Below are 144,179 nucleotides of genomic sequence, written 5' to 3'. Positions count from 1 at the left end.
ACAGAGAGGTCACACTCACTCCCCGACAGAGGGAGAGCACACAATCACACCCCGACAGACAGCAAACACTCACTCCCCGTCACAGAGAACACACTCACTACCCGTCACGGAGCACACACTCACTCCCCGACAGAGAGAGAGCACACACTCACCCCCCGACAGAGAGAGAACACGCACTCACTCCCCGACAGAGGGCACACACTCTCACCCCCGACAGAGAGCACACACTCACTCCCCGACAGAGAGGACACACCCACTCCCCGACAGAGAGGACACACCCACTCCCCGACAGAGAGAGCACACACTCACCCACCGACAGAGAACACACACTCACTCCCCGACAGAGAGGTCACACTCACTCCCCGACAGAGGGAGAGCACACAATCACACCCCGACAGACAGCAAACACTCACTCCCCGTCACGGAGAACACACTCGCTACCCGTCACGAAGCACACACTCACTCCCCGACAGAGAGAGAGCACACTCTCACCCCCCCGACAGAGAGAGAGCACACACTCACCCCCCGACAGAGAGCACACACTCACACCCCGACAGAGCGAGAGCACACACTCACACCCCGTCAGAGAGCACAGACTCACTCCCCGTCAGAGAGACAACACACACTCAAACCCGACAGAGAGAGAGCACACACTCACTCCCCGACAGAGAGAGAGCACACTCTTACCCCGCGACAGAGAGAGCACACACTCACCCCCGACAGAGAGAGCACACACTCACTCCCCGACAGAGAGAGAGCACACACTCACCCCCCGACAGAGAGAGAACACACACTCACTCCCCGACAGAGGGCACACACTCTCACCCCCGACAGAGAGCACACACTCACTCCCCGACAGAGAGGACACACCCACTCCACGACAGAGAGAGCACACACTCACTCCACGTCAGAGAGCACACACTCACTCCACGTCAGAGAGGACACACCCACTCCACGTCAGAGAGAGCACACACTCACTCCACGTCAGAGAGCACACACTCACTCCACGTCAGAGAGGACACACCCACTCCACGTCAGAGAGAGCACACACTCACTCCACGTCAGAGAGCACACACTCACTCCACGTCAGAGAGATAGCACATACTGAACCCCGACAGAGAGCACGTACTCAACCCCGACAGAGAGAGAGCACACTCTCACCCCCGTCAGAGAAAGAGCACACACTCACCCCCGTCAGAGAGAGAGCACACTCTCACCCCCGACAGAGAGCACACACTCACTCCCCGACAGAGATAGAGAACACACTCAACTGCCGACAGAGAGGACTCACTCACTACCCGTCAGAGAGCACACACTCACACCCCGACAGAGAGAAGCACACACTCAACCCCAAAAGAGAGAGAAAACACACTCACACCTCGACAGAGAGAGAGAAAACACTGAAAAACCGACCGAGAGAGAGAGAGCACACACTCACCCCCGACAGAGAGAGCACACACTCACTCCCCGAGAGAAAGAGAACACGCACTCACACCCCCACAGAGAGAGAGAGAGCACACACTCACATCCCAAAAGAGAGAGAGGACAGACTCACTCCCCGACAGAGAGAGCACACACTTAATCCCGACAGAGAGAGAGAAAACACTCAACACCCGACCGAGAGAGAGAGAGCACACACTCGCCCCGCGACAGAGAGAGCACACACTCACCCCCGACAGAGAGCACACACTCACCCCCCGACAGCGAGCGCACACTCTCACCCCCCGACAGAAAGAGAGCACACACTCACACACCGACAGAGAGAGAGGACAGACTCACACCCCGGCAGAGAGAGAGCACACACTCACTCCCCGACAGAGAGAGAGCACACACTCACCCCCGACAGAGAGAGAGCACACTCTCACCCCCGACAGAGAGCACACACTCACTCCCCGACAGAGAGCACACACTCACACCCCGACAGAGAGGACACACTCACCCCCCAGACAGAGAGAAAGCACACACTCACTCCCCGACAGAGAGCACACACTCACACCCCGACAGAGAGGACACACTCACCCCCAGACAGAGAGAAAGCACACACTCACACCCCGACAGAGACCACACACTCACTCCCCGTCACAGAGCACACTCTCACTCCCCGTCACAGAGCACACACACTCAACACCGACAGAGAGAGAGAAAACTCTCAAAAACCGACCGAGAGAGAGAGAGAGCACACACTCGCCCCACGACAGAGAGAGCACACACTCACCCCCCGACAGAGAGAGAGCACACACTCACCCCCCGACAGAGAGAGAGCACACACTCACCGCCGACAGAGAGAGAGCACACTCTCACCCCCGACAGAGAGAGCACACACTCACACCCCGACAGAGAGCACACACTCACACCCCGACAGAGAGAGAGCACACACTCACTCCCCGACAGAGAGAGAGCACACACTCACCCCCGACAGAGAGAGAGAACACACTCACTCCCCGACAGAGAGAGCACACACTCACCCCCCCGTCAGAGAGCACGCACTCCCTCCCCGACAGAGAGAGAGCACACTTTCACCCCCGACACAGAGCACACACTCACTCCCCGACAGAGAGAGCACACACTCACTCCCCGATAGAGAGAGAGCACAAACTCATCCACGACAGAGAGAGAGCACACTCTCACCCCCCGACAGAGAGAGAGCACACACTCACTCCCCGACAGAGAGAGAGAGCACACACTCACTCCCCGACAGAGAGAGAGAGCACACACTCTCACCACCCGTCAGAGCACGCAGTCCCTCCCCGACAGAGAGAGAGAGAGAGAGAGAGAGAGAGCACACACTCACCCCCCGACAGAGAGAGAGAGAGAGAGAGAGAGAGCACACACTCACCCCCCGACAGAGAGAGAGAGAGAGAGAGAGAGAGAGAGAGAGAGAGAGAGCACACACTCACACTCCGACACAGAGAGAGAGAGCAGACACTCACACCCAGACAGAGAGCACTCACTCACCCCCCGACAGAAAGAGAGCACACACTCACACCCCCACAGAGAGAGAGAGAGAGCACACACTTACATCCAAAAGAGAGAGAGCACACACTCACTCCCCGACAGAGAGTGAGCACAAACTCATCCACGACAGAGAGAGAGAGCCCACACTCACACCCCGACAGAGAGCACACACTCACTCCCCGTCACAGAGCACACACTCACTCCCCGATAGAGAGAGAGCACAAACTCATCCACGACAGAGAGAGAGAGCACACACTCACACCCCGACAGAGAGCACACACTCACTCCCCGTCAGAGAGCACATACTCACACCTCGACAGAGAGCAAACTCTCACTCCCCGTCAAAGAGCACACACACTCCCCGTCAGGGAGAGAGAGAAAACACTCAACACCCGACCTAGAGAGAGAGAGGACACACTCACTCCCCGACAGAGAGAGCACACACTCTCTCCCCGACAGAGAGAGAGCTCACTCTCACCCCCGACACAGAGCACACACTCACACCCCGCAGAGAGAGAGCACACACTCCACTCCCCGACAGAGAGAGCACACACTCAACCCCGACAGAGAGAGAGAAAACACTCAACACCCGACCGAGAGAGAGAGAGCACACACTCGCCCCGCGACAGGGAGAGCACACACTCACCCCCGACAGAGAGAGAGCACACTCTCAGCCCCGACAGAGAGAGCACACACTCACTCCCCGACAGAGAGAGAGCACACTCTCACCCCCCGACAGAGAGAGAGCACACACTCACTCCCCGACAGAGAGAGAGAGCACACACTCACTCCCCGACAGAGAGAGAGAGCACACATTCACTCCCCGACAGAGAGAGCACACACTCACGCCCAACAGAGAGAGAGAGCAGACACTCACACCCAGACAGAGAGCACTCACTCACCCCCCGACAGAAAGAGAGCACACACTCACACCCCCACAGAGAGAGAGAGAGAGCACACACTTACATCCCAAAAGAGAGAGAGGGACAGACTCACACCCCGGCAGACAGAGAGCACACACTCACTCCCGACAGAGAGCACACACTCACACCCCGTCAGAGAGAGCACACACTCACTCCGCAACAGAGAGAGTGCGGACACACTCGCACCCCGACAGAGAGAGCGAGCACACACTCACAGTCCAGAAACTTACAGCACACACTCACACGGACAGGCAGAGGGAACGCACACTCACAACCCGACAGAGAGAGCACACACTCAACCCCGACAGATAGAGAGAAAACACTCAACACCCGACCGAGAGAGAGAGAGCACACACTCACTCCCCGACAGCGAGCGCATACTCACACCCGAAAGAGAGCACACACTCACTCCCCGAAAGAGAGCACACTCTCACTACCCGTCAGAGAGCACAGACACTCTCCCCGTCAGAGAGCACAGACTCACTACCCGTCAGAGAGCACACACTCACTCCCGTCAGACAGCACACACTCACTCCCCGACAGAGAGCGCATACTCACACCCCGACAGAGAGATAGCACACACTCAACCCCGACAGAGAGAGAACACACACTCAACCCCGACAGAGAGCACACACTCACTCCCCGTCACAGAGCACACACTCACTCCCCGTCACACAGCACACACTCACTCCCCGTCACAGAGCACACACACTCAACCCCGACAGTGAGCACACACTCAACCCCGAAAGAGAGCACACACTCACTCCCCGACAGAGAGCACACACTCACTCCCCGTCACAGAGCACACACTCACTCCCCGTCACAGAGCACACACACTCAACCCCGACAGTGAGCACACACTCAACCCCGAAAGAGAGCACACACGCACTCCTCGACAGAGAGCACACACTCACTCCCGGACAGAGAGGTCACACTCACTCCCCGACAGGGAGAGATCACACACTCAACCCCGACAGATAGAGAGAAAACACTCAACACCCGACCGAGAGAGAGAGAGAGCACACACTCACCACCGACAGAGAGCACACACTCACCACCGACAGAGAGCACACACTCACCCCCGACAGAGAGCACACACTCACCACCGACAGAGAGCACACACTCACCCCCGACAGAGAGCACACACTCACTCCCCGACAGAGAGAGAGAGAGCACACACTCAGTCCCCGACAGAGAGAGAGAGCACACACTTACACACCGACAGAGAAAGCACACACTGAAGCCCCCCCCCCCCCCGACAGAGAGAGAGCACACACTCACACCCCCACAGAGAGAGAGAGAGAGAGAGAGAGAGAGAGAGAGAGAGAGAGAGAGAGAGAGAGAGAGAGAGAGAGAGAGAGAATGAGAGCACACACCCATCCCAACAGAGAGAGAGGACAGACTCACCCCGGCAGAGAGAGAGCACACACACACACCCCGACAGAGAGAGAATGAGAGCACACCACACATCCCAACAGAGAGAGAGGACAGACTCACCCCGGCAGAGAGAACACACACACACCCGACAGAGAGAGCACACACTCACACGCCGACAGAGATAGAGTGTGCACACGCACTCACACCCCGACAGAGAGCACACACTCACACGGACAAAGAGAGAGCACACACTCACACGGACAAAGAGAGAGCACACACTCACACTCTGACACAGAGAGAGAGCACAAACTCATCCACGACAGAGAGAGAGAGCTCACACTCACACCCCGACAGAGAGCACACACTCACTCCCCGTCAGAGAGCACACACTCACACCTCGACAGAAAGCAAACTCTCACTCCCCGTCACAGGGCACAAACACACTCCCCGTCAGGGAGAGAGCACACACTCACCCTCGACAGAGAGAGAGAGAAAACACTCAACACCCGACCTAGAGAGAGAGAGGACACACTCACTCCCCGACAGAGAGAGCACACACTCACTCCCCGACAGAGAGAGCACACACTCACCCTCGACAGAGAGAGAGAGAAAACACTCAACACCCGACCTAGAGAGAGAGAGAGCACACACTCACTCCCCGGCAGAGAGAGCACACACTCACAACCCGACAGAGAGAGCACACACTCACTCCCCGACAGAGCGAGCGCACACTCACAACCCGACAGAGAGAGAGAGAAAACACTCAACACCCGACCTAGAGAGAGAGAGAGCACACACTCACTCCCCGACAGAGAGAGCACACACTCACTCCCGACAGAGAGAGCACACACTCACACTCCGACACAGAGAGAGAGAGAGAGCCCACACTCACACACCGGCAGAGAGAGAGAAAACACTCAACACCCGACCGAGAGAGAGAGAGCTCACACTCACCCCCCGACAGAGAGCACACACTCACTCCCCGAAAGAGAGAGAGAGCACACACACCGACAGAGAAAGCACACACTGAAGCCCCCCCCCCCCCCGACAGAGAGAGAGCACACACTCACACGGACAAAGAGAGAGCACACACTCACACGGACAAAGAGAGAGCACACACTCACACTCCGACACAGAGAGAGAGAGAGAGCCCACACTCACACACCGGCACAGAGAGAGAGAAAACACACTCACACCCCGACTGAGAGAGCACTCACTCACCCCCCGACAGAGAGAGAGAGAGAGAGAGAGAGAGAGCACACACTCACACACCGACACAGGTAGAGAGTGAACACGCACTCACACACCGACAGTTAGAGAGAGCACACACTCACCCCCCGAGAGAAAAAGAACACGCACTCACACCCCCTCAGAGAGAGAGAGAGCACACACTCACATCCCAAAAGAGAGAGAGGACAGACTCACTCCCCGACAGAGAGAGCACACACTTAACCCCGACAGAGAGAGAGAGAAACACTCAACACCCGACCGAGAGAGAGAGAGCACACACTCGCCCCGCGACAGAGAGAGCACACACTCACCCCCCGACAGAGAGCGCACACTCTCACCCCCCGACAGAAAGAGAGCACACACTCACACCCCCACAGAGAGAGAGGACAGACTCACACCCCGGCAGAGAGAGAGCACACACTCACTCCCCGACAGAGAGAGCACACACTCACCCACCGACAGAGAGAGAGAACACATTCAACCACGACAGAGAGAGATCACACTCTCACACCCCGACAGACAGCAGACACTCACTCCACGTCAGAGAGCACACACTCATTCCCCGTCAGAGAGCACACACTCACACCCCGACAGAGCGAGAGCACACACTCACACCCCGTCAGAGAGCACACACTCACTCCCCGTCAGAGAGCACACACTCACTCCCCGGCAGAGAGCACAGACTCACTCCCCGTCAGAGAGACAGCACACACTCACTCCCCGACAGAGAGAGAGAGAGAGAGCACACTCTTACCCCGCGACAGAGAGAGCACACACTCACCCCCGACAAAGAGAGCACACACTCACCCCCGACAAAGAGAGCACACACTCACTCCCCGACAGAGAGAGAGCACACTCTCACCCCCCGATAGAGAGAGAGCACACACTCACCCCCCGACAGAGAGAGAACACACACTCACTCCCCGACAGAGAGGACACACCCACTCCCCGACAGAGAGAGCACACACTCACTCCCCGACAGAGAGGTCACACTCACTCCCGACAGAGGGAGAGCACACAATCACACCCCGACAGACAGCAAACACTCACTCCCCGTCACAGAGAACACACTCACTACCCGTCACGGGGCACACACACTCTCCCCGACAGAGAGAGAGCACACACTCACCCCCCGACAGAGAGAGAACACGCACTCACTCCCCGACAGAGGGCACACACTCTCACCCCCGACAGAGAGCACACACTCACTCCCCGACAGAGAGGACACACCCACTCCCCGACAGAGAGGACACACCCACTCCCCGACAGAGAGAGCACACACTCACCCACCGACAGAGAACACACACTCACTCCCCGACAGAGAGGTCACACTCACTCCCAGACAGAGGGAGAGCACACAATCACACCCCGACAGACAGCAAACACTCACTCCCCGTCACGGAGAACACACTCGCTACCCGTCACGAAGCACACACTCACTCCCCGACAGAGAGAGAGCACACTCTCACCCCCCGACAGAGAGAGAGCACACACTCACCCCCCGACAGAGAGCACACACTCACACCCCGACAGAGCGAGAGCACACACTCACACCCCGTCAGAGAGCACAGACTCACTCCCCGTCAGAGAGACAACACACACTCAAACCCGACAGAGAGAGAGCACACACTCACTCCCCGACAGAGAGAGAGCACACTCTTACCCCGCGACAGAGAGAGCACACACTCACCCCCGACAGAGAGAGCACACACTCACTCCCCGACAGAGAGAGAGCACACTCTCACCCCCCGATAGAGAGAGAGCACACACTCACCCCCCGACAGAGAGAGAACACACACTCACTCCCCGACAGAGGGCACACACTCTCACCCCCGACAGAGAGCACACACTCACTCCCCGGCAGAGAGAGCACACACTCACTCCCCGACAGAGCGAGCGCACACTCACAACCCGACAGAGAGAGAGAGAAAACACTCAACACCCGACCTAGAGAGAGAGAGAGCACACACTCACTCCCGACAGAGAGAGCACACACTCACTCCCCGACAGAGAGAGCACACACTCACACTCCGACACAGAGAGAGAGAGAAAACACTCAACACCCGACCGAGAGAGAGAGAGCACACACTCACCCCCCGACAGAGAGCACACACTCACTCCCCGAAAGAGAGAGAGAGCACACACACCGACAGAGAAAGCACACACTGAAGCCCCCCCCCCCACCCGACAGAGAGAGAGCACACACTCACACGGACAAAGAGAGAGCACACACTCACACGGACAAAGAGAGAGCACACACTCACTCCGCGACAGAGAGAGCACACACTCACACTCCGACACAGAGAGAGAGAGAGAGCCCACACTCACACACCGGCACAGAGAGAGAGAAAACACACTCACACCCCGACTGAGAGAGCACTCACTCACCCCCCGACAGAGAGAGAGAGAGAGAGAGAGAGAGAGAGCACACACTCACACACCGACACAGGTAGAGAGTGAACACGCACTCACACACCGACAGTTAGAGAGAGCACACACTCACCCCCCGAGAGAAAAAGAACACGCACTCACACCCCCTCAGAGAGAGAGAGAGCACACACTCACATCCCAAAAGAGAGAGAGGACAGACTCACTCCCCGACAGAGAGAGCACACACTTAACCCCGACAGAGAGAGAGAGAAACACTCAACACCCGACCGAGAGAGAGAGAGCACACACACGCCCCGCGACAGAGAGAGCACACACTCACCCCCCGACAGAGAGCGCACACTCTCACCCCCCGACAGAAAGAGAGCACACACTCACACCCCCACAGAGAGAGAGGACAGACTCACACCCCGGCAGAGAGAGAGCACACACTCACTCCCCGACAGAGAGAGCACACACTCACCCACCGACAGAGAGAGAGAACACATTCAACCACGACAGAGAGAGATCACACTCTCACACCCCGACAGACAGCAGACACTCACTCCACGTCAGAGAGCACACACTCATTCCCCGTCAGAGAGCACACACTCACACCCCGACAGAGCGAGAGCACACACTCACACCCCGTCAGAGAGCACACACTCACTCCCCGTCAGAGAGCACACACTCACTCCCCGGCAGAGAGCACAGACTCACTCCCCGTCAGAGAGACAGCACACTCTTACCCCGCGACAGAGAGAGCACACACTCACCCCCGACAAAGAGAGCACACACTCACCCCCGACAAAGAGAGCACACACTCACTCCCCGACAGAGAGAGAGCACACTCTCACCCCCCGATAGAGAGAGAGCACACACTCACCCCCCGACAGAGAGAGAACACACACTCACTCCCCGACAGAGAGGACACACCCACTCCCCGACAGAGAGAGCACACACTCACTCCCCGACAGAGAGGTCACACTCACTCCCCGACAGAGGGAGAGCACACAATCACACCCCGACAGACAGCAAACACTCACTCCCCGTCACAGAGAACACACTCACTACCCGTCACGGGGCACACACACTCTCCCCGACAGAGAGAGAGCACACTCTCACCCCCGACAGAGAACACACACTCACTCCCCGACAGAGAGGTCACACTCACTCCCCGACAGAGGGAGAGCACACAATCACACCCCGACAGACAGCAAACACTCACTCCCCGTCACAGAGAACACACTCACTACCCGTCACGGAGCACACACTCACTCCCCGACAGAGAGAGAGCACACACTCACCCCCCGACAGAGAGAGAACACGCACTCACTCCCCGACAGAGGGCACACACTCTCACCCCCGACAGAGAGCACACACTCACTCCCCGACAGAGAGGACACACCCACTCCCCGACAGAGAGGACACACCCACTCCCCGACAGAGAGAGCACACACTCACCCACCGACAGAGAACACACACTCACTCCCCGACAGAGAGGTCACACTCACTCCCCGACAGAGGGAGAGCACACAATCACACCCCGACAGACAGCAAACACTCACTCCCCGTCACGGAGAACACACTCGCTACCCGTCACGAAGCACACACTCACTCCCCGACAGAGAGAGAGCACACTCTCACCCCCCGACAGAGAGAGAGCACACACTCACCCCCCGACAGAGCGAGAGCACACACTCACACCCCGTCAGAGAGCACAGACTCACTCCCCGTCAGAGAGACAACACACACTCAAACCCGACAGAGAGAGAGCACACACTCACTCCCCGACAGAGAGAGAGCACACTCTTACCCCGCGACAGAGAGAGCACACACTCACCCCCGACAGAGAGAGCACACACTCACTCCCCGACAGAGAGAGAGCACACTCTCACCCCCCGATAGAGAGAGAGCACACACTCACCCCCCGACAGAGAGAGAACACACACTCACTCCCCGACAGAGGGCACACACTCTCACCCCCGACAGAGAGCACACACTCACTCCCCGACAGAGAGGACACACCCACTCCACGACAGAGAGAGCACACACTCACTCCACGTCAGAGAGCACACACTCACTCCACGTCAGAGAGGACACACCCACTCCACGTCAGAGAGAGCACACACTCACTCCACGTCAGAGAGCACACACTCACTCCACGTCAGAGAGATAGCACATACTGAACCCCGACAGAGAGCACGTACTCAACCCCGACAGAGAGAGAGCACACTCTCACCCCCGTCAGAGAAAGAGCACACACTCACCCCCGTCAGAGAGAGAGCACACTCTCACCCCCGACAGAGAGCACACACTCACTCCCCGACAGAGATAGAGAACACACTCAACTGCCGACAGAGAGGACTCACTCACTACCCGTCAGAGAGCACACACTCACACCCCGACAGAGAGAAGCACACACTCAACCCCAAAAGAGAGAGAAAACACACTCACACCTCGACAGAGAGAGAGAAAACACTGAAAAACCGACCGAGAGAGAGAGAGCACACACTCACCCCCGACAGAGAGAGCACACACTCACTCCCCGAGAGAAAGAGAACACGCACTCACACCCCCACAGAGAGAGAGAGAGAGAGCACACACTCACATCCCAAAAGAGAGAGAGGACAGACTCACTCCCCGACAGAGAGAGCACACACTTAATCCCGACAGAGAGAGAGAAAACACTCAACACCCGACCGAGAGAGAGAGAGCACACACTCACCCCCCGACAGAGAGCGCACACTCTCACCCCCCGACAGAAAGAGAGCACACACTCACACACCGACAGAGAGAGAGGACAGACTCACACCCCGACAGAGAGAGAGCACACACTCACTCCCCGACAGAGAGAGAGCACACACTCACCCCCGACAGAGAGAGAGCACACTCTCACCCCCGACAGAGAGCACACACTCACTCCCCGACAGAGAGCACACACTCACACCCCGACAGAGAGGACACACTCACCCCCAGACAGAGAGAAAGCACACACTCACTCCCCGACAGAGAGCACACACTCACACCCCGACAGAGAGGACACACTCACCCCCAGACAGAGAGAAAGCACACACTCACACCCCGACAGAGACCACACACTCACTCCCCGTCACAGAGCACACTCTCACTCCCCGTCACAGAGCACACACACTCAACACCGACAGAGAGAGAGAAAACTCTCAAAAACCGACCGAGAGAGAGAGAGAGCACACACTCGCCCCGCGACAGAGAGAGCACACACTCACCCCCCGACAGAGAGAGAGCACACACTCACCCCCCGACAGAGAGAGAGCACACACTCACCCCCGACAGAGAGAGAGCACACTCTCACCCCCGACAGAGAGAGCACACACTCACACCCCGACAGAGAGCACACACTCCACACCCCGACAGAGAGAGAGCACACACTCACTCCCCGACAGAGAGAGAGCACACTCTCACCCCCGACAGAGAGAGAGAACACACTCACTCCCCGACAGAGAGAGCACACACTCACCCCCCCGTCAGAGAGCACGCACTCCCTCCCCGACAGAGAGAGAGCACACTTTCACCCCCGACACAGAGCACACACTCACTCCCCGACAGAGAGCACACTCTCACCCCCCGACAGAGAGAGAGCACACACTCACTCCCCGACAGAGAGGACACACCCACTCCCCGACAGAGAGAGCACACACTCACTCGCCGACAGAGAGCACACACTAAACCACGACAGAATGTGAGCACACACTCACACCCACACAGAGAGAGAGAGAGAGAGAGAGAGAGAGAGAGCACACTCACACACCGCCACAGGTAGAGAGTGATCACGCACTCACACACCGACAGTGAGAGAGAGCACACACTCACCCCCGACAGAGAGAGCACACACTCACCCCCGACAGAGAGAGAGAGCACACACTCACCCCCCGAGAGAAAGAGAACACGCACTCACACCCCCACAGAGAGAGAAAGAGCACACACTCACATCCCAAAAGAGAGAGAGGACAGACTCACTCCCCGACAGAGAGAGCACACACTTAATCCCGACAGAGAGAGTGCGGACACACTCGCACCTCGACAGAGAGAGCGAGCACACACTCACAGTCCAGAAACAGACAGCACACACTCACACGGACAGGCAGAGGGAACGCACACTCACAACCCGACAGAGAGAGCACACACTCACTCCCCGACAGAGAGAGAGCACACTCTCACCCCCCGACAGAAAGAGAGCACACACTCACACCCCCACAGAGAGAGAGAGCACACACTCACATCCCAACAGAGAGAGAGGACAGACTCACACCCCGGCAGAGAGAGAGGGCAGACTCACACCCCGGCAGAGAGAGAGAGCACACACTCACTCCCCGACAGAGAGAGCACACACTCACACCCCGACAGAGAGAGAGCACACACTCACACACCGACACATACACTGAGTGAATACGCACTCACACCCAGACAGAGAGAGAGAGCACACACTCACTCCCTGACAGAGAGCACACACTCAAACCCCGTCTGAGAGAGCACACACTCACTCCGCAACAGAGAGAGTGCGGACACACTCGCACCCCGACAGAGAGAGCGAGCACACACTCACAGTCCAGAAACAGACAGCACACACTCACACGGACAGGCAGAGGGAACGCACACTCACAACCCGACAGAGAGAGCACACACTCACACCCCGACAGAGAGAGAGCACACACTCACCCACCGACAGAGAGAGAGAACACACTCAACCACGACAGGCAGAGAGCACACACCTCCCCCCGACAGAGAGCACACACTCACCCACCGACAGAGAGAGAGAACACACTCAACCACGACAGGCAGAGAGCACACACTCACCCCCGACAGAGAGCGCACACACTCACTCCCCGACAGAGAGAGAGCACAAACTCATCCACGACAGAGAGAGAGAGCCCACACTCACACCCCGACAGAGAGCACACACTCACTCCCCGTCACAGAGCACACACTCACTCCCCGATAGAGAGAGAGCACAAACTCATCCACGACAGAGAGAGAGAGCACACACTCACACCCCGACAGAGAGCACACACTCACTCCCCGTCAAAGAGCACACGCACATTCCCCGTCAGGGAGAGAGCACATACTCACCCTCGACAGAGAGAGAGAGAAAACACTCAACACCCGACCTAGAGAGAGAGAGGACACACTCACTCCCCGACAGAGAGAGAGCTCACTCTCACCCCCGACACAGAGCACACACTCATACCCCGGCAGAGAGAGAGCACACACTCACTCCCCGACAGAGAGAGCACACACTCAACCCCGACAGAGAGAGAGAAAACACTCAACACCCCGACCGAGAGAGAGAGTGCACACACTCGCCCCGCGACAGAGAGAGCACACACTCACCCCCGACAGAGAGAGCACACACTCACTCCCCGATAGAGAGAGAGCACAAACTCATCCACGACAGAGAGAGAGCACACTCTCACCCCCCGACAGAGAGAGAGCACACACTCACTCCCCGACAGAGAGAGAGAGCACACACTCACTCCCCGACAGAGAGAGAGAGCACACACTCACTCCCCGACAGAGAGAGAGAGCACACACTCACTCCCCGACAGAGAGAGCACACTCACCGCCCAACAGAGAGAGAGAGAGAGAGCACACACTCTCACCACCCGTCAGAGCACGCAGTCCCTCCCCGACAGAGAGAGAGAGAGAGAGAGAGAGCACACACTCACCCCCCGACAGAGAGAGAGAGAGAGAGAGAGAGAGAGAGAGAGAGAGAGAGAGAGAGAGAGAGAGAGCACACACTCACCCCCCGACAGAGAGAGAGAGAGAGAGAGAGAGAGAGAGAGAGAGAGAGAGAGAGAGAGAGCACACACTCACACTCCGACACAGAGAGAGAGAGCAGACACTCACACCCAGACAGAGAGCACTCACTCACCCCCCGACAGAAAGAGAGCACACACTCACACCCCCACAGAGAGAGAGAGAGAGCACACACTTACATCCCAAAAGAGAGAGAGCACACACTCACTCCCCGACAGAGAGTGAGCACAAACTCATCCACGACAGAGAGAGAGAGCCCACACTCACACCCCGACAGAGAGCACACACTCACTCCCCGTCACAGAGCACACACTCACTCCCGATAGAGAGAGAGCACAAACTCATCCACGACAGAGAGAGAGAGCACACACTCACACCCCCGACAGAGAGCACACACTCACTCCCCGTCAGAGAGCACATACTCACACCTCGACAGAGAGCAAACTCTCACTCCCCGTCAAAGAGCACACACACTCCCCGTCAGGGAGAGAGAGAAAACACTCAACACCCGACCTAGAGAGAGAGAGGACACACTCACTCCCCGACAGAGAGAGCACACACTCTCTCCCCGACAGAGAGAGAGCTCACTCCTCACCCCCGACACAGAGCACACACTCACACCCCGGCAGAGAGAGAGCACACACTCACTCCCCGACAGAGAGAGCACACACTCAACCCCGACAGAGAGAGAGAAAACACTCAACACCCGACCGAGAGAGAGAGAGCACACACTCGCCCCGCGACAGGGAGAGCACACACTCACCCCCGACAGAGAGAGAGCACACTCTCAGCCCCGACAGAGAGAGCACACACTCACTCCCGACAGAGAGAGAGCACACCTCTCACCCCCCGACAGAGAGAGAGCACACACTCACCCCCCGACAGAGAGAGAGAGAGAGAGAGAGAGAGAGAGAGAGAGAGCACACACTCACGACTCCCGACACAGAGAGAGAGAGCAGACACTCCACACCCAGACAGAGAGCACTCACTCACCCCCCGACAGAACAGAGAGCACACACTCACACCCCCACAGAGAGAGAGAGAGAGCACACACTTACATCCCAAAAGAGAGAGAGCACACACTCACTCCCCGACAGAGAGTGAGCACAAACTCATCCACGACAGAGAGAGAGAGCCCACACTCACACCCCGACAGAGAGCACACACTCACTCCCCGTCACAGAGCACACACTCACTCCCCGATAGAGAGAGAGCACAAACTCATCCACGACAGAGAGAGAGAGCACACACTCACACCCCGACAGAGAGCACACACTCACTCCCCGTCAGAGAGCACATACTCACACCTCGACAGAGAGCAAACTCTCACTCCCCGTCAAAGAGCACACACACTCCCCGTCAGGGAGAGAGAGAAAACACTCAACACCCGACCTAGAGAGAGAGAGGACACACTCACTCCCCGACAGAGAGAGCACACACTCTCTCCCCGACAGAGAGAGAGCTCACTCTCACCCCCCGACACAGAGCACACACTCACACCCCGGCAGAGAGAGAGCACACACTCACTCCCCGACAGAGAGAGCACACACTCAACCCCGACAGAGAGAGAGAAAACACTCAACACCCGACCGAGAGAGAGAGAGCACACACTCGCCCCGCGACAGGGAGAGCACACACTCACCCCCGACAGAGAGAGAGCACACTCTCAGCCCCGACAGAGAGAGCACACACTCACCCCCCGACAGAGAGAGAGCACACTCTCACCCCCCGACAGAGAGAGAGCACACACTCACTCCCCGACAGAGAGAGAGAGCACACACTCACTCCCCGACAGAGAGAGAGCACACATTCACTCCCCGACAGAGAGAGCACACACTCACCGCCCAACAGAGAGAGAGAGCAGACACTCACACCCAGACAGAGAGCACTCACTCACCCCCCGACAGAAAGAGAGCACACACTCACACCCCCACAGAGAGAGAGAGAGAGCACACACTTACATCCCAAAAGAGAGAGAGGACAGACTCACACCCCGGCAGACAGAGAGCACACACTCACTCCCCGACAGAGAGCACACACTCACACCCCGTCAGAGAGAGCACACACTCACTCCGCAACAGAGAGAGTGCGGACACACTCGCACCCCGACAGAGAGAGCGAGCACACACTCACAGTCCAGAAACTTACAGCACACACTCACACGGACAGGCAGAGGGAACGCACACTCACAACCCGACAGAGAGAGCACACACTCAACCCCGACAGATAGAGAGAAAACACTCAACACCCGACCGAGAGAGAGAGAGCACACACTCACCCCCCGACAGAGAGCACACACTCACTCCCCGACAGAGAGAGAGAGAGCACACACTTACACACCGACAGAGAGAGAGAGCACACACTTACACACCGACAGAGAAAGCACACACTGAAGCCCCCCCCCCGACAGAGAGAGAGCACACACTCACACCCCCACAGAGAGAGAGAGAGAGAGAGAGAGAGAGAGAGAGAGAGAGAATGAGAGCACACACACATCCCAACAGAGAGAGAGGACAGACTCACCCCGGCAGAGAGAGAGCACACACACACACCCCGACAGAGAGAGAGAGAGAGATAATGAGAGCACACACACATCCCAACAGAGAGAGAGGACAGACTCACCCCGGCAGAGAGAACACACACTCACACCCCGACAGAGAGAGCACACACTCACACGGACAAAGAGAGAGCACACACTCACTCCGCGACAGAGAGAGCACACACTCAAACTCCGACACAGAGAGAGAGAGAGAGCCCACACTCACACTCCGGCACAGAGAGAGAGAAAACACACTCACACCCCGACTGAGAGAGCACTCACTCACACTCCGACACAGAGAGAGAGAGCAGACACTCACACCCAGACAGAGAGCACTCACTCACCCCCCGACAGAAAGAGAGCACACACTCACACCCCCACAGAGAGAGAGAGAGAGCACGCACTCACATCCCAAAAGAGAGAGAGGACAGACTCACACCCCGGCAGACAGAGAGCACACACTCACTCCCCGACAGAGAGAGAGCACAAACTCATCCACGACAGAGAGAGAGAGCTCACACTCACACCCCGACAGAGAGCACACACTCACTCCCCGACAGAGAGAGAGCACAAACTCATCCACGACAGAGAGAGAGAGCTCACACTCACACCCCGACAGAGAGCACACACTCACTCCCCGTCAGAGAGCACACACTCACACCTCGACAGAGAGCAAACTCTCACTCCCCGTCACAGAGCACACACACACTCCCCGTCAGGGAGAGAGCACACACTCACCCTCGACAGAGAGAGCACACACTCACTCCCCGACAGAGCGAGCGCACACTCACAACCCGATAGAGAGAGCAAACACTCACTCCCCGACAGAGAGAGCACACACTCAACCCCGACAGATAGAGAGAGAGCACACACTCACCCCCGACAGAGAGCACACACTCACTCCCCGAAAGAGAGAGAGAGCACACACACCGACAGAGAAAGCACACACTGAAGCCCCCCCCCCCCCCGACAGAGAGAGAGCACACACTCACACGGACAAAGAGAGAGCACACACTCACACTCCGACACAGAGAGAGAGAGAGAGCCCACACTCACACTCCGGCACAGAGAGAGAGAAAACACACTCACACCCCGACTGAGAGAGCACTCACTCACACACCGACACAGAGAGAGAGAGCAGACATTCACACCCCGACAGAGAGCACACTCTCACCCCCCGACAGAGAGAGCACACACTCACCCCCCCCCCCCACAGAGAGAGAGAGAGAGAGAGAGAGAGAGAGAGAGAGCACACACTCACACACCGACACAGGTAGAGAGTGAACACGCACTCACACACCGACAGTTAGAGAGAGCACACACTCACCCCCGACAGAGAGAGCACACACTCACCCCCCGAGAGAAAAAGAACACGCACTCACACCCCCTCAGAGAGAGAGAGAGCACACACTCACATCCCAAAAGAGAGAGAGGACAGACTCACTCCCCGACAGAGAGAGCACACACTTAACCCCGACAGAGAGAGAGAAAACACTCAACACCCGACCGAGAGAGAGAGAGCACACACTCGCCCCGCGACAGAGAGAGCACACACTCACCCCCCGACAGAGAGCGCACACTCTCACCCCCCGACAGAAAGAGAGCACACACTCACACCCCCACAGAGAGAGAGGACAGACTCACACCCCGGCAGAGAGAGAGCACACACTCACTTCCCGACAGAAAGAGCACACACTCACCCACCGACAGAGAGAGAGAACACACTCAACCACGACAGCAGAGAGCACACACTTCCCCCCGACAGAGAGCACACACTCACCCCCCGACAGAGAGAACACACTCACTCCTCGACAGAGAGAGAGCACAAACTCATCCACGACAGAGAGAGAGAGCACACACTCACACCCCGACAGAGAGCACACATCACACCCCGACAGAGAGAGAGCACACACTCACCCACCGACAGAGAGAGAGCACACACTCACTCCCGTCAGAGAGCACATACTCACACCTCGACAGAGAGCAAACTCTCACTCCCCGTCACAGAGCACACACACTCCCCGTCAGGGAGAGAGCACACACTCACCCTCGAACGAGAGAGAGAGAAAACACTCAACACCCGACCTAGAGAGAGAGAGAGCACACACTCACTCCCCGACAGAGAGAGCACACACTCTCTCCCCGACAGAGAGAGAGCATACACTCACTCCCCGACAGAGAGAGCACACACTCTCTCCCCGACAGAGAGAGAGCATACACTCACTCCCCGACAGAGAGAGAGCACACACTCACCCTCGAACGAGAGAGAGAGAAAACACTCAACACCCGACCTAGAGAGAGAGAGCACACACTCGCCCCGCGACAGAGAGAGCACACACTCACCCCCCGACAGAGAGAGAGCTCACTCTCACCCCCGACACAGAGCACACACTCTCTCCCCGACAGAGAGAGCACACACTCTCTCCCCGACAGAGAGAGAGCTCACTCTCACCCCCCGACACAGAGCACACACTCACTCCCCGACAGAGAGATAGCACACACTCAACCCCCGACACAGAGCACACACTCACTCGCCGACAGAGAGGTCACACTCACTCCCCGACTGAGAGAGATCACACACTCACACCCCGACAGAGAGCACACACTCACACCCTGACAGAGAGCACACACTCACTCCCCGACAGAGAGAGAGCACAAACTCATCCACGACAAAGAGAGAGAACACACACTCACACCCCGACAGAGAGAGCACACACTCACAACCCGACAGAGAGAGCACACACTCAACCACGACAGAGAGAGAGCACACACTCACACCCCGACAGAGAGAGAGCACACACTCACCCACCGACAGAGAGAGAGCACACACTCACACCCCGACAGAGAGAGAGCACACACTCACTCCCCGTCAGAGAGCACATACTCACACCTCGACAGAGAGCAAACTCTCACTCCCCGTCACAGAGCACACACACTCCCCGTCAGGGAGAGAGCACACACTCACCCTCGAACAAGAGAGAGAGAAAACACTCAACACCCGACCTAGAGAGAGAGAGAGCACACACTCACTCCCCGACAGAGAGAGCACACACTCTCTCCCCGACAGAGAGAGCACACACTCTCTCCCCGACAGAGAGAGAGCTCACTCTCACCCCCGACACAGAGCACACACTCAACCCCCGACAGAGAGCACACACTCACTCGCCGACAGAGAGGTCACACTCACTCCCCGACTGAGAGAGATCACACACTCACACCCCGACAGAGAGCACACACTCACACCCCGACAGAGAGCACACACTCACACCCCGACAGAGAGCACACACTCACACCCCGACAGAGAGCACACACTCACACCCCGACAGAGAGAGAGCACAAACTCATCCACGACAAAGAGAGAGAACACACACTCACACCCCGACAGAGAGAGCACACACTCACTCCCCGACAGAGCGAGCGCACACTCACACCCCGGCAGAGAGAGAGCATACACTCACTCCCCGACAGATAGAGAGAAAACACTCAACACCCGACCGAGAGAGAGAGAGCACACACTCACCCCCGACAGAGAGCACACACTCACTCCCCGAAAGAGAGAGAGAGCACACACACCGACAGAGAAAGCACACACTGAAGCCCCCCCCCCGACAGAGAGAGAGCACACACTCACACGGACAAAGAGAGAGCAGACACTCACACGGACAAAGAGAGAGCACACACTCACTCCGCGACAGAGAGAGCACACACTCACACTCCGACACAGAGAGAGAGCCCACACTCACACTCCGGCACAGAGAGAGAGAAAACACACTCACACCCCGACTGAGAGAGCACTCACTCACACTCCGACACAGAGAGAGAGAGCAGACATTCACACACCGACACAGGTAGAGAGTGAACACGCACTCACACACCGACAGTTAGAGAGAGCACACACTCACCCCCGACATAGAGAGCACACACTCACCCCCCGAGAGAAAAAGAACACGCACTCACACCCCCACAGAGAGAGAGAGAGCACACACTCACATCCCAAAAGAGAGCGAGGACAGACTCACTCCCCGACAGAGAGAGCACACACTTAACCCCGACAGAGAGAGAGAAAACACTCAACACCCGACCGAGAGAGTGAGAGCACACACTCACCCCCCGACAGAGAGCGCACACTCTCACCCCCCGACAGAAAGAGAGCACACACTCACACCCCCACAGAGAGAGAGAGCACACACTCACATCCCAACAGAGAGATAGCACACACTCACCCACCGACAGAGAGAGAGCACACACTCACACCCCGACAGAGAGAGAGAGCACACACTCACCCACCGACAGAGAGAGAGAACACACTCAACCACGACAGGCAGAGAGCACACACTTCCCCCCGACAGAGAGCACACACTCACTCGCCGACAGAGAGGTCACACTCACTTCCCGACAGAGAGAGCGCACACTCACTCCCCGACAGAGAGAGAGCACACACTCACACCCCGACAGAGAGCACACACTCACACCCCGACAGAGAACACACACTCACTCCCCGACAGAGAGAGAGCACAAACTCATCCACGACAAAGAGAGAGAACACACACTCACACCCCGACAGAGAGTACACATTCACTCCCCGTCAGAGAGCACACACACACACTCCCCGTCACAGAGCACACACTCACTCTCGACCGAGAGAGAGAGAGCACACACTCACTCCCCGACAGAGAGAGCACACACTCACTCCCCGACAGAGAGAGAGCTCATTCTCACCCCCGACACAGAGCACACACTCACTCCTCGACAGAGAGATAGCACACACTCAACGCCGAAAGAGAGCACACACTCAACCCCCCGACAGAGAGCACACACTCACTCCCCGACAGATTGAGCACACACTCACTCCCCGACAGAGCGAGCACACACACACTCCCCGAAAGAGCGAGCACACACTCACTCCCCGACTGAGAGAGCACACACTCACTCCCCGACAGAGAGAGAGGGAACACACTCACACCCCGTCAGAGAGAGAGCACACACTCACTCCCCGACAGAGAGCACACACTCACTCCCCGACAGAGAGAGCTCACACTCACATCCCGACAGAGAGAGAGGACATTCTCACTCCCCGACAGAGAAAGAGCACACACTCACCCCCGACAGAGAGCACCCACTCACTCCCCGACAGAGTGAGTACACAGTCACATCCCGACAGAGAGAGCACACACTCACTCCCCAACAGAGAGAGCACACACTCACCCCCCGAGAGAAAAAGAACACGCACTCACACCCCCACAGAGAGAGAGAGAGCACACACTCACATCCCAAAAGAGAGCGAGGACAGACTCACTCCCCGACAGAGAGAGCACACACTTAACCCCGACAGAGAGAGAGAAAACACTCAACACCCGACCGAGAGAGTGAGAGCACACACTCGCCCCGCGACAGGGAGAGCACACACTCACCCCCGACAGAGAGAGAGCACACTCTCAGCCCCGACAGAGAGAGCACACACTCACTCCCCGACAGAGAGAGAGCACACTCTCACCCCCCGACAGAGAGAGAGCACACACTCACTCCCCGACAGAGAGAGAGAGCACACACTCACTCCCCGACAGAGAGAGAGAGCACACATTCACTCCCCGACAGAGAGAGCACACACTCACCGCCCAACAGAGAGAGAGAGCAGACACTCACACCCAGACAGAGAGCACTCACTCACCCCCCGACAGAAAGAGAGCACACACTCACACCCCCACAGAGAGAGAGAGAGAGCACACACTTACATCCCAAAAGAGAGAGAGGACAGACTCACACCCCGGCAGACAGAGAGCACACACTCACTCCCCGACAGAGAGCACACACTCACACCCCGTCAGAGAGAGCACACACTCACTCCGCAACAGAGAGAGTGCGGACACACTCGCACCCCGACAGAGAGAGCGAGCACACACTCACAGTCCAGAAACTTACAGCACACACTCACACACCGACACAGGTAGAGAGTGAACACGCACTCACACACCGACAGTTAGAGAGAGCACACACTCACCCCCGACAGAGAGAGCACACACTCACCCCCCGAGAGAAAAAGAACACGCACTCACACCCCCTCAGAGAGAGAGAGAGCACACACTCACATCCCAAAAGAGAGAGAGGACAGACTCACTCCCCGACAGAGAGAGCACACACTTAACCCCGACAGAGAGAGAGAAAACACTCAACACCCGACCGAGAGAGAGAGAGCACACACTCGCCCCGCGACAGAGAGAGCACACACTCACCCCCCCGACAGAGAGCGCACACTCTCACCCCCCGACAGAAAGAGAGCACACACTCACACCCCCACAGAGAGAGAGGACAGACTCACACCCCGGCAGAGAGAGAGCACACACTCACTTCCCGACAGAAAGAGCACACACTCACCCACCGACAGAGAGAGAGAACACACTCAACCACGACAGCAGAGAGCACACACTTCCCCCCGACAGAGAGCACACACTCACCCCCCGACAGAGAGAACACACTCACTCCTCGACAGAGAGAGAGCACAAACTCATCCACGACAGAGAGAGAGAGCACACACTCACACCCCGACAGAGAGCACACATCACACCCCGACAGAGAGAGAGCACACACTCACCCACCGACAGAGAGAGAGCACACACTCACTCCCCGTCAGAGAGCACATACTCACACCTCGACAGAGAGCAAACTCTCACTCCCCGTCACAGAGCACACACACTCCCCGTCAGGGAGAGAGCACACACTCACCCTCGAACGAGAGAGAGAGAAAACACTCAACACCCGACCTAGAGAGAGAGAGAGCACACACTCACTCCCCGACAGAGAGAGCACACACTCTCTCCCCGACAGAGAGAGCACACACTCTCTCCCCGACAGAGAGAGAGCTCACTCTCACCCCCGACACAGAGCACACACTCACTCCCCGACAGAGAGATAGCACACACTCAACCCCCGACAGAGAGCACACACTCACTCGCCGACAGAGAGGTCACACTCCCTCCCCGACTGAGAGAGATCACACACTCACACCCCGACAGAGAGCACACACTCACACCCTGACAGAGAGCACACACTCACTCCCCGACAGAGAGAGAGCACAAACTCATCCACGACAAAGAGAGAGAACACACACTCACACCCCGACAGAGAGAGCACACACTCACTCCCCGACAGAGCGAGCGCACACTCACAACCCGACAGAGAGAGCACACACTCAACCACGACAGAGAGAGAGCACACACTCACACCCCGACAGAGAGCACACACTCACTCCCCGACAGAGAGAGCTCACACTCACATCCCGACAGAGAGAGAGGACATTCTCACTCCCCGACAGAGAAAGAGCACACACTCACCCCCGACAGAGAGCACCCACTCACTCCCCGACAGAGTGAGTACACACTCACATCCCGACAGAGAGAGCACACACTCACTCCCCAACAGAGAGAGCACACACTCACCCCCCGAGAGAAAAAGAACACGCACTCACACCCCCACAGAGAGAGAGAGAGCACACACTCACATCCCAAAAGAGAGCGAGGACAGACTCACTCCCCGACAGAGAGAGCACACACTTAACCCCGACAGAGAGAGAGAAAACACTCAACACCCGACCGAGAGTGAGAGCACACACTCACCCCCCGACAGAGAGCGCACACTCTCACCCCCCGACAGAAAGAGAGCACACACTCACACCCCCACAGAGAGAGAGAGCACACACTCACATCCCAACAGAGAGAGAGGACAGACTCACACCCCGGCAGAGAGAGAGCACACACTCACTCCCCGACAGAGAGAGCACACACTCACTCCGCAACAGAGAGAGTGCGGACACACTCGCACCCCGACAGAGAGAGCGAGCACAGACTCACAGTCCAGAAACAGACAGCACACACTCACACGGACAGGCAGAGGGAACGCACACTCACAACCCGACAGAGAGAGAGCACACACTCACTCCCCGACAGAGAGAGCACACACTCACACCCCGACAGGGAGAGAGCACACACTCACTCCCCGACAGATAGAGAGAAAACACTCAACACCCGACCGAGAGAGAGAGAGCACACACTCACCCCCGACAGAGAGCACACACTCACTCCCCGAAAGAGAGAGAGAGCACACACACCGACAGAGAAAGCACACACTGAAGCCCCCCCCCCGACAGAGAGAGAGCACACACTCACACGGACAAAGAGAGAGCAGACACTCACACGGACAAAGAGAGAGCACACACTCACTCCGCGACAGAGAGAGCACACACTCACACTCCGACACAGAGAGAGAGCCCACACTCACACTCCGGCACAGAGAGAGAGAGCACACATTCACACACCGACACAGGTAGAGAGTGAACACGCACTCACTCCCCGTCAGAGAGCACACACACACACTCCCCGTCACAGAGCACACACTCACTCTCGACCGAGAGAGAGAGAGCACACACTCACTCCCCGACAGAGAGAGCACACACTCACTCCCCGACAGAGAGAGAGCTCATTCTCACCCCCGACACAGAGCACACACTCACTCCTCGACAGAGAGATAGCACACACTCAACGCCGAAAGAGATCACACACTCAACCCCGACAGGGAGAGAGCACACACTCAACCCCCCGACAGAGAGCACACACTCACTCCCCGACAGATTGAGCACACACTCACTCCCCGACAGAGCGAGCACACACTCACTCCCCGACTGAGAGAGCACACACTCACTCCCCGACAGAGCGAGCACACACTCACTCCCCGACAGAGCGAGCACACACTCACTCCCCGACAGAGCGAGCACACACTCACTCCCCGACAGAGCGAGCACACACTCACTCCCCGACTGAGAGAGCACACACTCACTCCCCGACAGAGAGAGAGAGAACACACTCACACCCCGTCAGAGAGAGAGCACACACTCACTCCCCGACAGAGAGCACACACTCACTCCCCGACAGAGAGAGCTCACACTCACATCCCGACAGAGAGAGAGGACATTCTCACTCCCCGACAGAGAAAGAGCACACACTCACCCCCGACAGAGAGCACCCACTCACTCCCCGACAGAGTGAGTACACACTCACATCCCGACAGAGAGAGCACACACTCACTCCCCAACAGAGAGAGCACACACTCACCCCCCGAGAGAAAAAGAACACGCACTCACACCCCCACAGAGAGAGAGAGAGCACACACTCACATCCCAAAAGAGAGCGAGGACAGACTCACTCCCCGACAGAGAGAGCACACACTTAACCCCGACAGAGAGAGAGAAAACACTCAACACCCGACCGAGAGTGAGAGCACACACTCACCCCCCGACAGAGAGCGCACACTCTCACCCCCCGACAGAAAGAGAGCACACACTCACACCCCCACAGAGAGAGAGAGCACACACTCACATCCCAACAGAGAGAGAGGACAGACTCACACCCCGGCAGAGAGAGAGCACACACTCACTCCCCGACAGAGAGAGAGCACACACTCACACCCCGACAGAGAGAGAGAGCACACACTCACACCCCGACTGAGAGAGCACTCACTCACACTCCGACACAGAGAGAGAGAGCAGACATTCACACACCGACACAGGTAGAGAGTGAACACGCACTCACACACCGACAGTTAGAGAGAGCACACACTCACCCCCGACATAGAGAGCACACACTCACCCCCCGAGAGAAAAAGAACACGCACTCACACCCCCACAGAGAGAGAGAGAGCACACACTCACATCCCAAAAGAGAGCGAGGACAGACTCACTCCCCGACAGAGAGAGCACACACTTAACCCCGACAGAGAGAGAGAAAACACTCAACACCCGACCGAGAGAGTGAGAGCACACACTCACCCCCCGACAGAAAGAGAGCACACACTCACACCCCCACAGAGAGAGAGAGCACACACTCACATCCCAACAGAGAGAGAGGACAGACTCACACCCCGGCAGAGAGATAGCACACACTCACCCACCGACAGAGAGAGCACACACTCACTCCCCGACAGAGAGCACATACTCACACCTCGACAGAGAGAGAGCACACACTCACTCCCCGTCAGAGAGCACATACTCACACCTCGACAGAGAGCAAACTCTCACTCCCCGTCACAGAGCACACACACTCCCCGTCAGGGAGAGAGCACACACTCACCCTCGAACGAGAGAGAGAGAAAACACTCAACACCCGACCTAGAGAGAGAGAGAGCACACACTCACTCCCCGACAGAGAGGCACACACTCTCTCCCCGACAGAGAGAGCACACACTCTCTCCCCGACAGAGAGAGAGCTCACTCTCACCCCCGACACAGAGCACACACTCACTCCCCGACAGAGAGATAGCACACACTCAACCCCCGACAGAGAGCACACACTCACTCGCCGACAGAGAGGTCACACTCACTCCCCGACTGAGAGAGATCACACACTCACACCCCGACAGAGAGCACACACTCACACCCTGACAGAGAGCACACACTCACTCCCCGACAGAGAGAGAGCACAAACTCATCCACGACAAAGAGAGAGAACACACACTCACACCCCGACAGAGAGAGCACACACTCACTCCCCGACAGAGCGAGCGCACACTCACAACCCGACAGAGAGAGCACACACTCAACCACGACAGAGAGAGAGCACACACTCACACCCCGACAGAGAGAGAGCACACACTCACCCACCGACAGAGAGAGAGCACACACTCACTCCCCGTCAGAGAGCACATACTCACACCTCGACAGAGAGCAAACTCTCACTCCCCGTCACAGAGCACACACACTCCCCGTCAGGGAGAGAGCACACACTCACCCTCGAACGAGAGAGAGAGAAAACACTCAACACCCGACCTAGAGAGAGAGAGAGCACACACTCACTCCCCGACAGAGAGAGCACACACTCTCTCCCCGACAGAGAGAGAGCTCACTCTCACCCCCGACACAGAGCACACACTCACTCCCCGACAGAGAGATAGCACACACTCAACCCCCGACAGAGAGCACACACTCACTCGCCGACAGAGAGGTCACACTCACTCCCCGACTGAGAGAGATCACACACTCACACCCCGACAGAGAGCACACACTCACACCCCGACAGAGAGCACACACTCACTCCCCGACAGAGAGAGAGCACAAACTCATCCACGACAAAGAGAGAGAACACACACTCACACCCCGACAGAGCGAGCGCACACTCACTCCCCGACAGATAGAGAGAAAACACTCAACACCCGACCGATAGAGAGAGAGCACACTCTCACCCCCGACAGAGAGCACACACTCACTCCCCGAAAGAGAGAGAGAGCACACACACCGACAGAGAAAGCACACACTGAAGCCCCCCCGACAGAGAGAGAGCACACACTCACACGGACAAAGAGAGAGCAGACACTCACACGGACAAAGAGAGAGCACACACTCACTCCGCGACAGAGAGAGCACACACTCACACTCCGACACAGAGAGAGAGCCCACACTCACACTCCGGCACAGAGAGAGAGAAAACACACTCACACCCCGACTGAGAGAGCACTCACTCACACTCCGACACAGAGAGAGAGAGCAGACACTCACACCCAGACAGAGAGCACTCACTCACCCCCCGACAGAAAGAGAGCACACACTCACACCCCCACAGAGAGAGAGAGAGAGCACACACTTACATCCCAAAAGAGAGAGAGGACAGACTCACACCCCGGCAGACAGAGAGCACACACTCACTCCCCGACAGAGAGAGAGCACACACTCACCCCCGACAGAGAGAGAGCACACTCTCACCCCCGACAGAGAGAGAGAGAGCACACACTCACTCCCCGACAGAGAGAGCACACACTCACCCCCCGAGAGAAAAAGAACACGCACTCACACCCCCACAGAGAGAGAGAGAGCACACACTCACATCCCAAAAGAGAGCGAGGACAGACTCACTCCCCGACAGAGAGAGCACACACTTAACCCCGACAGAGAGAGAGAAAACACTCAACACCCGACCGAGAGAGTGAGAGCACACACTCACCCCCGACAGAGAGCGCACACACTCACCCCCGACAGAGAGCACACACTCACTCCCCGACAGAGAGCACACACTCACCCCCGACAGAGAGCACACACTCACCCCCGACAGAAAGAGAGCACACACTCACACCCCCACAGAGAGAGAGAGCAGACACTCACACCCAGACAGAGAGCACTCACTCACCCCCCGACAGAAAGAGAGCACACACTCACACCCCCACAGAGAGAGAGAGAGAGCACACACTTACATCCCAAAAGAGAGAGAGGACAGACTCACACCCCGGCAGACAGAGAGCACACACTCACTCCCCGACAGAGAGCACACACTCACACCCCGTCAGAGAGAGCACACACTCACTCCGCAACAGAGAGAGTGCGGACACACTCGCACCCCGACAGAGAGAGCGAGCACACACTCACAGTCCAGAAACTTACAGCACACACTCACACGGACAGGCAGAGGGAACGCACACTCACAACCCGACAGAGAGAGCACACACTCAACCCCGACAGATAGAGAGAAAACACTCAACACCCGACCGAGAGAGAGAGAGCACACACTCACTCCCCGACAGCGAGCGCATACTCACACCCCGAAAGAGAGCACACACTCACTCCCCGAAAGAGAGCACACTCTCACTCCCCGAAAGAGAGCACACTCTCACTACCCGTCAGAGAGCACAGACACACTCCCCGTCAGAGAGCACAGACTCACTACCCGTCAGAGAGCACACACTCACTCCCCGTCAGACAGCACACACTCACTCCCCGACAGATAGAGAGAAAACACTCAACACCCGACCGAGAGAGAGAGAGCACACACTCACCCCCGACAGAGAGCACACACTCACTCCCCGAAAGAGAGAGAGAGCACACACACCGACAGAGAAAGCACACACTGAAGCCCCCCCGACAGAGAGAGAGCACACACTCACACGGACAAAGAGAGAGCAGACACTCACACGGACAAAGAGAGAGCACACACTCACTCCGCGACAGAGAGAGCACACACTCACACTCCGACACAGAGAGAGAGCCCACACTCACACTCCGGCACAGAGAGAGAGAGAGAGCCCACACTCACACACCGGCACAGAGAGAGAGAAAACACACTCACACCCCGACTGAGAGAGCACTCACTCACACTCCGACACAGAGAGAGAGAGCAGACATTCACACCCCGACACAGGTAGAGAGTGAACACGCACTCACACACCGACAGTTAGAGAGAGCACACACTCACCCCCGACATAGTGAGTACACACTCACATCCCGACAGAGAGAGCACACACTCACCCCCGACAGAGAGAGCACACACTCACCCCCCGAGAGAAAAAGAACACGCACTCACACCCCCACAGAGAGAGAGAGCACACACTCACATCCCAAAAGAGAGCGAGGACAGACTCACTCCCCGACAGAGAGAGCACACACTTAACCCCGACAGAGAGAGAGAAAACACTCAACACCCGACCGAGAGAGTGAGAGCACACACTCACCCCCCGACAGAGAGCGCACACTCTCACCCCCCGACAGAAAGAGAGCACACACTCACACCCCCACAGAGAGAGAGAGCACACACTCACATCCCAACAGAGAGAGAGGACAGACTCACACCCCGGCAGAGAGATAGCACACACTCACTCCCCGACAGAGAGAGCACACACTCACCCACCGACAGAGAGAGAGAACACACTCAACCACGACAGGCAGAGAGCACACACTTCCCCCCGACAGAGAGCACACACTCACTCGCCGACAGAGAGGTCACACTCACTTCCCGACAGAGAGAGCGCACACTCACTCCCCGACAGAGAGAGAGCACACACTCACACCCCGACAGAGAGCACACACTCACACCCCGACAGAGAACACACACTCACTCCCCGACAGAGAGAGAGCACAAACTCATCCACGACAAAGAGAGAGAACACACACTCACACCCCGACAGAGAGTACACATTCACTCCCCGTCAGAGAGCACACACACACACTCCCCGTCACAGAGCACACACTCACTCTCGACCGAGAGAGAGAGAGCACACACTCACTCCCCGACAGAGAGAGCACACACTCACTCCCCGACAGAGAGAGAGCTCATTCTCACCCCCGACACAGAGCACACACTCACTCCTCGACAGAGAGATAGCACACACTCAACGCCGAAAGAGATCACACACTCAACCCCGACAGGGAGAGAGCACACACTCAACCCCCCGACAGAGAGCACACACTCACTCCCCGACAGATTGAGCACACACTCACTCCCCGACAGAGCGAGCACACACTCACTCCCCGACAGAGCGAGCACACACTCACTCCCCGACTGAGAGAGCACACACTCACTCCCCGACAGAGAGAGAGAGAACACACTCACACCCCGTCAGAGAGAGAGCACACACTCACTCCCCGACAGAGAGCACACACTCACTCCCCGACAGAGAGTGCTCACACTCACATCCCGACAGAGAGAGAGGACATTCTCACTCCCCGACAGAGAAAGAGCACACACTCACCCCCGACAGAGAGCACCCACTCACTCCCCGACAGAGTGAGTACACAGTCACATCCCGACAGAGAGAGCACACACTCACTCCCCAACAGAGAGAGCACACACTCACCCCCCGAGAGAAAAAGAACACGCACTCACACCCCCACAGAGAGAGAGAGAGCACACACTCACATCCCAAAAGAGAGCGAGGACAGACTCACTCCCCGACAGAGAGAGCACACACTTAACCCCGACAGAGAGAGAGAAAACACTCAACACCCGACCGAGAGAGTGAGAGCACACACTCACCCCCCGACAGAGAGCGCACACTCTCACCCCCCGACAGAAAGAGAGCACACACTCACACCCCCACAGAGAGAGAGAGCACACACTCACATCCCAACAGAGAGAGAGGACAGACTCACACCCCGGCAGAGAGAGAGCACACACTCACATCCCAACAGAGAGAGAGGACAGACTCACACCCCGGCAGACAGAGAGCACACACTCACTCCCCGACAGAGAGAGCACACACTCACACCCCGACAGAGAGAGAGAGCACACACTCACACACCGACACATATACTGAGTGAACACGCACTCACACCCAGACAGAGAGAGAGAGAGAGCACACACTCACTCCCCGACAGAGAGCACACACTCACTCCCCGTCAGAGAGAGCACACACTCACTCCGCAACAGAGAGAGTGCGGACACACTCGCACCCCGACAGAGAGAGCGAGCACAGACTCACAGTCCAGAAACAGACAGCACACACTCACACGGACAGGAAGAGGGAACGCACACTCACAACCCGACAGAGAGAGCACACACTCACACCCCGACAGAGAGAGAGCACACACTCACTCCCCGACAGAGAGAGAGCACACACTCACTCCCCGACAGAGAGAGAGCACACACTCACACCCCGACAGAGAGCACACACTCACACCCCGACAGAGAACACACACTCACTCCCCGACAGAGAGAGAGCACAAACTCATCCACGACAAAGAGAGAGAACACACACTCACACCCCGACAGAGAGTACACATTCACTCCCCGTCAGAGAGCACATACTCACACCTCGACAGAGAGCAAACTCTCACTCCCCGTCACAGAGCACACACTCACTCTCGACCGAGAGAGAGAGAGCACACACTCACTCCCCGACAGAGAGAGCACACACTCAACCCCGACAGAGAGAGCACACACTCACTCCCCGACAGAGAGAGAGCTCACTCTCACCCCCGACACAGAGCACACACTCACTCCTCGACAGAGAGATAGCACACACTCAACCCCGAAAGAGATCAAACACTCAACCCCGACAGGGAGAGAGCACACACTCAACCCCCCGACAGAGAGCACCCACTCACTCCCCGACAGAGTGAGTACACACTCACATCCCGACAGAGAGAGCACACACTCACTCCCCAACAGAGAGAGCACACACTCACCCCCCGAGAGAAAGAGAACACGCACTCACACCCCCACAGAGAGAGAGAGAGCACACACTCACATCCCAAAAGAGAGCGAGGACAGACTCACTCCCCGACAGAGAGAGCACACACTTAACCCCGACAGAGAGAGAGAAAACACTCAACACCCGACCGAGAGAGTGAGAGCACACACTCACCCCCCGACAGAGAGCGCACACTCTCACCCCCCGACAGAAAGAGAGCACAAACTCACACCCCCACAGAGAGAGAGAGCACACACTCACATCCCAACAGAGAGAGAGGACAGACTCACACCCCGGCAGAGAGAGAGCACACACTCACATCCCAACAGAGAGAGAGGACAGACTCACACCCCGGCAGAGAGAGAGCACAAACTCATCCACGACAGAGAGAGAGAGCTCACACTCACACCCCGACAGAGAGCACACACTCACTCCCCGTCAGAGAGAGCACACACTCACACCCCGTCAGAGAGAGCACACACTCACACCCCGACAGAGAGAGCACACACTCACACCCCGACAGAGAGAGAGAGCACACACTCACACACCGACACATATACTGAGTGAACACGCACTCACACCCAGACAGAGAGAGAGAGAGAGCACACACTCACTCCCCGTCAGAGAGAGCACACACTCACTCCGCAACAGAGAGAGTGCGGACACACTCGCACCCCGACAGAGAGAGCGAGCACACACTCACACACCGACACATATACTGAGTGAACACGCACTCACACCCAGACAGAGAGAGAGAGAGAGCACACACTCAACCCCCCGACAGAGAGCACACACTCACTCCTCGACAGAGAGATAGCACACACTCAACCCCGAAAGAGATCACACACTCAACCCCGACAGGGAGAGAGCACACACTCAACCCCCCGACAGAGAGCACACACTCACTCCCCGACAGATTGAGCACACACTCACTCCCCGACAGAGCGAGCACACACTCACTCCCCGACTGAGAGAGCACACACTCACTCCCCGACAGAGAGAGAGAGAACACACTCACACCCCGTCAGAGAGAGAGCACACACTCACTCCCCGACAGAGAGAGCTCACACTCACATCCCGACAGAGAGAGAGGACATTCTCACTCCCCGACAGAGAAAGAGCACACACTCACCCCCGACAGAGAGCACCCACTCACTCCCCGACAGAGTGAGTACACACTCACATCCCGACAGAGAGAGCACACACTCACCCCCCGACAGAGAGAGCACACACTGACAGTCCAGAGAGAGAGGACGGACAGAGAGCGAGAAAACACACAGTCCGGAGAGTGAGAAGGAGAGACAGAGAGAGAGAAAAAATGCACAGTCCTGAGAGAGAGAGAGACTGTCTGGCAGATAGTGGCAGAAAGGGAAAACACTCACAACCCAACCTAGAGACAGACAGGCAGAGACAGAGAAGGCAAACCCTCACAGCCCAGACAGAGAGACAGACAGACAGAGAAGGCAAACACTCACAGCCCAGACAGACAGGGAAGGGAAACACTCACAGCCCAGACAGACAGAGAAGGCAAACACTCACAGCCCAGACAGACAGGGAAGGGAAACACTCACAGCCCAGACAGAGAAGGCAAACACTCACAGCCCAGACAGACAGACAGAGAAGGGAAACATTCACAGCCCAGACAAACAGACAGACAGAGAAGGCAAACACTCACAGCCCAGTCAGACAGACAGACAGAGAAGGGAAACATTCACAGCCCAGACAGAGAGAGAGAGAGAGAGAGAGAGAGAGAGAGAGAGAGAGAGAGAGAGAGAGAGAGAAAGAGAGAGAGAGAGAGAGAGAGAGAGAGAGAGAGAGAGAGAGAGAGAGAGAGAGAGAGACAGCAAACACTCCTAGTCCAGGCATCAGGCAAACAATCACACCCCGGACAGAGAGAACAATTCCAACAGCGTTGCCATGTTAGCTTCTTGTTTTTAAAAATATATTTCCAGAAAGCCACAGCTGGCAGAAATTCACAGTCAGCAAGCTTTTTACTGTGCAGAGCATCTCTCAGTGAGCCGGCACACTAGGCTCTCCTGCATCATCAACAAAATACAGGAACTCAGCAGGTCAGGCAGCATCTATGGAGGGGAATAAACTGTTGACGTATTGGGCCAAGACCTGTCATCAGGACTGGAAAGCAGGTGGGAGAAAACCAGAATAAGAAGACTGGTGAGAAGGAGTCCAAGGTGGCAGGTGATAGGTAAGACAAAATGGTTGGTTTCCGGATTGGGGGATAAAGTGATAATCTGGGAGTTGAGAGGTGGAAAATGTAAAGAGCTGAAGAAGGAACCTGATAGGAAAGGAGTGTGGACCATGGGTGAAAGGGATTTTGGAGGGGAATCAGATGGAGGTGGTTGGCAAGTGAGGAGAAGAGGGGTTAAGAGGGGAGCCAGAGTGGGGAAATGTAATAGAGAGAATTGGAAAGAAGAGAAATGACAAAGTTAGAGAAATTGATGCTCATGTCGTCAAACTGGAGGCTACCGAGATCGAACATGAGGCATTGCTTCTCCACCCTGCAGGTCGCCTCACTGTGTCAGTGGAGGAGGCCTTAGACTGACATTCAGGAATGGGAATGGGGACTGGAATTAAAAAGGTTAGCCACAGGGAAATCGTGTCTGTTGTAGATGGAACAAAAGTGCTCAGCAAAGCAGTCCCCCAATCTAAATCAGGTCTCACTGATGTACACGATCATTATCCCGAATTGCCTTTTGTGCGTGCACTGAAGCAGGCCAGGGCTCTATCCAGTTATGCAAAAATATACAGAAATCTATCATTCTTTAAAAATAAATCTTCTTTCAAAATATTTCCCAGTCAAGGATCTCATTGGCATTTTCTCATTGTCTCTGTGTGTAGCTGAGGTCCACTCCTTTGTATGCCAAGTTGGCGAAGTCATGGTGTGACTATTTTTCATTCTAGCATAGTTCTGGTTGAGTGTTTATTTCTCCTTTCTTCCTCTTTCTTTTATTTCACACCATTGGTCGCAAACGTCAGTGACCCAAAGTGCAAAGAAAGTGCAGAGCTGGCAACTGTGACTCTAGCCTCCAGTAACCTTTAACCCTGAGACATGTCGCAGGTCTAGGGACACCAAGGTGTTTCTGGGTACAGTAGACAGTGAATCGACTTGAACCTGTAAAAGACAAAGTGGTATTTTATTGGTTTTATTTACAGATACAGCACGGTGACAGGCTGTTCTGGTCCAACAAGCCTGTGCTGCCCAGTTACACCCATGTGACCAATTAACTGACTGAACCACACGCCTTTGGACTGTGGGAGGAAACTGGAGCACCCGGAAGAAACCCATGCAATCAGGGGGAGAACGTACAAACTCCTTACAATGGCGGGAATTGAACCCCGGTTGCTGGCTCTGTAACAGCATTATGCTAACCGAAACGCTGCAGGGCCACCCCAAAAGTATATCTCACTGCATATGACAGTGATATTAAACCCGATACTGATTCATCAGCCACTTAAACCGTGTGTAATCTACACTGGGCCATTAAACCACCGATCTGTGCATCGATGGAACGCGAGAGGAAACCAAGGCTGCCGGAGAAAACCACAAAACCACAGGGAAAAGTGCAAATTCCACCCTCACAGGAATGCTGTTCTCCAGTGTTTGCTCAGTGCTGCCCTCCAGTGTTCGTTCGGTGGAAGAGACAATTTAGACCAGGACAATTTACCATCAATCTGGCCATGACACTCAGGGACCTGGGTTATATTATTACTTTTTTCACCCCTCTCTTTGTGACTGTTTTTTCAATCTGAAATTGTAACCATACGTGTTACTTGTGCTGTGTGCTGCGGGTAATGTGTTTTGCACCTTGGCCCCGGAAGAACGCTGTTTCTTTTGGCTCTCTTTGTGTACGGTTAAATCATAATTAAACCTAAACTTGAGGATTGGCCCTGGCTCACTGGTGCTGTGAGAAGCAGCTCTACCTCTGGAATATTACATTTCTTTGCTTCACCACTCCCCAGTGGTGCCATCTTGTTTTCAACTCTGCCTCTCTCAGTTATTCCATTAATGTCACTCCAGCGTTCCTTTTTACACCACTGCAGTTCTGTATTTCAACCTTTGCACGATTCTGCTGTTCTCTGCTCTTCACTCCATTTATTATTAACATGTACCTGGTAACTCTGTGAGCTTCATGCGAGTAAAGAAGTTATTTGTTTGGTATTGAGATACAGTGCAGAATAGGCCCTTCCAGCCACAGCCCCCAGCAACCCCCGATTTAATCCTAACCTAACCACAGGACAATTTATAACCAACTAACTTGCCAACCTGTATGTCTCTGGACTGTGGGAGGAATCCGGAGAAAACCCACGTGCACACAGGGAGGATGTACAGACTCCTCATAGATGACATCAGACTGAACTCACTACACCAACACCCCAAGCTGCAATAGCATCAGGCTAACTGCTACACTACCATGGCTCCACAATTTCAAGTTCAATTGTTATTCGCCCATACACATCTATACAGCTAAACAAAACAGTGATTCTCCAGGGCTAAGGTGCAAAACACAGAGCTCTCACAGGGAGCACACTGCACATACAGTCACAAAAATTATATTCACACAAATCCCTGAATGGCAGGGATAGTGAGTGGGATGGTGCCTTGGAGCCACGTTTCTGCAAGAGCAAGTACGCAGCAGTTCCTCATTTCACCTTTTGATCAGCTGCAGACAAAGGCAATGCAGCTCGTCTTCCAGGGAGTGGACACTGGAGTGCAGCCCTAACAGGAGAACCAGAATTCAGGGGCAGCCCTCAAACTCAGCATGGATTCCGGTGCACCCGTCAAGCCTCTGTTCACTCCCACACCACCTCCAGCACCTCCTCCCCTGGGTGGCTGTGACAGGCAGCACTGAGGCACGAGAGCCTGGTCTGCACAACAACTGAAGCCACACAGCTCCCCCACCAACAGTTTCACCAATGAAATAGAATTTCATTTCACCAATATCCAACAGGGTTTTGCCATTGCAAGAAAAACATTTCAGACAAACATTTGCACCCTTTGTTAGACCCAGAGCAGCCACAGCGACCAAGTGCACTGCCATCTTACTGAAAGAAGGCTGTCAGTTCAACAGAAAAGGTCATCGGCTACAGTCTACCATCACTGCAGGATTTAGAATATAGAAAACCTACAGCACAATACAGGCCCTTCGGCCCACAATGCTGTGCCGAACATGTACTTACTTTAGAAATTACCTAGGGTTACCAATATCCCTCTATTTTTCTAAGCTCCATTTACCTATCCAGGAATCTGTTAAAAGACCCTATCATATCCACCTCCATGTCCATCATTGGCAGCCCATTCCACACACTCAACACCCTCTGTGTAAAAAGTTTACCCCGACATCTCCCACGTACCTACTTCCAAGCACCTTAAAACTGTGCCCTCTGATGCTAGCCATTTCAGCCCTGGGAAAAAGCCTTTGACTATCCACGCAATCAATACCTCTCATCATCTTATACACCTCTATCAGGTCACCTCTCATCCTCCGTCGCTCCAAGGGGAAAAGGCCAAGTTTACTCAACCTATTCTCATTAGGCATGCTCCCCGATCCAGGCAACATCCTTGTAAACCTCCTCTGCACTCTTTCCATAGTTCCCACATCCTTCATGTTGTGAGGAAACCAGAACTGAGAACAGTACTCCAAGTGGGGTCTAACCAGGGTCAATATATAGGTGTAACATTACCTTTCAGCTCTTGAACTCAATCCCATGGTTGATGAAGGCCAATGCTCTATATGTATCCAGGACAAAGAAGCAAGCAGGAAGAATCATTGTGGGCACTACCCACTCTGCAAACTGCCTTTCCTAAAGCTCTCTTCCAAAAAGTGCTATAGCGCTATCAAAACAAAATCTTCAAACCATTTTAGAAGTTTCTTCCCCAGGCAGTTAATCTGATCAACCATTTTAGTTAGACCCCACCCCACTCTATTACCTCATTCACTGCACTTTAATCCACTTCTTATAATGCTGTTTACATTGTAAGTGCATACTGGTATTGAAGTATTTATACACATTTTATTCTACATTTGAACTTCAACTTCTAACTTTGTTTTTATATGATTTTTTATAATTGTTGAATGTTGCTGTTTTTGTTGCATGTCATGCCCTAACCAACACATCACCGCAAAGTCCTAACACGTTGTTGTATTAGTGTGTTTAATTGTTATTTTATCTGCAATTTAACCATTAACTGCCTGCTTGTATCTTATATAACTACCTATTTACATATACAGTAACACATTAGTACATGTCCTAATGGTCACAGTATTTATATGCATTGCTTCAGTGCGTCCCCTAGCGGTTACAGTTCTTTGTATCATTCTGGAATGCTCTGCAGAGTTTTCTTGTACCATGTCATTTGAATAGGGGCTATCTGATTGGTTAACTCTTATCTGTATATATCCTTTCTATGGTATAAGAAGAGCTGAATACATGACCCCGAAATCTTTCAGTCTAGTCTCTGTTCTTTGTTCTTAGTCACTAGCCGCTGCTTCTCCGTGTTTCTGATCCGTTTTGTTCTATCAAAGCTGAATAAAACAATTATGAAGCACATTTTATGCCCCTTTCCTGACTTCTGAAAAATTCTTGGATTAAGACCTTAGAATCCAACATGTAAATATCTATAGCGAATGACCCTGGGTGGGCGAGAAGGTCCAGCAAGGAAGGGAATCCATCACCCAGCCTGCGTGTGACTCCAGACCCACCACAGACTCTTCACTGCTGTCCCAATTCAGGGGCAAAGAAGGATGGATAGTAAATGCTAGCACTGCCGGTGATGAGATAAGGAACCAGAAAATGAAGGAGCAGAGATATTCTGGAAGGAGGGGTGAAGGAGACTGCGCAAGGAGGCAGATTATGGTGGGATTTGAGGCATTACTGAGTGGAGAGTCAGTGAGGAAAGGAGCAGAACAGACAAATGGGGTGGTGCCAGTGTGACATGGACCATAGTGTCTCACGTGGCTAATTTTACAGAGGGGAGAGGGAACAGACCAAGAGAGGGACTTAACAAAAATCAGAAAAAAATTGCAGATTTGTCAAAGCCAGAAAATGTTGGAAACACTCAGCAGGCCAATCAGCTCCTGCAGAGAGAGGAACAGAGTCATTGTTGCAGGTCTAAAGGCTTTGGTCTGATTTTCCATCTGAGATCCTGTCTCTGCTCCCCTTTCCACAGATTCTGCCTGACCTGCCCAGTGTCCCCACATCTCTCCGACTGGCCCCGTGACCCCACATCTCTCCGACCGGCCCAGTGACCCCACACCTCTCCGACCGGCCCAGTGACCCCACATCTCTCTGACCGGCCCAGTATCCCCACATCTCTCCGACCGGCCCAGTGTCCCCACATCTCTCCGACCGGCCCAGTGTCCCCACATCTCTCCGACCGGCCCAGTGTCCCCACATCTCTCCGACCGGCCCAGTGTCCCCACATCTCTCCGACCGGCCCAGTGTCCCCACATCTCTCCGACCGGCCCAGTGACCCCACATCTCTCTGACCGGCCCAGTGTCCCCACATCTCTCCGACCGGCCCAGTGACCCCACATCTCTCTGACCGGCCCAGTATCCCCACATCTCTCCGACTGGCCCAGTGTCCCCACATCTCTCCGACCGGCCCAGTGTCCCCACATCTCTCCGACCGGCCCAGTGTCCCCACCTCTCTCCGACCGGCCCAGTGACCCCACATCTCTCTGACCGGCCCAGTGTCCCCACATCTCTCCGACCGGCCCAGTGTCCCCACATCTCTCCGACCGGCCCAGTGTCCCCACATCTCTCCGACCGGCCCAGTGTCCCCACATCTCTCCGACCGGCCCAGTATCCCCACATCTCTCCGACCAGCCCAGTATCCCCACATCTCTCCGACCGGCCCAGTATCCCCACATCTCTCTGACCGGCCCAGTGACCCCAGTGCTCTCTGCTTTCTCTGGAGAGATGGAAACAATGGGGCTTCAGCCATAAAACCCTGTAGGAACTCGGAAGGCCAGGCTGCATTCATGGAAAGGAACAATCGATGCTTCAGGCTGAGACTCCTCATCAGGATGGGGAAAAAACCAGAATAAGTAGTTGGAGGAGGAGGGGAGAAGTAAAAACTGGAAGGTCATAGGTGAAGCCAGTGGGTGGGGGAGCAGTCAAGTAAGAAGCTGGGAGGTGATTGGTGGAAAATGTAAAGGGCTAAAGAAGAAGGAATCTGATAGCAGAGGAAAGTGGACTTCGGGACAAAGGGAGTGAGGAGGGGACTGGGGAGGTGATAGGCAGGTGAAGAAAAGAGGAGAGGTTAGAGTGGAGTCAGGCAGGAATGAAAGAAGAGGGAAGGGGAGAGGGGGAAAATAACCAATTTAGAAAAATCGACGTTCATGCCATCAAGTTGGGGGGCTACCTGGGTGGAATATGAGGGGTTGCTCCTCCTCCACCCTGAGGATGGCCTCATCTTGGCATTTCAGCTTCAGCTGCAGGTGAGGTGAGGCAAGGCAGTGCCTCTGCCTCCACTCAGACCGCTGAGCGGTGGCAGAGTGGTAACATCCATTGGGGTTGGGATGAGGGTCACACTGTACGGAACAGACAGCTGCAATCCGAGAGCCAATCTTAGTCAATCCAATTCCTCCAAGGACACAGCAGATGCAAGTGAACTCACCTGGATGGGTCCTCATCAACAGAAAATGATCCCTTCATCTCAATGATATTTCTTTTGTTCTCAAAGGTTCCGTAACTTAAAGTGACCTAGAAGGAAACATATTAATTTAAAAATCTGTTTCCCGTTAGTTTGTTCTGCGCTCGCTTCCTGTGATGTGAATGATTTCACGATTTAAGTAACTAAAACAAACCTCTCATTGACTATCTAAGCAAACTCAGTGCAGTCATCTAGTCCAATCAACCACAATCGCAACCCATTTTCAATGTCGTCAGCCACAATTTCCCAACCACGATCCATCCCACTGTCACAAGCCCCATAGCCAATATCCTCTGGATCCAGCTTCACTTCTTCCATAACCACAATCCATTCCACTGTTCACAAGTCCCATATCCAATATCCCCTAGATCCAACTTCAACTTTTCCCCAACCACAATCCATCCCACTGTTCAACAACCCCACACCCAATGTCCTCCAGAATCAACTTTGCCTCTTCTGCAAACATAATCCATCTCACTGTTCAGAAGCCCCATCCTCCAAATCAGCAGTTCCCAACTTGGGTTCCATGGAGTTCACATAAAAAAGATTGGGAACCCCTGCTCTAAATCCAGTTTTACCTCTTTCCCAACCACGATCAATCTCACTGTTCTCACGGCCCATCCCAATGTCCTCTAGACCCATCCTCAAATTTTCCCCATCCACGATCCATCCCACTGTTCACAAGTCCCTTGTCTCCATTCCCTCCTATAACAATACTAAATATGTCCCTAGTCTGACAAACGGAGTCACCATCTGCCTCGCCATCATCTTGCACTTTATGGTTTATCAGCTCTGCACTGTCTCTGTAGCTGTTCCATGTAATTATTGTTTTACCTTGTTCTACCACAATTCACCGTGTGATGACCTGATCTTATGAACAACATACAAGACAAGCTTTTCACTGTCAATCGGTACCTTTGACAATAATAAACCAATTCCAATTGCACCGCCCTCTACGGAAGTCAGGCTGTGCTGGGCAGAGTGTTGCCCGGTCATTTCGACTCAGAGGACCAGGGTTACACACCTGGGATTGAATCTGTGCTCGGGGAACCAGCTGCAAGTTCTCCAGGTGCGAATGGAAGAGTGGACTTCGAATCAGGCTGACGCCCAGGACAGCCTCAATGATGTAACCGATGGTGCAGTCGTCAGGGAGGCGGATTCGCTCCGCCGTGTTCATAAAATGCCCGTTGCTGGTCACAAAAGGGAAGTAGTTAAATGTGCACCTTCAATAACACTTCTTTAAATTTACTTTTCAGTTCAGAAGTTAAGGTTATGGACCAAGTGCTGGTAAATCAGATAATTTACTTTTATTTACATAGACACAGCACGATAACAGACCCTTCCAGCCTAATGAGTCCATGCCAACCAATTACACCCATGTGACCAATTAACCTACCAGCCCTCATGTCCTCAGACTGTGGGAGGAAACTGGAACACTCAGAGGTAACCCATGTGGGCACAGGGAGAATGTCTAACTGTGTTCGGATTGGAACCCCAATCACTGGGGCTGTAATAGCGTTACCCTAACCGTGCTGCTCCGTGGAAACAGGGATCGGAAGGCCTGTTTGATTCTCTCTCTCTCTCCTTGATGGTTATTCCACAAGGGTTAGCCACGTTTCCTGTCCCCTCCCGGGTGTGGCTAACCTCGGGCTATCTGAATGGCATTTCTGTCACCAGTATTGCTGGGGAAAGTGGCTGAGGCAGAAACAATAACAACATCATTTATAGATCGATCGATTGATTGATTGATCGTGATAGAGCAGGACAGAGCCTTCCAGACTTTCAAGTTGCACCACCCAGCAACCCCCGATTTAACCCGAATCTAATCATGGTTCAATTATAATAACTAATTTATAAAACAGTTGGGCAGGGAAGTTACAGAGGGTGTTGGATGTGGATGTAGAATTTTCATTTGTCTTGCATTTTACATATTATCTATAGTTGTTCAGTGAATTTACCAGTAATTGAAATATAGCTGATCCTGCATTTTTTCTAGAAGCTTCTTGGTATTTCTGCGGAAAGTATCACACCATTTGAATCTGCCTGTTTCATAGGCTACAGCGTGTCTTATCTCCAGTCTGACTGCATGTTAACCACAACCTTTTCATCTTTATCTTCCTGATTCTTTGACAGAGCCAGCGATTAGTGCTCAGGCTCTGCTGCTGTCTGTGAGGAGTTGGTGCTTTTCCTCGGTAACCACATCAGGTTTCGCTGGGCGGTCCGGTTTCCTCTCACTTCCCAACCAGGCAGAGGTGAGCTGTGGGCATGCGTCACTGGCACCCAAAGGTGGCAATGCTTCGGGGCTGCACCCAGCACATCCTCAGACTCTGCTGGTCGTTGGCATGAGCAACACATTTCACTACAACACACACAGAGCGCTGGAGGAACTCAGCAGGTCAGGCAGCATCTGTGGAAAGAGTACAGTGGACGTTTCGGGCCGAGACCCTTCGGCAGGACTGAGAAGGAATAAAAAGGTGGGGGGAGGGGAAGGAGGCTCGCCGGAAGGCGATAGAAGAAGCCAAGGGGTGGGAAAAGTCAAGGGCTGGAGGAGAAAGAATCTGATAGGAGAGGAGAGTGGACAATAGGAGAAAGGGAAGGAGGGGGGGACCCAGGGGGAAGTAATAAGCAGCTGAAAAGAGGTTTGTTTCAATGTACGTTTTGATAATTTGATAAGAATGAGACAAATAAAGCCAATCTTTATCTTAAATAGAAGTGGTTCCATATTTGCTGGAAATCCTGATGAAGGCTCTCATCCCGAAACTGTTCATTCATTTTGATCGACACTGCCTGACCTGCTGAGTTCCTCCAGTATTTTGTGTGCAACTAATCATGTTTATCAAATGATGGGCAAGGATCACAAAAAAACTTCACACCAGGGTCAACAAGAAACTGATGGAAAGGTCTCGGTCGACAAAGGTCAGTGCAGGGGCATCACTGGATGAATGTTTCGTCAAGTCCTCCGGAGATGGCAAACACCTACCTGGCCCAGGGCATCATCTTCAGTGCCAAGCCACGGCTGATACAGAACCCAGCACCTCCTGTGGCAAACCAAAAGTGCACCGATTTCTGTGAAAACAAGACCAAACATTCTTATCCTCCTCGCTCCAGAGAAAATAAACCCTTCTTCTCTGATCCCCAGGGAAAACAGACCCCATATCTCTGATCCCCAGGGAAAACAGACCCCACATCTCTGATCCCCAGGGAAAACAGACCCCACATCTCTGATCCCCAGGGAAAACAGACCCCACATCTCTGATCCCCAGGGAAAATAAACCCCTCTTCTCTGATCCCCAGGGAAAATAAACCCCTCTTCTCTGATCCCCAGGGAAAACAGACCCCATATCTCTGATCCCCAGGGAAAACAGACCCCACATCTCTGATCCCCAGGGAAAACAGACCCCACATCTCTGATCCCCAGGGAAAACAGAGCCCACATCTCTGATCCCCAGGGAAAATAAACCCCTCTTCTCTGATCCCCAGGGAAAATAAACCCCTCTTCTCTGATCCCCAGGGAAAAGGGACCCCTCTTCTCTGATCCCCAGGGAAAAGAGACCCCTCTTCTCTGATCCCCAGGGAAAACAGACCCCACATCTTTGACCCCCAGGGAAAACAGACCCCTCTTCTCTGATCCCCAGGGAAAACAGATCCTCTTCTCAGATCCCCAGGGAAAACAGACCCCACATCTCTGATCCCCAGGGAAAACAGACCCCTCTTCTCTGATCCCCAGGGAAAACAGACCCCACATCTCTGATCCCCAGGGAAAACAGACCCCACATCTCTGATCCCCAGGGAAAACAGACCCCTCTTCTCTGATCCCCAGGGAAAACAGACCCCACATCTCTGATCCCCAGGGAAAACAGACCCCACATCTCTGATCCCCAGGGAAAACAGATCCTTTTCTCTGATTCCCAGGGAAAACAGACCCCTCTTCTCTGATCCCCAGGGAAAATAAACCCCTCTTCTCTGATCCCCAGGGAAAATAAACCCCTCTTCTCTGATCCCCAGGGAAAAGAGACCCCTCTTCTCTGATCCCCCCTCTTCTCTGATCCCCATGGAAAACAGACCCCACATCTTTGACCCCCAGGGAAAACAGACCCCTCTTCTCTGATCCCCAGGGAAAACAGATCCTCTTCTCTGATCCCCAGGGAAAACAGACCCCACATCTCTGATCCCCAGGGAAAACAGACCCCTCTTCTCTGATCCCCAGGGAAAACAGATCCTCTTCTCTGATCCCCAGGGAAAACAGACCCCACATCTCTGATCCCCAGGGAAAACAGACTCCACATCTCTGATCCCAGAGAAAACAGATCCTCGTCTCTGATCCCCAAGGAAAACAGACCCCTCTTCTCTGATCCCCAGGGAAAACAGACCCCACATCTCTGATCCCCAGGGAAAACAGACCTCACATCTCTGATCCCCAGGGAAAACAGACCCCTCTTCTCTGATCCCCAGGGAAAACAGACCCCACATCTCTGATCCCCAGGGAAAACAGAGCCCACATCTCTGATCCCCAGGGAAAATAAACCCCTCTTCTCTGATCCCCAGGGAAAATAAACCCCTCTTCTCTGATCCCCAGGGAAAAGAGACCCCTCTTCTGATCCCCAGGGAAAAGAGACCCCTCTTCTCTGATCCCCAGGGAAAACAGACCCCACATCTTTGACCCCCAGGGAAAACAGACCCCTCTTCTCTGATCCCCAGGGAAAACAGATCCTCTTCTCAGATCCCCAGGGAAAACAGACCCCACATCTCTGATCCCCAGGGAAAACAGACCCCTCTTCTCTGATCCCCAGGGAAAACAGACCCCTTTTCTCTGATCCCCAGGGAAAACAGACCCCTCTTCTCTGATCCCCAGGGAAAACAGACCCCTCTTCTCTGATCCCCAGGGAAAACAGACCCCTCTTCTCTGATCCCCAGGGAAAACAGACCACTCATCTCTGATCCCCAGGGAATTCAGACCCCACTTCTCTGATCCCCAGGGAAAACAGACCCCTTTTCTCTGATCCCCTGGGAAAACTGACCACTCATCTCTGATCCCCAGGGAATACAGACCCCTCTTCTCTGATCCCCAGGGAAAACAGACCCCTCTTCTCTGATCTCTCCTCATAACCTCACCTCACCATTAACCTTGCCCTGATCCTGACATCCTGTCTGCCTGCTCTGCACTTTCTCAATTACTGTAACAAGTTATTCCGCAACCTGGTGCTGTTTTCCCCTTGATGTGATGAAATGATCTGTGTGGACAGTGTGCTCAGGGTGACAAGGTAGCACCATGCTTAGCGCGACGCTATTACAGCTCGGGGCATCAGAGGTCAGAGTCCAATTCCGATGTTCTCTGTACGTGCTCCCTGTGGAATGCATGAGTTTCCTCCGGGTGCTCTGGTTTCCTCCCACAGTTCAAAGTCATACTGGTTAGTAACTTAAATTGTCATTGTAAATTGTCATGTGATTAGGGTAGGGTTAAATCAGGGGTTGCTGGGCAATGCAGTTCAAAGCGCCAGAAGGGCTTATTCTACATTGCATCCCAATAAATTTAATAAAGCAATGTTTTTTTCTATGTATGTACCAATTTATTGATTTCCACCGGTACGTCTGAAACCTCCTGTTAATTATGCAGAAAGCTGTTGATGTCTTTTACTTTTTCTTTCTCTTCCTGCTACTGTGTCTTGGTTGTACTGACCACTGGCATGCTCCTCATATTCCTCATTGCTCATGTGGGCCACAGGGCAATATGATAGAGCAGCAGCTGGCAAAATGTTTTATAGTACCAGCGATCGGTGTTCAATTCCCGCTGCAGTCCATAAGGAGTTAGTACATTCTCCCCATGACTGTGTGGGTTACCTCCCACATTCCAGAGATGTATGGGTTGATGTTACTGAGTAGCGGGCATGCTGTGTTGTATATGGTGACATATTTGTCCCTTGTTAATAAATTTACCCTGAACTCTGCTCTTTCCTCATAGCCTTGTTACCTGCACCTACGTGCTTCCGCCACTAGATGGAGCTGCATCCAAGTATGGCAACACCAACACATCACAAACTAACACACAGGGCACACGAGAGAGAGAAAGGAGAGTGGAGCGGCCCCTCGGCCCCTCAGTTCTGTCCCACTAATTCAATGAGATCATGGCTGACCAACCCCAGGTCTCATCACCTTATCCCTCAGTTCCCAGATCCCACCTCCTTTAGGAAGATTACTACCGTCCCGGTACCTGAGAAAACCAAGATAACATTCCGAGACAACTGACAACCTGTGGCTCTGACACACACCATCATAAAGAGCTTGGATTTCAAAGAGAGGTTTCACAGACGACCTTGATTGATGATTTTGCACCTTATCATTTACCCGCACTGCACTTTCTCTGTAGCTGTACACTTTATTCTGCAATGTTATTGTCAAGATTGAAAATCGTTTAATGTCATTTCCTGTACACTGGTGTTAAGGAGACCAAAGTAATTGTTACTCCAGATCAGAGTACAAAAAACACAATAAGATAAGGAACAATAATTTTTAAAAACAGTAAAAAATGGAAAACTCATATACACTGATTGACTGATAGTGTCCATAAAGTAACGCTAGGCCCAGGAGTGTCTGCACATAAGGTGACGCTGACAGGAAATGATGGTGGTTGAGGGTATGGAGGGTGGGTTAGTGGATGGAGGTGTTGATCAGCCTTGCTGCTTGGGGAAAGTAACTGTTTTTGAGTCTAGTGGACCTGCCATGGATTGTGCTTTGTTCTACCTCGATGCACTGTGAAACGAATGTGGAACACAGAACAGCATAGCACAGGAACAGGCCCTTCAGCCCACAATGTTGTACTGAACCAGCTAAAATGCAAATCAAATGTCCGTATCCCTCCATCTTCCTCACATCCATGTTTCTATCCAAACTTCTCTTAAAAGCCTCGGATGTTTTAGCCTCCACTACCATATCAAACATCCACCACTCTCTGAGTAAAAAACTTACCCTTCACATCCCCCTTGAACCTACCCTGTCACCTTCAATGCATGCCCCCTGGTGTTAGACATTTCAACCCAGGGAAACAGATACTCTCCATCTCCTCTATTTATAATTCTCATAATCTTGTAAACTTCTTTCAGATCTCCCCTCAGCCTCCAATGCTGCGGCAACACAATCCAAGTTTATCCAGCCTCCTGTGATAGCGTGTGCCCTCCAAACCAGGCAGTGGCCTGGTAAATCTCTTCTGCACCCTCTCCAAAGCCTCAACGTCCTTCCTATTGATGAGGCAAACCAGAAATGTACTGAACACTCCAGTTTTGTAAAGTTGCAACGTAACCTCCTGACTCGAACTCGGTGCCTCGACTAGTGAAAGCAGGGATGTGTGTGAATGGTATCACTGTATCTGGGTGCATGTGACAGTAATGGTATTACAGCGCCAGTGACCCGGGTTCAACTCCATCGCTGTCTGTAAGAAGTTTGTACGCTCTCCCATGAACATGGAGGGTTTTCTGGTTGGTCTAGTTTCTGCCCACATTCCAAGGACTAATGAGGCAATGGTGGCATGAGTGTAACTGGGTGACGTGGGCTTGTTGGGCCAGAAGGGTCTATTACTGGGCAGTATCTCTAAATAAATACATAATGCAACAACAATTATCTACCTCTCTTTAGAGGATTCGGCCTCCATGACACTCCAGGGTATAAAACTCCAGAGAGTCACCATTCACTGCGAGAAGAAATTTCTACGCCGCTCAGTTTCAAATGCCTAGTTTCTCAGCTTGGAAAAACGTAGCCTCCTTCACAATTCTCCCACTGATGCAAACACTTCAACATACCCACCCCATCGTACGGTACAGAAACAGGTGGAAGGGGATGTCGTGATGGGGACGCTGTGTGTTACGGTCACGTGCAGAGCCGCTGACGACACCAAGCCATGATGCAGAATTAAGTTTTTCACTCTACCTCGATCCTCCAAGAGGAGCACACACCTATTGCGTGCGTCAATGACCCGGAGAGCTAGTGTATGTTGGCTGAAGTCGGGGCTTTATGCTTTGGCTCCTGTAGGGTCACTGTTTTCCAAATAGGTAGAAAATTCAAAAGTCAGAGGTGCAAAGGGGACTTGGGAGTCCTTGTGCAGGATTCCCTAAAGGTTAACTTGCAGGTTGAGTCGGTGGTGAGGAAGACAAATGCAATGTTAGCATTTATTTCAAGAGGACGAGAATATGAAAGCAAGGATGTAATGCTGAGGCTCTATAAAGCATTGGTCAGGCTGTGCTTGCAGTATTGTAAGCTGTTTTTGGTCCCTCATCTGAGAAAAGATGTGCTGGCCTTGGAAAAGGTCCAAAGGAGGTTCAGGAGAATAATTCTGGGAATGAAAAGAACGTTAATGTTAATGTTCGAGGAGCGTTTCTATACTCACTGGAGTTTAGAAGAATGAGGGGGAATTTCATTGAAGCCTATCAGATATTGAAAGGCCTAGATAGTATGGATGTGGAGAGGATGTCTCCTATAGTGGGGGAGTCTGGGACCGGAAAGCAGAGCCAAAGAATAGATGAGGAGGAATTTCTTCAGCCAGAAGGTGGTGAATCTGTGGAATTCATTGCCACAAATGGCTGTGGAGGCTGAGTCATTGAGTGTACTCAAGGCAGTGGTTGCTAGTTTCTTGGTTAGTCAGGGTATTAAAGGTTTTGGGGAGAAAGCAGGAGAATAGAGTTGAGAGGGATAATAAATCAGGCATGATGGAATGGCAGAGTGGACTCCATTCCGTCTAATTCCACTCCCTGTGTCTTATGGTTCCAGGAAGATGATGTGCCAGGAGCTGGAATGGCATACCAGTCCACAACTTCCTCAACTCTATTCCTTAGAGTCAGAGAACACTACAGCACAGAAACAAACCCTTCAGTCATCCAGTCCATAATGATCTGGTCTTCTGCCTAGTCCCATCTACCTGCAGCCTTCAAACTGCTCCTCATCCATGTGCCCATCCAAACTTCTCTTAAACAATAGAAGGAACCATCACTTCTTCTGGCAGCTTGATCCACCCTCTGAGAGCAGAAGCTCTTCCTCAGATTCCCCTTAAATATTTCACCTTTCACACTTAACCTATGACCTCTTGCTCTTGTCTCACTCACCCTGAGGGGAAAAAGCCCTAATGGATTCACCCCATCTCTACCCCTCATTGATTTGGATACTTCTATTGCCCTTCCTAAATCGAAGTATTGAGTACAGCAGTTGGGATGCCATGATGAAATTGTACAAGATGTTAGTAATGCCAAATTTGAAGTATTGTGTGCAGTTCAGGTCACCTACCTGTAGGGAAGGTAGAAAGAGTACAGAGAAGATTTACAAGGATGCTGTTGGGTGTGAGGACTTGAGTTATACGGAAAGGTTGAATAGGTTACAACTTTATTCCCCGGAGTGTAGCAGAATGAGGGGAGATTTGATAGCAGTATATGAAATTATGAGCGGTCATTATCATCATTTTGTGCCAAATCTATGAAGGGTCCAGATGGGTAAATGCACGTAGGCTTTTTCCATGAGGTTGGGTGAGACTAGAATGAGAGGTCAGAGGTAAGGCTGAAAGGGGAATACTTAAGGAGAACTTCCTCACTCAGAGCGTGGTGAGAGTGCAACGAGCTGCCAGTGGAGGTGGTGGATGATTGCAACATTTAAGACAAGTTTGGATAGGTACATGGCTGGGAGGAGAGGTATGGAGGGCTGTAGTCTGGGTGTGGCTTGATGGGACTAGGCAGAACAGCAGTTTTGCACAGACTAGACAGACAACACTAGATTTCTGTGTTGTCGTGCTTGATGACTCAATAACTCTCCCATTATTCTCCTACGCTCCAGGGAATGAAGTCTTAATCTTTTCTTGTAACTCAGGTCCTCAAGTGCAGGCAACGTCCTTGTCAATTTTCTCTTTACACTCCCTGCAATTAGTAACTGTTTTAAGATTGGCTTTATTTATCACATGTACGTCAAGGTGCTACGTGCGTTTTAGCCTCACATCAAGCCGGTGAGGATTGTGCTGGGTGCCACGCTTCTGTTGCCAACAAAGCACGCCAGAAACAAATTAATCCTTCCTGGCACATCTTTCCTTTGCACCTGGAAGAAACCCACACAGCCACAGGGAGGATCTACAAACTCTTTACAGACCGTGGCAGGAATCAAACCTAATCGGTGATCACTGGTGCTATAAAATTACTGCACTAAACGCTACACACCGTACCGCGCCGAGTGAAATTTAAATTCCAGCGGGATTCCTGTCGCTGGGAAGTCTGGAGCCGCTCACCGTTTTATTGTTGGGCAGCTTCTCAGATGCCTCAATTGGCCGGTCCAGGCTGGGCTTTCCCACGTAGACGTCCTGCGTCGGGGGGAAGCTGGACAGGAGCTCGAGCAGAGCGCGGACGTTGACATAGTTATCGTCGTCGACGTGGCAGAACCACCTGGAGAGAGGGGCAGAGAGAAGAGGGGCAGGGGTAAGCCTTCCGCACCACTGAACAGAGCACTGAAATCAGGAAGGAGATACAGGAGCCTCAGGGCCCATACCAGCAGATTCAGGGACAGTTACAACCCATCAACTATCGTGCGCCCGAACCACAGTGAATATCTTCACTTGCCTCAACACTGAACTGTTCCCACAACCAATGGCCTCCCTTTCAAGGGTTCTTCATCTCATGTTCTTGATATTTAATATTATAATCATTATTATTTTCTTTGTTCTATTTAGCACATTGCTTGTTTGTCCATCCTGTAGGGTGTGGCCTTTCATTGATTCGATTATGTTTCTTGGGTTTACTGTAAATGCCTACAAGATAATGAATCTCAGGGTGACATATATGTACTTGGATAATTAATTTACTCAACTTTGGTGTTGACATTCCCCATGTACCTGCTACCTTCCATCGCTAGATGGCGCTTCATACAGCAATGATCCACCTACACGCCACTAATTACCACTCACAAGTGCATGAGAGGAAACGGAGTGGGAACTGGCCACTCAGCCCCTCAGTTCTGTCCCACTATTTCAATGAGATCTTGTCAATTCAATGAAATCATTGTTTGTCTGCCCTGTCGGCTGCGGCCTTTCATCGATCGTGTTGTTTTTCTTGCATTTGCTGTGGATACCTGCAAGAAAATGAATCTCGGGGTAGCGTATGGTGACGTGTGTGTACTTTGGTAATGTTTACTTTGAGCTTTGGCTTTTGAAGAGTGGGCTGCCAACATCAGCGGTCACTCAGAGCCTGGACGGTGGACTTCAGAGTGGTGAGAGGGTGTGTGGGGAGGAAGTCAGGCTCAGGGAGAAAGGCCTAGGTGTGACTCTCCCTCACCCAGACAGAGGGTCCAATGAGCTGCTCGGAGCAAAGGCCCCCGGTGAAGCCAGAGTGCGGACGCTGGTTCCGATGGGGAAGGGGAAATCAATGGGAGGCTGGCCGTTTGTGGAGGGGTGAGGGGTGAGGTCGGCAACTGTGCAAATAGTGTGGAGTGTGCCAGAGAGTGGTGGAGTGTGTGTGAGAGCACATAGAGAATGGTCTGTATGGACTGCAAGAATACAATGCTTATCACTGTATCTCAGTAAAAGGAAAAACAATCCTTGGACAGAATGGAAGTAAGTGGATTCAGGACTGATGAACTCCATTGGGATTCTCCCTCTCAACCCATTCTCCTGCCTTCTCCCCATCACCTTTGATGCCCTTATAAATCACGAACCTATCAACCTCTGCTTTAAATACACGCAACGACTTGGCCTCCACAGCCGTCCGTGGCAATGAATTCCACAGATTCACCACCCTCTGGCTAAAGAAATTCCTCCTTTCTTTTCTAAAGGGATCTCACCCTATTATGAGGCTCTGCCTGCTGGTCCTAGATTTGCCCATTATATGAAACATCCTCTCCACATCTACTCGCTCTCTAGGCATTTCTACAGGTTTCAATGAGATCCCTCCTCATTCATCAAAACCCCAGCGAGTACAGGACTAGAGCCATCAGATGTTCCTCATACATGAACCTCATCTGAACCCTCTCCGGTACCAGCCCATCCTTCCTTGGATGCCCTAACTCTGAGAGTGAGCTGTGAATCTTTGCAACTGTCTGCCCTGCAGTGTTGTACAGACTCTATCCCTTGGTGAGGTAGATATGGAGCCCGAAACGGAAATCTTTCTGTGCCTTACGGAGCTCGGTGGCTCTATGAAGGGCGTGCAACAACTAGCCACTGCCTCCGCTGCCCCAGCCCTGACGCTCCCTGCTCACCCACACTGCGTTGTTACCTCTGCCACGCACCGCCCCGGTAACCTACCTCAGGCGTGATGCCACAAACACATCGAACTCCGCCGCCATCTTGCATGACAAGGCTTGGTGGCTGTGGGCAGAAGAGCAATTGGTATTGATGACCCGGTGACCTGTGAGAGGTTAGAGGTAAGACATGGCCAGAGAGAGAGAAAGAGAGAATGGTAACTGAAATTTCTTAAACACAGAGACAACGAGCACAGAACAGGCCCTTCAGCCCAACTTGTCTGTGCCAACTGTACTGCCCAGCAATCAGGCCCCTTCTGCTCACATTTAGTCCCTGGCCCTCAGAATTTCTCCTCTTCACATATTTTTCTAGTTGCCTCTTAAATGTCGCTGACATGTTCCTCTCAACCACCATTTCTGGCAGCTCATTCCTAATACGTAGCACCCTCTGCATGAACTGTTGCCCCTGATGTCGCTTTTAAATCTCTCACCCCTGACCTTACATATGTGTTCATATTTTGGCTCCTTGCCCCACCCCCACCTTTGCCAGTCCCACTGAAGGGTCTCAGCCTGAAACTTCGACTGTTTATTCATTTCCACAGATGCTGCCCGAACAGCTGAGCTCCTCCAGCATTTTGCATGTGTTGCTCCAGATTTCCGGCATCTGCAGAGTCTCTTGTGAAACCTATTCCCCCTTGCTTTCAGCACACCCTCCTTGGGAAAGACAGTGTGTACTCCCTCTCCCTGTCCAAGCTGCTCATGACCCTATAAGAAGTCGTGGGGAAGATGCTTGAGTCCATTATTAAGGACGAAATAGTGGCACATCTTGATGGCAGTAATAGGATTAGGCCGAGCCAGCATGGATTTACCAAGGGCAAATCATGCTTGACTAATCTGTTGGAGTTTTTTGAGGGTGTAACAAGGATGTTAGACGAGGGTAAGCCAGTGGATGTTGTATACCTAGATTTTCAGAAGGCATTCGATAAGGTGCCACATAGGAGATTGGTGAGTAAAATCAGAGCTCATGGCATTGGGGGCAGGGTTTCAACATGAATAGAAAACTGATTGGCAGATAGAAAGCAAAGGGTAGCAGTGAATGGGTGTTTCTCGGACTGGCTGGAGGTAACTAGTGGAGTACCACGGGGCTCTGTATTGGGACCACAGCTCTTTACGATTTATGTCAGCGATTTAGATGAGGGCATTGAAAACTATATCAGCAAGTTTGCTGACGATACTAAACTGGTTGGCAGTGTGACAGGCGAAGAGGACGTTAGGAGAATACAGGGAGACTTGGATAGGCTGGGTGAGTGGGCAGATACTTGGCAGATGTCATTCAATGTGAATAAATGTGAAGTTATCCACTTTGGAAGCAGGAACAAGAGGGCAGAGTATTGTCTGAACGGTGTAGAGTTAGGTAAGGGAGAAATGCAAAGAGACCTAGGAGTCCTAGTTCACCAGTCAATGAAGGTGAATGAGCAAGTGCAACAGGCAGTGAAGAGGGCAAATGGAATGTTGGCCTTTATTACAAGGGGAATTGAGTACAAGAGCAAGGATGTCCTTTTGCATTTGTACAGGGCCCTGGTGAGACCACACCTGGAATATTGTGTACAGTTTTGGTCTCCAGGTTTAAGGAAGGACATTCTGGCAATTGAGGAAGTGCAGCGTAGATTCACTAGGTTGATTCCTGGGATGGCAGGGCTGTCTTACGCAGAGAGATTGGAGAGATTGGGCTTGTACACGCTGGAATTGAGGAGATTGAGAGGGGATCTGATTGAAACGTTTAAGATAATTAAAGGATTTGATAGGATTGAGGCAGGAAATAAGTTCCAGATGTTGGGAGAGTCCAGTACCAGAGGGCATGGATTGAGAATAAGAGGTCAGTTATTTAAAACAGAGTTGAGGAAAAACTTCTTCTCCCAGAGAGTTGTGGGGGTCTGGAATGCACTGCCTCGGAAGACGGTGGAGGCCAATTCTCTGGATGCTTTCAAGAAGGAGCTAGATAGATATCTGATGGATAGGGGAATCAAGAGATATGGGGACAAGGCAGGGACTGGGTATTGATAGTGAATGATCAGCCATGATCTCAGAATGGCGGTGCAGACTCGAGGGGCCGAATGGTCTACTTCTGCACCTATTGTTTATTGTCTATTGTCTATTGAATAAAGTCCTAGGCTCGGCAACCTCACAACCCTCCTTGTAACTCAGGCCCCAAGTTCAGGCAAATCTTTTCTGCACTTTTTCCAGTTTAATAACATCGCTGCTACATTAGGGTGACCAAATCTGTGCACGATACCCACAGTGGGATCTCACCGATGTTATATATAAACAGCAACATAGCTGCCCAACTCCTAAACCCAGTGAAGACCAGCGTGCCATTTTGAATTGGAATTGGTTTATTATTGTGTACGGAGATTGTCTTGTACATTGTTCATACAGATCAGATCGTTACACAGTGTGTTGAGGTAGAACAATAACAGGATGCAGAATAAAGTGTAACAGCTACAGCGACGGTGCAGGATCACAGCGATGTAGAGGGGGCTTGGGGGCCACGGTAGCGTAGCGATTACAGCTCGGGATCTTCCGGAGTTCAGAGTTCAATTCTGGCACCGTCCTGTCAGACCTCGCCGTGGAATGCGTGGGCTTTCCCAGGTGCTCTGGTTTCCTGCCACAGGCCGAGGATGTGCCAGGAGGGGTAACTGGGCATTGTAAATTGCCCCGTGATTAGGTGAGGGTTAATCGGGGTTGCTGGTGCGGCGTGACTTGAAAGGCCGGAAGGGCTGATTCCGCGCAGGATTGCTAAATAAATAAATATATATATATCACACAAGGGAACAATTTAATATTCTTATAACTGCAGGTTAGACGCTGGTGGGATGTGCTTTCAGGCTTTTTTTAATCTTATGCCAGATGGGAGGGGGTGAAGAGAGAATTTCTGGGTTGGGGGAGGTCTTTGATTCACTGTTTCACTGAGGCAGTGGGAAGTGTAGACAGAGTCCATGAAGAGCGGTGGGGGCTGGTTTCCCTGAGGTGCTGAGCTGTGTCCGCAACTCCCTGCAACTTCTTAAACACAAGGGATCCTGCAGATGCTGGAAATCCAGAGCACAACACAAAACTCAGCAAGTCTGGCAGCACCTACAGAGTGGAATAAACAGTGAATGTTTCGGGCAGAGTCTCTTCATCAGGGCTGGAAAGGAAGGGAAAAGGAGCGAGAATAAGGTGGTGGGAGGAGGGGAAGGAGGACAGGCTGGCGGGTGATCGATGAGGCCTGGTGAGGGGGGAGGAGGCCACATACAGAGCTGTTGACATACCAAGTTGTAATGGATCCAGGTAGGATGCTTTCTGTAGTTTACTAAGATTACTTGACAATAATGAACCAATCTAACCAGCTCAGACACTAATCACCTATCAAGTAAAGAGTTAGTCACACCTGTCCTGGTCTTCAGCTCCTCATCATCACCATCCGTGAAGATATACGTCTGGTAAAGAAGGAAAGAAGAACTGTTAGAAGGCAATCTCATTTCATTTTCAATCTTTTTTTGTTGATTTAAAAAAATAAGGATAAATACAAATCAGAGAAGTTATATCAAATGCATATTTCAATAAGAATACAAAGAAAGGAGTGTACACTGTCAAAATCATGTACAGTACAATATTGAGCTACTAAATAAAAGGAACCACAACTCCTCTTAACAATTCATAAAAAACTCAAAATTTCTATTACGTGAAGAAAAAAAACCCACTAAGCTAACCTAAAACAAAAAAAAAGAAGACTGGGCAGTCCATTTGAGGATATAATTACAAAAAAATTGGAAAAATCCTTCTGGTCAAATCTGAAACTTCACGGAGATGGAAAAAAAAAGATTACCTAAAAAAGTAAAAGAAGAAGAAAATTTAAATCATATGAAAATATTGAATGAAAAGTCACCAGATTTGCTCCAATTTAAAAGATGTATCAAACGTCCGATTCTAATTTTCTCCAAGCTCAGACATGATATAATGGAGGAGAGCCAGAACAAACTAGTGGGTGGAGTGGGATCTTTCCAATACAATAGAATAGCTCTCCTAGCCAATAAAGCTGAAAACGCTATTGTACGATGAGCAGAAGCAGGAACATTTCCTGCTTCCTTTGGAGTGATCCCAAAGATTGCCGTAAGTGAATTAGGTTATAGGTCCAAACCTATGACTTGCGATAATGTTCTAAAAACATCTCTCCAAAAATTATTTAACTTTATACAGGACCAAAACATACGAGTGTTAGAAAGCAATCTACACTAAGGTGAGCCGGCCAAACAAAATACACTGGAATGCTCATCCCCATCTGGTTCCTCCAGTTACCAAGAGCCCTACCAAAACCCCAACGTTTCTATTTTATTGATTTTTATAATAACAGCAAGCCCCTCTGCCCAGCGAGCCTCTGCCGTCCAATTACACCCATGACCAGTTAACCCACTGAAGAGTAGCTTCATTTGTCACAAGTATAATAAAACAGGGTGAGATGCATCGTCTGTGTCCTTGCTCACAACGTGCCGGGGGCAGCCCGCAAGTGTTGCCCCGCTTCCAGCACCAACGTAGGATGCCCTCAACTTGGGAGCCCTAACCCGAACATCTTTGGACTGCGGGACCAGACCGGCCAGGGGAAATTCACGTGGTACAAGCTCATTTCAGGCAATTTCCCACAGTTATCCGATCACTGATACTGTAACAGCCACCGTGCTGCCCCTAACCCGAACGTCTTTGGACTGCTGGACCAGACCGCGCGTGCACGGGGGAAACCCACGCGGTCATGGGGAGAACGTACGAACTCCTTCCATGCGGTCGAGGAATTGAACCTGGGCCGTTGGCATTACGCTAACTGCCACACTACTGCACAGCCCCTGAACCATACACCTTTGGAATGAGGGAGGGAACCCTCGGTCACAGGGCGAGCAGCCGAAATCAAACCCCGGTCACCAGTGCTAGGACACCATGGCAAGTGTGGGAGGGGAGCGCCGGGAGGGAAAGACCATTGCCCTTAGTGCTTTGTAACCTCCCGCTGGGTTGGGGGGGGGGGCCACGGGAGAAACCCGTCGGTCCAAGGGGAAAGGGCTCACCTCACTCCCCCTTAAGTACTGGGGCTGGCATCTCGGGAGCAGCTTTGGTAACATGTGAGCTTGAGCAGTAACCATCATGGTCAGCTTTAAGCTGCATCTCCATCTGGTATGGAAGCAGCAACCATCAGGCCAGAAGACCTTACAAAGGACTGTGAGAATGGCTGAGAGCATCATAGGGGTCTCCCTACCATCCATCGAGGTTACTTATCAGGAGCGCTGCATACCCTTAGTATTATCCAGGATCCCTCCCACCCATCCAGCATCCTCTTCGACGTCCTCCCATCAGGCAGGAGACTCCGGTGCATAAAGACGAGAACGGTCAGGATGGAAAACAGCTTCTTCCCTCAGGCCATTAGGCTCCTGAACTCCCCGCCCCATTGCATTCAAAGTGTCACCAGATAATTTGTACTGTATCCTACAATATTTAATTCATGCACATTACTTGGTTTATCTATGCTTATTTCGCTTGTAGATTTAATTCTTACTTTCCTAAGTTTTTGTGTTATACTTGTGATTTGTCAGCTACTGAGCTTTACGTCCTGGACTGGAGAAGTGTTATCTTGTCTGATATATAGTTAAACAACAATAAACTTGACCTATCTGGACACCTATCTTGGGCACAACCCTCCCCACCAGCAAGAACATCTTCACAAACAGATGCCTCAAGAAGGCACCATCCATCAATAAGAACCATCACCACCCAGGATGAGCCAACTTCTCATTACTACCATCAGGGAGGAGGCACAGGAGGCTGAGGACACACACTCAACACTTAAGGAACAGCTTCTTCCCCTCCACCATCAGATTTCTCAATGGTCCATGAACCATAACCACTCCCTCGTTATTACTTTTCGTGCACTATTTTGTAATTTATCGCAATTTGATGCGTTTACTGGTGATCAGAATGACCAATTTCACTGCAGATGAGAGAATGATAACAAATCTGATTCAACAGAGACAAACTTAACCAAGCCTAATGGGGCATAGCAGTTAGTCCAATGCCATTTGAGTTCAGGGGTCAGAGTTCAGAGTTCAATTCCATCGTGATCTGTAGAGACTCTCTATGCTTCCTCCCCGCTGGTTTATCTGGGTGCTCCAGTTTCCTCCCGCAGTTCAAAGACCTACCAGTTAATAGGATAATTGTAGATTGTCCCGTGATTAGGCTAGGGTCAATCAGGGGTTGCTAGGCGACGTGGTTCGAAGGGCCGGAAGGGCCTGGTTTGTGCTGCGTCTCAATAAATAAGTAATGATGGCCAATCACAGGTTGAACCCTACCATTGTGCTGAGGCGAGGTGCCACCCACCTGGCATTTCCCTTTGTGAAACAACCCAAGATGGAGGTGGGGAGGGAGGGGTTCAGTGAAACAAGAACAACCCAAGATGGAGGTAGGTGGGTGGGGGAGGTCAGTGAAACAGAAAGGATGCGGAACTGAGCAACACCCACAAAATGCCGGGGGATCTCAGCCGGTCAGACAATATCTTTGGTGAGGAATAATCAGAGGACATTTCAGGCCGAGACCCACCAGCTGAATTTTACAGATTCTGTCCTGGGATGAGCTGACCAACGGGAATCCCAGGCAGTGGGAACACTGTGGGTGGGTCATCCCTGTCTCTTTGATGATGTCACCAAGTCTCGGATTCACAGGAATGCTCCCATGGGAGCTAGAATGGACCCAAAGGGCCATACGGTCTCCTTTGTGCTGTAGGAGTGAAATCAGAGATCTGGGATCTGTTGAGCTCTGGTGCTTGGAGCAGGCTGCCAGAGGAAGTGTAATTAAGACAGTCTGGAGTATTCAAGCAATGGAGAAGTACGTATGATCTGCAGGCAGAAGAGATCTAGTTCAGTTCATAATCGTGTTCAAGGCAGACGTTGTGGGCCGAAGGACTCGGTTATACTGAGCCCTACATTCTACCACATCACTGTTTCACTTTGAGGTTTGGGGTTGTCATAGTTACAACGGAAGTGTCTAACTAGGCACACATCCTGTCTGTGAATATCGATTTCTAAGACTTCCTCTTCCTCCATCTCTCTCTCCGTTCCCCACTACAGTTGCTCTCTCAGCCCTTCTCCTCTGGTCCCCACCCCCCCCCCCCCCCTCCGTCTCTCCCACGGCCCGCTCTTCTCTCCATTAACATTTCTCCTTCTTCAGCCCTTTACCCATCACCTTACAACTTCTTACTTCATCCCTCCCTCCCCCAGCCACCTGTCCCCTGCACAAGAAAATCGAGGAAGGGGGGCAGGGGGGGCGAGCAAGGTGGGGGGGTGAAGGAGGGTGAGGAGGAAGGGCGCGGGGGTTTGGGGGAGAGTGAGGAGGGGGAGGGAGTGAGGAAGTGGGGCAAGGAAGGGGGTCAAGAAAGAGGGAAGGTGCGAGGAAGGGGTGGAAGGGGCAAGGAAGGGGGAAGGGGCGAGGAAGGGGGCGGAAGGGGCGAGGAAGGGGAGGTCGCAAATCCGAATAGATTCAGTACAGGTCCCACGCCACTGAAGTTCAATCCTAGGAGTCCATGATTAAAATTCCTTTCCCTGTGAGAAACCAGAACTGCATTCAAATATTGACTCTTCAGCCGCGTCCCACCCTCCGTCCAGGGGCAGAGAGAGATCGCTTTGACTGACTCGGTGCTGGCCAGAGAGGGTCAAGTCAGCGGGACACCCAGATTTGAACATCTGCCCGCCCACTCCCCTCCTCAGCCATCCACCCGCCCATTGTCGGACTGTCAGACGGTTTAACTGCGCTCTTCTCCACGCTTAATGAGCTGAACCCCTGCCCTGAAAGAGGCGGCATTGTGAAGTGTGAAACGTCCTTTGTGACTCAGGCTGCGCAGTACAACGGCTGCTGCTGTGGTTATTGTGGCTTCGTTAATGTCCAGGCTTAACTAATTGTCCGACACGTTTCTGTGCCTTCTGCTGCTCGCTGTATTTATTTAGAGATACAGCGAGGATCCGGCCCTTCCCGCCGCACAGCCCAGTGGCCCCCGACTGAACTCCAGCCTCACCACAGGAAACGCCAATTAACGCACCAGCCAGTTCGTCTTTGGACTGTGGGAGGAAACCCACGCAGTCAGGGGGGAGAACGTACAAACTCGACGCGGACCAGCTTCGCCGAGCACCTCCGCTCCATCCGCCACAAGCGGTCACTCCAGTGACCAAACGTTTCAATTCCGATGCCCATTCGCGCCCTGACCTGTCGGTCTTGTGCCACGATGAGGCCACCCTTCGGATGGAGGGACAGCACCTTATATTCCACCTGGGTAGCCTCCAACCTGATGGCATGAACATCGATTTCTCCCTCCAGTAAACAAATTTCCCTCTCCCTACCTCTTCTCACCTGCCTATCACTTCCCCGGGGGTCCCACTCTCCTCATCTACCTTCTCCAGCCCTTTACCTCACCACCTGGCTTCACCTATCCTCCTTCCCCACCCCCCACCTTTTTATTCTGGCGTTCCCCCCCCCCCAACTTCCTTTCCAGTCCTGAAGAGCGGTCTCAGCCCAGAAAGTCAGGGGCTTATTCATTTCTATAGACGCTGCCTGACTGCCGAGCTCCTCCAGCGTTGTGTGTGTGTTGCTCTGGATTTCCAGCATCTGCAGAATTCCTCCTGTTTGTCATTACAGACAGAGGCGGATTGAACTCTGAACTCCAGCGCCCCGCGGCTAATGTGGCGCCCATTCCGCCGATCTCCGTTCAGATCCCAGCCCGCTGCCGTTTGACAGACAAGATAAGTCACCTCACAGAGGCCTTTGATTGCTGACTGGCATTGAGATGATGAGAGGCATTGATCGTGTGGATAGTCAGAGGCTTTTTCCCCAGGGCTGAAATGGCTGCCACAAGAGGACACAGGTTTAAGGTGCTGGGGAGTAGGTACAGAGGAGATGTCAGGGGAATGTTTTTTACTCAGGGAGTGGTGAGTGTGTGGAATGGGCTGCCGGCAACTGTGGTGGAGGCGGATACAATAGGGTCTTTTAAGAGACTTTTAGATAGGTACATGGAGCTTAGAAAAATAGAGGGCTATGGGTAACCCTAGTAATTTCTAAGGTAGGGACATGTTCGGCACAGCTTTGTGGGCCGAGGGCCTGTATTGTGCTGTAAATTTTCTATGTTTCTGTCTGGCACAACACCCTTGACAATGCATGCTTTCGTACAACAAGCGACCTTAAGTTTGTTCTTGTACAGAGGAACAGAAAACCTTTGCCTTGCATTCCATCCATCAGTATTATTGCACTGAAATGACCTCGAGGCAGAACAAAGAAAGTCAATAACAGAATGCAGGATGAAGTATCGCAGTGACAGGGAAAGTGTGGTAAGGTGCAAGGTCAGAACCAAGTAGAAGGTGAAGATAAAACATAATAATTTTGTATGTCACTTTTACAACGAAACATACAGTGAAATGCATCCTTTGTGTTAACGACTAACACGGTGCGAGGGTGTGCTGGGGGCAGCCGGCGAGCATAGCATGCTCACAATTTACTAACCCTAACCAGGCCTTAGATGTTTCAGAAAGAACAGGGAGGGAGGCGAAAGAGGTGAGGGCATGGTACTGTTGATCAGAGATAGCGTCACAGCTGCAGAAAAGGAGGAAGTCATGGAGAGGTTGTCTATAGAGGTTGTCTGTGGGTGGAAGTTAGGAACAGGAAGGGGTCAATAACTCTGCTGGGTGTTTTTTTATAGACCACCCAATAGTAACAGGGACATCGAGGAGCAGATGGGGAGACAGAATCTGGAAAGGTGTAATAATGACAGGGTTGTTGTGGTAGGAGATTTTAATTTCCCAAATATTGATTGGCATCTCCCTAGAGTGAGAGGTATAGATGGGGTGGAATTGTTAGGTGTGTTCAGGAAGGTTTCTTGACACAATATGTAGATAAACCTACAAGAGGAGAGGCTGTACCTGATCTGGTATTGGGAAATGAACCTGGTCAGGTGTCAGGTCTCTCAGTGGGAGAGCATTTTGGAGATAGTGATCACAATTCTATCTCCTTTACCATAGCATTGGAGAGGGATTGGAACAGACAAGTTAGGGAAATGCTTAATTGGAGTATGAGGAAATATGAGGCTATTAGGCAGGAACTTGGAAGCATAAATTGGAAATAGATGTTCTCAGGGAAACATATGGAAGAAATGTGGCAAATGTTCAGGGGATATTTGTGTGGGGTTCTGCATAGATACATTCCAATGAGACAGGGAAAGGATGGTAGGGTACAGGAACCATGGTGTACAAAGGCTGTTGTAAACCTAGTCAAGAAGAGAAGAAAAGAGCTTACAAAAGGTTCAAAAAACTAGGTAATGATGGAGGTCTAGAAGATTATAAGGCTAGCAGGAAGGAGCTGAGGAATGAAATTAGGAGAGCCAGAAGGGGCCATGAGAAGGCCTTGGCAGACAGGATTAAGGAAAACCCCAGGGCATTCTTACAAGTATGTGAAGAGCAAGGGGATAAGACATGAGGGAATAGGACCAATCAATTGTCGACAATCGGAAGAGAAGGCAGAGATACTTAATGAGTACTTTGCTTCAGTATTCACTATGAAAAAGCATCTTGGTGATTGTAGGGATGACTTGCAGTGGACTGAAAAACTTGTGAATGTAGATATTAAGAAAGTGGATGTGCTGGAGCTTTTGGAAAGCATCAAGTTGGATAAGTCACCGGGACTGGATGGGATGTACCCCAGACTACTGTGAAAAGCAATTGAGGAGATTGCTGAGCCTCTGGCAATGATCTTTGCATGATTAATGAGGACGGGAGAGGCTCCAGAGGATTGGAGGGTTGCGGAAGTTGTTTCTTGTTCAAGAAAGGGCTGTCAGAGGTTACAGCGGGGCATTGATAGGATCAAAACTGGGCTGAGAAGTGGGAGATGGAATTCAACTCAGATAAGTGTGAGGTGGTTCATTTTGGTAGGTCAAATATGATGGCAGAATATAGTATTAATGGCAAGACTCTTGGCAGTGTGGAGGATCAGAAGGATCTTGGGGACCGAGTCTATAGGACACTCAAAGCTGCTGTGCAGGTTGACTCTGTGGTTAAGAAAGCATATGGTGCATTGGCCTTCGTCAATCGTGAGCTTGAGTTTAAGAGCCAAGAGGTAATGTTGCAGCTATATAGGACCCTGGTCAGACCCTGATTGGAGTACTGTGCTCAATTCTGGTCACCTCACTACAGGAAGGATGTGGAAACCATAGAAAGGGTGCAGAGGAGATTTACAAGGATGTTGCCTGGATTGGGGAGCGTGCTCATGAGAATAGGTTGAGTGAACTCGGACTTTTCTCCTTGGAGCAATGGAGGATGAGAGGTGATCTGATAGAGGTGTATAAGATGACGAGAGGCATTGATCGTGTGGATAGTCAGAGGCTTTTTCCCAGGGCTGAAATGGCTAGCCCAAGAGGGAATCGTTTTAAGGTGCTTGGAAGTCGGTACAGAGGAGATGTCAGGGTTAAGTTTTTTTGTTTGTTTTTTTTTCGCAGAGTGGGGAGTGTGTGGAGTGGGCTGCTGGCAACGATGGTGGAGGTGGAAACAATAGGGTCTTTTAAGAGACTCCTGGGTGGGTACATGGAGCTTAGAAAAATAGAGGGCTATAGGTAAGCCTAGGCAGTTCTAAGGTAAGGACATGTTCAGCACAGTTTTGTGGGCTGAAGAGCCTGTATTGTGCTGTAGGTTTTCTATGTCTTTGGAATGTGGGAGGAAACCCAAAGGGTCACGGGGAAAATGACCAGATTCCTTACAGACTATGGCAGGAATTGAACCCCAATTGCTGGCACTGTAAAGCATTACACTAACTGCTACAACACCATATGTGAAGCCCATCTTAACGTACTCAGGGACCTCCTGCACCGGCAGGATAGAGGTGGTCCTCAAGCCTGGTGGTAGATGTTTACAATCTTTTGTATCTTCTTCCCACTGAGAGGGAATATGTAGAGGATGTGCTGAGTGGCAGTAAGTGGAGGGGGTTTCTGTGATGCTCTCACAAGAAGATGGCCAGTCAGGGCCTGACTAGCCAGAGCCTGGGTCGAGGCCGAAGCAGATGGTCTGCTCTGCGGTACATGCATGGATGGGAAGGTGGGGAGTACAGGATTTCATTTGTTGCTCTTGTTCCTTGCTTAGCATGTTCTATTTTTTAATGTTCTGTTGAGCATTGTGGGCAGGCGACACTCACTGGCCACTTTATTAGGTACACCTGCCAGTTAATCTAACCAGCCAATCACGTGGCAGCAACTCAATGCATAAAAGCATGCAGACATGGTCAAGAGGTTCAGTTGTTGTTCAGCCCGAACATCTGTTATTGAAACAAGTCTGATCTAAGTGACTTTGACCGTGGAATGATTCTTGGTGCCAGATGGGGTGGTTTGAGTATTTCAGAAACTGCTGATCTACTGGGATTTTAACACACAACAGTCTTTAGAGTTTACAGAGAGTGGAGTGAAAAACAAAAAACAACCAGTGAGCAGCAGCTCTGTGGGTGATACACCGTGTTAATGAGAGAGGTCAGAGGAGAATGGCCAGACTGGTTCAAGCTGACAGGAAGGTGACAGTAACTCAAATAACCACACGTTACAACAGTGGTGTGCAGAAGAGCATCACCGAATGCTCAACACTTCAAACCTTGAAGCAGAAGGTCACAAACATACACACAGTGGCCATTTTATTAGGTACCTCCTGTCTGTTGGCACTGAAATGGGTGGCTACCCCAGCACATCATTAGGTTGTGTTGGTTGTCAACTCAAATGGACACATTTCACTGTTCATCTCAAATTACATGTAATAAAAAAATCAAAATTTGAACCTGAAGCCTCTACAGTTGTTTGTAGTCTCAGAGAGAGCAATTGCCATACCAAGCCATCTTAGGATGCTTTCTATGGTACATTGATATTGACCAAGACACAGGCCATTCAGCCCAACTGTTTCCTGCTGGCTTTATGTCCTCCTAGCCTACCACACTCAACCCTAAATGGCTATGCTAATTTTCCTCGTATCTTATCAAAGCTTCGACAAGCATGTCCACCAGATTCTTCTTAGTAATGCAAGGTCTGTGCTTTGGATACACGGACCTCTCATAAGACACAAAGGCACAGGAGCAGAATTAGGCCATTCGGTCCATCAAATCTGCTCCACCTTTCTATCGTGGCTGATTTATTTTCCCCTTCAATCCCCTTCTCCACCATAACCTTTGTCGCCCTTACTAATCAAGAACCTTTCAACCTCCACTTTAAATATAACTAATGACTTTGCCGTTTGTGCCAATGAATTCCACAGATTCACCACCTCTGGCTAAAGAAATTCCTCCTCCTCATGTCTGTTCTAAATGGACGTCCCTCTTTTCTGAGGCTGTGCCCTCTGGTCCTAGACTCACCCACTATTGGAAACATCCTCTCCAAGTCCATTCTATCTAGGCTTTTCAGTACTCGATAGATTTCAAAGAGATCCCACCTAATTCTTCTAGACTCCAGTGAGTACAGGCCCAGAGCCACCAAACGCTCCTCATTCTCGGGAGCACACTTGTGAGCCTTCTCTGGAGCATCTCCAATGCCAGCACCTCCTTTCTGAGAAAAGGAGCCCAAGATTGCTCACAACACTCCAAGTGCAAGCTGACCAATTCCTTATAAAGCATCACATGCTTATTTTAATATTCTAAATCCCATCAGTCCAGCCTCATCCCACACATTTCCATCTCTCCCCACACACACACACTCACACTCTGCCCCCCCCCCACCCCACTGTGGTGACTTTTGTTCTCTCCCATTTCTGTTTTAAATTCAACTGTTCAGACTGTGCGTTAATCAACAATCTGACTTTGGCATACTGTAGAATTCACAGAAACACTTGCTTCTTCTGTTCCTGCGTTCCTACTCCAGTTCAAACTCTCGCCAAGTCTACATCCCACACTGCCTTCTACTTCCAACACACTACTCTGGTCAACCACAAGCACCCTGCTCAGCTCAGACATCAAACACCTTGTGGTTTCTCTTCCGGGTAACGGATTCTGTCGCGAGGATTGAAGCACGAGCCAAGTGTGGAGGGTCCACACATTCAGATTGAGAGCCACCTGTCCTGTACCCACACCTCTCAGCGTCTCAACTAGAAAGAAGGGGCCTTCGCCTGGGGTGGACGGAAGGGGCTGAGAGGAAGGTGGAAGTGGAGATGATTGAGGATTCTGAAAGGAAACTGGATTGACTTGGGAGAATGGGACTGGCTCAGTTGGTTGCCAGAGATGCGTAGACTTTAACATTTATATCATCTGGGTAGCCACCAAGCTGATGGCATGAACATCAATTTCTCTAACTTCTGGTAATTACTCCTTCCTTCCTCTTTCTCTCTTTTCTATTCCCCATCTGGTTACCATCTCACCTGTCTATCACCTCCCCCTGTGCCCCTATTCCTGCTTTTTTTTTTCCTGCTTATTCCTGCTCTTCTGTCAGATTCCTTCCTCTTCAGCTCTTTGCCTCTTCCACTTATCACCTCCCAGCTTCTTACATCATCCCCCTCACCTCTCCACTCACCTGGCTTCACCTATAACCTGCCATCATGTAACTCTTTCCCTCCCCCTACGCCTCCTTATTCCAGCTTCTTCCCTTTCCTTTCCCAACATGATGAGGGGTCTTGGGCCAAAATGTAAATACTTTATTCCCCTCCATAGATGCTGCCTGACCTGCTGAGTCCCTCCAGCATTTTGCGCGTGGCAAAAGAATCCCACAACGTATTTAGTTACTCCAAAGGTTCTCGAGGGATATTGGAACTCTGATAAAGAAGAAGAGAGAGATGTATGACATGTAGAGGAAACAGGGCGCAAATAAGGTACTTGAGGAGTATAAAAAATGCAAAAAAATACATAAGAAAGAAATCAGGAGGGCTAAAAGAAGACATGAGGTTGCTTTGGCAGTCAAGGTGAAGGATAATCCAAAGAGCTTCTACAGGTATATTAAGAGCAAAAGGATAATAAGGGATAAAATCGGTCCTCTTGAAGATCAGAGTGGTCAGCTATGTATGGAACCAAAATAAATGGGAGAGATATTAAATGGGTTTTTTTGCGTCTGTATTTACTAACGACACTGGCATGGAGTCAACGGAAATGAGGTAAACAAGTAGTGAGGTCATGGAACCTACACAGATTGAAGAGGAGGAGGTGCTTGCTATCTTGAGGCAAATCAGAGTAGATAAATCCCCAGGACCTGACAGGGTATTCCCTCGGACCTTGAAGGAGACTAGTGTTGAAATTGCAGGGGCCCTGGCAGATATATTTAAAATGTTGGTATCTACGGGTGAGGTGCCGGAGGATTGGAGGATAGCTCATGTTGTTCTGTTGTTTAAAAAAAGCTCTAAAAGTAATCTGGGAAATTATAGGCCGGTAAGTTTGACGTCAGTAGTAGGTAAATTATTGGAAGGAGTACTAAGAGATAGGATCTACAAGTATTTGGATAGACAGGGACTTATCAGGGCTTTCTGCATGGTAGGTCATGTTTAACAAATCTATTAGGGTTTTTCGAGGAGGTTACAAGGAAAGTGGATGAAGGGAAGGCAGGGGATGTTGTCGACATGAACTTCAGAAAGGCCTTTGACAAGGTCCCACATGGGAGGTTAGTTAGGAAGATTCAGTCGCTAGGTATACATGGAGAGGTAGTAAATTGGATTAGACATTGGCTCAATGGGAGAAGCCAGAGAGTGGTAGTGGAGGATTGCTACTCTGAGTGGAGGCCTGTGACTAGTGGTGTGCCACAGGGATCAGTGCTGGGTCCATTGTTATTTGTCATCTGTATCAATGATCTGGACAATAATGTGGTAAATTGGATCAGCAAATTTGCTGATGATACAAAGATTGGAGGTGTAGTGGACAGTAAGGAAGGTTTTCAAAGCTTGAAGAGGGATTTGGACCAATTGGAAAAATGGGCTGAAAAATGGCAAATGGAGTTTAATACAGACAAGTTTGAGGTATTGCACTTTGGAAGGAAAAACCAAGGTAGAACATACAAGGTAAATGGTAGGGCACTGAGGAGTGCAGTAGAACAGAGGGATCTAGAAATACAGATATAAAATTCCCTAAAAATAGCGACAGAGGTAGATAGGGTAGTAAAGAGAGCTCTTGGTACATTGGTCTTTATAAATCAAAGTATTGAGTATAAGAGTTGGAATGTTATGGTGAGGTTGTATAAGGCATTGGTGAGACCGAATTTGGAGTATTGTGTGCAATTTTGGTCACCGAATTCCAGGAAGGATATTAATAAGGTTGAAAGAGTGCAGAGAAGGTTTACAAGAATGTTGCCAGGACTTCAGAAACTGAGTTACAGAAAAAGGTTGAATAGGTTGGGACTTTATTCCCTGGAGCGTAGAAGAATGAGGGGAGATTTGATAGAGGTATATAAAATTATGATGGGTATTGATAGAGTGAATGCAAACAGGCTTTTTCCACTGAGGCCAGGGGAGGGTTAAGGGTGAAGGGAGAAAAGTTTAAAGGGAATATTGGGGGGGGGCTTGTTCACACAGAGAGTGGTGGGAGTGTGGAATGAGCTGCCTGATGAAGTGGTAAATTCGGGCTCACTTTTAACATTCAAGAAAAACTTGGACAGGTACATGGATGAGAGGTGTATGGAGGGATATGGTCCAGGTGCAGGTCAGTGGGACGAGGCAGAAAAATGGTTCGGCACAGCCAAGAAGAGTCAAAAAGCCTGTTTCTGTGCTGTAATGTTCTATGGTTCTATGAAAGGTCTTTCAGAGAAGTAGCTTGGGAAATGTTTGATTAAATTTGAGTGGAGGAGGTCGGGGCAGGTGTATCAGACTGGGGATGGGAAGTCAAATTGAAATGGGTGGCCACTGGGAGATCCTGCATTTTGCCAGTTCCTCCAGCATTTTGTGCTGAGTGTGAGAGAGAGAGAGACCTGCGCTCTGTCTGTGTGTGTGTGTGTGTGTGAGTGAGACAGTGAGAGAGAGAGGGTGTGAGAGAGAGAGTGTGTGTGAGAGAGAGAGTGTGAGAGAGAGAGACCTGCACTCTGTGTGTGTGTGTGTGAGAGTGAGTGAGACCTGAGCTGTGTGAGAGAGTGAGAGAGAGAGAGGGAGAGAGAGACGTGTGTGTGTGTGTGTGTGTGTGTGTGTGTGTGTGTGTGTGTGTGTGTGTGTGTGTGTGTGTGTGTGTGTGTGTGTGTGTTATGATTGACCATCAAATACTCAGGAACCGATTGGATGAATGCTGTGCCATTAAAGCCTCAGTAAAAGTCCCATTGCCTTCTCACAACACACAGCCGCCTGCAAAATTGAACGTGACGGAGGGCATGAGAGGAGTGATGAGAAACGTGGGGACTCTGCCTCAGGAAGGTCATTGGTTCATCCCCTGAGCCTTTGCTGACTATGGACTGGATAAATCATCAGCATTTCGAGCTTGGTTTCCAAAGAAACATCTTAAAAACAATTTGCTGAGAAAAGAGTCAGCAGGGTTTATTTTTGACTGTTTTCGGGTGCATGAGCTATAATGAAAGAGAAGTTCTCCGGATGCCAGATTAACTGCATTGAACAACTTCCTTTTTTTGACTTGAATAAAGTCTGTAGGAAGTGTAAGAGTGGGGAACTAACAGGCCCGTTTCCTCTTTTCTGCACGCTTCATGTCTAACCATGAGTGTGGGGCAGGGTGGGGCTTTTGGTACTATGACTCACTCAGCACAGGCGGTAAAACGGAACTGAAGTCCCCTCAGTATTGAACACAGAACAGTACAGCATGGGAACAGACCACTCAGCCCACAGTGTTGTGCCAAATCAGCTAAAAAGCAAATTAAAAACACCAAAACACTAATCCTTCCTGTCTACCTACACAATGTCCAGATCCCTCCTTTGTCCTTGCATCCACCTGCCTGTCCAAATGTCTCTTAGAAGCCTCTATTGAATTTGCCTCTGCCCCCACACCAGGCAGTGCATTCCGCGTTTTCTGAGTAAAAACATCCCCCCTTCAACCTACCCACTCTAGTGCATGCCCTCTGGGAAACATACTCTCTGTCCACTCTTTTGAAGCCTCTCAAAATCTAGTGAACAGCCTCCGGATCTCCAAAGAAAGCAAGCCGAGCTTGCCCAGCCTCCAAACCAGGCAGTACCCCGGAAAACCTCTTCTGCATTCTCTTCAAAGCCTCAATATCCTTCCTTATAGCGGGGTGACCAGACCTGAGCGCAATACTGCAGATGTGGCCTAACCAGAGTTGCAACATAGCCTCCTGACTTTTAAACCCAATGCCTCAGCTAGTAAAAGCAACTATTCCATTAACTTTATCGACCTGTGTTGCCACTGGTTCCCAAGATGACACTCAGGGTGGAGGGGGGGGGGGGTATTCTTTTAGCCCCACCCCACTATCACGAAGGCAGGATACTTTTCAAATGCCTGTCTGAATGCTGTGGGAATGGGAGAAGCCCGAGTACCATTCCCACCACGGACTGGAAGGAGTTCGTTATCCCTGCGAACGTCCAGGTTTCCTCTGGGTGCTCCGGTGTCCTCCCACAGTCCAAAGACGGACCGGTTGGTAGGTTAATTGATGACACTGGTGTAAACGGACAGCAGGGACTCACTGAGCTGGAAGGGCTGGCTACACTCCTTTATTTCTAAATGAACACTTCACTTGGTTGGGTGGTGCAGGCTCAACATCACGAAGACGCAGGAGTTGGACTTCAGGAAGGCGAAAACGCCCGGCATTCCCATTTCCATCAAGGGAACGGATGTGGAAGTCATCCAGGACCTGGGAACTCACCCGGACAATAAATGAGACTGGGGCTCGGTTCAAGAAGGGGCAGAGCCGACTGCGTTTCCTGAGGAGGCTCCGGTCAGTAGCATCCGCGGCACTCTGCTGCAGATGCCCTACGACTCAGCGGTGGCCGGCCTTCTACTCCACGCCGTGGTCTGCAGGGGGAGAGCAGCTGACGGCAAGAAGGTGGATAAGCCCATCAGGAAGGCTGGGTCTGCTTGGGGGGTGGAACCGGATTCCCCGGTGGTTGTGTCTGAGTGAAGGGTGCCACAGAAGGAGCTGAGCATTATGGAAAATCCCTCTCACCCCCTCCATGACATACTGGACAAACAGAGGAGCATCTTTAGTAACAGATCGATTCCACCGAGACGCATCACTAAACGCCACAGGAGACCCTTTCTCCCCGTGGCTCCAAGACTCTACAACTCCTCCTCCTCAAGTACATGCTTATGGTTTCAAAGCACATCTGTGTTTTGCACTACTACTTTTTAAATGCATATTTTGTGTTTTTTGCACCTCAATACTTACACTTTTTATTTTAAAGTATACATTTCTGACTGAGCAAGAATAATTTCCTTCGGGAGAAATGAAGCTTTATCTTAACGACGACACGCTGAGTTCTGCCACTAGCTTTTCTTTTGCTCCAGACCGCAGCATTTGCACTCCTGTGTCAGCAGGGAGTGGAGAGCATTGGGAAGACAAACCTCCACCTTCTCCAGACAATGAGGCCTGGACCATAAATACTCTTGCCAGCTGCACCCGACAGCGCATATTAGAAAAGTAGCCGACATAATATAAGGTCAAACCAGCCTGACTAATTGAAACATTTTCCACCACCTTCCATGATCAGGGACCCCCACCACCCAGGGCGTGCTCCCTTCTCACGACTACCATCAGGAAGGAGGCACAGAAGCCTCAGATTCCACACCACCAGGTTCAGGAACAGTTATTACCCTACAACATGAGGCTCCTTCACCATTGTGGACAACCTCACTCACCCAAACTCTGAACTGATTCGACGCCCTACAAACTCACAGCTCTTTACAACCCGGGTTCGGAGCATTATTTCAGTTGATTCTTTTGCGCATTGGTTGCCTGACAGGCTTTGATTTGGTATAGGGTTTCATAAATATTGTATTTCTTAATTTTCCTGTAAATGTCTGCAAGTGAATGAATCTCAAGATGGAAAGTGGCAGGATGTCTGCCCTTTCTCTGAACCTCTCTCATTCCTTGAAGAAGGTTCTTGGCCCAAGATGTCGACGGTTTATTCCTCCCCATAGACGCTGTCCGACCTGCTGAACTCCTCCAGCATCTTGTGTGTTTTTCCCTGGTCTTGCAGCTTCTGCAGATCCCATGTTTATGAGTGTGGGTGTAGGGGCTGGGCAGTGGGGGTGTTGGGAGTCAGGACTGTGGCTGTGGGCATCAGGCTGTTGCCGGACTGGAGAGTGGGGTGTCTCTGAGGGTCGGTGGTGAGTGAGGGATTGGAGTGTGGGGAGTCTCTGAGGGTCGGTGGTGAGTGAGGGATTGGAGTGTGGGGTGTCTGTGAGAGTCGGTGGTGAGTGAGGGATTGGAGTGTGGGGTGTCTGTGAGGGTCGGTGGTGAGTGAGGGATTGGAGTGTGGGTTGTCTCTGAGGGTCGGTGGTGAGTGAGGGATTGGAGTGTGGGGTGTCTGTGAGGGTCGGTGGTGTGTGAGGGATTGGAGTGTGGGGAGTCTCTGAGGGTCGGTGGTGAGTGAGGGATTGGAGTGTGGGGTGTCTGTGAGGGTCGGTGGTGAGTGAGGGATTGGAGTGTGGGGTGTCTCTGAGGGTCGGTGGTGAGTGAGGGATTGGAGTGTGGGGTGTCTCTGAGGATCGGTGGTGAGTGAGGCATTGGAGTGTGGGGTGTCTGTGAGGGTCGGTGGTGAGTGAGGGATTGGAGAGTGGGGTGTCTCTGAGGATTGGTGGTGAGTGAGGGATTGGAGTGTGGGGTGTCTGTGAGGGTCGGTGGTGAGTGAGGGATTGGAGTGTGGGGTGTCTCTGAGGATCGGTGGTGAGTGAGGCATTGGAGTGTGGGGTGTCTGTGAGGGTCGGTGGTGAGTGAGGCATTGGAGTGTGGGGTGTCTGTGAGGGTCGGTGGTGAGTGAGGGATTGGAGTGTGGGGAGTCTCTGAGGGTCGGTGGTGAGTGAGGGATTGGAGAGTGGGGTGTCTGTGAGGGTCGGTGGTGAGTGAGGGATTGGAGAGTGGGGTGTCTCTGAGGATTGGTGGTGAGTGAGGGATTGGAGTGTGGGGTGTCTGTGAGGGTCGGTGGTGAGTGAGGGATTGGAGTGTGGGGTGTCTCTGAGAGTCGATGGTGAGTGAGGGATTGGAGAGTGGGGTGTCCGTGAGGGTCGGTGGTGAGTGAGGCATTGGAGTGAGGGGTGTCTGTGAGGGTCGGTGGTGAGTGAGGGATTGGAGTGTGGGGTGTCTGTGAGGGTCGGTGGTGAGTGAGGGATTGGAGTGTGGGGTGTCTGTGAGGGTCTGTGGTGAGTGAGGCATTGGAGTGTGGGGTGTCCGTGAGGGTCGGTGGTGAGTGAGGCATTGGAGTGTGGGGTGTCTGTGAGGGTCGGTAGTGAGTGAGGCATTGGAGTGTGGGGTGTCTGTGAGGGTCGGTGGTGAGTGAGGGATTGGAGTGTGGGGTGTCTGTGAGGGTCGGTAGTGAGTGAGGCATTGGAGTGTGCGGTGTCTGTGAGGGTTGGTGGTGAGTGAGGGATTGGTTGGGGGATGGGAGACACAGTTGCCATGGAAATCAAGTGCAGGAACTGAAACTGTCCAGACAGCTTTCTGGTTCTCGGTGGCAGAGAATGGTTTGGGTGAACATACAGCAGCTGCACTCCTCTGTAACAGGATGTACTGAGCACACACTGTCACGAAGCCTCTCAGTGACAAGCCCACGTCTGAGATACTGATCTGATCACTCGAAACGCGACTGATAAAACAAACTGAATATTTTCCATTGTGTATGTGTCTCTTCCATTACACATCTTGTGTGTGTGCCTTATCCATTGCACATTCTGCTTGTGTCTCCTGTTACACATCCCCATGTGTGTCTCCTCCGTTTTCACATCCCCGTGTGTCTCCCCGTAACACATCCCTCGTGTGTCCCTTCCATTACACATCCTGCGTGTCTCCTCCATTGCACATCCCGTGCATGTCTCCTCTGTTACACATCCACGTGTCTTTCCTCCGTTACACATCCCACACGTGTCTCCTCCGTTACACATCCCACACGTGTCTCCTCCGTTACACATCCCACACGTGTCTCCTCCGTTACGCATCCCCGTGTGTCTCCCCGTTACACATCCCCATGCATGTCTCCTCTGTTACACATCCACGTGTCTCTCTTCCGTTACACATCCACGTGTCTCTCTTCCGTTACGCATCCCGCACGTGTCTCTCCTCCGTTACGCATCCTGCATGTGTCTCTCCTCCGTTACGCATCCCGCACGTGTCTCTCCTCCGTTACGCATCCTGCACGTGTCTCCTCCAGTACGCATTCTGTGCCTGTCTCCTCCGTTACACATCCCACGTGTGTCTCCTCCATTACACATCCCGTGTGTCTCCTCCGTTACACATCCCGTGTGTCTCCTCCGTTACACAACCCACACGTGTCTCCTCCATTACACATCCCCGTGTGTCTCCTCCATTACACATCTCACGTGCCTCCTCCGTTACACATCCCCGTGTGTCTCCTCCGTTACACATCCCACGTGCCTCCTCCGTTACACATCCCCGTGTGTCTCCTCTGTTACACGTCCACTGCTCATGGGACTTCCCCTCCACGCAATTAAAAACTAAACACATTGAATTGTCACGCATTCGGTACTGAGCTCACTGTAACTGAGCTTGTCATGAGTAAATTTTACAGCACAACACAAGTTATTCTGCCCTTCCAGTATGTGCTTGTGTCTGGTAACACAGGAGGATCGGAGCAGCAGGAGGCACTCAGCCCCTCAATTCCATTCCACACAGTCATGGCATACTGTTTCCTCCGAGACGGAAGCACGTCGTGGCAAGGCCCACCATCAAAATCCTTCAGCCACACTGAGGAGGAACTCAAAGTTCAAAGGACATTTATTATTGAGATATAGATACCATATACAACCTTGAGTTTCATCTTCGTTCAGGCAGCCACAGGAAGAAACAATAGAATCCACGAGAATCTCCATGTGACAAAGAAATTCTTTGAAATTCGTGCAAACAATAAAAAATGTAAACAAATAAACACTCAGAACATGAGAGTCCTCGAAAGCAAGTTTGCAGCCCCGGGGCCAGTTCGGCACAGAGGAGAGTGAAGCCTGCAGGCCACTGCCAGTCAGCTACGGCACAGAGGAGAGTGAAGCCTGCAGGCCACTGCCAGTCAGCTACGGCACAGAGGAGAGTGAAGCCTGCAGGCCACTGCCAGTCAGCTACGGCACAGAGGAGAGTGAAGCCTGCAGGCCAGTGCCAGTCAGCTACGGAGGGGAGTAAACACACAGAATTTCCTGATCTCCTCCAGCATTCTGTGTGCATTGCCCAAGACTTTCAGCGGCCACAGAATCTCTTCGATCAGAGATGAGGTCGAATTTCTTTAGCCAGAGGGTGGTGAATTTGGGGAATTCATTGCCACAGGCGGCTGTGGAGGCCAAGTCATTGGGTATATTTAAAGCAAAGGTTGATAGGTTCTTCATTAATAAGGGCATCAAAGGTTAAGGAGAGAGGGAAAATAATGGTATGGCTGAGAGACTCAATGGGCCAAAAGGCCTAATTCTGCCCGTATGACTCCTTTTCTCATGTCCAAAATCCTGCACCCATTTGTTTTTTATCATTGACTGATATCAGCAAAAGATGTTCACAACACCTGTGTCACTGTTAGAGTGATGGCTGCCGAAAGCACCCCGTTTACCTCAAACAACCCTGACTCTGAAATACTTCCTCCGACTGAGCTACTGCAAGGAGATTAGCATCAATATCCTCTCAGTCCCTACACTCTTCCATACAAATGAGCTTTATCTGTCACATGTAGTTCGAATCAAGGGGAGGAGCTTGGGAGGATTAATGGTACCTAACGGCAACTCCTTCGTTTGCATCTTCATAAACAGCTCTAGTCCCATCTTTAATATCTCTATTTTTCCCTTTCAAGGTTCTTTTGAAGACCCTGACCTGGAGTCACACGCTGACTACGGCTCTTTGCGGGAATGGGACCCTCTCTGGGGGTTTCACCAATGGTTTGCTCGGCACGCCAAGGGCTCGGCCTGGGAGTCTCGCTCACCTGCGGAGGACCGAGATCTCGTGGCTCGGGAAAGCGGAGGGATTGGAGGTTGGCGCCTCTGCAGGAGATCCGTGTGTTGTTGGAGATGGAAGATCTCCGGCTGTGTGCCCAGAGACCCGAGATCTTTGGGCACAGAGCTCGGAAAAAGTGACGTAATGGACTTCTAGCATCGTAAACCAGCGAGTTGTTTTTGTTTCCCCTCTCGCTGTGAAACGGAGACACCCCTTTCTCCCTTCTTAGAGAGAGAGAGAGAGAGCCTGTGGGAGGTCGAATACCAGGTGAACAAGCAGTCTTTGGGGTAACTGCAAGTCTGTGTCATTGCTGTTGCCTTGCTTATGCTTGAGTGTTGGTGGCGGGTGCCGATGCTTTTTTGCCATGGGGGGTGCGGATCGTTGCTCGCTGCCACTTACACGCAGGAGGGAGGGGAGCTGGGGGGTACTTTGGGGTTCTAACATTTAACTGTTGTTCATTCTTTGCCAGCACTCCTCTGTTTTCCTGGATGGTTGTGAAGTAAAAGCATTTCAGGATGTATATTGTATGCATTTCTCTGACATTAAATGTACCTTTGAAACACAGAGTGAAATGCACACGGTCCGCAGATGAGCTGGGAGCAGCTAGCGAGTATTGCCGAGCTTCCAGCACCACAACTCACCAACCCTGACCCGTACATCCGTGGACTGTGGGAGGAAACCGGAGCACCCGGAGGAAACCCATGGGGTCACAGGGAGGACGTACAAACTCCTTACAGACAGTAGCGTGCTATTCACGGTCACCAGGCTTCCCAATATCACAACTATAACAGAAACCAGACAGTGGCAGGAAATGGTGTTTCTCAGTAAACCAGTCAACTCCTGGCTGGCAGAAGCCACAATGAGTCCTCAACTCATAGTTTGCTTAATGGCTCTTGCATAACGGGTGCCCATGAAGAGGCTCCTGGCCAGCGAGAACCAGGACTGGAACTGGGAGTCATGGGTTACAGGTGAAATGTTTAAGGGGAATCTTCTTCACTCAGAGGGTGGTGAGAGTGTGGAATGAGCTGCCAACAGAGGTGGTGGATGTGAGTTTGATTTTGGCATTTAAGAGAAATTTGGATAGGTACGTGGATGGGAGGGGTTTGGAGGTCTGTGGTTCAGCTGCAGCTCAATGGGACTAGGCAGATAAATAGTTCAGCATAGTCCAGATGGACTGAGAGGCCTGCTTCTGTGCTTGTAGTGTTCTATGACTATCTGACTCCGATATCCAATCAGGGAGCTTCTGCTGTGGTGGGGTGCAATAGCGAAACTGGCATTGCCCAATCATCCACAATATCTGTGGACAGGCCTCACCAGTGTAAAAATTATATATTGGCTTTACTTCTCACGTGTACTTCGAAACACACGGTGAGATGTGTCACTTGTGTCAACAAACAGCACAGTCCAAGGATGGGATTCAATGCAGACAAGTGTGAGGAGTTACACTTCGGTGGGACCACTCAGGGTCGGTCTTACACAGTGAACAGCAGGGCCCTGAGGAGTGCAACGTGCAAGAAACTGGAACACCTGGAGGGAACATGGGGAGAGCGTGCAAACTCCTTACAGACAGCAGGGGGGACTGAACACTGATGGTGATGTAATGCACTACGCTAACTGCTACACCACCATATGAAGAGACAAAATTGGGCAGCTTCAAACATCTTTCATTGCTATTTGCCATTTTTCAGATGGAGTATGACACAATGCCTCTTATTTTTTTCAGAAAACGTGCATTCTTCAAAATTCAATTCAACAATATAGGTTGCAATGCACATGCAGTCCCTATAAAAAGTATTCACACCCCCCACCGGAAGTTTTCATGCTTTATTGTTTTACAATATTGGATCACAGTGGATTTAATTTGGCTTTTTCACTCTGATCAACAAAAAAAACCTTCCATGTCAAAAGGAAAATAGATCTCTACAAAGTGATCAAAATTCATTACAAACATAAGACACAAAATTATTGATTGCATGTATTCATCCCCTTTAACGTGACACACCAAATCTTCACTGGTGCAGCCAACTGATTTTAGAAGTCACATAATTAGTTAAATGAAGATTACTGTGGGCAGTCAGGGTGTTTCGATTGATTGTAGTAAAAATACACCTGTATCTGGAAGGCCCAACTGCTGGCAAGTCAGCATCCTGACAAAGACTTCACCATGAAGGCAAGAGCACTCGCAGGGCAACTCCACTGAAAGGTTTTTGAAGTGTAAAAGTCAGGGAAATTTCCAAGTCACTGACTATCCCTTGGAGTACAGTTAAGTCAATCATCAAGAACTGGAAAGAATATGGTACAGCTGTAAATCTGCCCAGAGCAGGTTGTCCTCAAAAACTGAGTGACTGTGCATGAAGGAGACTAGTGAGGGAGGCCAGTATGAGACCCGAGACAACTCTGGAGGAGTTACGAGTGGCGGAGATGGGAGAGACGGTGATACAACAACTGCTGCCTGGGTGCGTCACCAGTCACAGCTTTATGGGAGAGTGGCAAAGAGAAAGCCACTGTTAGAAAAAAAAACTCACATGAAACCTCAGCTAGACTTTGCCAGGAGGCACGTGGGAGACTCTGAAGTCAGCTGGAAGAAGGTTCTATGGTCTGATGAAACCAAAATTGAGCTTTTTGGCCACCTGACTAAATGCCATGTCTGACGTAGGCCAAAACATCATCAAAAACACATCATCTGTACCGTGTAGCTTGGTGGTGGCTGCATCATGTTGCATCCTGGACTTCATTGCCACTGTCCATGGAAGGCTTGTGAAAGTAGAGGGTTAAATGAATTTAGCAAATTACAGGGAAATCCCAGAGGAAAATCTGATGCAGTCTACAAGAGAACTGCAACTTGGGAGAAGATTTGTTTTCCAGCAAGACAATGACCCCAAGTACAAAGCCAAATCTATGCAGGAATGACTTAAAAACAACAAAGTTGATATCCTGGAGTGGCCAAGTAAAAGTCCAGACTTCAATCCAACTGAGAATTTGTGGCTGGACTTGAAAAGGGCTGTTCACTCACAATCCCCATGCAATCTAGCAGAGCTTGAACAGTTAAGAAGAATAGTTTTTTCCAGGTGTGCAAAGCTGATAGAGACTTATCCACACAGACTCAAGGCTGTAATTGCTATCAAAGGTGTGTCTGCTAAATATGACAAAGGGGGTGAATACTCTTTATAGACTCTGTAATAAACAAAACTACTCCAGACATTTCACCGGAGACTCAAAGCTGGAAAGCGATACTGCTGGGTATATCTCAGCTGTGTCTTAGTGGCCAGACCTCTCTCTCAAACCAGGTGTTAGGTGAAAGTTGCCTTTGACAGACTTGACCACAAACTTTGAATCAGAGGGGGTAGGGCCCCTTCTCTCTTTTCCTATTCCCCATTGTCTCCCCTCCTACCCTTCCTCTTCACAACTCCCCATCATCTTCCCCTGGTACTCTTACTCATTCCCTTTCTCCTTTGGTCCACTCTCCTCTCCCAACAGATCCCTCCTTCTTCAGTCCTTTACCTTTTTCACCTGCCGTATCCCAGTTTGTCATTTCAACTCCCCTTCCATTCCCACCTACCTATCTTCTCCCTCACTTGGTCTTGCCTCTCGCCTGCTGGCTTATTCTCCCCCTCCACCCACTCTCTTATCCTGGCTTCTTCCCCCTTCCTTTCCAGTCCTGGTGAAGGATCCCAGCCTGAAACACTGACTCTTTGTTCCCCTCCATAGATGCTGCCTGACCTGCTGAGTTCCTCCAGCATAGTCACAGGCTCTTCCGACCCAACGATCCCATGCCACTCAATTCCACCCACGTGACAAATTGACCCACTAGCCTATCCTTGGAAAGCGGGAGATAACCGGAGCACCCGAGGAAACCCACGTGGCCACGGGGAGAATTTTGTGTGTGTTGTTTCCTTGTCCTGTTACTACAGGATCATCATGGTGGAGAGGATCATCGTAATGATTTCCTGAGCTTTCGAGTGTAATGCCGCCTGCAGCTTAGTTCCCGGTAGGGTCACCCATGGTGGGAAGTTCAAGGGGTGGTTCCAAAACAAAGAGCAGTCCAGCCGATGCCACAGTGATGGGCAGCGGAGGACGATGACATATCACAACAGCAGTGAAGCTGGAAGAAGACAGCAGCAGTGGAGAGACCCCAGTCATCTTGCATTAGAGCAGGGATTCTTAACCTTTAAGCCATGGACCCCTACCATAAACCAGTGGGTTCGTAGATCCCAGGCTGGGAAATTCTGCATTAGGTCGATGCCCCTGCCCCTCATTCGTGAGGCCAGTGATGTTGTGGGGGTGGAACTGGACTCTCTGACGGTGGTGTCTGAAAAGAGGATGCTGTCCGAGTTGCATGCCATCTTGGACAATGTCTCCCATCCACTCCACAATGTACTGGTTAGGCACAGGAGTACATTCAGCCAGAGACTCATTCCACCGAGATACAACACTGAGCGTCATAGGAAGTCATTCCTGCCTGTGGCCATCAAACTTTACAACTCCTCCCTCGGAGTGTCAGACACCCTGAGCCAGTAGGCTGGTCCTGGACTTATTTCCACTTGGAATAATTTCTTATTATTATTTAATTATTTATGGTTTTCTATTGCTATATTTCTACACTATTCTTGATTGGTGCGACTGTAACGAAACCCAATTTCCCTCGGGATCAATAAAGTCTGTCTGTCTGTCTGTCTGTCTGACCCTGACCTGTCACAGACCATGTAGTGGCTGCCGATACATACACCTCCCCCAAGTTAAGCAAAGTCACACACAGGAGGTCTCCATTAAGGGAATACCCTACAGGAGAGGATCATACCCGACCTGAGTGTTCATGCGACTCCACTACAGCGAGACTCATGGCCCTGGGAACATGTCCACGACGGGTAAATTGGTTATTAATGTCACGTACCAAGGTCCAGTGAAATATCTTTGTTTTGTATGGCATCCATGCAGCACGTTGAGGAATTCAGTAACAGAATGCAGAATTGAGTGTTCCAGTTACACAACGTGCAGTGCAGACAGACAGTGAGGTGCAAGGCCAGAGCGTGGTCAATTGGGAGGTCCAGAGCCCCTGTTACGGTACTAGTAGTGCAGAGCCCCTGTTACGGTACTAGTAGTGCAGAGCTCCTGTTACGGTACTAGTGGTCCGGAGCTCCTGTTACGGTACTAGTGGTCCGGAGCTCCTGTTACGGTACTAGTGGTCCGGAGCTCCTGTTACGGTACTAGTGGTCCGGAGCTCCTGTTACGGTACTAGTGGTCCGGAGCTCCTGTTACGGTACTAGTGGTCCGGAGCTCCTGTTACGGTACTAGTGGTCCGGAGCTCCTGTTACGGTACTAGTGGTCCGGAGCTCCTGTTACGGTACTAGTGGTCCGGAGCTCCTGTTACGGTACTAGTGGTCCGGAGCTCCTGTTACGGTACTAGTGGTCCGGAGCTCCTGTTACGGTACTAGTGGTCCGGAGCTCCTGTTACGGTACTAGTGGTCCGGAGCTCCTGTTACGGTACTAGTGGTCCGGAGCTCCTGTTACGGTACTAGTGGTCCGGAGCTCCTGTTACGGTACTAGTGGTCCGGAGCTCCTGTTACGGTACTAGTGGTCCGGAGCTCCTGTTACGGTACTAGTGGTCCGGAGCTCCTGTTACGGTACTAGTGGTCCGGAGCTCCTGTTACGGTACTAGTGGTCCGGAGCTCCTGTTACGGTACTAGTGGTCCGGAGCTCCTGTTACGGTACTAGTGGTCCGGAGCTCCTGTTACGGTACTAGTGGTCCGGAGCTCCTGTTACGGTACTAGTGGTCCGGAGCTCCTGTTACGGTACTAGTGGTCCGGAGCTCCTGTTACGGTACTAGTGGTCCGGAGCTCCTGTTACGGTACTAGTGGTCCGGAGCTCCTGTTACGGTACTAGTGGTCCGGAGCTCCTGTTACGGTACTAGTGGTCCGGAGCTCCTGTTACGGTACTAGTGGTCCGGAGCTCCTGTTACGGTACTAGTGGTCCGGAGCTCCTGTTACGGTACTGGTGGTCCGGAGCTCCTGTTACGGTACTGGTGGTCCAGAGCTCCTGTTACGGTACTGGTGGTCCAGAGCTCCTGTTACGGTACTGGTGGTCCAGAGCGCCTGTTACGGTACTAGTGGTCCAGAGCACCTGTTACAGTACTAGTGGTCCGGAGCTCCTGTTACGGTACTAGTGGTCCGGAGCTCCTGTTACGGTACTAGTGGTCCGGAGCTCCTGTTACGGTACTGGTGGTCCAGAGCTCCTGTTACGGTACTGGTGGTCCAGAGCTCCTGTTACGGTACTGGTGGTCCAGAGCTCCTGTTACGGTACTGGTGGTCCAGAGCTCCTGTTACGGTACTGGTGGTCCAGAGCTCCTGTTACGGTACTGGTGGTCCAGAGCGCCTGTTACGGTACTAGTGGTCCAGAGCACCTGTTACAGTACTAGTGGTCCAGAGCTCCTGTTACGGTACCAGTGGCCCAGAGCGCCTGTTACGGTACTGGTAGTCCATTCAATAGTCTATTAACAGTGGGATAGAAGCCTAGTGATACATGACTTCAGGCTTTTGTGTCTCGAGTCCGATGGGAACGGGGAGAAGAGTGTAGGTCCATGAAGGGTGGGGTGTTTGATTGTGCTGGCTGCTTTACTGAGGCAGTGGGAAGTGTAGACAGAGTCCATGGAGGGGAGGCTGGTTTCTGTGATGCGCTGTGTCCACAACTCTCTGCGGTTTCCTGTGGTCACGGGCAGAGCAGTTGCCGTACTGAGCCACGATGGTTCTGGATAGGATGCTTTCGGTGGAGCATCGGTAAAAACCGGTGCGGGTCAAAGGGTGACATGCCGAATTTCTTTAGCCTCCTGAGGAAGTCAAGGCACTGCTATAGGAGGTAAGTATTTTGTTTAATTTTTATTTAGCGATACAGCACGGAGTAGGTCCTCTCAGCCCTTCGAGCTGTGCTGCCCAGCAACCCTGACAACCCCCAATTTAACCCTAACCTAATCATATGACAACTTACAATGACCAATGACCAGTACACCTTTGGACTGCGGGAGAAAACCAGAGCATCCGAAGGAAACTCACACATTCCATGGAGAAGACGTACAGATTCCTCACAGAGGATGCTGGGATTGAACTCCACCTACGACACCCCGAGCTGTAATAGTGGCGCGCTAGCCGCTACGCATATCAAGAAAGCCAGCATGATGTGGCGCACTCTGGTCGTATTAATGCAGCGCATTGACGTAATCGTGAAAGAGGCACATCGGTAGCCATACTTCATGAGGAGTTTGAGGAGATCTGCTATGTCACCAAAGACTCTTGCAAATTTTTACAGGGTGTACCATGGAGAGCATTTGGTTTAGTATGGAGGGGCCACTGCAAAGGATAGGAAAAAGAGTTGCAGACAGTTGTAAGCTGAGCCAGCTCCAACATGGGCACTAGATTCTCCACCATCCATCTTTGAGAACATAAGAACATAGGAAATAGGAGCAGGAGTCAGCCATCCGGCCCATTGAGCCTACCCCGCCATTCAATAAGATCGTGGCTGATCTGGCCATGGACTCATCTCCACTCACCTGCCTTTTCCCCAGAATCCTTAATTCCCCCACCATGCAAAGATCTATCCAACCTTTAAGGCCCTCAGCATCCAGAACATACCTTCTTCTCAATCCTCCCATCAGGGAGGAGGTACAGAAGCCTGAAGACACACACTCAACATTTCAGGCACAGCTTCTTCCCCTCTGCCATCAGATTTCTGAACTGACAATCAACCCATTACAGTTTGGCTCTCTTTTTGCACTGCTTTGTAAATTTATTTTATATATACGCAGCTTACTGTAATTTATAGTATTTTTTTAAATATTGCAGTGTACCGCTGTCACTAAACAATTTCATGACTTATTAAAACATAATGCTCAATTATTGAATCATATTGAATTGAGGGAGTACAGAGAAGATTTACTAGAACATTACCTGGGTTTCAGCACCTAAGTTACAGGGAAAGGTTGAACAAGTTAGGTCTTTATTCTTTGGAGCATAGAAGGTTGAGGGGAGATTTGATAGAGGTATTTAAAATTATGAGGGGGATAGATAGAGTTGACGGGGATAGGCTTTTTCCATTCAGAATAGGGGAGATTCAAACAAGAGGACAAGTTGAGAGTTAGGGGGCAAAAGTTTAGGGGTAACACGAGGGGGAACTTCTTTACTCAGAGAGTGGTGGTTGTGTGGAACAAGCTTCCAGTAGAAGTGGTAGAGGCAGGTTTGATATTGTCATTTAAAGTAAAATTGGATGGGTATACGGACAGGAAAGGAGTGGAGGGGTATGGGCTGAGTGCGGGTCAGTGGGACTAGGTGAGAGTAAGCGTTCAGCACAGACTAGAAAGGCCCAGATGGCCTGTTTCCGTGCTGTAATTGTTATATGGTTATATTGCATGTTAGTGATAATAAACCTGGTTGTGATTCCAATTCAGATTCTGGGGTTCCCCAGGGTGCTGCCCGGATTAGAGAGTACGTGCTACAAGGAGAGGGTGGACAGACTTGGGACGTTTTCTCTGCAGAATCAGAGGCTGAGGGAAGACCCGGTGGAAATTCATTCAGTTATGAGAGAAATAGCAGGAGAAGTCCTTTCTCCCCCAAGGTTACAACATCTAGTACTAGGGGTCAGGGCTTTCCGATGGCGGGGGCGGGGTGTGAGTTTAAAGGGAATATGCAGAGAATAGTGAGTGTGTGGTCCTAAATTTAGTCGGCTCCATCTTGGGTACTAGCCTACAATGTACCGGGACATCTTCAGGGAGCAGTGTCCCAGAAAGGCAGCGTCCATTATTAAGGACCTCCAGCACCCAGGGCATTCCCTTTTCTCACTGTTACCATCAGGTAGGAGGTACAGAAGCCTGAAGACACACACTCAGCGATTCAGGAACAGCTTCTTCCCCTCTGCCATCCCATTCCTAAATGCACATTGAACCCGTGAACACTACCTCACTTTTACAAATATATATTACTTTCGGTTTTGCACGATTTAAAACTTCAATATACATGGATTGAAATTGAGGAACTTATTTATTTTTTACTCTTTTCTTCTATATTGTGTACTGCATTGAACTGCTGCTGCTAGGTTAACAAATTGTACGACACACGCCGGTGATTATAAACCGGATTCTGATTGTGCAGCAAATTCTATAACGGAGTTTACCAGGCGTTTATGCCGACACGTGAATGTACAGGGGACCGAGGGATTCCTTTAGTTTGACATCGTGTTCCGCACGGGCATCTCGGGCCGAAGGACCGCTTTTGTGTGACATGTCTTCACAGATATTGCCTGACCCGCCGAGTATGTTCATCGTTGTTCCCGAGCGCACGGTACCCGGGCTTAAGATGCAGATAAAAAATATTAATTTTTTTAAAAAAAAAAATACCTGTTTCCAAGCTCTTGAGATCCAGGTCTGCAGAAGCACTTCCAGTCTGGATTTGTGGAATTTGTGAGTGGTTTTGATGGCGATAAAGATGTCCTTCAGTTCCACTTTCCGCTGCCGAGCCGCTCGCTCTGAGGGGTGCGTCCCTTGAGATGTCAGCCCGGGTTTGACTGCTCCGGGCGGCGGGTCCCCTCCGGCACCCCGGACGCTCGGAGCGGCCGACAGCCGGCCGGCGTTCACCTTGACCCCGCTGCTGCCTCCTCGCCGCTGGTAATCCACCAACGCCAGGAGAAGGAAAGTGACTGTGGCCCCAGATATCATCAGAAAGACCTTCTTCAGGCAAAAGCGCATTTTGCTTCCGATTCTACACTGAGGCGAGTGGACTACCCATCACTGAGTGAAATCCCGTTAAAACAGTTCCAAGATCCTTGTTTTGCAGAAATAGTTTTAAAATTAAATGCCATTGTCAATCTTCACTTTGCATTGTTCAACCTTTACAGATTTCCTCTTCTTGGTGAATATATTTTTACCAATAATTCGAGATTAGAATAACTCATCGTATTTAATAAAATCATAAAGGTCACTCTTAATTTTTAAAATTTCCTTTTAGTTTTGATATGGTAATTTTGTGGATCGGCCCCCAAACAACCGGCTGCTGAGCGGCCCGAACCACCTGCCGTCTGTCCGGCTCTCAATTAGTCACCACTTGATAACAGTTTTGAGTCAATTTCGGGGAAGCGGGTGTATGGGCGTGGCTACAAGGATGACTGGCATCTACTATCCACCAATAGCATCGCGAGAGGAAAGGAATGGGCGGGATACAGCCAGAATAGAGAGCGGGGCTTTAACCCTTTAGAAACCGCAGGTATCAATTCAAACGTACACACCACGTTTGAAGTGTTCAGCGAGAGTGCTTTGCTTTGACCACTTTGCGCTGGAATGGGCCTTGATTTTTACTGTTTCTTTCTTGTATAATTTCGGATAATGTTTTTGCATCATGTTTAGTTGATGATTTTCTTGTGAATGTTGTACTGTATCTCTACTGCAGCTTCTTTTCTTTGCTCCCGTGCCGACATGTACTTGAGCAGATGACAATAAACTCCACTTTGACTTTGACGTAGAAGTCAGGAATGGCAGTGACTCTGCAGAATATAAATAATACTCTGTAACATGTTCTCAGTACTGTATTATTTATTTATTACTTAATTAATATTAAATTTGCCCAGTTTGTCTTCGACTCCACATTGGTTGCTTGTCATTCTTAGCTTGTTTGTAGTTTTTCATTGATTCTATTGTATTTTTTCACCTGTGAATGCCCACAAGAAAATGTGAGCAGTATAAGATATTAGGAGTAGAATTAGGTCATTTGGCCCATCGAGTCTGCTCCACCATTGCATCATGACAGATCCATTTCCCTCCCTGCCTTCTCCCCATATCCTTTCATGCCCTGTCTAATCAAGCATCTATCAGCCTCTGCCTTAAGTGTACCCAATGACCTGGCCTCCACAGCTGCCCGTGTCAATGAATTCCACAGATTTACCATTCTCTGATGAAAGAAATTCCTCCTCACCTCCACTCTAAATGGACGTCCTCTATTCTGAGGCTGTGTCCTCTGGTCCGAGACTCCCCCACCACAGGAAACTCCTCTCCACATCCAGTCTATCAAGGCCCTTCAACATCTGATAGGTTTCAATCAGGTCACCCCTCATTCTTCTGAATTCCAGTAAGTACAGGCCCGGAGTTATCATTCGGTCCTTATATGGTAACCCTTTCATTCTCGTGAACCTCCTCTGAACCCTCTCCAACGTCAGGACATCCTTTCTTAGATAAGGGGACCAAAACTGTTCATAGTACTCCAAGTGAGGCCTCGCTGGTCCCTGATAAAGCCTCAGCATTATAATCCTTACTTTTATAATATAGTCCACTTAAAATGAATGCTGACATTGCATTTGCTTTCCTTGCCACCGACTCAATCTGCAAGTTAATCTTTAGGGAACCTTGCCTGAGGGTACCAAAGACCCTTCACACCTCAGACTGATAAATATTTTCTCTCCATTCAGAAGGTAGTCTATGTTTTTATTTATTTTACCAAAGTGCACGACCAGACACTTCCTGAAACTGCATTCCACCTGCCACTTCTTTGCCCTTTCTCCTAATCTGTCTGTGTCCTTCTGCAGACTCTCTCCTTCCTCAACACCATCTTTTCCTCCACCCATCTTCGTGTCGTCCACAAGCTTGATCACAAAGACATCAATTCCATCATCCAAATCATTGACATATAACAAAAAGATGTAGTCCCAACACAGACCCCCGTGAAACACCAACCAGAAAAGGCTTCCTTTATTTCCACTTTTTGCCTCCTGCCAATCAGCCAATGCTCTACCCATGCTAGTATCTTTCCTGTAATACTATGGGCTGTTAACTTGTTAAGCACCCTCATCTGGTCCAAGTGAATTATCTACCTTTAAACCTTTCCGTTTTCTAAGAACCATCTTCCTAGTAATTGCAACTTTACTCAGTGCTGCCCACTAACACTTTTGAATGAACTTCTGGCATGCTGCTTGTGTCTTCCACAGTGAAGAGTTATGTAAAATACTTATTCAGTTCATCTGCCATGTTCTTGCGCACCCACCCCCCCCCCATTACTACTTCTCCAGCATCATTTCCAATACCTACTCTCACCTCTCTTTCACACTTTATATATCTAAAGAAACTTGTGGTACCGCTTTAACATTATTGGCTTGCTTACCTTTGTATTCCATCTTTTCCTTCTTTATGATGTTTTTAGTTGCTTTCTTTGATTTTTAAAAGCTTCTCAATCCTCTAACTTCCCACTAATTTTTGCTCTATTATATGCCCTCTCTTTAGCTTTTATGTTGGCTTTGACTTCCCTTGTCAGCCACTGTTGCATCATCCTGCCTTTAGAATACCTTTTCTTCCTTGGGATGTATCTATTCTGCACCTTCCAAATTGCTCCCAGAAATTCCAGCCATTGCTGCTCTGCCGTCTTCCCTGCTAGTTTTCCATTTCAATCAACTTTGGCCAGCTCCTCTCTCATTCCTCTGTAAGTCCCTTTACTCTACTGTAATACTGATACATCTGACTTAGCTTCTCCTTCTCAAATTGCAAAGTGAATTCTATCACATATGATCACTGTCCCTAAGGGTTCCTTTACCTTTAGCTCTGATATCATTCCTGGTTCATTGCACAACACCCAATCCCGTAGTGGGTTCAACCATAAACTGCTCTAATAGGCATTCTACAAATTCCTTCTCTTGGAATCCAGCACCAACCTGATTTTCCCAATCTACCCGAAAACTGAAATCCACCCCCCCCCCCCCATGACTATTGGAACATTGCCCTGTTGACATGCTTTTTCTGTCTCCCGTTGTAACCTGTAGACCACATCTTTGCTGCTGTTCAGAGGCCTGTATATAACTCCCATCAAGGTCTTTTTACCCTTCTGTTTCATAACTCTGCCCACAAGGATTCTACACCTTCCAATCCTATGTTGCCTCTTTCTAATGGTTTGAATTCATTTTTTTTACCAACAGAAAGACCCCTTCTGTCTTTCTGCCTGTCCTTATGACAGATGTTGAACTGTCTCATAGGATCTTCCCTCGGCTGCAACTCAGTGATGCCCAAACATCATACCTGCGTCATACTTGTTAATAAACTTACTTGAACTTTGAGTTAGAGGCTGTCAGCTGTATTTGATCAAGTTATGAGAGTATATTAATTAGTTAGCTGTCAGGTTCAGGACCAGTTATTACCCCAGAACCGTCAGGATCTTGGAGCAGGGGAGATAATTTCATTCAACTTCACTCACCCCATCACTGCACAGTTCCCACAACTTATGAACTCACTTTCAAGGACTCCATCTTATATTTTTGATATCTATTACTTGCTTATTGATTGAGATACAATGCAGAACAGGCCCTTCCAGCCTTCTGAGCCATGCAACCTAGTAATCCCTGATTTAACCCCGGTCTAATCATGAGACAATTTACAATGACCAATTAACCTACCAACCAGTATATCTTTGGAATGTAGGAGGAATTCGGAGCATCCGGAAGAAACCCACGCAACCACAGGGAGAACATTCAAACTCCTCATAGACAATGGCAGAAATCGAACCTGGGTCACTGGTACTGTAAAACACAAAGTACACTGCAGATGCTGTGGTCAAATCAAGACGTACAAACAAGCTGGGTGAACTCAGCAGGTCGGGCAGCATCTGTTGAAAGAAGCAGTCAATGTTTCAGGTCGAAACCCTTCGTCAGGACTAAAGAAGGAGGGGGCAGGGGCCCCATAAAGAAGGTGGGGGGAGGGTGGAAAACCAATCAGAGGAAAGATCAAGGGGAGGGGGAGGCAGGAGAGGTGAAGAAGGAATCTAAGGGGAAAGCACTATGGGTAGTAGAAGAAGGCAGAGTCATGAGAGGTGATAAGCAGCTAGAAGAGGAGACAGAGTAGAGGAGGGATGGGGAAAGGTTGATGGGGAATTCCCTCTCATGACTCTGCCTTCTTCTGCTACCCATAGTGCTTTCCGCTTACATTCCTTCTTCACCTTTCCTGCCTATCCCCTCCCCCTCCCCTTGATCTTTCCTCTGATTGGTTTTCCACCCTCCCCCCACCTTCTTTATGGGGACCCTGCCCCCTCCTTCTTTAGTCCTGACGAAGGGTTTCGACCCGAAACGTTGACTGCTTCTTTCAACGGATGCTGCCCGACCTGCTGAGTTCACCTGGCTTGTTTGTACGTCTTGGTACTGTAAAACACTTGTTTTGTATTTGCACAGTTTGTTGTCTCACACGTTGGTTGCTTGTCCGTGCGGTTGAGTGCAACCTTTCACTGACTCCATTGTGTTTCTTGTATTTACTGTGAACGCCTGCAAGTAAATGAATCTCAGGGTAGCATCTGGTGACATATATGTACTTTGATAATAAACTTACTTTGATCTCTAACTTTCCACTTACCCTTCTGTGGGTGCCAGACACCCCCCTCCCCCCATGTTCCTCCATTATTTTGTGTCTTGCTCCAGTTTCCAGTATCTGCAGCATCTGCATCTCCATCTAGCTTCATCATCTCAGGGCAAAGGATCCTCTGGGTAACCTCATTGCCTGTTACGCTGCTGGCGTTTAGGACAGCAATGAATTGAACTGAATGGAATTTGTTTAAATCTTACATCCGTCCACAACTTGAGCGAGTAAAAATCTTTGTGTTATGACTCCTTCACAATGTACAGACATCTGAATTTACAAGTCTAATGACTTGCAGAGAGAAACTGTCCCTTAGCCTGTTGGTCCTGGCTTTAATGCTGCGCTACCATTTGCCAGATGAAAGCAGCTGAAACAGTTTATGGTTGGGGTGACTGGCGTCCCCCAATAATCTTCCTGGCTTTCCTTTTGCACCTGCTGCAGTAAATGTCCTCAACAGGGGTAAGTTCACATCCACAGATGTGCTGGGCTGTCTGTACCACTCTCTGCAGTGCCCAGCAATCAAGGCTGGTGCAGTACCCGTACCAGGCAGTGATACAGCCAGACAGGATGCTCCGTCTCTGTCTGTCATTGCCCACTCAGGTGCAGAAGGATTTTTCATTGATGTTTCTATAACAGTTCTGTTTGAACAGTCAGGGTTGTTAGCCCTGAGTTGAACACAAACCTGAAAACTTTGACCTGTTTGGCATGAGTGACCCTACAAAGAGCCAAGGCATTAAGCCCTGGCTCCAGCCAACATCGCTCTCCAGGTCACCGAGCATGCACGCCTCCAAAGCACGACAAGGTGGTGGTCCTCTTGGAAGAATCCAAGTAAGAGTGACCATTAGTTGACCAAGGGAGTGGAGGAGATCCACTGGGTTGGTGCCTGAAGCACAGCATTTCAGTTATGAGATGAAACTGCAGAGGCTTGGTACATTTTCAAAATCAGAATTGTACTTAATATCGCTGGCATATGACATGAAATTTGTTGTTTTGCAGAAGCAGTATTGCAATACACCGTAATAATCATCAGTAAGACAAAGGAAATGGACTTCAGGAAGACAGCCTGCACTACTCCCTGTTACTTTTGATGGTGAGGACATGGACGTGGTGAGGACCTACAGGTACCTGGGGGTCCACCTGGATGACAGACTTGAGTGGAGCACGAACTCAGAGGCTGTGTACAAGAAGGGCCGGAGTCACCTCTACCTCCTGAGGAGACTGAGGTCCTTCGGAGTGTGCAGGCCTCTCCTACCAGTCTGTTGTCGCCAGTACAGTCTTCTACGCGGTGGTGTGCTGGGGCAATGCCATCAACACGGGTGATGCCAACAGGCTCAATAAACTGATTAGAAAGGCTGGCTCTGATATAGGAGTCACACTGGACACACTGGGGGCTGTGACAGAACAAAGGACTCTACGGAAAATCCTGGCAATTCTGGGCAATATTTCTCACCCTCTGCATTCCACCTTGGCTGAACAGAGGAGCACATTATAGACTAAGACAACTGCTCTGCTCCAAAGAGCATTATACGAAGTTATTCTTACCCTCGGCCATTAGGCTCTATAATGAGTCAACCTATAGCTGGGGAAGTGATGACTTCCCTCCTGTTAGACTGTTTGCGGTAACTTACTTTTTATTCTTTCTCACTTCTCCTCTACTATTTGTATATCTGTGCACTTGTATATCTGTGCTACTATGACACTGTCATTTCCTTTGGGATCAATAAAGTATCTATCTAATCTAACTATAATTTACAATAAGAAGTATCTATCAAAATAAACTAAATAAACCATGGAAACAGAGAGGGAAAAGTACTGAGGTAGTGTTCATGGTTTCAGTGTCCAGTCAGGAATCTGAAGCTGTTCCTGAAACTCTGAGTGTGTGTCTTCAGGCTCTTGTGCCTCCGCCCTTTGGAAAAGAGGGCATGTCCTTGGAGTGGAGGAGGCTAAGGGTAGAATATGTTGGTGTTTTAGTTGTTGGGTGCCGTTGAGTCATCGCTGACTCATGTCGACCCTATGGGTAGTGTAGTTGTCCGTAGGGCTTTCATGGTGAGACACGGAGGTAGAGTGTTGGGCGTTTCTTCCACGCGGTTACCGTCTGCTGCCCAAGCAGGGACCCAGCTGGATTCGAACTCAGGACCACCTGACTCAAAAGCCATTGCTGATGCCACTATACCACCGACCGGGGTGGGGGGGGGAATATATTAAATAATAAAGACACAGAAGAATGAGGGAGAGAACATAGATAGGAAGAATCCTTTACCTATAAAAGAGGTGTCAAAACTAGGTTATTTAAAACCAAAGATTTTAACTCGCAGAGAAGACTTTGCCTCACGTTATCAGAGTTACCTGGTAGGGCGCTTCCCTTTGTCCTGCCTATTCCTCCCTACTCTTTCTTCAACTTCAAACTAATATTTTGTTTTATTTCTGAAAACAATCTTTGATTCAAAGCATTAACTGTGTTTCTCTCTCCACAGATGCTGACTGACCTGCTGAGTCTTCCCAGAATTCTCGGAAATTTTTCCCCCAAATGGACCATGAATCCTGTTTACAAGTTTGCTGACTCAAGCTATGTAATGTGAAAATTCTGATTCACATTCAGGGTGTCGTATTCCAAGAGCTGATATCTCAGGTACATTTAGATGACATCGTTTTGGCGTAAAGAGTAAGAGGTTTCGAGTGGAATCTATGCACGAATGCTTTTCACTCAGAGGGTGTCGGTGTAAACATCTTGGTCCACATAAAGGTGAGGGGGGCAGTTTCAAATACCCGTAGGTTCAAGTTTATTGTCATTCAACCATATACATACACAGAACCAAACAAAACAACATTACTCCAGACCAACACAATGTATATAACTCACACACAGCACACTTATTTACCAGAAATAAATTTACCAGAAATAAATTAAATACATATTCCAGAAGATTGGCATTTAGCATTAATACATTTACATCACAAGGTAAAAGGTAAACAACATGACACGACTGGAGCTTCGTGTGTGATGAGACCAGGGGGGTGACAGGGAGTTCAGTGTCTCACGACTGGGGCTTCGAGTGTGATGAGACCTGGGGGGTGAGAGGGAGTTCAGTGTCTCATGACTGGAGCTTCGTCTGTGATGAGACGTGGGTGGTGACAGGGAGTTCAGTGTCTCATGACTGGAGCTTCGTGTGTGATGAGACCTGGGGGGTGACAGGGAGTTCAGTGTCTCACGACTGGGGCTTCGAGTGTGATGAGACCTGGGTGAGAGGGAGTTCAGTGTCTCACGACTGGAGCTTCGTGTGTGATGAGACCTGGGTGCCAGGGAGTTCAGTGTCTCACGACTGGAGCTTCGTGTGTGATGAGACCTGGGGGGTGACAGGGAGTTCAGTTTCTCACGACTGGAGCTTCGTGTGTGATGAGACCTGGGTGGTGAGAGGGAGTTCAGTGTCTCACGACTGGAGCATCGTGTGTGATGAGACCTGGGGGGTGGCAGGGAGTTCAGTGTCTCACGGCTGGAGCTTCGTGTGTGATGAGACCTGGGGGCTGACAGGGAGTTCAGTGTCTCACGACTGGTGCTTCGTGTGTGATGAGACCTGGGTGGTGAGAGGGAGTTCACTGTCTCACGACTGGAGCTTCGTGTGTGCTGAGACCTGGGTGGTGACAGGGAGTTCAGTGTCTCACGACTGTGGCTTCGTGTGTGATGAGACCTGGGTGGTGAGAGGGAGTTCAGTGTCTCAAGAATGCAGCTTCGTATGTGATGAGACCTGGGGGGTGACAGGGAGTTCAGTGTCTACCGACTGGAGGTTCGTGTGTGATGAGACCTGGGGGGTGAAAGGGAATTCAGTGTCGCACGACTGGTGCTTCGTGTGTGATGAGACCTGGGGGGTGGCAGGGAGTTCAGTGTCTCACGACTGGAGCTTCGTGTGTGATGAGACCTGGGTGGTGAGAGGGAGTTCAGTGTCTCACGACTGGAGCTTCGTGTGTGATGAGACCTGGGTGGTTACAGGGAGTTCAGTGTCTCACGACTGGAGCTTCGTGTGTGATGAGACCTGGGTGGTGAGAGGGAGTTCAGTGTCTCAAGAATGCAGCTTCGTATGTGATGAGACCTGGGGAGTGAGAGGGAGTTCAGTGTCTCACGACTGGAGCTTCGTGTGTGATGAGACCAGGGGAGTGAGAGGGAGTTCAGTGTCTCACGACTGGAGCTTCGTGTGTGATGAGACCTGGTGGCTGAGAGGGAGTTCCGTGTCTCACGACTGGGGCTTCATGTGTGATGAGAGCTGGGGGGTGAGAGGGAGTTCAGTGTCTCAAGACTGGAGCTTCGTGTGTAATGAGACCTGGGGGGTGACAGGGAGTTCAGTGTCTCACGACGGGAGGTTCGTGTGCGATGAGACCTGGGGGGTGAGAGGGAGTTCAGTGTCTCACGACTGGAGCTTCGTGTGTGATGAGACCTGGTGGGGGTGACAGGGAGTTCAGTGTCTCACGACTGGAGCTTCGTGTGTGAAGATACCTGGGGGGGTGAGAGGGAGTTCAGTGTCTCACGACTGGAGCTTCGTGTGAGATGAGACCTGGGGGGGGGGGGTGACAGGGAGTTCAGTGTCTCACGACTGGAGCTTCGTGTGTGATGAGACCTGGGGGGTGACAGGGAGTTCAGTGTCTCACGACTGGAGCTTCGTGTGTGATGAGACCTGGGGGGTCAGAGGGAGTTCAGTATCTCACGACTGGAGCTTCGTGTGTGATGAGACCTCGGGGGTGACAGGGAGTTCAGTGTGTCACGACTGGAGCTTCGTGTCTGAAGATACCTGGGTGGTGAGAGGGAGTTCAGTGTCTCACGACTGGAGCTTCATGTGTGATGAGACCTGGGTGGTGAGAGGGAGTTCAGTGTCTCACGACTGGAGCTTCGTGTGTGATGAGACCTGGGGGGGTGACAGGGAGTTCAGTGTCTCACGACTGGAGCTTCGTGAGGGAAGATACCTGGGTGGTGAGAGAGAGTTCAGTGTCTCACGACTGGAGCTTCGTGTGTGATGAGACCTGGGGGGTGAGAGGGAGTTCACTGTATCACGACTGGAGCTTCGTGTGCGATGAGACCTGGGGGGAGACAGGGAGTTCAGTGTCTCACGACTGGAGCTTCGTGTGTGATGAGACCTGGGTGGTGACAGGGAGTTCAATGTCTCACGACTGGAGCTTCATGTGTGATGAGACCTGGGGGGTGAGAGGGAGTTCAGTGTCTCACGACTGGGGCTTCATGTGTGATGAGACCTGGGGGGTGAGAGGGAGTTCAGTGTCTCAAGAATGCAGCTTCGTGTGTGATGAGACCTGGGGGGGGGGGGTGACAGGGAGTTCAGTGTCTCACGACTGGTGCTTTGTGTGTGATTAGACCTGGGGGGTGAGAGGGAGTTCAGTGTCTCACGACTGGAGTTTCGTTTGTGATGAGACCTGGGGGGGGGGGGGTGACAGGGAGTTCAGTGTCTCACGACTAGAGCTTCGTGTGTGATGAGACCTGGGTGGTTACAGGGAGTTCAGTGTCTCACGACTGGAGCTTTGTGTGCGATGAGACCTGGGGGGTGAGTGGGAGTTCAGTGTCTCACGACAGGAGCTTCGTGTGTGATGAGACCTGGGGGGTGAGAGGGAGTTCAGTGTCTCACGACTGGAGCTTCGTGTGTGATGAGACCTGGGGGGTGAGAGGGAGTTCAGTGTCTCACGACTGGGGCTTCGAGTGTGATGAGACCTGGGTGAGAGGGAGTTCAGTGTCTCACGACTGGAGCTTCGTGTGTGATGAGACCTGGGTGCCAGGGAGTTCAGTGTCTCACGACTGGGGCTTCGTGTGTGATGAGACCTGGGTGAGAGGGAGTTCAGTGTCTCATGACTGGAGCTTCGTGTGTGATGAGACCTGGGGGGTGACAGGGAGTTCAGTTTCTCACGACTGCTGCTTCGTGTGTGATGAGACCTGGGGAGTGACAGGGAGTTCAGTGTCTCACAACTGGAGCTTCGTGTGTGCTGAGACCTGGGTGGTGACAGGGAGTTCAGTGTCTCACGACTGGAGCATCGTGTGTGATGAGACCTGGGGGGTGGCAGGGAGTTCAGTGTCTCACGACTGGAGCTTCGTGTGTGATGAGACCTGGGGGGTGACAGGGAGTTCAGTGTCTCACGACTGGTGCTTCGTGTGTGATGAGACCTGGGAGCTGAGAGGGAGTTCAGTGTCTCACGACTGGAGCTTCGTGTGTGCTGAGACCTGGGTGGTGACAGGGAGTTCAGTGTCTCACGACTGTGGCTTCGTGTGTGATGAGACCTGGGTGGTGACAGGGAGTTCAATGTCTCACGACTGGAGCTTCATGTGTGATGAGACCTGGGGGGTGAGAGGGAGTTCAGTGTCTCACGACTGGGGCTTCATGTGTGATGAGACCTGGGGGGTGAGAGGGAGTTCAGTGTCTCAAGAATGCAGCTTCGTGTGTGATGAGACCTGGGGGGGGGGGGGGTGACAGGGAGTTCAGTGTCTCACGACTGGTGCTTTGTGTGTGATGAGACCTGGGGGGTGAGAGGGAGTTCAGTGTCTCACGACTGGAGTTTCGTTTGTGATGAGACCTGGGGGGGGGGGGGTGACAGGGAGTTCAGTGTCTCACGACTAGAGCTTCGTGTGTGATGAGACCTGGGTGGTTACAGGGAGTTCAGTGTCTCACGACTGGAGCTTTGTGTGCGATGAGACCTGGGGGGTGAGTGGGAGTTCAGTGTCTCACGACAGGAGCTTCGTGTGTGATGAGACCTGGGGGGTGAGAGGGAGTTCAGTGTCTCACGACTGGAGCTTCGTGTGTGATGAGACCTGGGGGCTGAGAGGGAGTTCAGTGTCTCACGACTGGGGCTTCGAGTGTGATGAGACCTGGGTGAGAGGGAGTTCAGTGTCTCACGACTGGAGCTTCGTGTGTGATGAGACCTGGGTGCCAGGGAGTTCAGTGTCTCACGACTGGGGCTTCGTGTGTGATGAGACCTGGGTGAGAGGGAGTTCAGTGTCTCATGACTGGAGCTTAGTGTGTGATGAGACCTGGGGGGTGACAGGGAGTTCAGTTTCTCACGACTGCTGCTTCGTGTGTGATGAGACCTGGGGAGTGACAGGGAGTTCAGTGTCTCACAACTGGAGCTTCGTGTGTGCTGAGACCTGGGTGGTGACAGGGAGTTCAGTGTCTCACGACTGGAGCATCGTGTGTGATGAGACCTGGGGGGTGGCAGGGAGTTCAGTGTCTCACGACTGGAGCTTCGTGTGTGATGAGACCTGGGGGGTGACAGGGAGTTCAGTGTCTCACGACTGGTGCTTCGTGTGTGATGAGACCTGGGAGCTGAGAGGGAGTTCAGTGTCTCACGACTGGAGCTTCGTGTGTGCTGAGACGTGGGTGGTGACAGGGAGTTCAGTGTCTCACGACTGTGGCTTCGTGTGTGATGAGACCTGGGTGGTGAAAGGGAGTTCAGTGTCTCACGACTGGAGCTTCGTGTGTGCTGAGACCTGGGTGGTGACAGGGAGTTCAGTGTCTCACGACTGGAGCATCGTGTGTGATGAGACCTGAGGGGTGGCAGGGAGTTCAGTGTCTCACGTCTGGAGCTTCGAGTGTGATGAGACTTGTGGGGTGACAGGGAGTTCAGTTCCTGATGACTGGAGCTGCGCCTGTGATGAGACCGGGGTGGTGACAGGGAGTTCAGTGTCTCACGACTGGAGCTTCGTGTGTGATGAGACCTGGGTAGTGAGAGGGAGTTCAATGTCTCACGACTGGTGCTTCGTGAGTGATGAGACCTGGAGGGTGACAGGGCGTTCAGTGTCTCGTGACTGGAGCTTCGTGTGTGATTAGACCTGCGTGGTGACAGGGATTTCAGTGTCTCACGACTGGGGTTTCGTGTGTGATGAGACCTGGGTGGTGACAGGGAGTTCAGTGTCTCACGACTGGAGCTTCGTGTGTGATGAGACCTGCGGGGTGAGAGGGAGTTCAGTGTCTCACGACTGGAGCTTCGTGTGTGATGAGACCAGGGGGGTGACAGGGAGTTCAGTGTCTCACGACTGGGGCTTCGAGTGTGATGAGTCCTGGGGGGTGAGAGGGAGTTCAGTGTCTCATGACTGGAGCTTCGTCTGTGATGAGACGTGGGTGGTGACAGGGAGTTCAGTGTCTCATGAAAGGTTCTTCGTGTGTGATGAGACCTGGGGGGGTGAGAGGGAGTTCAGTGTCTAACGACTGGAGCTTCGTGTGTGATGAGACCTGGGGGGTGACAGGGAGTTCAGTGTCTCACGACTGGGGCTTCGAGTGTGATGAGACCTGGGTGAGAGGGAGTTCAGTGTCTCACGACTGGAGCTTTGTGTGTGATGAGACCTGGGTGCCAGGGAGTTCAGTGTCTCACGACTGGGGCTTCGTGTGTGATGAGACCTGGGTGGTGAGAGGGAGTTCAGTATCTCACGACTGGAGCTTCGTGTGTGCTGAGACCTGGGTGGTGAGAGGGAGTTCAGTGTCTCACGACTGTGGCTTCGTGTGTGATGAGACCTGGGGGGTGCCAGGGAGTTCTGTGTCTCACGACTGTGGCTTCATGTGTGATGAGACCTGGGTGGTGAGAGGGAGTTCAGTGTCTCAAGAATGCAGCTTCGTATGTGATGAGACCTGGGGTGTGACAGGGAGTTCATTGTCTACCGACTGGAGCTTCGTGTGTGATGAGACCTGGGGGGTGCCAGGGAGTTCAGTGTCTCACGACTGGAGCTTCGTGTGTGATGAGACCTGGTGGCTGAGAGGCAGTTCCGTGTCTCACGACTGGGGCTTCATGTGTGATGAGAGCTGGGGGGTGAGAGGGAGTTCAGTGTCTCACGACTGGAGCTTCGTGTGTGATGAGACCTGGTGGGGGTGACAGGGAGTTCAGTGTCTCACGACTGGAGCTTCGTGTGTGAAGATACCTGGGGGGTGAGAGGGAGTTCAGTGTCTCGTGACTGGAGCTTCGTGTGTGATTAGACCTGCGTGGTGACAGGGATTTCAGTGTCTCACGACTGGAGCTTCGTGTGAGATGAGACCTGCGGGGTGAGAGGGAGTTCAGTGTCTCACGACTGGAGCTTCGTATGTGGTGAGACCAGGGGGGTGACAGGGAGTTCAGTGTCTCACGACTGCTGCTTCGTGTGTGATGAGACCTGGGGGGTGACAGGGAGTTCAGTGTCTCACGACTGGTGCTTCGTGTGTGATGAGACCTGGGTGGTGAGAGGGAGTTCAGTGTCTCACGACTGGAGCTTCGTGTGTGATGAGACCTGGGTGGTGACAGGGAGTTCAGTGTCTCACGACTGGAGCATCGTGTGTGATGAGACCTGGGGGGTGGCAGGGAGTTCAGTGTCTCACGACTGGAGCTACGTGTGTGAATAGACCTGGGTGGTGAGAGGGAGTTCAGTGTCTCAAGAATGCAGCTTCGTATGTGATGAGACCTGGGGGGTGACAGGGAGTTCAGTGTCTACCGACTGGAGGTTCGTGTGTGATGAGACCTGCGGGGTGAAAGGGAGTTCAGTGTCTCACGACTGGTGCTTCGTGTGTGATGAGACCTGGGTGGTGAGAGGGAGTTCAGTGTCTCACGACTGGAGCTTCGTGTGTGATGAGACCTGGGTGGTGAGAGGGAGTTCAGTGTCTCACGACTGGAGCTTCGTGTGTGCTGAGACCTGGGGGGTGAGAGGGAGTTCAGTGTCTCACGACTGGAGCTTCGTGTGTGATGAGACCTGGGTGGTTACAGGGAGTTCAGTGTCTCACGACTGGAGCTTCGTGTGCGATGAGACCTGGGGGGTGAGAGGGAGTTCAGTGTCTCACAACTGCAGTTTGTTGTGTGATGAGACCTGGGGGGTGACAGGGAGTTCAGTGACTCACGACTGGAGCTTCGTGTGTGATGAGACCTGGGGGGTGAGAGGGAGTTCAGTGTCTCACGACTGGAGCTACGTGTGTGATGAGACCTGGTGGCTGAGAGGGAGTTCCGTGTCTCACGACTGGGGCTTCATGTGTGATGAGAGCTGGGGGGTGAGAGGGAGTTCAGTGTCTCACGACTGGAGGTTCGTGTGCGATGAGACCGGGGGGGGTGAGAGGGAGTTCAGTGTCTCACGACTGGAGCTTCGTGTGTGATGAGACCTGGTGGGGGTGACAGAGAGTTCAGTGTCTCACGACTGGAGCTTCGTGTGTGAAGATACCTGGATGGTGAGAGGGAGTTCAGTGTCTCACGACTGGTGCTTCGTGTGCGATGAGACCTGAGGTGGGGTGACAGGGAGTTCAGTGTCTCACGACTGGAGCTTCGTGTGTGATGAGACCTGGTGGCTGAGAGGGAGTTCCGTGTCTCACGACTGGGGCTTCATGTGTGATGAGAGCTGGGGGGTGAGAGGGAGTTCAGTGTCTCAAGACGGGAGGTTCGTGTGCGATGAGACCTGGGGGGTGAGAGGGAGTTCAGTGTCTCACGACTGGAGCTTCGTGTGTGATGAGACCTGGTGGGGGTGACAGAGAGTTCAGTGTCTCACGACTGGAGCTTCGTGTATGAAGATACCTGGATGGTGAGAGGGAGTTCAGTGTCTCACGACTGGAGCTTCGTGTGCGATGAGACCTGAGGGGGGGTGACAGGGAGTTCAGTGTCTCATGACTGGAGCTTCGTGTGTGATGAGACCTGGGGGGTGACAGGGAGTTCAGTGTCTCACGACTGGAGCTTCGTGTGTGAAGATACCTGGGTGGTGAGAGGTAGTTCAGTGTCTCACGACTGGAGCTTCGTGTGGCTGAGACCTGGGTGGTGACAGGGAGTTCAGTGTCTCACGACTGTGGCTTCGTGTGTGATGAGACCTGGGTGGTGAGAGGGAGTTCAGTGTCTCACGACTGGAGCTTCGTCTGTGCTGAGACCTGGGTGGTGACAGGGAGTTCAGTGTCTCACGACTGGAGCATCGTGTGTGATGAGACCTGGGGGGTGGCAGGGAGTTCAGTGTCTCACGTCTGGAGCTTCGAGTGTGATAAGACTTGTGGGGTGACAGGGAGTTCAGTTCCTGACGACTGGAGCTGCGCCTGTGATGAGACCGGGGTGGTGACAGGGAGTTCAGTCTCTCACGACTGGAGCTTCGTCTGTGATGAGACCTGCGGGGTGAGAGGGAGTTCAGTGTCTCACGACTGGAGCTTCGTATCTGATGAGACCAGGGGGGTGACAGGGAGTTCAGTGTCTCACGACTGGGGCTTCGAGTGTGATGAGACCTGGGGGGTGAGAGGGAGTTCAGTGTCTCATGACTGGAGCTTCGTCTGTGATGAGACGTGGGTGGTGACAGGGAGTTCAGTGTCTCATGACTGGTGCTTCGTGTGTGATGAGACCTGGGGGGGTGAGAGGGAGTTCAGTGTCTAACGACTGGAGCTTCGTGTGTGATGAGACCTGGGGGGTGACAGGGAGTTCAGTGTCTCACGACTGGTGCTTCGTGTGTGATGAGACCTGGGTGGTGAGAGGGAGTTCAGTGTCTCACGACTGGAGCTTCGTGTGAGATGAGACCTGGGTGCCAGGGAGTTCAGTGTCTCACGATTGGAGCATCGTGTGCGATGAGACCTGGGGGGTGAGAGGGAGTTCAGTGTCTCACAACTGCAGTTTGTAGTGTGATGAGACCTGTGGGGTGACAGGGAGTTCAGTGTCTCACGACTGGTGCTTCGTGTGTGATGAGACTTGGGTGGTGAGAGGGAGTTCAGTGTCTCACGACTGGGGCTTCGTGTGTGATGAGACCTGGGTGGTGAGAGGGAGTTCAGTGTCTCACGACTGGGGCTTCATGTGTGATGAGAGCTGGGGGGTGAGAGGGAGTTCAGTGTCTCAAGACGGGAGGTTCGTGTGCGATGAGACCTGGGGGGTGAGAGGGAGTTCAGTGTCTCACGACTGGAGCTTCGTGTGTGATGAGACCTGGTGGGGGTGACAGAGAGTTCAGTGTCTCACGACTGGAGCTTCGTGTGTGAAGATACCTGGATGGTGAGAGGGAGTTCAGTGTCTCACGACTGGAGCTTCGTGTGCGATGAGACCTGAGGGGGGGTGACAGGCAGTTCAGTGTCTCACGACTGGAGCTTCGTGTGTGATGAGACCTGGGGGGTGACAGGGAGTTCAGTGTCTCACGACTGGAGCTTCGTGTGTGCTGAGACCTGGGTGGTGACAGGGAGTTCAGTGTCTCACGACTGGAGCATCGTGCGTGATGAGACCTGGGGGGTGGCAGGGAGTTCAGTGTCTCACGTCTGGAGCTTCGAGTGTGATAAGACTTGTGGGGTGACAGGGAGTTCAGTTCCTGACGACTGGAGCTGCGCCTGTGATGAGACCGGGGTGGTGACAGGGAGTTCAGTCTCTCACGACTGGAGCTTCGTGTGTGATGAGACCTGCGGGGTGAGAGGGAGTTCAGTGTCTCACGACTGGAGCTTCGTATGTGATGTGACCAGGGGGGTGACAGGGAGTTCAGTGTCTCACGACTGGGGCTTCGTCTGTGATGAGACGTGGGTGGTGACAGGGAGTTCAGTGTCTCATGACTGGTGCTTCGTGTGTGATGAGACCTGGGGGGTGACAGGGAGTTCAGTGTCTCACGACTGGGGCTTCGAGTGTGATGAGACCTGGGTGAGAGGGAGTTCAGTGTCTCACGACTGGAGCTTAGTGTGAGATGAGACCTGGGTGCCAGGGAGTTCAGTGTCTCACGACTGGGGCTTCGTGTGTGATGAGACCTGGGTGAGAGGGAGTTCAGTGTCTCACGACTGGAGCTTCGTGTGTGATGAGTCCTGGGGGGTGACAGGGAGTTCAGTGTCTCACGACTGGTGCTTCGTGTGTGATGAGACCTGGGTGGTGAGAGGAAGTTCAGTGTCTCACGATTGGAGCTTTGTGTGTGCTGAGACCTGGGTGGTGACAGGGAGTTCAGTGTCTCACGACTGTGGCTTCGTGTGTGATGAGACCTGGGTGGTGAGAGGGAGTTCAGTGTCTCAAGAATGCAGCTTCGTATGTGATGAGACCTGGGGGGTGACAGGGAGTTCAGTGTCTACCGACTGGAGGTTCGTGTGTGATGAGACCTGCGGGGTGAAAGGGAGTTCAGTGTCTCACGACTGGTGCTTCGTGTGTGATGAGACCTGGGTGGTGAGAGGGAGTTCAGTGTCTCACAACTGGAGCTTCGTGTGTGATGAGACCTGGGTGGTTACAGGGAGTTCAGAGTCTCACGACTGGAGCTTCGTGTGCGATGAGACCTGGGGGGTGAGAGGGAGTTCAGTGTCTCACAACTGCAGTTTGTTGTGTGATGAGACCTGGGTGGTGAGAGGGAGTTCAGTGTCTCACGATTGGGGCTTCATGTGTGATGAGACCTGGGGGGTGACAGGGAGTTCAGTGTCTCACGACTGGAGCTTCGTGTGTGATGAGACCTGGGCGGTGAGAGTCAGTTCAGTGTCTCACGACTGGAGCTTCGTGTGTGATGAGACCTGGGGGGTGACAGGGAGTTCAGTGACTCACGACTGGAGCTTCGTGTGCGATGAGACCAGGGGAGTGAGAGAGAGTTCAGTGTCTCACGACTGGGGCTTCATGTGTGATGAGAGCTGGGGGGTGAGAGGGAGTTCAGTGTCTCAAGACGGGAGGTTCGTGTGCGATGAGACCTGGGGGGTGAGAGGGAGTTCAGTGTCTCACGACTGGAGCTTCGTGTGTGATGAGACCTGGTGGGGGTGACAGAGAGTTCAGTGTCTCACGACTGGAGCTTCGTGTGTGAAGATACCTGGATGGTGAGAGGGAGTTCAGTGTCTCACGACTGGAGCTTCGTCTGCGATGAGACCTGGGGGGGGGGGTGACAGGGAGTTCAGTGTCTCACGACTGGAGCTTCGTGTGTGATGAGACCTGGGGGGTGACAGGGAGTTCAGTGTCTCACGACTGGAGCTTCGTGTGTGATGAGACCTGGGGGGTGAGAGGGAGTTCAGTGTCTCACGACTGGAGCTTCGTGTGTGATGAGACCTGGGGGGTGACAGGGAGTTCAGTGTGTCACGACTGGAGCTTCGTGTGTGAAGATACCTGGGTGGTGAGAGGGAGTACAGTGTCTCACGACTGGAGCTTCATGTGTGATGAGACCTGGGTGGTGAGAGGGAGTTCAGTGTCTCACGACTGGAGCTTCGTGTGTGATGAGACCTGGGGGGGTGACAGGGAGTTCAGTGTCTCAAGACTGGAGCTTCGTGTGTGAAGATACCTGGATGGTGAGAGGGAGTTCAGTGTCTCACGACTGGAGTTTGTGTGCGATGAGACCTGGGGGGGGGTGACAGGGAGTTCACTGTCTCACGACTGGAGCTACGTGTGTGATGAGACCTGGGGGGTGACAGGGAGTTCAGTGTCTCACGACTGGAGCTTCGTGAGTGCTGAGACCTGGGTGGTGACAGGGAGTTCAGTGTCTCACGACTGGAGCATCGTGTGTGATGAGACCTGGGGGGTGGCAGGGAGTTCAGTGTCTCACGACTGGAGCTTCGTGTGTGCTGAGACCTGGGTGGTGACAGGGAGTTCAGTGTCTCACGACCGGAGCATCGTGTGTGATGAGACCTGGGGGGTGGCAGGGAGTTCAGTGTCTCACGTCTGGAGCTTCGAGTGTGATAAGACTTGTGGGGTGACAGGGAGTTCAGTTCCTGACGACTGGAGCTGCGCCTGTGATGAGACCGGGGTGGTGACAGGGAGTTCAGTCTCTCACGACTGGAGCTTCGTGTGTGATGAGACCTGCGGGGTGAGAGGGAGTTCAGTGTCTCACGACTGGAGCTTCGTATGTGATGAGACCAGGGGGGTGACAGGGAGTTCAGTGTCTCACGACTGGGGCTTCGAGTGTGCTGAGACCTGGGGGGTGAGAGGGAGTTCAGTGTCTCATGACTGGAGCTTCGTCTGTGATGAGACGTGGGTGGTGACAGGGAGTTCAGTGTCTCATGACTGGTGCTTCGTGTGTGATGAGACCTGGGGGGGTGAGAGGGAGTTCAGTGTCTAACGACTGGAGCTTCGTGTGTGATGAGACCTGGGGGGTGACAGGGAGTTCAGTGTCTCACGACTGGGGCTTCGAGTGTGATGAGACCTGGGTGAGAGGGAGTTCAGTGTCTCACGACTGGAGCTTCGTGTGTAATGAGACCTGGGTGCCAGGGAGTTCAGTGTCTCACGACTGGGGCTTCGTGTCTGAAGATACCTGGGTGGTGAGAGAGAGTTCAGTGTCTCACGACTGGAGCTTCGTGTGAGATGAGATCTGGGGGGGGGTGACAGGGAGTTCAGTGTCTCACGACTGGAGCTTCGTGTGTGATGAGACCTGGGGGGTGACAGGGAGTTCAGTGTCTCACGACTGGAGCTTCGTGTGTGATGAGACCTGGGGGGTGAGAGGGAGTTCAGTGTCTCACGACTGGAGCTTCGTGTATGATGAGACCTGGGGGGTGACAGGGAGTTCAGTGTGTCACGACTGGAGCTTCGTGTGTGAAGATACCTGGGTGGTGAGAGGGAGTTCAGTGTCTGACGACTGGAGCTTCATGTGTGATGAGTCCTGGGTGGTGAGAGGGAGTTCAGTGTCTCACGACTGGAGCTTCGTGTGTGATGAGACCTGGGGGGGTGACAGGGAATTCAGTGTCTCACGACTGGAGCTTCGTGTGTGAAGATACCTGGGTGGTGAGAGAGAGTTCAGTGTCTCACGACTGGTGCTTCGTGTGTGATGAGACCTGGGTGGTGAGAGGGAGTTCAGTGTCTCACGACTGGAGCTTCGTGTGTGCTGAGTCCTGGGTGGTGACAGGGAGTTCAGTGTCTCACGACTGTGGCTTCGTGTGTGAAGATACCTGGGTGGTGAGAGGGAGTTCAGTGTCTCACGACTGGTGCTTCGTGTGTGATGAGACCTGGGTGGTGAGAGGGAGTTCAGTGTCTCACGACTGTAGCTTCGTGTGTGATGAGACCTGGGTGGTGAGAGGGAGTTCAGTGTCTCACGACTGGAGCTTCGTGTGTGCTGAGACCTGGGTTGTGACAGGGAGTTCAGTGTCTCACGACTGGAGCATCGTGTGTGATGAGACCTGGGGGGTGGCAGGGAGTTCAGTGTCTCACGTCTGGAGCTTCGAGTGTGATGAGACTTGTGGGGTGACAGTGATTTCAGTTCCTGACGACTGGAGCTGCGCCTGTGATGAGACCGGGGTGGTGACAGGGATTTCAGTGTCTCACGACTGGAGCTTCGTGTGTGATGAGAACTGGGAAGTGAGAGGGAGTTCAATGTCTCACGACTGGTGCTTCGTGAGTGATGAGACCTGGAGGGTGACAGGGCGTTCAGTGTCTCGTGACTGGAGCTTCGTGTGTGATTAGACCTGCGTGGTGACAAGGATTTCAGTGTCTCACGACTGGGGTTTCGTGTGTGATGAGACCTGGGTGGTGACAGCGAGTTCAGTGTCTCACGACTGGAGCTTCGTGTGTGATGAGACCTGCGGGGGTGAGAGGGAGTACAGTGTCTCACGACTGGAGCTTCGTGTGTGATGAGACGTGGGTGTTGACAGGGAGTTCATTGTCTCATGACTGGAGCTTCGTGTGTGATGGGACCTGGGGGGTGACAGGGAGTTCAGTGTCTCACGACTGGGGCTTCGAGTGTGATGAGACCTGGGTGAGAGGGAGTTCAGTGTCTCACGACTGGAGCTTCATGTGTGATGAGACCTGGGTGCCAGGGAGTTCAGTGTCTCACGACTGGGGCTTCGTGTGTGATGAGACCTGCGTGAGAGGGAGTTCAGTGTCTCACGACTGGAGCTTCGTGTGTGATGAGACCTGGGGGGTGACAGGGAGTTCAGTTTCTCACGACTGCTGCTTCGTGTGTGATGAGACCTGGGGGGTGACAGGGAGTTCAGTGTCTCACGACTGGAGCTTCGTGTGTGCTGAGACCTGGGTGGTGACAGGGAGTTCAGTGTCTCACGACTGGAGCATCGTGTGTGATGAGACCTGGGGGGTGGCAGGGAGTTCAGTGTCTCACGACTGGAGCTTCGTGTGTGATGAGACCTGGGGGGTGACAGGGAGTTCAGTGTCTCACGACTGGTGCTTCGTGTGTGATGAGACCTGGGTGGAGACAGGGAGTTCAGTGTCTCACGACTGGAGCTTCGTGTGTGATGAGACCTGGGTGGTGAGAGGGAGTTCAGTGTCTCAAGAATGCAGCTTCGTATGTGATGAGACCTGGGGGGTGACAGGGAGTTCAGTGTCTACCGACTGGAGGTTCGTGTGTGATGAGACCTGGGGGGTGAAAGGGAGTTCAGTGTCTCACGACTGGTGCTTCGTGTGTGATCAGACCTGGGTGGTGAGAGGGAGTTCAGTGTCTCACGACTGGAGCTTCGTGTGTGATGAGACCTGGGTGGTTACAGGGAGTTCAGTGTCTCACGACTGGTGCTTTGTGTGTGATGAGACCTGGGTGGTGAGAGGGAGTTCAGTGTCTCACGACTGGAGTTTCGTTTGTGATGAGACCTGGGGGGTGACAGGGAGTTCAGTGTCTCACGACTGGAGCTTCGTCTGTGATGAGACCTGGGTGGTGACAGGGAGTTCAGTGTCTCACGACTGGGGCTTCATCTGTGATGACACCTGGGGGGCGAGAGGGAGTTCAGTGTCTCACGACTGGAGCTTCGAGTGTGATGAGACCTGGGGCGGCTGACAGGGAGTTCAGTGTCTCACGATTGGAGCTTCGTGTTTGATAAGACCTGGGTGCTGAGAGAGAGTTCAGTGTCTCACAACTGGGGCTTCATGTGTGATGAGACCTGGGGGGGTGAGAGGGAGTTCAGTGTCTCACGACTGGTGCTTCGTGTGTGAAGATACCTGGGTGGTGAGAGGGAGTTCAGTGTCTCACAACTGGAGCTTCGTGTGAGATGAGACCTGGGGGGGGTGGTGACAGGGAGTTCAGTGTCTCACGACTGGAGCTTCGTGTGTGATGAGACCTGGGGGGTGAGAGGGAGTTCAGTGTCTCACGACTGGAGCTTCGTCTGTGATGAGACCTGGGGGGTGACAGGGAGTTCAGTGTGTCACGACTGGAGCTTCGCGTGTGAAGATACCTGGGTGGTGAGAGGGAGTTCAGTGTCTCACGACTGGAGCTTCATGTGTGATGAGACCTGGGTGGTGAGAGGGAGTTCAGTGTCTCACGACTGGAGCTTCGTGTGTGATGAGACCTGGGGGGGTGACAGGGAGTTCAGTGTCTCATGACTGGAGCTTCGTGTGTGAAGATACCTGGGTGGTGAGAGAGAGTTCAGTGTCTCACGACTGGTGCTTCGTGTGTGATGAGACCTGGGTGGTGAGAGGGAGTTCAGTGTCTCACGACTGGAGCTTCGTGTGTGCTGAGACCTGGGTTGTGAGAGGGAGTTCAGTGTCTCACGACTGGTGCTTCGTGTGTGATGAGACCTGGGTGGTTACAGGGAGTTCAGTGTCTCACGACTGGAGCATCGTGTGTGATGAGACCTGGGGGGTGACAGGGAGTTCAGTTTCTCACGACTGCTGCTTCGTGTGTGATGAGACCTGGGGGGTGACAGGGAGTTCAGTGTCTCACGACTGGGGTTTCGTGTGTGATGAGACCTGGGTGGTGACAGGGAGTTCAGTGTCTCACGACTGGTGCTTCGTGTGTGATGAGACCTGGGGGGTGAGAGGGAGTTCAGTGTCTCACGACTGGAGCTTCGTGAGTGCTGAGACCTGGGTGGTGACAGGGAATTCAGTGTCTCACGACTGGAGCATCGTGTGTGATGAGACCTGGGGGGAGGCAGGGAGTTCAGTGTCTCACGATTGGAGCTTCGTGTGTGATGAGACCTGGGGGGTGACAGGGAGTTCAGTGTCTCACGACTGGTGCTTCGTGTGTGATGAGACCTGGGTGGAGACAGTGAGTTCACTGTCTCACGACTGGAGCTTCGTGTGTGCTGAGACCTGGGTGGTGACAGGGAGTTCAGTGTCTCACGACTGTGGCTTCGTGTGTGATGAGACCTGGGTGGTGAGAGGGAGTTCAGTGTCTCAAGAATGCAGCTTCGTATGTGATGAGACCTGGGGGGGTGACAGGGAGTTCAGTGTCTACCGACTGGAGGTTCGTGTGTGATGAGACCTGGGGGGTGACAGGGAGTTCAGTGTCTCACGACTGGTGCTTCGTGTGTGATCAGACCTGGGTGGTGAGAGGGAGTTCAGTGTCTCACGACTGGAGCTTCGTGTGTGATGAGACCTGGGTGGTTACAGGGAGTTCAGTGTCTCACGACTGGTGCTTTGTGTGTGATGAGACCTGCGTGGTGAGAGGGAGTTCAGTGTCTCACGACTGGAGTTTCGTTTGTGATGAGACCTGGGGGGTGACAGGGAGTTCAGTGTCTCACGACTAGTGCTTCGTGTGTGATGATACCTGGGTGGTTACAGGGAGTTCAGTGTCTCACGACTGGAGCTTCGTGTGTGATGAGACCTGGGGGGTGAGAGGGAGTTCAGTGTCTCACGACTGGAGCTTCGTGTGTGATGAGACCTGGGGGGTGAGAGGGAGTTCAGTGTCTCACGACTGGAGCTTCGTGTGTGATGAGACCTGGGGGGTGAGAGGGAGTTCAGTGTCTCACGACTGGAGCTTCGTCTGTGATGAGACCTGGGTGGTGACAGGGAGTTCAGTGTCTCACGACTGGGGCTTCATGTGTGATGACACCTGGGGGGCGAGAGGGAGTTCAGTGTCTCACGACTGGAGCTTCGTCTGTGATGAGACCTGGGTGGTGACAGGGAGTTCAGTGTCTCACGACTGGGGCTTCATGTGTGATGACACCTGGGGGGCGAGAGGGAGTTCAGTGTCTCACGACTGGAGCTTCGAGTGTGATGAGACCTGGGGGGGCTGACAGGGAGTTCAGTGTCTCACGATTGGAGCTTCGTGTTTGATAAGACCTGGGTGCTGAGAGAGAGTTCAGTGTCTCACGACTGGGGCTTCATGTGTGATGAGACCTGGGGGGGTGAGAGGGAGTTCAGTGTCTCACGACTGGTGCTTCGTCTGTGATGAGACCTGGGTGGTGACAGGGAGTTCAGTGTCTCACGTCTGGAGCTTCGAGTGTGATGAGACTTGTGGGGTGACAGGGAGTTCAGTTCCTGACGACTGGAGCTGCGCCTGTGATGATACCTGGAGGGTGACAGGGCGTTCAGTGTCTCGTGACTGGAGCTTCGTGTGTGATTAGACCTGCGTGGTGACAGGGATTTCAGTGTCTCACGACTGGGGTTTCGTGTGTGATGAGACCTGGGTGGTGACAGGGAGTTCAGTGTCTCACGACTGGAGCTTCGTGTGTGATGAGACCTGGGGGGGTGGTGACAGGGAGTTCAGTGTCTCACGACTGGAGCTTCGTGTGTGAAGATACCTGGGTGGTGAGAAGGACTTCAGTGTCTCACGAATGGTGCTTCGTGTGTGATGAGACCTGGGGGGTGAGAGGGAGTTCAGTGTCTCACGACTGGGGCATCGTGTGTGATGAGACATGGGTGGTGACAGGGAGTTCAGTGTCTCACGACTGGAGCTTCGTGTGTGATGAGACCTGGGGGGTGACAGGGAGTTCAGTGTCTCACGATTGGGGCTTCATGTGTGATGAGACCTGGGGGGTGAGAGGGAGTTCAGTGTCTCACGACTGGTGCTTCGTGTGTGATGAGACCTGGGGGGTGAGAGGGAGTTCAGTGTCTCACGACTGGAGCTTCGTCTGTGATGAGACCTGGCAGGTGACAGGGAGTTCAGTGTCTCACGACTGTTGCTTCGTGTGTGATGAGACCTGGGGGCTGAGAGGGAGTTCCGTGTCTCACGACTGGGGCTTCATGTGTGATGAGACCTGGGGGGTTGGAGGGAGTTCAGTGTCTCACGACTGGAGCTTCGAGTGTGATGAGACTTGTGGGGTGACAGGGAGTTCAGTTTCTGATGACTGGAGCTGCGTCTGTGATGAGACCGGGGTGGTGACAGGGAGTGAAGTGTCTCACGACTGGAGTTTCGTGTGTGATGAGACCTGGGTAGTGAGAGGGAGTTCAATGTCTCACGACTGGTGCTTCGTGTGTGATGAGACCTGGAGGGTGAGAGGGAGTTCAGTGTCTCACGACTAGTGCTTATGGTGTGAAGAGACCTGGGGGGTGTGAGGGAGTTCAGTGTCTCGCGACTGGAGTTTCGTGTGTGATGAGACCTGGGGGGGTGGCAGGGAGTTCAGTGTCTCACAACTGGAGCTTCGTGTGTGAAGATACCTGGGTGGTGAGAGAGAGTTCAGTGTCTCACGACTGGAGCTTCGTGTGTGATGAGACCTGGGGGGTGAGAGGGAGTTCAGTGTATCACTACTGGAGCTTCGTGTGTGATGAGACCTGGGGGGAGACAGGGAGTTCAGTGTCTCACGACTGGAGCTTCGTGTGTGATGAGACCTGGGTGGTGACAGGGAGTTCAGTGTCTCACGACTGGAGCTTCATGTGTGATGAGACGTGGGGGGTGAGAGGGAGTTCAGTGTCTCAAGAATGCAGCTTCATGTGTGATGAGACCTGGGGGGTGACAGGGAGTTCAGTGTCTCACGACTGGAGGTTCGTGTGCGATGAGACCTGGGGGGGGGGGAGGTGACAAGGAGTTCAGTGTCTCACGACTGGTGCTTTGTGTGTGATGAGACCTGGGTGGTGAGAGGGAGTTCAGTGTCTCACGACTGGAGTTTCGTTTGTGATGAGACCTGGGGGGTGACAGGGAGTTCAGTGTCTCACGACTAGAGCTTCGTGTGTGATGAGTCCTGGGTCGTTACAGGGAGTTCAGTGTCTCACGACTGGAGCTTCGTGTGTGATGAGACCTGGGGGGTGAGAGGGAGTTCAGTGTCTCACGACTGGAGCTTCGTGTGTGATGAGACCTGGGGGGTGAGAGGGAGTTCACTGTCTCACGACTGGAGCTTCGTGTGTGATGAGACCTGGGGGGTGAGAGTGAGTTCAGTGTCTCACGCCTGGAGCTTCATCTGTGATGAGACCTGGGTGGTGACAGGGAGTTCAGTGTCTCACGACTGGGGCTTCATGTGTGATGACACCTGGGGGGCGAGAGGGAGTTCAGTGTCTCACGACTGGAGCTTCGAGTGTGATGAGACCTGGGGGGGGTGACAGGGAGTTCAGTGTCTCACGATTGGAGCTTCGTGTTTGATAAGACCTGGGTGCTGAGAGAGAGTTCAGTGTCTCACGACTGGGGCTTCATGTGTGATGAGACCTGGGGGGGTGAGAGGGAGTTCAGTGTCTCACGACTGGTGCTTCGTCTGTGATGAGACCTGGGTGGTGACAGGGAGTTCAGTGTCTCACGTCTGGAGCTTCGAGTGTGATGAGACTTGTGGGGTGACAGGGAGTTCAGTTCCTGACGACTGGAGCAGCGCCTGTGATGAGACCGGGGTGGTGACAGGGAGTTCAGTGTCTCACGACTGGAGCTTCGTGTGTGATGAGACCTGGGTAGTGAGAGGGAGTTCAATGTCTCATGACTGGTGCTTCGTGAGTGATGAGACCTGGAGGGTGACAGGGCTTTCAGTGTCTCGTGACTGGAGCTTCGTGTGTGATTAGACCTGCGTGGTGACAGGGATATCAGTGTCTCACGACTGGGGTTTCGTGTGTGATGAGACCTGGGTGGTGACAGGGAGTTCAGTGTCTCACGACTGGAGCTTCGTGTGTGATGAGACCTGGGGGGGTGGTGACAGGGAGTTCAGTGTCTGACGACTGGAGCTTCGTGTGTGAAGATACCTGGGTGGTGAGAGGGACTTCAGTGTCTCACGAATGGTGCTTCGTGTGTGATGAGACCTGGGGGGTGAGAGGGAGTTCAGTGTCTCACGACTGGGGCGTCGTGTGTGATGAGACATGGGTGGAGACAGGGAGTTCAGTGTCTCATGACTGGAGCTTCGTGTGCGATGAGACCTGGGGGGTGAGAGGGAGTTCAGTGTCTCACGACTGGAGGTTCGTTTGTGATGAGACCTGGGGGGGTGAGAGGGAGTTCAGTGTCTCACGACTGGTGCTTCGTCTGTGATGAGACCTGGGTGGTGACAGGGAGTTCAGTGTCTCACGTCTGGATCTTCGAGTGTGATGAGACTTGTGGGGTGACAGGGAGTTCAGTTCCTGACGACTGGAGCTGCGCCTGTGATGAGACCGGGGTGGTGACAGGGAGTTCAGTGTCTCGTGACTGGAGCTTCGTGTGTGATTAGACCTGCGTGGTGACAGGGATATCAGTGTCTCACGACTGGGGTTTCGTGTGTGATGAGTCCTGGGTGGTGACAGGGAGTTCAGTGTCTCACGACTGGAGCTTCGTGTGTGATGAGACCTGGGGGGGTGGTGACAGGGAGTTCAGTGTCTCACGACTGGAGCTTCGTGTGTGAAGATACCTGGGTGGTGAGAGGGACTTCAGTGTCTCACGAATGGTGCTTCGTGTGTGATGAGACCTGGGGGGTGAGAGGGAGTTCAGTGTCTCACGACTGGGGCGTCGTGTGTGATGAGACATGGGTGGAGACAGGGAGTTCAGTGTCTCACGACTGGAGCTTCGTGTGCGATGAGACCTGGGGGGTGAGAGGGAGTTCAGTGTCTCACGACTGGAGGTTCGTTTGTGATGAGACCTGGGGGGGTGAGAGGGAGTTCAGTGTTTCACGACTGGTGCTTCGTCTGTGATGAGACCTGGGTGGTGACAGGGAGTTCAGTGTCTCACGTCTGGAGCTTCGAGTGTGATGAGACTTGTGGGGTGACAGGGAGTTCAGTTCCTGACGACTGGAGCTGCGCCTGTGATGAGACCGGGGTGGTGACAGGGAGTTCAGTGTCTCACGACTGGAGCTTCGTGTGTGATGAGACCTGGGGGGGTGGCAGGGAGTTCAGTGTCTCACGACTGGGGCTTCGTGTGTGAAGATACCTGGGTGGTGAGAGAGAGTTCAGTGTCTCACGACTGGAGCTTCGTGTGTGATGAGACCTGGGGGGTGAGAGGGAGTTCAGTGTATCACTACTGGAGCTTCGTGTGTGATGAGACCTGGGAGGAGACAGGGAGTTCAGTGTCTCACAACTGGAGCTTCGTGTGTGATGAGACCTGGGTGGTGACAGGGAGTTCAGTGTCTCACGACTGGAGCTTCATGTGTGATGAGACGTGGGGGGTGAGAGGGAGTTCAGTGTCTCAAGAATGCAGCTTCATGTGTGATGAGACCTGGGGGGTGACAGGGAGTTCAGTGTCTCACGACTGGAGGTTCGTGTGCGATGAGACCTGGGGGGTGAGAGGGAGTTCAGTGTCTCACGACTGGAGGTTCGTGTGTGATGAGACCTGGGGGGTGGGGGGGGTGACAGGGAGTTCAGTGTCTCACGACTGGTGCTTTGTGTGTGATGAGACCTGGGTGGTGAGAGGGAGTTCAGTGTCTCATGACTGGAGTTTCGTTTGTGATGAGACCTGAGGGGTGACAGGGAGTTCAGTGTCTCACGACTAGAGCTTCGTGTGTGATGAGTCCTGGGTCGTTACAAGGAGTTCAGTGTCTCACGACTGGAGCTTCGTGTGTGATGAGACCTGGGGGGTGAGAGGGAGTTCAGTGTCTCACGACTGGAGCTTCATCTGTGATGAGACCTGGGTGGTGACAGGGAGTTCAGTGTCTCACGACTGGGGCTTCATGTGTGATGACACCTGGGGTGCGAGAGGGAATTCAGTGTCTCACGACTGGAGCTTCGAGTGTGATGAGACCTGGGGGGGGGTGACAGGGAGTTCAGTGTCTCACGATTGGAGCTTCGTGTTTGATAAGACCTGGGTGCTGAGAGAGAGTTCAGTGTCTCACGACTGGGGCTTCATGTGTGATGAGACCTGGGGGGGTGAGAGGGAGTTCAGTGTTTCACGACTGGTGCTTCGTCTGTGATGAGACCTGGGTGGTGACAGGGAGTTCAGTGTCTCACGTCTGGAGCTTCGAGTGTGATGAGACTTGTGGGGTGACAGGGAGTTCAGTTCCTGACGAATGGAGCAGAGCCTGTGATGAGACCGGGGTGGTGACAGGGAGTTCAGTGTCTCACGACTGGAGCTTCGTGTGTGATGAGACCTGGGTAGTGAGAGGGAGTTCAATGTCTCACGACTGGTGCTTCGTGAGTGATGAGACCTGGAGGGTGACAGGGCGTTCAGTGTCTCGTGACTGGAGCTTCGTGTGTGATTAGACCTGCGTGGTGACAGGGATATCAGTGTCTCACGACTGGGGTTTCGTGTGTGATGAGACCTGGGTGGTGACAGGGAGTTCAGTGTCTCACGACTGGAGCTTCGTGTGTGATGAGACCTGGGGGGGTGGTGACAGGGAGTTCAGTGTCTCACGACTGGAGCTTCGTGTGTGAAGATACCTGGGTGGTGAGAGGGACTTCAGTGTCTCACGAATGGTGCTTCGTGTGTGATGAGACCTGGGGGGTGAGAGGGAGTTCAGTGTCTCACGACTGGGGCGTCGTGTGTGATGAGACATGGGTGGAGACAGGGAGTTCAGTGTCTCACGACTGGAGCTTCGTGTGCGATGAGACCTGGGGGGTGAGAGGGAGTTCAGTGTCTCACGACTGGAGGTTCGTTTGTGATGAGACCTGGGGGGGTGAGAGGGAGTTCAGTGTCTCACGACTGGTGCTTCGTCTGTGATGAGACCTGGGTGGTGACAGGGAGTTCAGTGTCTCACGTCTGGAGCTTCGAGTGTGATGAGACTTGTGGGGTGACAGGGAGTTCAGTTCCTGACGACTGGAGCTGCGCCTGTGATGAGACCGGGGTGGTGACAGGGAGTTCAGTGTCTCACGACTGGAGCTTCGTGTGTGATGAGACCTGGGTAGTGAGAGGGAGTTCAATGTCTCACGACTGGTGCTTCGTGAGTGATGAGACCTGGAGGGTGACAGGGTGTTCAGTGTCTCGTGACTGGAGCTTCGTGTGTGATTAGACCTGCGTGGTGACAGGGATTTCAGTGTCTCACGACTGGGGTTTCGTGTGTGATGAGACCTGGGTGGTGACAGGGAGTTCAGTGTCTCACGACTGGAGCTTCGTGTGTGATGAGACCTGGGGGGGTGGTGACAGGGAGTTCAGTGTCTCACGACTGGAGCTTCGTGTGTGAAGATACCTGGGTGGTGAGAGGGACTTCAGTGTCTCACGACTGGGGCTTCGTGTGTGAAGATACCTGGGTGGTGAGAGAGAGTTCAGTGTCTCACGACTGGAGCTTCGTGTGTGATGAGACCTGGGGGGTGAGAGGGAGTTCAGTGTCTCATGACTGGAGCTTCGTGTGCGATGAGACCTGGGGGGTGAGAGGGAGTTCAGTGTCTCACGACTGGAGGTTCGTTTGTGATGAGACCTGGGGGGGTGAGAGGGAGTTCAGTGTCTCACGACTGGTGCTTCGTCTGTGATGAGACCTGGGTGGTGACAGGGAGTTCAGTGTCTCACGTCTGGATCTTCGAGTGTGATGAGACTTGTGGGGTGACAGGGAGTTCAGTTCCTGACGACTGGAGCTGCGCCTGTGATGAGACCGGGGTGGTGACAGGGAGTTCAGTGTCTCACGACTGGAGCTTCGTGTGTGATGAGACCTGGGTAGTGAGAGGGAGTTCAATGTCTCACGACTGGTGCTTCGTGAGTGATGAGACCTGGAGGGTGACAGGGCATTCAGTGTCTCGTGACTGGAGCTTCGTGTGTGATTAGACCTGCGTGGTGACAGGGATATCAGTGTCTCACGACTGGGGTTTCGTGTGTGATGAGTCCTGGGTGGTGACAGGGAGTTCAGTGTCTCACGACTGGAGCTTCGTGTGTGATGAGACCTGGGTGGAGACAGGGAGTTCAGTGTCTCACGACTGGAGCTTCGTGTGTGATGAGACCTGGGTGGTGAGAGGGAGTTCAGTGTCTCAAGAATGCAGCTTCGTATGTGATGAGACCTGGGGGGTGACAGGGAGTTCAGTGTCTACCGACTGGAGGTTCGTGTGTGATGAGACCTGGGGGGTGAAAGGGAGTTCAGTGTCTCACGACTGGTGCTTCGTGTGTGATCAGACCTGGGTGGTGAGAGGGAGTTCAGTGTCTCACGACTGGAGCTTCGTGTGTGATGAGACCTGGGTGGTTACAGGGAGTTCAGTGTCTCACGACTGGTGCTTTGTGTGTGATGAGACCTGGGTGGTGAGAGGGAGTTCAGTGTCTCACGACTGGAGTTTCGTTTGTGATGAGACCTGGGGGGTGACAGGGAGTTCAGTGTCTCACGACTGGAGCTTCGTCTGTGATGAGACCTGGGTGGTGACAGGGAGTTCAGTGTCTCACGACTGGGGCTTCATCTGTGATGACACCTGGGGGGCGAGAGGGAGTTCAGTGTCTCACGACTGGAGCTTCGAGTGTGATGAGACCTGGGGCGGCTGACAGGGAGTTCAGTGTCTCACGATTGGAGCTTCGTGTTTGATAAGACCTGGGTGCTGAGAGAGAGTTCAGTGTCTCACAACTGGGGCTTCATGTGTGATGAGACCTGGGGGGGTGAGAGGGAGTTCAGTGTCTCACGACTGGTGCTTCGTGTGTGAAGATACCTGGGTGGTGAGAGGGAGTTCAGTGTCTCACAACTGGAGCTTCGTGTGAGATGAGACCTGGGGGGGGTGGTGACAGGGAGTTCAGTGTCTCACGACTGGAGCTTCGTGTGTGATGAGACCTGGGGGGTGAGAGGGAGTTCAGTGTCTCACGACTGGAGCTTCGTCTGTGATGAGACCTGGGGGGTGACAGGGAGTTCAGTGTGTCACGACTGGAGCTTCGCGTGTGAAGATACCTGGGTGGTGAGAGGGAGTTCAGTGTCTCACGACTGGAGCTTCATGTGTGATGAGACCTGGGTGGTGAGAGGGAGTTCAGTGTCTCACGACTGGAGCTTCGTGTGTGATGAGACCTGGGGGGGTGACAGGGAGTTCAGTGTCTCATGACTGGAGCTTCGTGTGTGAAGATACCTGGGTGGTGAGAGAGAGTTCAGTGTCTCACGACTGGTGCTTCGTGTGTGATGAGACCTGGGTGGTGAGAGGGAGTTCAGTGTCTCACGACTGGAGCTTCGTGTGTGCTGAGACCTGGGTTGTGAGAGGGAGTTCAGTGTCTCACGACTGGTGCTTCGTGTGTGATGAGACCTGGGTGGTTACAGGGAGTTCAGTGTCTCACGACTGGAGCATCGTGTGTGATGAGACCTGGGGGGTGACAGGGAGTTCAGTTTCTCACGACTGCTGCTTCGTGTGTGATGAGACCTGGGGGGTGACAGGGAGTTCAGTGTCTCACGACTGGGGTTTCGTGTGTGATGAGACCTGGGTGGTGACAGGGAGTTCAGTGTCTCACGACTGGTGCTTCGTGTGTGATGAGACCTGGGGGGTGAGAGGGAGTTCAGTGTCTCACGACTGGAGCTTCGTGAGTGCTGAGACCTGGGTGGTGACAGGGAATTCAGTGTCTCACGACTGGAGCATCGTGTGTGATGAGACCTGGGGGGAGGCAGGGAGTTCAGTGTCTCACGATTGGAGCTTCGTGTGTGATGAGACCTGGGGGGTGACAGGGAGTTCAGTGTCTCACGACTGGTGCTTCGTGTGTGATGAGACCTGGGTGGAGACAGTGAGTTCACTGTCTCACGACTGGAGCTTCGTGTGTGCTGAGACCTGGGTGGTGACAGGGAGTTCAGTGTCTCACGACTGTGGCTTCGTGTGTGATGAGACCTGGGTGGTGAGAGGGAGTTCAGTGTCTCAAGAATGCAGCTTCGTATGTGATGAGACCTGGGGGGTGACAGGGAGTTCAGTGTCTACCGACTGGAGGTTCGTGTGTGATGAGACCTGGGGGGTGACAGGGAGTTCAGTGTCTCACGACTGGTGCTTCGTGTGTGATCAGACCTGGGTGGTGAGAGGGAGTTCAGTGTCTCACGACTGGAGCTTCGTGTGTGATGAGACCTGGGTGGTTACAGGGAGTTCAGTGTCTCACGACTGGTGCTTTGTGTGTGATGAGACCTGCGTGGTGAGAGGGAGTTCAGTGTCTCACGACTGGAGTTTCGTTTGTGATGAGACCTGGGGGGTGACAGGGAGTTCAGTGTCTCACGACTAGTGCTTCGTGTGTGATGATACCTGGGTGGTTACAGGGAGTTCAGTGTCTCACGACTGGAGCTTCGTGTGTGATGAGACCTGGGGGGTGAGAGGGAGTTCAGTGTCTCACGACTGGAGCTTCGTGTGTGATGAGACCTGGGGGGTGAGAGGGAGTTCAGTGTCTCACGACTGGAGCTTCGTGTGTGATGAGACCTGGGGGGTGAGAGGGAGTTCAGTGTCTCACGACTGGAGCTTCGTCTGTGATGAGACCTGGGTGGTGACAGGGAGTTCAGTGTCTCACGACTGGGGCTTCATGTGTGATGACACCTGGGGGGCGAGAGGGAGTTCAGTGTCTCACGACTGGAGCTTCGTCTGTGATGAGACCTGGGTGGTGACAGGGAGTTCAGTGTCTCACGACTGGGGCTTCATGTGTGATGACACCTGGGGGGCGAGAGGGAGTTCAGTGTCTCACGACTGGAGCTTCGAGTGTGATGAGACCTGGGGGGGCTGACAGGGAGTTCAGTGTCTCACGATTGGAGCTTCGTGTTTGATAAGACCTGGGTGCTGAGAGAGAGTTCAGTGTCTCACGACTGGGGCTTCATGTGTGATGAGACCTGGGGGGGTGAGAGGGAGTTCAGTGTCTCACGACTGGTGCTTCGTCTGTGATGAGACCTGGGTGGTGACAGGGAGTTCAGTGTCTCACGTCTGGAGCTTCGAGTGTGATGAGACTTGTGGGGTGACAGGGAGTTCAGTTCCTGACGACTGGAGCTGCGCCTGTGATGATACCTGGAGGGTGACAGGGCGTTCAGTGTCTCGTGACTGGAGCTTCGTGTGTGATTAGACCTGCGTGGTGACAGGGATTTCAGTGTCTCACGACTGGGGTTTCGTGTGTGATGAGACCTGGGTGGTGACAGGGAGTTCAGTGTCTCACGACTGGAGCTTCGTGTGTGATGAGACCTGGGGGGGTGGTGACAGGGAGTTCAGTGTCTCACGACTGGAGCTTCGTGTGTGAAGATACCTGGGTGGTGAGAAGGACTTCAGTGTCTCACGAATGGTGCTTCGTGTGTGATGAGACCTGGGGGGTGAGAGGGAGTTCAGTGTCTCACGACTGGGGCATCGTGTGTGATGAGACATGGGTGGTGACAGGGAGTTCAGTGTCTCACGACTGGAGCTTCGTGTGTGATGAGACCTGGGGGGTGACAGGGAGTTCAGTGTCTCACGATTGGGGCTTCATGTGTGATGAGACCTGGGGGGTGAGAGGGAGTTCAGTGTCTCACGACTGGTGCTTCGTGTGTGATGAGACCTGGGGGGTGAGAGGGAGTTCAGTGTCTCACGACTGGAGCTTCGTCTGTGATGAGACCTGGCAGGTGACAGGGAGTTCAGTGTCTCACGACTGTTGCTTCGTGTGTGATGAGACCTGGGGGCTGAGAGGGAGTTCCGTGTCTCACGACTGGGGCTTCATGTGTGATGAGACCTGGGGGGTTGGAGGGAGTTCAGTGTCTCACGACTGGAGCTTCGAGTGTGATGAGACTTGTGGGGTGACAGGGAGTTCAGTTTCTGATGACTGGAGCTGCGTCTGTGATGAGACCGGGGTGGTGACAGGGAGTGAAGTGTCTCACGACTGGAGTTTCGTGTGTGATGAGACCTGGGTAGTGAGAGGGAGTTCAATGTCTCACGACTGGTGCTTCGTGTGTGATGAGACCTGGAGGGTGAGAGGGAGTTCAGTGTCTCACGACTAGTGCTTATGGTGTGAAGAGACCTGGGGGGTGTGAGGGAGTTCAGTGTCTCGCGACTGGAGTTTCGTGTGTGATGAGACCTGGGGGGGTGGCAGGGAGTTCAGTGTCTCACAACTGGAGCTTCGTGTGTGAAGATACCTGGGTGGTGAGAGAGAGTTCAGTGTCTCACGACTGGAGCTTCGTGTGTGATGAGACCTGGGGGGTGAGAGGGAGTTCAGTGTATCACTACTGGAGCTTCGTGTGTGATGAGACCTGGGGGGAGACAGGGAGTTCAGTGTCTCACGACTGGAGCTTCGTGTGTGATGAGACCTGGGTGGTGACAGGGAGTTCAGTGTCTCACGACTGGAGCTTCATGTGTGATGAGACGTGGGGGGTGAGAGGGAGTTCAGTGTCTCAAGAATGCAGCTTCATGTGTGATGAGACCTGGGGGGTGACAGGGAGTTCAGTGTCTCACGACTGGAGGTTCGTGTGCGATGAGACCTGGGGGGGGGGGAGGTGACAAGGAGTTCAGTGTCTCACGACTGGTGCTTTGTGTGTGATGAGACCTGGGTGGTGAGAGGGAGTTCAGTGTCTCACGACTGGAGTTTCGTTTGTGATGAGACCTGGGGGGTGACAGGGAGTTCAGTGGTCTCACGACTAGAGCTTCGTGTGTGATGAGTCCTGGGTCGTTACAGGGAGTTCAGTGTCTCACGACTGGAGCTTCGTGTGTGATGAGACCTGGGGGGTGAGAGGGAGTTCAGTGTCTCACGACTGGAGCTTCGTGTGTGATGAGACCTGGGGGGTGAGAGGGAGTTCACTGTCTCACGACTGGAGCTTCGTGTGTGATGAGACCTGGGGGGTGAGAGTGAGTTCAGTGTCTCACGCCTGGAGCTTCATCTGTGATGAGACCTGGGTGGTGACAGGGAGTTCAGTGTCTCACGACTGGGGCTTCATGTGTGATGACACCTGGGGGGCGAGAGGGAGTTCAGTGTCTCACGACTGGAGCTTCGAGTGTGATGAGACCTGGGGGGGGTGACAGGGAGTTCAGTGTCTCACGATTGGAGCTTCGTGTTTGATAAGACCTGGGTGCTGAGAGAGAGTTCAGTGTCTCACGACTGGGGCTTCATGTGTGATGAGACCTGGGGGGGTGAGAGGGAGTTCAGTGTCTCACGACTGGTGCTTCGTCTGTGATGAGACCTGGGTGGTGACAGGGAGTTCAGTGTCTCACGTCTGGAGCTTCGAGTGTGATGAGACTTGTGGGGTGACAGGGAGTTCAGTTCCTGACGACTGGAGCAGCGCCTGTGATGAGACCGGGGTGGTGACAGGGAGTTCAGTGTCTCACGACTGGAGCTTCGTGTGTGATGAGACCTGGGTAGTGAGAGGGAGTTCAATGTCTCATGACTGGTGCTTCGTGAGTGATGAGACCTGGAGGGTGACAGGGCTTTCAGTGTCTCGTGACTGGAGCTTCGTGTGTGATTAGACCTGCGTGGTGACAGGGATATCAGTGTCTCACGACTGGGGTTTCGTGTGTGATGAGACCTGGGTGGTGACAGGGAGTTCAGTGTCTCACGACTGGAGCTTCGTGTGTGATGAGACCTGGGGGGGTGGTGACAGGGAGTTCAGTGTCTGACGACTGGAGCTTCGTGTGTGAAGATACCTGGGTGGTGAGAGGGACTTCAGTGTCTCACGAATGGTGCTTCGTGTGTGATGAGACCTGGGGGGTGAGAGGGAGTTCAGTGTCTCACGACTGGGGCGTCGTGTGTGATGAGACATGGGTGGAGACAGGGAGTTCAGTGTCTCATGACTGGAGCTTCGTGTGCGATGAGACCTGGGGGGTGAGAGGGAGTTCAGTGTCTCACGACTGGAGGTTCGTTTGTGATGAGACCTGGGGGGGTGAGAGGGAGTTCAGTGTCTCACGACTGGTGCTTCGTCTGTGATGAGACCTGGGTGGTGACAGGGAGTTCAGTGTCTCACGTCTGGATCTTCGAGTGTGATGAGACTTGTGGGGTGACAGGGAGTTCAGTTCCTGACGACTGGAGCTGCGCCTGTGATGAGACCGGGGTGGTGACAGGGAGTTCAGTGTCTCGTGACTGGAGCTTCGTGTGTGATTAGACCTGCGTGGTGACAGGGATATCAGTGTCTCACGACTGGGGTTTCGTGTGTGATGAGTCCTGGGTGGTGACAGGGAGTTCAGTGTCTCACGACTGGAGCTTCGTGTGTGATGAGACCTGGGGGGGTGGTGACAGGGAGTTCAGTGTCTCACGACTGGAGCTTCGTGTGTGAAGATACCTGGGTGGTGAGAGGGACTTCAGTGTCTCACGAATGGTGCTTCGTGTGTGATGAGACCTGGGGGGTGAGAGGGAGTTCAGTGTCTCACGACTGGGGCGTCGTGTGTGATGAGACATGGGTGGAGACAGGGAGTTCAGTGTCTCACGACTGGAGCTTCGTGTGCGATGAGACCTGGGGGGTGAGAGGGAGTTCAGTGTCTCACGACTGGAGGTTCGTTTGTGATGAGACCTGGGGGGGTGAGAGGGAGTTCAGTGTTTCACGACTGGTGCTTCGTCTGTGATGAGACCTGGGTGGTGACAGGGAGTTCAGTGTCTCACGTCTGGAGCTTCGAGTGTGATGAGACTTGTGGGGTGACAGGGAGTTCAGTTCCTGACGACTGGAGCTGCGCCTGTGATGAGACCGGGGTGGTGACAGGGAGTTCAGTGTCTCACGACTGGAGCTTCGTGTGTGATGAGACCTGGGGGGGTGGCAGGGAGTTCAGTGTCTCACGACTGGGGCTTCGTGTGTGAAGATACCTGGGTGGTGAGAGAGAGTTCAGTGTCTCACGACTGGAGCTTCGTGTGTGATGAGACCTGGGGGGTGAGAGGGAGTTCAGTGTATCACTACTGGAGCTTCGTGTGTGATGAGACCTGGGAGGAGACAGGGAGTTCAGTGTCTCACAACTGGAGCTTCGTGTGTGATGAGACCTGGGTGGTGACAGGGAGTTCAGTGTCTCACGACTGGAGCTTCATGTGTGATGAGACGTGGGGGGTGAGAGGGAGTTCAGTGTCTCAAGAATGCAGCTTCATGTGTGATGAGACCTGGGGGGTGACAGGGAGTTCAGTGTCTCACGACTGGAGGTTCGTGTGCGATGAGACCTGGGGGGTGAGAGGGAGTTCAGTGTCTCACGACTGGAGGTTCGTGTGTGATGAGACCTGGGGGGTGGGGGGGGTGACAGGGAGTTCAGTGTCTCACGACTGGTGCTTTGTGTGTGATGAGACCTGGGTGGTGAGAGGGAGTTCAGTGTCTCATGACTGGAGTTTCGTTTGTGATGAGACCTGGGGGGTGACAGGGAGTTCAGTGTCTCACGACTAGAGCTTCGTGTGTGATGAGTCCTGGGTCGTTACAAGGAGTTCAGTGTCTCACGACTGGAGCTTCGTGTGTGATGAGACCTGGGGGGTGAGAGGGAGTTCAGTGTCTCACGACTGGAGCTTCATCTGTGATGAGACCTGGGTGGTGACAGGGAGTTCAGTGTCTCACGACTGGGGCTTCATGTGTGATGACACCTGGGGTGCGAGAGGGAATTCAGTGTCTCACGACTGGAGCTTCGAGTGTGATGAGACCTGGGGGGGGGTGACAGGGAGTTCAGTGTCTCACGATTGGAGCTTCGTGTTTGATAAGACCTGGGTGCTGAGAGAGAGTTCAGTGTCTCACGACTGGGGCTTCATGTGTGATGAGACCTGGGGGGGTGAGAGGGAGTTCAGTGTTTCACGACTGGTGCTTCGTCTGTGATGAGACCTGGGTGGTGACAGGGAGTTCAGTGTCTCACGTCTGGAGCTTCGAGTGTGATGAGACTTGTGGGGTGACAGGGAGTTCAGTTCCTGACGAATGGAGCAGAGCCTGTGATGAGACCGGGGTGGTGACAGGGAGTTCAGTGTCTCACGACTGGAGCTTCGTGTGTGATGAGACCTGGGTAGTGAGAGGGAGTTCAATGTCTCACGACTGGTGCTTCGTGAGTGATGAGACCTGGAGGGTGACAGGGCGTTCAGTGTCTCGTGACTGGAGCTTCGTGTGTGATTAGACCTGCGTGGTGACAGGGATATCAGTGTCTCACGACTGGGGTTTCGTGTGTGATGAGACCTGGGTGGTGACAGGGAGTTCAGTGTCTCACGACTGGAGCTTCGTGTGTGATGAGACCTGGGGGGGTGGTGACAGGGAGTTCAGTGTCTCACGACTGGAGCTTCGTGTGTGAAGATACCTGGGTGGTGAGAGGGACTTCAGTGTCTCACGAATGGTGCTTCGTGTGTGATGAGACCTGGGGGGTGAGAGGGAGTTCAGTGTCTCACGACTGGGGCGTCGTGTGTGATGAGACATGGGTGGAGACAGGGAGTTCAGTGTCTCACGACTGGAGCTTCGTGTGCGATGAGACCTGGGGGGTGAGAGGGAGTTCAGTGTCTCACGACTGGAGGTTCGTTTGTGATGAGACCTGGGGGGGTGAGAGGGAGTTCAGTGTCTCACGACTGGTGCTTCGTCTGTGATGAGACCTGGGTGGTGACAGGGAGTTCAGTGTCTCACGTCTGGAGCTTCGAGTGTGATGAGACTTGTGGGGTGACAGGGAGTTCAGTTCCTGACGACTGGAGCTGCGCCTGTGATGAGACCGGGGTGGTGACAGGGAGTTCAGTGTCTCACGACTGGAGCTTCGTGTGTGATGAGACCTGGGTAGTGAGAGGGAGTTCAATGTCTCACGACTGGTGCTTCGTGAGTGATGAGACCTGGAGGGTGACAGGGTGTTCAGTGTCTCGTGACTGGAGCTTCGTGTGTGATTAGACCTGCGTGGTGACAGGGATTTCAGTGTCTCACGACTGGGGTTTCGTGTGTGATGAGACCTGGGTGGTGACAGGGAGTTCAGTGTCTCACGACTGGAGCTTCGTGTGTGATGAGACCTGGGGGGGTGGTGACAGGGAGTTCAGTGTCTCACGACTGGAGCTTCGTGTGTGAAGATACCTGGGTGGTGAGAGGGACTTCAGTGTCTCACGACTGGGGCTTCGTGTGTGAAGATACCTGGGTGGTGAGAGAGAGTTCAGTGTCTCACGACTGGAGCTTCGTGTGTGATGAGACCTGGGTGGTGAGAGGGAGTTCAGTGTCTCACGACTGGAGTTTCGTTTGTGATGAGACCTGGGGGGTGACAGGGAGTTCAGTGTCTCACGACTAGAGCTTCGTGTGTGATGAGTCCTGGGTCGTTACAGGGAGTTCAGTGTCTCACGACTGGAGCTTCGTGTGTGATGAGACCTGGGGGGTGAGAGGGAGTTCAGTGTCTCACGACTGGAGCTTCGTGTGTGATGAGACCTGGGGGGTGAGAGGGAGTTCACTGTCTCACGACTGGAGCTTCGTGTGTGATGAGACCTGGGGGGTGAGAGTGAGTTCAGTGTCTCACGCCTGGAGCTTCATCTGTGATGAGACCTGGGTGGTGACAGGGAGTTCAGTGTCTCACGACTGGGGCTTCATGTGTGATGACACCTGGGGGGCGAGAGGGAGTTCAGTGTCTCACGACTGGAGCTTCGAGTGTGATGAGACCTGGGGGGGGTGACAGGGAGTTCAGTGTCTCACGATTGGAGCTTCGTGTTTGATAAGACCTGGGTGCTGAGAGAGAGTTCAGTGTCTCACGACTGGGGCTTCATGTGTGATGAGACCTGGGGGGGTGAGAGGGAGTTCAGTGTCTCACGACTGGTGCTTCGTCTGTGATGAGACCTGGGTGGTGACAGGGAGTTCAGTGTCTCACGTCTGGAGCTTCGAGTGTGATGAGACTTGTGGGGTGACAGGGAGTTCAGTTCCTGACGACTGGAGCAGCGCCTGTGATGAGACCGGGGTGGTGACAGGGAGTTCAGTGTCTCACGACTGGAGCTTCGTGTGTGATGAGACCTGGGTAGTGAGAGGGAGTTCAATGTCTCATGACTGGTGCTTCGTGAGTGATGAGACCTGGAGGGTGACAGGGCTTTCAGTGTCTCGTGACTGGAGCTTCGTGTGTGATTAGACCTGCGTGGTGACAGGGATATCAGTGTCTCACGACTGGGGTTTCGTGTGTGATGAGACCTGGGTGGTGACAGGGAGTTCAGTGTCTCACGACTGGAGCTTCGTGTGTGATGAGACCTGGGGGGGTGGTGACAGGGAGTTCAGTGTCTGACGACTGGAGCTTCGTGTGTGAAGATACCTGGGTGGTGAGAGGGACTTCAGTGTCTCACGAATGGTGCTTCGTGTGTGATGAGACCTGGGGGGTGAGAGGGAGTTCAGTGTCTCACGACTGGGGCGTCGTGTGTGATGAGACATGGGTGGAGACAGGGAGTTCAGTGTCTCATGACTGGAGCTTCGTGTGCGATGAGACCTGGGGGGTGAGAGGGAGTTCAGTGTCTCACGACTGGAGGTTCGTTTGTGATGAGACCTGGGGGGGTGAGAGGGAGTTCAGTGTCTCACGACTGGTGCTTCGTCTGTGATGAGACCTGGGTGGTGACAGGGAGTTCAGTGTCTCACGTCTGGATCTTCGAGTGTGATGAGACTTGTGGGGTGACAGGGAGTTCAGTTCCTGACGACTGGAGCTGCGCCTGTGATGAGACCGGGGTGGTGACAGGGAGTTCAGTGTCTCGTGACTGGAGCTTCGTGTGTGATTAGACCTGCGTGGTGACAGGGATATCAGTGTCTCACGACTGGGGTTTCGTGTGTGATGAGTCCTGGGTGGTGACAGGGAGTTCAGTGTCTCACGACTGGAGCTTCGTGTGTGATGAGACCTGGGGGGGTGGTGACAGGGAGTTCAGTGTCTCACGACTGGAGCTTCGTGTGTGAAGATACCTGGGTGGTGAGAGGGACTTCAGTGTCTCACGAATGGTGCTTCGTGTGTGATGAGACCTGGGGGGTGAGAGGGAGTTCAGTGTCTCACGACTGGGGCGTCGTGTGTGATGAGACATGGGTGGAGACAGGGAGTTCAGTGTCTCACGACTGGAGCTTCGTGTGCGATGAGACCTGGGGGGTGAGAGGGAGTTCAGTGTCTCACGACTGGAGGTTCGTTTGTGATGAGACCTGGGGGGGTGAGAGGGAGTTCAGTGTTTCACGACTGGTGCTTCGTCTGTGATGAGACCTGGGTGGTGACAGGGAGTTCAGTGTCTCACGTCTGGAGCTTCGAGTGTGATGAGACTTGTGGGGTGACAGGGAGTTCAGTTCCTGACGACTGGAGCTGCGCCTGTGATGAGACCGGGGTGGTGACAGGGAGTTCAGTGTCTCACGACTGGAGCTTCGTGTGTGATGAGACCTGGGGGGGTGGCAGGGAGTTCAGTGTCTCACGACTGGGGCTTCGTGTGTGAAGATACCTGGGTGGTGAGAGAGAGTTCAGTGTCTCACGACTGGAGCTTCGTGTGTGATGAGACCTGGGGGGTGAGAGGGAGTTCAGTGTATCACTACTGGAGCTTCGTGTGTGATGAGACCTGGGAGGAGACAGGGAGTTCAGTGTCTCACAACTGGAGCTTCGTGTGTGATGAGACCTGGGTGGTGACAGGGAGTTCAGTGTCTCACGACTGGAGCTTCATGTGTGATGAGACGTGGGGGGTGAGAGGGAGTTCAGTGTCTCAAGAATGCAGCTTCATGTGTGATGAGACCTGGGGGGTGACAGGGAGTTCAGTGTCTCACGACTGGAGGTTCGTGTGCGATGAGACCTGGGGGGTGAGAGGGAGTTCAGTGTCTCACGACTGGAGGTTCGTGTGTGATGAGACCTGGGGGGTGGGGGGGGTGACAGGGAGTTCAGTGTCTCACGACTGGTGCTTTGTGTGTGATGAGACCTGGGTGGTGAGAGGGAGTTCAGTGTCTCATGACTGGAGTTTCGTTTGTGATGAGACCTGGGGGGTGACAGGGAGTTCAGTGTCTCACGACTAGAGCTTCGTGTGTGATGAGTCCTGGGTCGTTACAAGGAGTTCAGTGTCTCACGACTGGAGCTTCGTGTGTGATGAGACCTGGGGGGTGAGAGGGAGTTCAGTGTCTCACGACTGGAGCTTCATCTGTGATGAGACCTGGGTGGTGACAGGGAGTTCAGTGTCTCACGACTGGGGCTTCATGTGTGATGACACCTGGGGTGCGAGAGGGAATTCAGTGTCTCACGACTGGAGCTTCGAGTGTGATGAGACCTGGGGGGGGGTGACAGGGAGTTCAGTGTCTCACGATTGGAGCTTCGTGTTTGATAAGACCTGGGTGCTGAGAGAGAGTTCAGTGTCTCACGACTGGGGCTTCATGTGTGATGAGACCTGGGGGGGTGAGAGGGAGTTCAGTGTTTCACGACTGGTGCTTCGTCTGTGATGAGACCTGGGTGGTGACAGGGAGTTCAGTGTCTCACGTCTGGAGCTTCGAGTGTGATGAGACTTGTGGGGTGACAGGGAGTTCAGTTCCTGACGAATGGAGCAGAGCCTGTGATGAGACCGGGGTGGTGACAGGGAGTTCAGTGTCTCACGACTGGAGCTTCGTGTGTGATGAGACCTGGGTAGTGAGAGGGAGTTCAATGTCTCACGACTGGTGCTTCGTGAGTGATGAGACCTGGAGGGTGACAGGGCGTTCAGTGTCTCGTGACTGGAGCTTCGTGTGTGATTAGACCTGCGTGGTGACAGGGATATCAGTGTCTCACGACTGGGGTTTCGTGTGTGATGAGACCTGGGTGGTGACAGGGAGTTCAGTGTCTCACGACTGGAGCTTCGTGTGTGATGAGACCTGGGGGGGTGGTGACAGGGAGTTCAGTGTCTCACGACTGGAGCTTCGTGTGTGAAGATACCTGGGTGGTGAGAGGGACTTCAGTGTCTCACGAATGGTGCTTCGTGTGTGATGAGACCTGGGGGGTGAGAGGGAGTTCAGTGTCTCACGACTGGGGCGTCGTGTGTGATGAGACATGGGTGGAGACAGGGAGTTCAGTGTCTCACGACTGGAGCTTCGTGTGCGATGAGACCTGGGGGGTGAGAGGGAGTTCAGTGTCTCACGACTGGAGGTTCGTTTGTGATGAGACCTGGGGGGGTGAGAGGGAGTTCAGTGTCTCACGACTGGTGCTTCGTCTGTGATGAGACCTGGGTGGTGACAGGGAGTTCAGTGTCTCACGTCTGGAGCTTCGAGTGTGATGAGACTTGTGGGGTGACAGGGAGTTCAGTTCCTGACGACTGGAGCTGCGCCTGTGATGAGACCGGGGTGGTGACAGGGAGTTCAGTGTCTCACGACTGGAGCTTCGTGTGTGATGAGACCTGGGTAGTGAGAGGGAGTTCAATGTCTCACGACTGGTGCTTCGTGAGTGATGAGACCTGGAGGGTGACAGGGTGTTCAGTGTCTCGTGACTGGAGCTTCGTGTGTGATTAGACCTGCGTGGTGACAGGGATTTCAGTGTCTCACGACTGGGGTTTCGTGTGTGATGAGACCTGGGTGGTGACAGGGAGTTCAGTGTCTCACGACTGGAGCTTCGTGTGTGATGAGACCTGGGGGGGTGGTGACAGGGAGTTCAGTGTCTCACGACTGGAGCTTCGTGTGTGAAGATACCTGGGTGGTGAGAGGGACTTCAGTGTCTCACGACTGGGGCTTCGTGTGTGAAGATACCTGGGTGGTGAGAGAGAGTTCAGTGTCTCACGACTGGAGCTTCGTGTGTGATGAGACCTGGGGGGTGAGAGGGAGTTCAGTGTCTCATGACTGGAGCTTCGTGTGCGATGAGACCTGGGGGGTGAGAGGGAGTTCAGTGTCTCACGACTGGAGGTTCGTTTGTGATGAGACCTGGGGGGGTGAGAGGGAGTTCAGTGTCTCACGACTGGTGCTTCGTCTGTGATGAGACCTGGGTGGTGACAGGGAGTTCAGTGTCTCACGTCTGGATCTTCGAGTGTGATGAGACTTGTGGGGTGACAGGGAGTTCAGTTCCTGACGACTGGAGCTGCGCCTGTGATGAGACCGGGGTGGTGACAGGGAGTTCAGTGTCTCACGACTGGAGCTTCGTGTGTGATGAGACCTGGGTAGTGAGAGGGAGTTCAATGTCTCACGACTGGTGCTTCGTGAGTGATGAGACCTGGAGGGTGACAGGGCATTCAGTGTCTCGTGACTGGAGCTTCGTGTGTGATTAGACCTGCGTGGTGACAGGGATATCAGTGTCTCACGACTGGGGTTTCGTGTGTGATGAGTCCTGGGTGGTGACAGGGAGTTCAGTGTCTCACGACTGGAGCTTCGTGTGTGATGAGACCTGGGGGGGTGGTGACAGGGAGTTCAGTGTCTCACGACTGGAGCTTCGTGTGTGAAGATACCTGGGTGGTGAGAGGGACTTCAGTGTCTCACGAATGGTGCTTCGTGTGTGATGAGACCTGGGGGGTGAGAGGGAGTTCAGTGTCTCACGACTGGGGCGTCGTGTGTGATGAGACATGGGTGGAGACAGGGAGTTCAGTGTCTCACGACTGGAGCTTCGTGTGCGATGAGACCTGGGGGGTGAGAGGGAGTTCAGTGTCTCACGACTGGAGGTTCGTTTGTGATGAGACCTGGGGGGGTGAGAGGGAGTTCAGTGTTTCACGACTGGTGCTTCGTCTGTGATGAGACCTGGGTGGTGACAGGGAGTTCAGTGTCTCACGTCTGGAGCTTCGAGTGTGATGAGACTTGTGGGGTGACAGGGAGTTCAGTTCCTGACGACTGGAGCTGCGCCTGTGATGAGACCGGGGTGGTGACAGGGAGTTCAGTGTCTCACGACTGGAGCTTCGTGTGTGATGAGACCTGGGGGGGTGGCAGGGAGTTCAGTGTCTCACGACTGGGGCTTCGTGTGTGAACATACCTGGGTGGTGAGAGAGAGTTCAGTGTCTCACGACTGGAGCTTCGTGTGTGATGAGACCTGGGGGGTGAGAGGGAGTTCAGTGTATCACTACTGGAGCTTCGTGTGTGATGAGACCTGGGAGGAGACAGGGAGTTCAGTGTCTCATAACTGGAGCTTCGTGTGTGATGAGACCTGGGTGGTGACAGGGAGTTCAGTGTCTCACGACTGGAGCTTCATGTGTGATGAGACGTGGGGGGTGAGAGGGAGTTCAGTGTCTCAAGAATGCAGCTTCATGTGTGATGAGACCTGGGGGGTGACAGGGAGTTCAGTGTCTCACGACTGGAGGTTCGTGTGCGATGAGACCTGGGGGGTGAGAGGGAGTTCAGTGTCTCACGACTGGAGGTTCGTGTGTGATGAGACCTGGGGGGTGGGGGGGGTGACAGGGAGTTCAGTGTCTCACGACTGGTGCTTTGTGTGTGATGAGACCTGGGTGGTGAGAGGGAGTTCAGTGTCTCACGACTGGAGTTTCGTTTGTGATGAGACCTGGGGGGTGACAGGGAGTTCAGTGTCTCACGACTAGAGCTTCGTGTGTGATGAGTCCTGGGTCGTTACAAGGAGTTCAGTGTCTCACGACTGGAGCTTCGTGTGTGATGAGACCTGGGGGGTGAGAGGGAGTTCAGTGTCTCACGACTGGAGCTTCATCTGTGATGAGACCTGGGTGGTGACAGGGAGTTCAGTGTCTCACGACTGGGGCTTCATGTGTGATGACACCTGGGGTGCGAGAGGGAATTCAGTGTCTCACGACTGGAGCTTCGAGTGTGATGAGACCTGGGGGGGGGTGACAGGGAGTTCAGTGTCTCACGATTGGAGCTTCGTGTTTGATAAGACCTGGGTGCTGAGAGAGAGTTCAGTGTCTCACGACTGGGGCTTCATGTGTGATGAGACCTGCGGGGGTGAGAGGGAGTTCAGTGTTTCACGACTGGTGCTTCGTCTGTGATGAGACCTGGGTGGTGACAGGGAGTTCAGTGTCTCACGTCTGGAGCTTCGAGTGTGATGAGACTTGTGGGGTGACAGGGAGTTCAGTTCCTGACGACTGGAGCAGCGCCTGTGATGAGACCGGGGTGGTGACAGGGAGTTCAGTGTCTCACGACTGGAGCTTCGTGTGTGATGAGACCTGGGTAGTGAGAGGGAGTTCAATGTCTCACGACTGGTGCTTCGTGAGTGATGAGACCTGGAGGGTGACAGGGCGTTCAGTGTCTCGTGACTGGAGCTTCGTGTGTGATTAGACCTGCGTGGTGACAGGGATATCAGTGTCTCACGACTGGGGTTTCGTGTGTGATTAGACCTGCGTGGTGACAGGGATATCAGTGTCTCACGACTGGAGCTTCGTGTGTGATGAGACCTGGGTGGTGACAGGGAGTTCAGTGTCTCACGACTGGAGCTTCGTGTGTGATGAGACCTGGGGGGGTGGTGACAGGGAGTTCAGTGTCTCACGACTGGAGCTTCGTGTGTGAAGATACCTGGGTGGTGAGAGGGACTTCAGTGTCTCACGAATGGTGCTTCGTGTGTGATGAGACCTGGGGGGTGAGAGGGAGTTCAGTGTCTCACGACTGGGGCGTCGTGTGTGATGAGACATGGGTGGAGACAGGGAGTTCAGTGTCTCACGACTGGAGCTTCGTGTGCGATGAGACCTGGGGGGTGAGAGGGAGTTCAGTGTCTCACGACTGGAGGTTCGTTTGTGATGAGACCTGGGGGGGTGAGAGGGAGTTCAGTGTCTCACGACTGGTGCTTCGTCTGTGATGAGACCTGGGTGGTGACAGGGAGTTCAGTGTCTCACGTCTGGAGCTTCGAGTGTGATGAGACTTGTGGGGTGACAGGGAGTTCAGTTCCTGACGACTGGAGCTGCGCCTGTGATGAGACCGGGGTGGTGACAGGGAGTTCAGTGTCTCACGACTGGAGCTTCGTGTGTGATGAGACCTGGGTAGTGAGAGGGAGTTCAATGTCTCACGACTGGTGCTTCATGAGTGATGAGACCTGGAGGGTGACAGGGTGTTCAGTGTCTCGTGACTGGAGCTTCGTGTGTGATTAGACCTGCGTGGTGACAGGGATTTCAGTGTCTCACGACTGGGGTTTCGTGTGTGATGAGACCTGGGTGGTGACAGCGAGTTCAGTGTCTCACGACTGGAGCTTCGTGTGTGATGAGACCTGGGGGGGTGGTGACAGGGAGTTCAGTGTCTCACGACTGGAGCTTCGTGTGTGAAGATACCTGGGTGGTGAGAGGGACTTCAGTGTCTCACGAATGGTGCTTCGTGTGTGATGAGACCTGGGGGGTGAGAGGGAGTTCAGTGTCTCACGACTGGGGCGTCGTGTGTGATGAGACATGGGTGGAGACAGGGAGTTCAGTGTCTCACGACTGGAGCTTCGTGTGCGATGAGACCTGGGGGGTGAGAGGGAGTTCAGTGTCTCACGACTGGAGGTTCGTTTGTGATGAGACCTGGGGGGGGGGGTGACAGGGAGTTCAGTGTCTCACGACTGGTGCTTTGTGTGTGATGAGACCTGGGTGGTGAGAGGGAGTTCAGTGTCTCACGACTGGAGTTTCGTTTGTGATGAGACCTGGGGGGTGACAGGGAGTTCAGTGTCTCACGACTAGAGCTTCGTGTGTGATGAGTCCTGGGTGGTTACAGGGAGTTCAGTGTCTCACGACTGGAGCTTCGTGTGTGATGAGACCTGGGGGGTGAGAGGGAGTTCAGTGTCTCACGACTGGAGCTTCGTGTGTGATGAGACCTGGGTGGTGACAGGGAGTTCAGTGTCTCACGACTGGGGCTTCATGTGTGATGACACCTGGGGGGCGAGAGGGAGTTCAGTGTCTCACGACTGGAGCTTCGAGTGTGATGAGACCTGGGGGTGTGACAGGGAGTTCAGTGTCTCACGATTGGAGCTTCGTGTTTGATAAGACCTGGGTGCTGAGAGAGAGTTCAGTGTCTTACGACTGGGGCTTCATGTGTGATGAGACCTGGGGGGGTGAGAGGGAGTTCAGTGTCTCACGACTGGTGCTTCGTCTGTGATGAGACCTGGGTGGTGACAGGGAGTTCAGTGTCTCACGTCTGGAGCTTCGAGTGTGATGAGACTTGTGGGGTGACAGGGAGTTCAGTTCCTGACGACTGGAGCTGCGCCTGTGATGAGACCGGGGTGGTGACAGGGAGTTCAGTGTCTCACGACTGGAGCTTCGTGTGTGATGAGACCTGGGTAGTGAGAGGGAGTTCAATGTCTCACGACTGGTGCTTCGTGAGTGATGAGACCTGGAGGGTGACAGGGCGTTCAGTGTCTCGTGACTGGAGCTTCGTGTGTGATTAGACCTGCGTGGTGACAGGGATATCAGTGTCTCACGACTGGGGTTTCGTGTGTGATGAGACCTGGGTGGTGACAGGGAGTTCAGTGTCTCACGACTGGAGCTTCGTGTGTGATGAGACCTGGGGGGGTGGTGACAGGGAGTTCAGTGTCTCACGACTGGAGCTTCGTGTGTGAAGATACCTGGGTGGTGAGAGGGACTTCAGTGTCTCACGAATGGTGCTTCGTGTGTGATGAGACCTGGGGGGTGAGAGGGAGTTCAGTGTCTCACGACTGCAGTTTCGTGTGTGATGAGACCTGGGGGGTGACATGGAGTTCAGTGTCTCACGACTGGAGCTTCGTGTGTGATGAGACCTGGGTGGTTACAGGGAGTTCAGTGACTCACGACTGGAGCTTCGTGTGCGATGAGACCTGGGGAGTGAGAGGGAGTGCAGTGTCTCACGACTGGAGCTTCGTGTGTGATGAGACCTGGGGGGTGAGAGGGAGTTCAGTGTCTCACGACTGGAGCTTCGTGTGTGATGAGACCTGGGTGGTTACAGGGAGTTCAGTGACTCACGACTGGAGCTTCATGTGTGATGAGACCTGGGGAGTGAGAGGGAGTGCAGTGTCTCACGACTGGAGCTTCGTGTGTGATGAGACCTGGGGGCTGAGAAGGAGTTCAGTGTCTCACGACAGGGGCTTCATGTGTGATGAGCCCTGGGGGGTGACAGGGAGTTCAGTGTCTCACGACGGGAGGTTCGTGTGCGATAAGACCTGGGGGGTGAGAGGGAGTTCAGTGTCTCACGACTGGAGCTTCGTGTGTGATGAGACCTGGGGGGGGTGACAGGGAGTTCAATGTCTCACGACTGGAGCTTCATGAGTGAAGATACCAGGGTGGTGAGAGGGAGTTCAGTGTCTCACGACTGGTGCTTCAAGTGTGATGAGACCTGGGTGGTGACAAGGAGTTCAGTGTCTCACGACTGGGGCTTCGTGTGTGATGAGACCTGGGGAGTGAGAGGGAGTTCAGTGTCTCATGACTGGTGCTTCAAGTGTGATGAAACCAGGGGGGGTGAGAGGGAGTTCAGTGTCTCACGACTGGAGCTTGGTGTATGATGAGACCCTGGGGGGGGTGACAGGGAGTTCAGTGTCTCACGACTGGAGCTTCGTGTGTGATGAGACCTGGGGGGGGGTGACAGGGAGTTCAGTGTCTCACGACTGGAGCTTCGTGTGTGAAGATACCTGGGTGTGAGAGGGAGTTCAGTGTCTCACGACTTATGCTTCGTGTGTGATGAGACCTGGGGGATGAGAGGGAGTTCAGTGTCTCACGACTGGAGCGTCGTGTGTGATGAGACATGGGTGGAGACAGGGAGTTCAGTGTCTCACTACTGGAGCTTCGTGTGTGATGAGACCTGGGGGGTGACAGGGAGTTCAGTGTCTCACGATTGGAGCTTCGTGTTTGATAAGACCTGGGTGGTGAGAGAGAGTTCAGTGTCTCACGACTGGGGCTTCATGTGTGATGAGACCTGGGGGGTGAGAGGGAGTTCAGTGTCTCACGACTGGTGCTTCGTGTGTGATGAGACCTGGGGGGTGAGAGGGAATTCAGTGTCTCACGACTGGAGCTTCGTCTGTGATGAGACCTGGGTGGTGACAGGGAGTTCAGTGTCTCACGACTGTTGCTTCGTGTGTGATGAGACCTGGGGGCTGAAAGGGAGTTCCGTGTCTCACGACTGGGGCTTCATGTGTGATGAGACCTGGGGGGTGAGAGGGAGTTCAGTGTCTCACGACTGGAGCTTCGAGTGTGATGAGACTTGTGGGGTGACAGGGAGTTCAGTTCCTGATGACTGGAGCTGCGTCTGTGATGAGACCGGGGTGGTGACAGGGAGTAAAGTGTCTCACGACTGGAGCTTCGTGTGTGATGAGACCTGGGTAGTGAGAGGGAGTTCAATGTCTCACGACTGGTGCTTCGTGAGTGATGAGACCTGGAGGGTGACAGGGCGTTCAGTGTCTCGTGACTGGAGCTTCGTGTGTGATTAGACCTGCGTGGTGACAGGGATTTCAGTGTCTCACGACTGGGGTTTCGTGTGTGATGAGACATGGGTGGTGACAGGGAGTTCAGTGTCTCACGACTGGAGCTTCGTGTGTGATGAGACCTGGGGGGGTGGTGACAGGGAGTTCAGTGTCTCACGACTGGAGCTTCGTGTGTGAAGATACCTGGGTGGTGAGAGGGACTTCAGTGTCTCACGAATGGTGCTTCGTGTGTGATGAGACCTGGGGGATGAGAGGGAGTTCAGTGTCTCACGACTGGGGCGTCGTGTGTGATGAGACATGGGTGGAGACAGGGAGTTCAGTGTCTCACGACTGGAGCTTCGTGTGTGATGAGACCTGGGGGGTGAGAGGGAGTTCAGTGTCTCACGACTGGAGCTTCGTCTGTGATGAGACCTGGGTGGTGACAGGGAGTTCAGTGTCTCACGACTGTTGCTTCGTGTGTGATGAGACCTGGGGGCTGAGAGGGAGTTCCGTGTCTCACGACTGGGGCTTCATGTGTGATGAGACCTGGGGGGTAGGAGGGAGTTCAGTGTCTCACGACTGGAGCTTCGAGTGTGATGAGACTTGTGGGGTGACAGGGAGTTCAGTTTCTGATGACTGGAGCTGCGTCTGTGATGAGACCGGGGTGGTGACAGGGAGTTCAGTGTCTCACGACTGTTGCTTCGTGTGTGATGAGACCTGGGGGCTGAGAGGGAGTTCCGTGTCTCACGACTGGGGCTTCATGTATGATGAGACCTGGGGGGTAGGAGGGAGTTCAGTGTCTCACGACTGGAGCTTCGAGTGTGATGAGACTTGTGGGGTGACAGGGAGTTCAGTTTCTGATGACTGGAGCTGCGTCTGTGATGAGACCGGGGTGGTGACAGGGAGTAAAGTGTCTCACGACTGGAGCTTCGTGTGTGATGAGACCTGGGTAGTGAGAGGGAGTTCAATGTCTCACGACTGGTGCTTCGTGTGTGATGAGACCTGGAGGGTGAGAGGGAGTTCAGTGTCTCACGACTGGTGCTTAGTGTGTGAAGAGACCTGGGGGGTGTGAGAAGGTTCAGTGTCTCACGACTGGAGTTTCGTGTGTGATGAGACCTGGGGGGTGACAGGGAGTTCAGTGTCTCACGACTGGAGCTTCGTGTGTGATCAGACCTGGGTGGTTACAGGGAGTTCAGTGTCTCACGACTGGAGCTTCGTGTGTGAAGAGACCTGGGGGGTGACAGGGAGTTCAGTGACTCACGACTGGAGGTTCGAGTGTGATGAGACCTGGGCGCTGAGAGGGAGTTCCGTGTCTCACGACTGGAGCTTCATGTGTGATGAGACCTGGGGGGTGAGAGGGAGTTCAGTGTCTCAAGAATGCAGATACGTGTGTGATGAGACCTGGGGGATGAGAGGGAGTTCAGTGTCTCACGACTGGGGCGTCGTGTGTGATGAGACATGGGTGGAGACAGGGAGTTCAGTGTCTCACGACTGGAGCTTCGTGTGTGATGAGACCTGGGGGGTGACAGGGAGTTCAGTGTCTCACGATTGGGGCTTCATGTGTGATGAGACCTGGGGGGTGAGAGGGAGTTCAGTGTCTCACGACTGGTGCTTCGTGTGTGATGAGACCTGGGGGGTGAGAGGGAGTTCAGTGTCTCACGACTGGAGCTTCGTCTGTGATGAGACCTGGGTGGTGACAGGGAGTTCAGTGTCTCACGACTGTTGCTTCGTGTGTGATGAGACCTGGGGGCTGAGAGGGAGTTCCGTGTCTCACGACTGGGGCTTCATGTGTGATGAGACCTGGGGGGTAGGAGGGAGTTCAGTGTCTCACGACTGGAGCTTCGAGTGTGATGAGACTTGTGGGGTGACAGGGAGTTCAGTTCCTGATGACTGGAGCTGCGTCTGTGATGAGACCGGGGTGGTGACAGGGAGTAAAGTGTCTCACGACTGGAGCTTCGTGTGTGATGAGACCTGGGTAGTGAGAGGGAGTTCAATGTCTCACGACTGGTGCTTCGTGAGTGATGAGACCTGGAGGGTGACAGGGCGTTCAGTGTCTCGTGACTGGAGCTTCGTGTGTGATTAGACCTGCGTGGTGACAGGGATTTCAGTGTCTCACGACTGGGGTTTCGTGTGTGATGAGACATGGGTGGTGACAGGGAGTTCAGTGTCTCACGACTGGAGCTTCGTGTGTGATGAGACCTGGGGGGGTGGTGACAGGGAGTTCAGTGTCTCACGACTGGAGCTTCGTGTGTGAAGATACCTGGGTGGTGAGAGGGACTTCAGTGTCTCACGAATGGTGCTTCGTGTGTGATGAGACCTGGGGGATGAGAGGGAGTTCAGTGTCTCACGACTGGGGCGTCGTGTGTGATGAGACATGGGTGGAGACAGGGAGTTCAGTGTCTCACGACTGGAGCTTCGTGTGTGATGAGACCTGGGGGGTGACAGGGAGTTCAGTGTCTCACGATTGGGGCTTCATGTGTGATGAGACCTGGGGGGTGAGAGGGAGTTCAGTGTCTCACGACTGGTGCTTCGTGTGTGATGAGACCTGGGGGGTGAGAGGGAGTTCAGTGTCTCACGACTGGAGCTTCGTCTGTGATGAGACCTGGGTGGTGACAGGGAGTTCAGTGTCTCACGACTGTTGCTTCGTGTGTGATGAGACCTGGGGGCTGAGAGGGAGTTCCGTGTCTCACGACTGGGGCTTCATGTGTGATGACACCTGGGGGGTAGGAGGGAGTTCAGTGTCTCACGACTGGAGCTTCGAGTGTGATGAGACTTGTGGGGTGACAGGGAGTTCAGTTTCTGATGACTGGAGCTGCGTCTGTGATGAGACCGGGGTGGTGACAGGGAGTTCAGTGTCTCACGACTGTTGCTTCGTGTGTGATGAGACCTGGGGGCTGAGAGGGAGTTCCGTGTCTCACGACTGGGGCTTCATGTATGATGAGACCTGGGGGGTAGGAGGGAGTTCAGTGTCTCACGACTGGAGCTTCGAGTGTGATGAGACTTGTGGGGTGACAGGGAGTTCAGTTTCTGATGACTGGAGCTGCGTCTGTGATGAGACCGGGGTGGTGACAGGGAGTAAAGTGTCTCACGACTGGAGCTTCGTGTGTGATGAGACCTGGGTAGTGAGAGGGAGTTCAATGTCTCACGACTGGTGCTTCGTGTGTGATGAGACCTGGAGGGTGAGAGGGAGTTCAGTGTCTCACGACTGGTGCTTAGTGTGTGAAGAGACCTGGGGGGTGTGAGAAAGTTCAGTGTCTCACGACTGGAGTTTCGTGTGTGATGAGACCTGGGGGGTGACAGGGAGTTCAGTGTCTCACGACTGGAGCTTCGTGTGTGATGAGACCTGGGTGGTTACAGGGAGTTCAGTGTCTCACGACTGGAGCTTCGTGTGTGAAGAGACCTGGGGGGTGACAGGGAGTTCAGTGACTCACGACTGGAGCTTCGAGTGTGATGAGACCTGGGCGCTGAGAGGGAGTTCCGTGTCTCACGACTGGAGCTTCATGTGTGATGAGACCTGGGGGGTGAGAGGGAGTTCAGTGTCTCAAGAATGCAGATACGTGTGTGATGAGACCTGGGGGATGAGAGGGAGTTCAGTGTCTCACGACTGGGGCGTCGTGTGTGATGAGACATGGGTGGAGACAGGGAGTTCAGTGTCTCACGACTGGAGCTTCGTGTGTGATGAGACCTGGGGGGTGACAGGGAGTTCAGTGTCTCACGATTGGGGCTTCATGTGTGATGAGACCTGGGGGGTGAGAGGGAGTTCAGTGTCTCACGACTGGTGCTTCGTGTGTGATGAGACCTGGGGGGTGAGAGGGAGTTCAGTGTCTCACGACTGGAGCTTCGTCTGTGATGAGACCTGGGTGGTGACAGGGAGTTCAGTGTCTCACGACTGTTGCTTCGTGTGTGATGAGACCTGGGGGCTGAGAGGGAGTTCCGTGTCTCACGACTGGGGCTTCATGTGTGATGAGACCTGGGGGGTAGGAGGGAGTTCAGTGTCTCACGACTGGAGCTTCGAGTGTGATGAGACATGTGGGGTGACAGGGAGTTCAGTTTCTGATGACTGGAGCTGCGTCTGTGATGAGACCGGGGTGGTGACAGGGTGTAAAGTGTCTCACGACTGGAGCTTCGTGTGTGATGAGACCTGGGTAGTGAGAGGGAGTTCAATGTCTCACGACTGTTGCTTCGTGTGTGATGAGACCTGGAGGGTGAGAGGGAGTTCAGTGTCTCACGACTGGTGCTTAGTGTGTGAAGAGACCTGGGGGGTGTGAGGGAGTTCAGTGTCTCACGACTGGAGTTTCGTGTGTGATGAGACCTGGGGGGTGACAGGGAGTTCAGTGTCTCACGACTGGAGCTTCGTGTGTGATGAGACCTGGGTGGTTACAGGGAGTTCAGTGTCTCACGACTGGAGCTTCGTGTGTGAAGAGACCTGGGGGGTGACAGGGAGTTCAGTGACTCACGACTGGAGCTTCGAGTGTGATGAGACCTGGGCGCTGAGAGGGAGTTCCGTGTCTCACGACTGGAGCTTCATGTGTGATGAGACCTGGGGGGTGAGAGGGAGTTCAGTGTCTCACGACTGGTGCTTAGTGTGTGATGAGACCTGGGGGGTGAGAGGGAGTTCAGTGTCTCACGACTTCAGTTTCGTGTGTGATGAGACCTGGGGGGTGACATGGAGTTCAGTGTCTCACGACTGGAGCTTCGTGTGTGATGAGACCTGGGTGGTTACAGGGAGTTCAGTGACTCACGACTGGAGCTTCGTGTGCGATGAGACCTGGGGAGTGAGAGGGAGTGCAGTGTCTCACGACAGGGGCTTCATGTGTGATGAGCCCTGGGGGGTGACAGGGAGTTCAGTGTCTCACGACGGGAGGTTCGTGTGCGATGAGACCTGGGGGGTGAGAGGGAGTTCAGTGTCTCACGACTGGAGCTTCGTGTGTGATGAGACCTGGGGGGGGTGACAGGGAGTTCAATGTCTCACGACTGGTGCTTCGTGTGTGATGAGACCTGGGGGGTGAGAGGGAGTTCAGTGTCTCACGACTGGTGCTTCGTGTGTGATGAGACCTGGGGGGTGAGAGGGAGTTCAGTGTCTCATGACTGGTGCTTCA

General features: G+C 52.9%; 2 protein-coding genes across 2 annotated transcripts; one reads left to right on the top strand and one right to left on the bottom strand.

The window, feature by feature from the left end:
- Positions 1–23,484: 23,484 nt before the first annotated feature.
- On the top strand, positions 23,485–34,977 carry LOC132386068 (zinc finger CCCH domain-containing protein 18-like; the record flags this gene model as incomplete). The annotated part of the gene is made up of 2 exons (XM_059958355.1): positions 23,485–23,596; positions 34,915–34,977. Coding segments are annotated over 2 exons (175 nt in total), but the record flags the coding sequence as incomplete, so codon positions are not given.
- A 69-nt stretch (positions 34,978–35,046) lies between these two features.
- LOC132386067 (beta-1,3-N-acetylglucosaminyltransferase lunatic fringe-like) lies at positions 35,047–88,088 on the bottom strand. Its single transcript, XM_059958354.1, has 8 exons — positions 87,412–88,088; positions 57,408–57,456; positions 54,045–54,147; positions 52,041–52,194; positions 44,775–44,860; positions 42,819–42,984; positions 41,759–41,844; positions 35,047–36,250 (listed from the first exon to the last, which is right to left on the bottom strand). Exons 1-8 carry the CDS (start codon positions 87,757–87,759, stop codon positions 36,199–36,201), a joined length of 1,044 nt encoding a protein of 347 aa, XP_059814337.1. The 5' UTR covers positions 87,760–88,088; the 3' UTR covers positions 35,047–36,198.
- Positions 88,089–144,179: the final 56,091 nt, after the last annotated feature.

Source organism: Hypanus sabinus, unplaced genomic scaffold (assembly GCF_030144855.1).
Source record: "Hypanus sabinus isolate sHypSab1 unplaced genomic scaffold, sHypSab1.hap1 H_4, whole genome shotgun sequence".
NCBI lineage: Eukaryota > Metazoa > Chordata > Chondrichthyes > Myliobatiformes > Dasyatidae > Hypanus > Hypanus sabinus.
The sequence above is the reverse complement of the archived record's forward strand: the minus strand, read 5'-3'. Positions and strand labels throughout refer to the sequence as shown.

What these genes read in the sequence shown, in the direction of transcription:
- LOC132386067 (XM_059958354.1), bottom strand. Translation starts at nt 87,759, where the DNA reads ATGCGCTTTTGCCTGAAGAAGGTCTTTCTGATGATATCTGGGGCCACA. An exon ending in AAGATGATGCCCTGGGCCAG is followed by an intron (nt 42,985 to 44,774) that starts GTAGGTGTTTGC and finishes TTTTGTGACCAG; the next exon opens with CAACGGGCATTTTATGAACA. An exon ending in GAGCACAGATTCAATCCCAG is followed by an intron (nt 41,845 to 42,818) that starts GTGTGTAACCCT and finishes GTTTCCTTCTAG; the next exon opens with GTCACTTTAAGTTACGGAAC.